This window comes from Bufo gargarizans, chromosome 8 (assembly GCF_014858855.1).
Source record: "Bufo gargarizans isolate SCDJY-AF-19 chromosome 8, ASM1485885v1, whole genome shotgun sequence".
NCBI classification, from domain to species: domain Eukaryota; kingdom Metazoa; phylum Chordata; class Amphibia; order Anura; family Bufonidae; genus Bufo; species Bufo gargarizans.
The window spans coordinates 135,061,653-135,198,761 of NC_058087.1; the positions used below are offsets into that span (position 1 = coordinate 135,061,653).

The 137,109-nt window shown below is 45.7% G+C and overlaps 1 protein-coding gene across 4 annotated transcripts; it reads left to right on the forward strand.

Moving 5' to 3' along the window:
* The first annotated feature begins 5,523 nt into the window (after positions 1-5,523).
* Positions 5,524-59,392, forward strand: LOC122944567 (ubiquitin carboxyl-terminal hydrolase 42-like). Of its 4 annotated transcripts, none has more exons than XM_044302974.1 (16): positions 5,524-5,658; positions 12,864-13,092; positions 25,133-25,342; positions 28,927-29,037; positions 30,127-30,229; positions 32,395-32,462; positions 32,587-32,657; positions 43,004-43,086; positions 44,841-44,952; positions 49,571-49,711; positions 50,231-50,331; positions 50,425-50,557; positions 51,708-52,259; positions 55,719-55,804; positions 55,910-56,740; positions 58,105-59,392. In XM_044302974.1, exons 2-16 carry the CDS (start codon positions 12,873-12,875, stop codon positions 58,118-58,120), a joined length of 2,838 nt encoding a protein of 945 aa, XP_044158909.1. In that variant the 5' UTR covers positions 5,524-5,658; positions 12,864-12,872; the 3' UTR covers positions 58,121-59,392. The 4 variants fall into 4 exon arrangements, with proteins under 4 accessions (XP_044158909.1, XP_044158912.1, XP_044158911.1 ...); XM_044302977.1 differs by lacking the exons at positions 5,524-5,658; positions 12,864-13,092 and adding exons at positions 26,114-26,378; positions 26,761-26,913 and having other exon boundaries at positions 25,205-25,342; XM_044302976.1 differs by lacking the exons at positions 5,524-5,658; positions 12,864-13,092 and adding an exon at positions 26,114-26,378 and having other exon boundaries at positions 25,205-25,342.
* The last annotated feature ends 77,717 nt before the right edge of the window (positions 59,393-137,109 follow it).

The window sequence follows — 137,109 nt, forward strand, 5'->3', positions numbered from 1 at the left end:
CTAACTAGAGAAAGGGGCTCCTGAAGTGAAGGTAAGCACAGCGGGCATGCTCTCCATTCATCGCCATGGGAGGCACCGTGTAAGCACGGCCACCTCTCCATTCCAACTCATAACCAAGCCAGAGCTCTGCTAGTTTCGGAACTCCCATAGCAATGAAGGGAGGCTGGCTTCTCTTCTCACTTTAGGGGTCCTGTTGTGGAGATAGGTGTGGGTCCCACATCAGGGACATCTTCCTATCTGACATTAATGGCCTACCCTAGCGATAAGCCATCAGTGTCCCAGATGTAATGCATTTGGCACATTTTCTCGCTGTCCACCTAAGCTGGAGTAGATTTGGACTACGGTTTACAGCTGTTTTTAGCGCAAAGGGTTTGTCCCACTAATTCAGTACTGCAGGCTGGGGTATAAATGTCTGATCAGCGGGGGTCTGACCACTGGAGCCTCCGCCGATCACGAGAATGGGGGCCCATGCGCCCCATTTGAATAATGCCGCAGACACCATTCCTGAGCAGAGATAAACTAGTACAAGCGCTCCGCTATCTATGGCAGCCCCAGAGAGCAGAATAAAGCGACGGCCGGCATGTATGACTGCCACTCAATTCAAATGGGGGAGACTGGGCCACCGTTCTCGTGATCGGTGGGGGCCCCAGTAATCGGAGCTCTGCTTATTTTTGAAATTGTAGGCAAAAAATTATAACGCAAATACATATGTGCACCATAATTTGCTACATTTTGTGGCTGAAAGAGGACCTTTCATGGGTCCAGACTTTATAAGATAAGTAGCACGTTAGGTAGGGCATAAAGCAGGGATCCTATAGTGCTTACTGGGCGCCGCTCCGTTTGCCCGCTGTGCCCTCCAGTATTTTCCCTACTCAGTATGCTAATTACTAGCATCGGAACAGGGAGGAGGAGACACCAGGGTTTTTTAATGGGCGTCTCCTCGGTCCAATCGCAGCGCAGAGTGTCACAGCCAGGGAGAAAAAACCTCCCTGGCTGTGACGCTCTCCTCTGCGATTTGACAGCGCTACAGCCAGGGAGAGGGAGATGCCCACAGAGAAAGACTCGGTCTCCTCCTCATTGTTCCGATACTCCTCATTATAATACAAGGCGCCAAAATCAACGGCGGGCCACATTGGACAAACTGTTGAAGAAAAAAACAACAACCATGACATCAGTGGGGGCCGCCCTATAAGGTAACACCCTAGTTAGACTTTTGCTAAACTGATGAAAGGTCCTCTTTAAAACCAGTGATAAATCTGCCTCTGTGCGTTTTTGTTTTTTTAAACATATTTTTATATGTAAAACATTTGTTTTTTTAAACTTTGTTTTGTGGCACCAAAAGCCGAGGACAGATATTTGCTGCAAGCCAATAGGGAATTCTGAAGCAATACTGAATATTTGTGTTTTTCCACAGACTTCTCTATGCAGTAAGCTATTGAAGGGGTTGTTCCAGCAAGGGAAATGTATAGCTGGTTGAGTCTGCAGGTGTTTTAGGAGCTAGACTCATGGTGAGGGGGTTGTTGATGCTAAACTGGATTAAGGCTAGGTCTTCACAACGACATTTGTCGCACCAATGTTGCACAACAACTTTTATAATGATAGTCTATGGTGTCGCGCTGTGACGCGACAGTCGCAAAAAAAATCAAATCGAGATAGATTTTTCTGCGACTGTCACGTTGCAGTCGCAGTGCGACACCATAGACTACAGTGCGACAAAATGTTGCAGTGTAGTTGTGCCCTATCTGTTGCGCGATACATGTCGTCGTGTAGACCTAGCCTAAGAGAGAGGGAGGCTCTGCACAGTAGGATACAGTCCTGATCAAAGGTTTAAGACCACTCGAAAAATGGCAAAAAATCATATCTAGCATGGCTGGATCTTAACAAGGTTCCAAGTAGAGCTTCAACATGCAACAAGAAGAAATGGGAGTGAGACCAAACATTTTTTGAGCATTCAATTTAATGAAAACAACGAATAAACTGAAACAGGCTGTTTTTCAGATGATCAAAAGTTTAGGACCACACCTCCAAAAAAAACTAAACCTCCCCCCAAAACAGAAATCCAACTTCCAAACATGAACTCAGTAATGAGTAGCTCCGCCGTTATTGTTTATCACTTCAACAATTTGTTTTGGCATGCTTGATGCAAGCGTTTCCATGAGGTGAGTGGGAACATTTCTCCAAGTGGTGAAGACGGCCGCACGAAGGCCATCTACTGTCTGGAACTGTTGTCCATTTTTGTAAACTTCCCTTGCCATCCATCCCCAAAGGTTCTCAAGTGGATTTAGATCAGGGGAACACGCACGATGGGCCAAAAGAGTGATGTTATTCTCCTGGAAGAAGTCCCTTGTCCTTTGGGCATTGTGTACTGTAGCGTCGTCCTGTTGAAAACCCCAGTCGTTACCACACAGACGAGGGCCCTCAGTCATGAGGAACGCTCTCTGCAACATCTGGACATAGCCAGCGGCCGTTTGACGCCCCTGCACTTCCTGAAGCTCCATTGTTCTACTGAAGGAAAAAGCATCCCAGACCATTATGGCGCCCCCTCCACTGTGGCGCGTAGAAAACATCTCAGGTGGGATCTGCTTGTCATGCCAGTAATGTTGGAAACCATCAAGGTTACATTTTTTCTCATCAGAGAATAAAACCTTCTTCCACCTTTGAATGTCCCATGTTTGGTGCTCTCTTGCAAAGTCCAAACGAGCAGTTCTGTGGCGTTCAAGGAGACGAGGTCTTTGAAGACGTTTTTTGTTTTTGAAGCCCTTCAGTCTCAGATGCCGTCTGATGGTTATGGGGCTGCAGTCAGCACCAGTAAGGGCCTTAATTTGGGTCGAGTATCGTCCAGTATCTTGACGGACAGCCAATTGGATCCTCCGGCTCAGTGCTGATGAAATTTATTTGGGTCTTCCACTTGAAATTTATTTGGGTTCCATAACCCTCAGGATCATTTAAAGGGAACCTGTCACCGGGATTTTGTCTATAGAGCTGAGGACATGGTTTGCTAGATGGCCGCTAGCACATCTGCAATACCCAGTCCCCATAGCTCTGTGTGCTTTTATTGCGTAAAAAAAACAATTTAATACATATGCAAATTAACCTGAGATGAGTCCTGTTCCTGACTCCTCTCACGTACAGGACTCATCTCAGGTTAATTTGCATATGTATCAAATCGGTTTTTTTACACAACAAAAGCACACAGAGCTATGGGGACTGGGTATTGCGGATGTGCTAGCGGCCATCTAGCAGCCCATGTCCTCAGCTCTATACACAAAATCCCGGTGACAGGTTCCCTTTAAGAAATTCCAAATGACTGTCTTACTGCGTCCCACCTCAGCAGCGATGGCGCGCTGTGAGAGACCCTGCTTATGCAGTTCAACAACCCGACCACGTCCAAAAAGGGAGAGTTTTTTTGCCTTTGCCATCACAACGTGTGACTACCTGACAGAAAATGACAATGAATCCACATCTTTGCACAGATTTGGCCTTTTAAAGGCAATGTGGTCCTAAACTTTGGATCAGCTGAAAAACAGCCTTTTTCAGTTTAATCGTTATTTTCAATTAATTGAATGCTCAAAAAATGTTTTGTCTCACTCTTATTTCTTCTTGTTGCATGTTGAAGCTCTACTTGGAACCTTGTTAGGATCCAACAATGTAAAATAAGATTTTTTGCCATTTTTCAAGTGGTCTTAAAGGGACACTGACAGGGCCAATAAGCATATTGAGGTATATATCTGGCAGTACAGGTCTTATAATGGGTATTACAATCATCTAAGTATCCCCCCTGTCCACATTATACATACAGTAAACTTAAGTTTTATAACCTGCTCCAACGGTCTTCAATCTGCCCAAGGGGCGGCGTTTCACCTCTCTTGCGCCCAGCCAGCCTCCCCCAACTGCCGCTTTGAAGCGCCGCCCAGCTCATGAATATTCAGTTTGCTGGGCGGCTTCTGCGGTCCCCGCCCTGAAGCGCTGCGCTTAACAGTGCCCGGCACATGCGCCGGATCTTGTGACGTCCGGTACAGTAAGCGCCGCCCAGCTCATCAATATTCACTTCGCTGGGCGGCGCTTACTGTCCCCGACTTCACAAGATCCGGCGCATGCGCAGGGCAGTGTTCAGCGCAGCGCTTCAGAGCCGGGACCGCAGAAGCCGCCCAGCAAACTGAATATTCATGAGCTGGGCGGCGCTTCAAAGCGGCAGTTGGGGAGGCTGGCTGGGCGCAAGAGAGGTGAAACGCCGCCCCTTATCCAATCAGTGCTGCCAGTGTCAAACTGGGCAGGGACACCACCCCAAACTGGTAACACCCAGCTCGACTGTTAGTAATTAATTCATAATTTCTAGGAGGAATAATAAAGGAATGGCACAACATAGAGTCATAAGAGTAGATGCTCCAGGATTGTTTTTACATGGGAAATGCAAGTAGTTACTAAAACTGACACATCAGGAGAGAAGACGGGTCCGGTTCTCCATCGGGCTGTGAGTTCTCCCGCTGAGGTCTTGACCAGATGTGCTGCTGCTGTTTGATGTACAGGAAGAAACGACAGTACATCGGGTTCACATGAAGACCCCACAGCCAGTTCATGAGACGGCGGATTGGCAGCATGACGGGTTGGTAAGTACTGACCAAGCTCTCTTCTTTCCAGAACATAGAACATTCCCTGTGTAATACCAATTCTGGGGCATCTCTTCTTATGGCTCTATGTTGTGCCAGTCCTTTATTATTCCTGCTAGAGGTTTACTGATGGGTGTTACCAGCTTGGGGGGGGGGGGGGGGGGGTGTCCCGGGGAGGGGGACACCCCCCCCCCCCCAAGCTGGTAACACCCATCAGTAAACCTCTAGCAGGAATAATAAAGGACTGGCACAACATAGAGCCATAAGAAGAGATGCCCCAGAATTGTATAGAAGGATTCTGGGAGTTGTAGTTTCGGAACAGCACTGTAGGTTGCTGATCCCTGGTATACATGATGCGAATTCACTGCAATTTACCCGCAATCAGATAGAGACTGTATTATAAATGACCATGATGGTCAGTCTGGGGTAGGGGAGCCGCAGCGATCACAGTCATCTGTCTGAGCCCTAATATGGTATATTGTAATAATTTGGGGTGTTTATTCTTTTATATGGTCTGTGACTACTGAAAATCTCATAATTTCCAGAAGGGGGCGCTCTCCCTCCCCTCATATATTTGTAGATCTGTATTTATTGACGTGCATAATGGAATGATATCATTTCTGTAATAGTAGAATGCAGCACACGTGACACCAGACTATGTCACACACGGCTGCATTCTCCCGCCTATTCTCACAATGCTAGCCGACGGGAAATCACGTGGTTCGCTGAGGAGAAGAAAAAAAGAGGGAGAGGCCTGGTCACATGACTGTGACGTCACCAATGTTCCCTTCCAGGATAGGCTGTCCGCGCTGCCTTTGTTTTCCCACACAGGCGAATAGGAAGTGAACGGCTGTGATTGGACCTCTGGGCAGACTTTTGACGTTCCGCCTTAGCCCCGCCCTATCGAGCGTTACCCCTCGTTTCCGTGGTTACCCGGATGTAGGCGGTGTGAGAAGTACGTCATTGTTCGAGCACTTCCCCCGGCGGAGAGAGGAGGCCATGGAGGCGGCCGGGGACGTTCGGCGAATTTAATTCCGTTACAGCAACCGAGGTGAGAGGTGGATACAGCGTGAAAAGGGGGCGGAGATGGGCCGGCACCTGGAGAAAAGCGGGGCCGGAGCGCGGCGCTGAGGCGGTCTCCATGGTGAGGCCTGTAGGCCCTCCTCCTGCTGCTCTGCCTATTGTGCCGGCTGTTCGCTGCAGGTCGGCGGAGCTGTCAGCAGCCTCTCGTGTTTGGGACTGGAGGGCCTGTGGAGCGCATGTGCCGATGTGTCCGCTCCACAGTGCTGCTGGCAGCTCCGGCTACTGCATGCTGCGGCTGTCAGTGACTACCAGAGGGAGCGTGCGCCCCCCCCCCCCTTTATTTAATTTAATTATTTTATTATTATGTCTTTCTAAGGCCTAGTTCACACTTCAGGTACTTGATCAGTTATTGTGAGCCAAACCCAAGTGTCTGATGGCTTCACTCCTGGTTCCGGCTGACAATAACTGATGTGTGAACTGGGCCTAACCAGCACATATAGGTGGATATATACTGTATAGGTTATATGACCGCAGTGCCCTGTGATCTGCACAGTGTGTGTTCAGTATATTGTCATGTTCACACCTTGCGGATCTGCAGCGCAGAATTTGCTGTGCAAGTCAGTGGAGTTTCTCTATCACGGTGTGCACCGTGCATGTTGTTCTTTAAATTTTAACGCCAACTCTATTTTGAAATCTACAGTGTGTACAGTACAGACCAAAAGTTTGGACACACCTTCTCATTCAAAGAGTTTTCTTTATTTTTATTTTTTTATTAATTCTTTATTATTTTCCCTCCAACAAGACATACAAAACATTTAGAGTGTACATCTCTGAACACAAAACAGCACTGCAAGTGCAATAGATAATTCAATACATACATAAGGGCATTATGCATTCACTGATAAAGAACAGTCAATATACACAATCAATATATAATGACATATTTAAGCAATCCTCCCATGTAGAACTAAGAAGTACTAGCGGATCTGAGCAACAGACGACCTAGTGTCCCCTTCAATTGGCCCACAAGGTACCATTCCGTAAGTGTGAACGGCCTCAAAATTAGCTGTATTTCTGCGTTCGACATACAATGCTCAATAAACGGTTTCCATTTCTGAAACAACCCTTTAGCCTGTCGTTCCTTCGCCGCAAGAGAGTTTAAGCCTTTCCATATGAAAAACATGGTTTAGTTGTTCTATTATGAACTGTAACCCTGGAGTATCGTCTTGAAGCCATTTTTGCAGAAGACTACGCTTCGCTATCATGCACACAGTATTGAACAAGCGGGGTAACCCACCTTGTCCTACCTCTCCCTCCTCAAATAAGTATAATTTGGCGGACAATCGAAACTCCCTTCCCCAGATCCCCCGGATCAAATTCCCCACTTCCTCCCACAGCCTTTTACTCTTAGGACACGTCCAAATCCCATGGAATAAATCAGAGAAACCCACTCCACACTTTGGGCAACTTGTAATTCTGTCTGGTGTAGCTGGATGAGGGGGATTATTTTCATAGTTTTGATGCCTTCAGTGTGAATCTACAATTTTCATAGTCATGAAAATAAAGAAAACTCTTTGAATGAGAAGGTGTGTCCAAACTTTTGGTCTGTACTGTACGTTAGGGCGTTTTCACACGTGACAGAAAATGCAGCGGAAGAAATCCACAGTAGAGATCCGCCGGATAAGGCCTCCCGCACACGACCGTTTGTATTTTGCGGAACAGAACAGCTGTCCCCTGATAGAACAGTCCTATCCTTATCCGTAATGCGGACAACAATAGGACACGTTGTATTCTTTTGCGGACCCGTTGAAATGATTGGTTCCACATACGGTCTACAAAAAAGGTGTAATGTTTGGTCCGTTTTTGCCCTCGGTGTGTCATCCTTATTCCACGGACGCTGCTAGGCTGGAAATTAATTTCCAAAGCATCTCCTACCAATGGTCCGTGAAACACTGACCGAACACGGATGCCATCAGCGTTGTCTCCGTGTTTTTTCACTGATGCATAAACTATAATGGCCATGTTTGGTCCACATAAGTAGTGTGCGTGCCCCTTTTTTTTTTTTTTTTTTTTTCAAGGAACCACTGACAGTAAAAAAATAAAAATAAATACTAATCCTGTGAGCAGATACATTGAAATCAATGGATACCTGTGCTGTCCGCAGAAAATGCGCATACCGCGTGTCCGAGAAAATTGGAAATGTGAACAAGGCTTAAACTGGCACGCTGCAGATGTCACAGCGGGTCATTTATGCCTCATTTTTTTGGCAGTGTGTGGATGGTGTTTCTTAAATCCTTTTTTCTTGCAGCGTGTCTGTCACATGTGAACATACCCTTATCTTTCAGATTTGCTGCAGGTTTTTTCCATTGGAGTCAATGGAGTTCTGAAATCTGCAAGACAAAAATCATTTACTTGTGGATTTCGTGTTGGATCTGCAGTGAAATCTGCATGAAAATGCCCCTTACCCCCTGTGTTCAGATTTTGAGAGACCAGTCCTCCAGTCACCACAACAGGACCACATTAAAGGTGTTTTTCCAAGACTTTACTACTGGGGGTTATAGTATCTGATTGGTGGGGGTCCGACACTCAGGGCCACCACCGATTAGCTGTTCGAAAAGGCAGCGGCGCTCGCAATGACATCACGCCGCCTAGGCATCTTCGCCCAATTGAAATGAATGGGGCTGAGCTGCAATACCAAGCACAACCACTATACAATGGATGTTGCTGTGCTTGGTGAGCACGGAGAAGGTTGCGGTGCCTTCTCAAACAGCTGATCAGCTAGGGTCCCGGATGTCAGACCCCCACCGATCAGATACTGATGACCTATCCATACAATGGGTCATCAGCGGTAAAGTCTTGGAAAATTATTTTACGGCTAGACACAGACGAGTAAGTTCAGTGCAAGAAACTTGCTGCATGTGTCAGTGTGAGGTCCCGTTCTGAACTCTACGAGACCTGGACACTTTTGAATTACACTGACATAATGCCGTCAGTGTAATACAGTCGATTTCCAGGACACTCAGGGTCATACAGCATTATAAATCTTTTTAAGGGCTCGTTCACACGACTGGAGGTCCGCAATACGGGAACGGGACACCTAATTTGCAGATTTGCAATACACAGGCACCGTTCCGTTGTAATTCCGCATCATTTCAATGGTCCGGAGATACGGAACACTACGGAAGCACTACAGAGTGTTTTCTGGGGTTCCGTACCGTGCCTCCGCACTGCAAAAAGATAGAACATGCTCTATCTTTTTGCGGAACGGAGGGATCGCGGACCCACGGAAGGTGCCCGTGCATTGCGGTCCACAGCATGGGCACGGGACACCAACGGTCATGTGAATGAGCCCTAATGCTGTGCGATCCTGCCAGAGGTTCAGAATGGGATCTCGCCCTGAACTCACTTACTGAAATAGATTTATATTCACAGTCCCCGATCCACTTCCATCCTGACGCAGCTCAGCCACACTATAAATAGCAGGAAAGGTCTGCTCAGCTGCTAAGGCTACTTTCACACTTGCGTTCGGAGCGGATCCGTCTGGTGTCTGCACAGACGGATCCGCTCCTATAATGCAGACGATGGGATCCGTTCAGAACAGATCCGTCTGCATTATAGTTCAGAAAAAAATCTAAGTCTGAAAGTTAGTCAGACGGATCCGTCCAGACTTTACATTGAAAGTCAATGGGGGACGGATCCGTTTGAAATTGAGCCATATTGTGTCAACTTTTAACGGATCTGTCCCCATTGACTTACATTGTAAGTCTGGAAGGATCCGTTTGGCTCCGCACGGCCAGGCGGACACCCGAACGCTGCAAGCATCGTTCGGGTGTCCGCCTGCTGAGCGGAGGCCAAACGCTGCCAGACTGATGCGTTCTGAGCGGATCCGCATCCACTCAGAATGCATTGGGGCCGTACGGATGCGTTCGGGGCCGCTTGTGAGAGCCTTCAAACGGAACTCACAAGCGGAGCCCCGAACGCTAATGTGAAAGTAGCCTAAGGCGTATCACCAGTGATCGGCTGAGCGGGTCTTTCCTTGCATTTTTGTGTGATGACTCTGGACCAGGAAGCGATGAGAAGAGAGGACTGGAGCGCCAGCAGATCTGGAAGATGAATATGGTTTGAATGTTTTTTGGCCCATTTTGTGAAAAAGAAAATGTATACCCCGTCAGTGGGGTCTTCCAGTGCTGGTTGGTACACGCTTGTGATAAACTCAGCTCACACACAATTGTGTGGCCATTGGCTGCCGTGGGTAAGTGTGGCTCGGCCGTATGCAGCTAGCCGTACTGTAGAGTTGTACCCGAACTGTGCAGCAATGTACTGCGTGGACCTGTCCTTTGGCATCTTATGTAGGCCACTATACCACTTTTCTCATGTGTGGCATTTAACATAGCAGACGTCCAGAGATGGCATTCCATATAAAGCATTGGATTGGGATGACTAATATGAATAATTGAGGACACTTTGGCATTCCAGTGTCCTCTTCTGTCCCTGCTGCTCTACAGAACCACATTGCCTCCAGGGTGCATAGCTTCGTACTTGTGGCAGATTATATACAACAGGACAGGTGTGCCACCATACAGCCGTATGTATCATTGTGCGGGAATTGGGCTTTACCTGAAGGGCACTTCCGCTTGTAGCAAGGCTAATGTAATTGTGGCTGCAGTCCGGAGATATGAACTGAGGGTCTGCATGTGATTTACAGCATAAATGTGCAAATTTGTTAATCAGGAGATTATGAAAGATGGATTCTGACCATTGGAACGTTCAGGACCCTGCCATTTTTCACCTTTAAAAAGGACCTTTCATCGGTCCAAACATTGTGAACTAAGTATCATGACGTATACAGCGGCACCCAGGGATCTCACTGCACTTACTATTATCCCTGGGCTCCGCTCCGTTCTCCTGCTATGCCTCCGGTACGTTGGGGGACTTGGTTATAGTAGGCGGAGACTGCCCTTGTTCTCCTGGGCGTCTCCTTCTCCTAGGCTGTGGATCTATAAGTCCCTCCTATAGAGCCCCCCGTAGTAATAACGCCCTATAACCAAGGTAAAAAAACAGCTGTTTTGGCACAGTTTTTATTTTTTGTTATTTAGAATGTTCATCTGACAGGTTAGATCATGTGGTATTTTTATACAGCAGGTTCTTACGGACACGGTGATATCGGATATGTCTACTTTTTTATTTGTTTTACACAATAACAGCATTTTTGAAACAATGCTTTTTGGGAGATTGTCTTAGGGTATCATTTTTTGCTGGATGAGATGTTTTGTTTTTTTGGTATGATTTTGGAGTGCGTATGACTTTTTGATAGCTTGCTATTAGGCCCCTTTCACACGGGCATTGCGGGAAAAGGTGCGAGTGCATTGCGGGAAAAGGTGCGATTTTTCCGCGCGAGTGCAAAACATTGTAATGCGTTTTGCACGCGCATGAGAAAAATCGGCATGTTTGGTACCCAAACCCGAACTTTTTTCACAGAAGTTCGGGCTTGGGATTGGTGTTCTGTAGATTGTATTATTTTCCCTTATAACATGCTTATAAGGGAAAATAATAGCATTCTGAATACAGAATGCATAGTACAATAGGGCTGGAGGGGTTAAAAAAAATAAAAAATAATTTAACTCACCTTAATGCACTTGATCGCGCAGCCCGGCTTCTCTTCTGTCTTCTTTTTTTGCTGTGTGCAGGAAAAGGACCTGTGGTGATGTCACTCCGGTCATCACATGGGCCATCACATGATCTTTTACCATGGTGATGAATCATGTGATGACCGGAGTGACATCACCACAGGTCCTTTTGCTGCACACAGCAAAGACAGAAGAGAAGCCGGGCTGCGCAATCAAGTGGATTAAGGTGAGTTAAATTATTTTTTTAACCCCTCCAGCGCTATTGTACTATGCATTCTGTATTCATGCCTAATATGTCTACTTTTAAATAAATACAAAAAAACACTTAACACAATAAAAGCATTTTTGAAACAAAAAAAAATCATATTTTAGTTTCTCCAAACTTTTAGACCCATAGTTTGAATTTTTTTTGCCCGATTGTTTTATGTAGGGGCTAATTTTTTACGTGATGAGGTGACGGTTTGATTGGTACTATTTTGAGGGGCAAACGCTTTTTTGATCGCTTGGTCTTGCTCTTTTTGTGATGTAAGGTGACAAAAAAATGATTTTAGCACAGTTTTTATTTTACTTTTTTCTATGGCGTTCAGGTGAGGGGGTGGATCATGTGATATTTTTGTAAAGCCAGTCTTTACGGACGCGGCAATACCCAATATGTCTGTTTTTCTTTTTTTATGTTTATATTTTTGGAAATTTTTATATATATATTTTTTCTACTGTTATATTTTTTTTTTTATTATGAAAAACACTTTTTTAGTTTTTACTTTTTATTTTTGTCACTCTGGGACTTCCACTTCTGGGGTCTGATCCCCTCTGCAATGCATTACAATACAACCAGCTTTTATGCTGACAGCCTACCTGTGAGACCCAGCATAAGGGCTGGATCTCACAGGCTTCCACAGAAGGCAAGCTCCGGTGCCTATGGAAGGCATCGGGCTTGCCTTCTCTGCCATCGGGTCCCCGCCACTGCAGCGCAGGGACCCGATGGGGAAGCAAAGGGCACCCTTACCCTCCTCGAACCCTCTGCATGCCGCTGCCGCTGGTGTTTTCACCGATGCCGGCGTATGCAGCAGGGGCCCAGCTGTCAGCGACTGCCGGGTCCGTGCCGCTGATTGGATGGCCGCAGCTCCTGCACCCGCCCGATCAGCCCGCCATACATGTACAGCGCTGGTCCTAAAGTCACGTCCACCAGCGCCGTACATGTACGGCGAGGGTCCTTAAGGGGTTGTCCGCTTTTTAGCATTGTTGAGCTATCCTTGGGATAGCTCATCAATATCAGATCGGCGGGGGTCCAACTCCTGGCACCCTCGCCAATCAGCTGTTTGAAGAGAAGGCAGCGCTCTTATAAGTGCTGCCTTCTCTGCTCTGTGTACCTGCTCAATGCAGCATTTGCAATGGTGAGCAGTGTAATTAGAAGTGAATGGGCCGACATACTTACCACTGCAATTGCTGCAGCAAGCGGGTAACCAGAGCAGAGAAGGTGATTTAGGATGCAGTGAGTTCCTATCTGGCCATGGGTCCATTGTACTGTGCTCACATGATGATGCAGTGTAAATGAAATTTGCCATCATTTGTTTTCTTGCTAATCTCTTCTTTTATTTTTTCCCAGTGTCGAACCATGACCATAATCGATAAAGTGTCTTCAGTGACTGCAGCATGCCGGAACCAGCTTTACAAGCCAATGGCACCGTCAACTGGAGACAAAGACACAGGTTCGCCAATTTGGAGCATGGTATCCTCTCCAGCTAAAACCTCTCTTGGACCAGTACCTGGTGCTGCCGTCTATTCCAGCTCCTATGTTCCTGAAAAGACTGTGGCTTCAGAGCAGAATGATCCACGTAAGACCTGGCTTACGTCCAGATTTCTTTTAATGCGTTTTTCTTCAAACCTTGTAGCCGTGCTGTAAAGCTGCTTAGTACCATATAGATTCCTGCCCACTTCCACATCTAATGTCTATGGTTATAGAAGAAAACTATAATTATGCAATGCTTTATAGCAGAAGTATAGGGAGCTATGCAGGGGTGTTGCTAAGTTAAAACATTCGAGGCCTGGGCCCCTGAGGTATTGTCTCAGGCCCCGAATGTCCTGCCTGCCAGATACAACTGTATTGCTGTCCTCAGGACGGCAATACAATTGAATCTAATGCCCTGCAAGAGGTGAAGGACCTGTGGTGACATCACAGGTCATGTGATCAGTTCTTAATGCAGTAGCTGAAGAGGACCTGGGATGATGTCACCATCATGCGACCAGTGCAGGAGAGGACGGCTCAGCAGTGAAGAGAAATCCTGGGAAGAAGATGTGGTGAGGTCTGTACACGAGGAGAGGTAAGTGAAGGGGTAGATTACTCAGTGTGAGAGGCAGAGCAATGTTGGGAGTTGTAGTTATTTTACTGGGACTGTATGTTAGGGCTGAACGGAGGGAAGTTATTTATGTAGGACAGTGGGTGGAGTGATGTTATTTACATGGGACTGAAAGTTGAGGGGTAATGCTATTTACATGGGACTGCATGTTGGAGGTGGCTGGGGAGGGGGTGATGTTTAATTGGGACTGTATATTGGAGGGAGCAGGAGAGCTGGTGTGATGGTATTTACATAGGACTGTATTTTGGAGGGGGCTGTAGATGGAGAGGGGTGTTATTTACATGGGACTGTATATTGGGGGGCCTGGAGAGATGGTGTGATGTATTTACATGGAACTGTATAGTGGAGGGGCTGAGGAATTATAATTTCTGAGGACAGTAAAGGAGGAATAGACCTGCAGGGGGCATTTATAAATACTGGGGGCACTTCAGGGCGAGCATTATAACAGTAGGAGGACGATATAAATACTGGGGGCACTGTGGGGGCATTATAACAGTAGGGGGCGATATAAATACTCAGGCACTTCAGGGTGAGCATTATAAATACTGGGCACATTAGGCGTTCTTATTACTACTGGGGGCTCTATAGGAGGGACTTATAGATCCACATTATTTCTATTAAGAGCGCTGTGGGGGCCTTATTACTACTGAGGGGTCTGTAGAGATCTTTATTACCAGTGGGGGAACAATAGGGGGCCATATTTCTACTAGGGGCTCTGGGAGGGTATTAATACTGGAGGGCTCTTCTACTAATGGGGGCACTCTTGGGGAGCACTATCACTGTAGGGGGCAGTATTACTAATGAGGGCATTCTAGAAGGGAATTGCAATTGGTGGGACTATGAGAAGCACTATTACTATGGGGGCACTCCTTTTCCTTCAGGATAGTATTTGGGGGGTACAGCGAGCAGCACGATAACACAGTGGGGACTCCAGGTTGGGAGATGATGATAGAAATTTGAAGAAGCTAAGATGTCTGTGTGTCACACTCTGCAGAGACGAGGCGGCTGAGAGAAGTTGTACGGACCGAATGATGATGACAGAGCAGATCTACATCAGAGGAGACGTCACCTGTGAGGCCCTGGATGTGAAAGGTACTGTATGTGCGGCTGTATAGCAAGTCCAGCAAAATGTGTTCAGTGCTAGTGTTTTCCGGGAGAATTGGGCCATATGCATTGGGGCTTGGGCCCCAGATCTTCTGAGACCCTAGCAACGCCCCTGGAGCTATGTAAGCATGAGAGTGGTAACTGATGGCACATTTTGGGTATTACTATTCCTTTACAGGCCAGCAAATGCTAAATAAGGTGTATGCATTTGTATCTGTGAATATGATCCCTTTCTCACTTTAATCCATAACCGAGATCTGTCATCGGACTATGCTGCCCTGTTTGAAAGGATTGTCCAGTACTAGAGAAACATGGCTGATTGAGGGAAAAAGTGCCTCGTCTGTCCCCAGGTTGTGTGGGGTGCTGTAGTTCCATTTACATCAGTGGCGCTGAGCTGCAATACCAGATGCAGCTTATAGACGGTTATGGCGCTGTTTTTGAAATTAAGCAGCCAGGTGTTTCTAATTCTGGACAACCCCTTTAAAGGGTTGTCTCACTTCATCAAATGGCATTTATCATGTAGAGGGTTAATGCAAGGCACTTACTATTGTATTGTGATTGTCCATATTGCCTCCTTTGCTGGCTGGATTCATTTTCCATCACATTATACACTGCTTGTTTCCAGTTGTTAGGACCATTGCTGCAGCGCAGATACGAGGTGGTCAGGACAGGAGCTGCTGCGCATGTGTGTCTATACACACTACCATGGTCATGGCCCCCAGACAGGCCAGCACTTTTTTCTATAGTGTGCAAGATCGACCACCGCTGCTGGATTGCAGGGTGGTCGTAACCCCTGGAAACGAGCAGTGTATAATGTGATGTTGAAATGAATGGATCCAGCAAAGGAATCAATATGGACAATCCACAATACATTAGGAAGTGCCTTGTATTAACTTTCTCTACGTTATAAATGCCATTTGCTGAAGTGAGACAACCCCTTTAAGCTCTGTATAGTATGGTGACAGCTCTATTCTCTAATTAGCCAAAATGGCATAAAGATGAGTTGTGCCTTTTGGTTATTAGGAGCAATCAACAATGCAACGCACTACGTTATGAGCTCACTGCATTTATGAAAGGATTGCGCCCCCAGGGACTGTCAGCAGTGATTGGTGGTCTGTTTGTATGGATGTACATGCAGATGCACAGCATCCATTCAATCATTGCCATATGGACAGGGAGAGGCAGGACGAGCACTCTACTCATGAATGCACTGAAACAAATTAATAATAGTCTGCAGTATTTTTTTGCCCCATCTAACGAAGCGCTCATTCACATGACCATATGATCGCCATGCCAGTGTTACGGACTGCAAACGGTGAACTCTGTGCTGCGGTTCATACCCATTGACTTGAATGGGTCTACGATCCACAAGATACGGCAAAAGATAGGACATGTCCTATCTTTTGCAGTGCGGAGGCACGGACCTGAAAGCCCATGGAAGGGCATCTGAGTGTTTCCGTGGGCTTCCGATCCGTGCCTCCCCACCGCATAATATAGGACATGTCTTATCTTTTGACATATCTTACGGATCGCAGACCCATTCAAGTCAGTGGGTCTGCGATGTGGAGTTCACACGGCCAGTGCCCATGTTTTGCAGACCACGATTTGCGGTCCACAACACGGGCATGACAGCCATATGCGCACAATATATTTGTGCCTATCCCAATAGTATGCTGCCCTTTAAGATGGCTGCATATTCTGATGTATGGTTGTTTCAATACCAAAATTTGGATTCTGTTTCGATACCATAAAAAAGTATTGCGATACTCGATACCATTCGATACCACGCGGGGAAAAAACTTTTGATTATTTAAACGTAAATAATAAGTGACCCCCCCCCCCCCCCCCCCAATCATGGTAGTAGCAAGATTGGGGTTAATGAGTCACATTAACCCCAAATCTTGCTGAATGCCTGATACATGTTTTTTGCCTGCCTTTATTTTGAGGCAGGCTTAGGCTAGAGCCACACTGCGACTTTTTGTAGCGCGACTGATTGATTTTAACTATTGAATGACAGCAGCCATCCAAATGAAAGCGTTCAGTTGATTGCAATCTTATGGACTGCTGCTGTCATTCAATAGTTAAAATGAATCAGTCGCGCTACAAAAAGTCAGTGTGGCCCTAGCCCAATACTCTTGCACTGCTCACATATATACACTATACAGTCATTGCTCACATATACACACTATACACTATGCAGTCACCGCTCACATACACACGCTATACACTATGCAGTCACTGCTCACATACACACGCTATACACTATGCAGTCACCGCTCACATACACACGCTATACACTATGCAGTCACCGCTCACATACACACGCTATACACTATGCAGTCACTGCTCACATACACACGCTATACACTATGCAGTCACCGCTCACATACACACGCTATACACTATGCAGTCACCGCTCACATATACACACGCTATACACTATGCAGTCACCGCTCCCCATCCACACGCTATACACTATGCCAGTGTTGGCGAACCTATGGCACGGGTGCCAGAGGTGGCACTCAGAGCCCTCTCTGTGGGCACCCACACCCTGGAAAAAGTCTATGGTGTACCAATATGCCTTAGACTTTTCCTGCCATCCATCAGTGCAGGGCGCACTATGAACAGCACAGGCAGCGCATTGAATGTAGGCAGGCTATTATAGCTAAATGATAAAGTACATGGAAGATACACTATATTGGACTTTTGTATTCATGGTAAATTGCAGTGTTGGCACTTTACGATAAATAAGTGGGTTTTGGGTTACAGTTTGGGCACTCGGTCTTAAAAAGGTTCACCATCACTGCACTATGCAGTCACCGCTCACATATATACACGCTATACACTATGCAGTCACTGCTCACATATATACACGCTATACACTATGCAGTCACTGCTCACATATATACACGCTATACACTATGCAGTCACTGCTCACATATATACACGCTATACACTATGCAGTCACTGCTCACATATATACACGCTATACACTATGCAGTCACTGCTCACATATATACACGCTATACACTATGCAGTCACTGCTCACATATATACACGCTATACACTATGCAGTCACTGCTCACATATATACACGCTATACACTATGCAGTCACTGCTCACATATATACACGCTATACACTATGCAGTCACTGCTCACATATATACACGCTATACACTATGCAGTCACTGCTCACATATATACACGCTATACACTATGCAGTCACTGCTCACATATATACACGCTATACACTATGCAGTCACTGCTCACATATATACACGCTATACACTATGCAGTCACTGCTCACATATATACACGCTATACACTATGCAGTCACTGCTCACATATATACACGCTATACACTATGCAGTCACTGCTCACATATATACACGCTATACACTATGCAGTCACTGCTCACATATATACACGCTATACACTATGCAGTCACTGCTCACATATATACACGCTATACACTATGCAGTCACTGCTCACATATATACACGCTATACACTATGCAGTCACTGCTCACATATATACACGCTATACACTATGCAGTCACTGCTCACATATATACACGCTATACACTATGCAGTCACTGCTCACATATATACACGCTATACACTATGCAGTCACTGCTCACATATATACACGCTATACACTATGCAGTCACTGCTCACATATATACACGCTATACACTATGCAGTCACTGCTCACATATATACACGCTATACACTATGCAGTCACTGCTCACATATATACACGCTATACACTATGCAGTCACTGCTCACATATATACACGCTATACACTATGCAGTCACTGCTCACATATATACACGCTATACACTATGCAGTCACTGCTCACATATACACGCTATACACTATGCAGTCACTGCTCACATATATACACGCTATACACTATGCAGTCACTGCTCACATATATACACGCTATACACTATGCAGTCACTGCTCACATATATACACGCTATACACTATGCAGTCACTGCTCACATATATACACGCTATACACTATGCAGTCACTGCTCACATATATACACGCTATACACTATGCAGTCACTGCTCACATATATACACGCTATACACTATGCAGTCACTGCTCACATATATACACGCTATACACTATGCAGTCACTGCTCACATATATACACGCTATACACTATGCAGTCACTGCTCACATATATACACGCTATACACTATGCAGTCACTGCTCACATATATACACGCTATACACTATGCAGTCACTGCTCACATATATACACGCTATACACTATGCAGTCACTGCTCACATATATACACGCTATACACTATGCAGTCACTGCTCACATATATACACGCTATACACTATGCAGTCACTGCTCACATATATACACGCTCACATATACACGCTATACACTATGCAGTCACTGCTCACATATATACACGCTATACACTATGCAGTCACTGCTCACATATATACACGCTATACACTATGCAGTCACTGCTCACATATATACACGCTATACACTATGCAGTCACTGCTCACATATATACACGCTATACACTATGCAGTCACTGCTCACATATATACACGCTATACACTATGCAGTCACTGCTCACATATATACACGCTATACACTATGCAGTCACTGCTCACATATATACACGCTATACACTATGCAGTCACTGCTCACATATATACACGCTATACACTATGCAGTCACTGCTCACATATATACACGCTATACACTATGCAGTCACTGCTCACATATATACACGCTATACACTATGCAGTCACTGCTCACATATATACACGCTATACACTATGCAGTCACTGCTCACATATATACACGCTATACACTATGCAGTCACTGCTCACATATATACACGCTATACACTATGCAGTCACTGCTCACATATATACACGCTATACACTATGCAGTCACTGCTCACATATATACACGCTATACACTATGCAGTCACTGCTCACATATATACACGCTATACACTATGCAGTCACTGCTCACATATATACACGCTATACACTATGCAGTCACTGCTCACATATATACACGCTATACACTATGCAGTCACTGCTCACATATATACACGCTATACACTATGCAGTCACTGCTCACATATATACACGCTATACACTATGCAGTCACTGCTCACATATATACACGCTATACACTATGCAGTCACTGCTCACATATATACACGCTATACACTATGCAGTCACTGCTCACATATATACACGCTATACACTATGCAGTCACTGCTCACATATATACACGCTATACACTATGCAGTCACTGCTCACATATATACACGCTATACACTATGCAGTCACTGCTCACATATATACACGCTATACACTATGCAGTCACTGCTCACATATATACACGCTATACACTATGCAGTCACTGCTCACATATATACACGCTATACACTATGCAGTCACTGCTCACATATATACACGCTATACACTATGCAGTCACTGCTCACATATATACACGCTATACACTATGCAGTCACTGCTCACATATATACACGCTATACACTATGCAGTCACTGCTCACATATATACACGCTATACACTATGCAGTCACTGCTCACATATATACACGCTATACACTATGCAGTCACTGCTCACATATATACACGCTATACACTATGCAGTCACTGCTCACATATATACACGCTATACACTATGCAGTCACTGCTCACATATATACACGCTATACACTATGCAGTCACTGCTCACATATATACACGCTATACACTATGCAGTCACTGCTCACATATATACACGCTATACACTATGCAGTCACTGCTCACATATATACACGCTATACACTATGCAGTCACTGCTCACATATATACACGCTATACACTATGCAGTCACTGCTCACATATATACACGCTATACACTATGCAGTCACTGCTCACATATATACACGCTATACACTATGCAGTCACTGCTCACATATATACACGCTATACACTATGCAGTCACTGCTCACATATATACACGCTATACACTATGCAGTCACTGCTCACATATATACACGCTATACACTATGCAGTCACTGCTCACATATATACACGCTATACACTATGCAGTCACTGCTCACATATATACACGCTATACACTATGCAGTCACTGCTCACATGTATACACGCTATACACTATGCAGTCACTGCTCACATGTATACACGCTATACACTATGCAGTCACTGCTCACATGTATACACGCTATACACTATGCAGTCACTGCTCACATGTATACACGCTATACACTATGCAGTCACCGCTCACATGTATACACGCTATACACTATGCAGTCACTGCTCACATGTACACACGCTATACACTATGCAGTCACTGCTCACATATATACACTATGCAGTCACTGCTCACATATATACACGCTATACACTATGCAGTCACTGCTCACATATACACACGCTATACACTATGCAGTCACTGCTCACATATACACACGCTATACACTATGCAGTCACTGCTCACATATACACACGCTATACACTATGCAGTCACTGCTCACATATACACACGCTATACACTATGCAGTCACTGCTCACATATATACACGCTATACACTATGCAGTCACTGCTCACATATACACACGCTATACACTATGCAGTCACTGCTCACATATACACACGCTATACACTATGCAGTCACTGCTCACATATACACACGCTATACACTATGCAGTCACTGCTCACATATACACACGCTATACACTATGCAGTCACTGCTCACATATATACACGCTATACACTATGCAGTCACTGCTCACATATATACACGCTATACACTATGCAGTCACTGCTCACATATATACACGCTATACACTATGCAGTCACTGCTCCCCATCCCCCCCATACACACAATGCACTGTCCCCCCACCTCCCTCTTCCCAGGAAACCTAAGAGCTCAGGCAGAAAGTGTCTTTACTCTCCGGTATAAACTGCAGACAGGGAGGGTCCCTCATCTGATTGGCTGACCTGACTCGCCTTCTCTCTTGTATTGGCTGAGCTGCTCGTCCTTCATTCCTGCTGCCCTGAATCACAGAACTACAGGAGTGGAAGCGCCTGGGTAACCCTTTCCAGATCAGAGCTGTCCCTGTTAACTCTTTCAGTGCAACACAGGAGCTTCTAGTAACCTGTTTTGCACAGTAAAGCTACTAGAACTATCGGCCCTGCAGTGCTGCGCTGTCCTTATCATACACTGTGTATGGTAATGACAGCCCTGCTGTGCTCTGGTTATGATGATGAGAGCGCAGCGGGGTCAGCAGCCTGCGATATGTATTACAGACTGTAGCACACAGTGCAGGTCAGGGCTGTCCTCATCATACACAGTGTATGGTAATGATAGTGCAGCAGGGCCGACAGCCCACTGCATAGTGAAAGCCCACGTCCCTCCTCCTGCATTAATTACCCGCCCATTCATTGGGCTCAGCGGCGGCCACGTCATAGGAGGGAGGGAATTGGGAGGGATTCCCTCCCTTCCTCCTTCTCCACTGTCTGGCCGGAGAGAACATGCACGGCACACGCCATGTTCTCTTATGAGAGGAGATACTAGGCTGCGCAGTCTAGTATCGAAAAAATGAACATCACTGTACTGAATCGATACTGGTGTAAAAGTATTTTCGATACCCAAAACAACCCTATTCTGATGACAAATCTATGTTCAAGAGAATAATGTGAATTCTGAGTGCAAAGTGCTGCTTGTTACATAGGGTTTGGGTATAATGGTTCAGTCAGCCTGCAGACCCAGTGAAGTTTACGGTCTGATTATTGGGGATACCGCACTCATACGGCTCTTGGGCCCTGTTGTATATGGCTCCCCAGATACTTAAGCTGACCCCAAGGATGTCTTTACATTACAGCCATATTATCTCCTCACTACAGTATATTACTACCTGTATAGGAGTTGAGATAAGGAGCACGTGCCTAGTGTACTTACCTAAAAGGGGTGAAGAGTCTACTTGGCAAACCCTAGAGCAGGGGTCAGCAACCTCCGGCACTCCAGCTGTTGTAGTTTTACAACACCCAGCAAGCACATTTGCTCAGCTGTTCTCAGTACTCCCATATAAGTGAATGGAGCATGCTAGGAGTTGTAGTTTCCCAACAGATGGAGTGCCTGAGGTTGCTGAGCCCTGCTCTAGAGTCCTCTACTGCTGTTTTTCATATTTGGTCCTCCCAGTTCCATGCGACTGCAGGGATTTCTGAGAGGGACACCAGTACAGGATTTAAGAGAACACTATGGGGCTTAACACGGCAGATTTTGCTACTGTCAAAATTCCCTGCGTATACCGCAGCAGAAACCACCGCCTACCTGCTCGCCGTCCATTGCTGCACACTATGGCAAGAAGGGTGCGGTCTCTGCTTTAACCACCAGGAACTTTAGTGCTGCCTCTCATTGAAAAAAATGGGAGACAGAAAACACGCAGCCGCCGCCAGAGTTTTGGTGTGATGTCCGCTCCCCAAATTCCAGGGGCAAAATCCACTGTCTGAACAGCCCCTTAACAGAAAGTTTCAAAAAAAATAAAATAATATCCCAGCATTTTTACTTGATTCCCAGTTAAAATTGAGAAATACACAGTTAAGTCACATTATTATGACCACTTCCCGCTTTCGTCATCGGCAGTGTGTAGCTCATGAAGAAAGTCGCGTGTGGTGTCCTGGCTTGGTGGGTATATAAGGTGTGCGATAGGCTGTCTGCACACATAAACCTAGTGGCTATCATGGGTAAAAGAGGCGTTTTATCAGAGATGCAGAAAGGAATGATTATTGGCTTTCAGGCTAAGGGTGGAAGTATTTCTGAAACTGCGGAGTGTGAACTGTTCTCGTGCTGCTGTGGTGAGTTTATTGTGAGTGGACAAATGCACCATTGTGAATAAGCGATGTGGAAGCTGTGGAGCACCACGTGCCATTGATGTGAGAGGTAAATCACAGCGCTCAAGGGCGGAATGACACCAAACGGGAGCAGCTCTCCACCAAAATGAACCAGGAGGCTACCAGACGTATGTATGTCTAATACAACCGTTCAGCGAACCCTACTGTGTGTTGGGCTCCGGAGCAGACGGATGGTCACTGCACCTTTGCTAACAATATTGCATTGACAGAAAAGGTTTCAAAACTGGAAGTATCGGAACTGGGCCTCTGCTGATAGGCAAAGGGCTGTCTTCTCCGATAAATCCTGTTTTCTGCCCAATCAGACAGATGGACGTTGGCGTGTCAGGCGAGAAACATCCGAGAACAAACACCTTGCAACCATTGCTGGAAGAACACAAGCTGGTGGTGAGTGAAGGATGTTCTCGTGGCATTCTCTGGGCCCACTCATCCACGTGGAAGTCACTCGCAACCAATTTGGGTATGAATCCATCCTTACAGATCACGTACACCCATACATGCTGATTGTCTTCCCTGGGGCGTATTGGAACTTCCAACAAGACACTGGCGACAGCCAGAAATGTCCAACATTGGTTGGAAGAGCATGACCAAGACTTCCAAGTACAACCCTGGTCCACTAATTCCCCAGACTTGAACACAAGTGACCATCTCGATCATTGTGTTGACTCCATGGATCGTCCCCAGTTGTGGGATGCCCTGCAGTCAGCATGGCTTCAGATACCTGTGGCAACCTACCAGGACCTTACTGAGTCACTCCCGAGCCATCTAGTTGCTGTCTTTGCTGCCTACTGTCTGCAGTAGGAGGAAAAGATTAAGATGCACCCCCAGTCCCAGACAAAAATGTAAGAGGACCAGCAGGACCTTAACCCCCATGTTCTCTGTTGGATTTCTGAGGGGATGTTCACATGGCAGGTTTTACAGTTAATTTTGGCACAGACTTTGAGGTGTATGGGGGGCAGAAACGTGGATCCACCGCCAGCGGAGTTTCAGGGTGGCCGGCCGTCAAATTAGTATTCTTAAAAATGTGCTTTTTTTAAGATGCCACGTTATCCCAATACTGTTTACATTTTGCTTTTAAGTCTGGAGGCCCATCAGATATGGCTATGAGTGAATTATTTTTTTCAATACTTTTCCATACATGAAGCTTTATAGCGACGTAACAAAAGTCCAAATAATTGAGGACTCTTCAGATGGGACACACAGTAATTGTGAGAACCAGCAGCTCCTGAACTGGTCCTTAAAGAGTGGTCATGGATGCATTGCAGTGAGGAGGTGTTCATTTGTGGACACCCACTTTAAGGTACTAATGTAAAGTGTTGCCCTGCTTTGTATGATGCACTTGCTGTTGTACTTTATCTGTTTGTGTCCCTTTACATAACCTTTTGGACACAGCGGATAGGTAATTTATTTTACATGAGATTTACCTTTGGAACGAGCCTCATGAATATTACAATCTTTGTATTTTTCAGCACTGGCCGTTCCTGGAGATGGCATCAATCCACCACAAAAGATCCTTTTCCCGGCCGAAAAACTGAGACTGAAATGGCAACGTATACAAAAGGTTGGCGCTGGTCTCCAAAACCTTGGCAATACTTGCTTTGTGAACTCTGTTCTGCAGTGTTTAACATACACAGCACCTCTTGCGAACTACATGCTCACTCGCGAGCACTCCAAGACCTGTGAGTACGATTTTTCTTATACTTTTGAGCTTGCTCAGTTGGTTAGTGAGGTCCTTAAAGGGGTATTCCAGTTGTTTGAAGTTCCTGTGGATAGGGTATAACTATTAGATCGGCCCCTGCGATCACAAGGACGGGCGCCCTGTACTCCCCGCAGCCCTTCCCTGAAATGAGCATAGCGGCCTGTCGGGTATGCGTGCAGCCGTTCCATTTACTTCTATGGGAATTCCGGAGATAACCAAGCGCTGTACTCCCAGAACTTCCATAGAAATGAATGAAACGACCACACATGTGCGACCAGCCGCTCTCCATTTCAGACGGGCAGCAGTTGGTATGTAGTGACCGTTCTCGTGATCGGTGGGGGTTCCAGCACTAGTACTCCCACCGATCTAATAGTTATCCCCTGTCCTGTGGATAGGGGATAACTTCAAACAATCAGAATACCCCTTTAAAGGGCAACCTCCCATTCAGCTTTTATTGCTGCAAGACTACTCGTGGCATGTTATTCATAGCACCTTGAGCGATAGCATGCTGGGTGTTGTAGTGCAGTAACACCCAGTGATCAGATGGTTGCACCTGTGTAGGAAATAATAGTATGGGGTATGGCGTCTTACAGGCCCATCTCCTGACAAAACTAGTCCTGTATACATCCAGTCTAAATGTACCCCAGTGGGAAGCGGAAAACCTGCAGCGAGGGAAATTGGAGGAAAGTGGGTTGCTTTTTTTTCCAATTCAATTTCTACTCTGATCTCCCGTTTCCTTTAATGTTTCCAGCTGTAAGTTCTTGATGCTAAGCAGCACTGGCTTCAAGCAAGATTGCAACCTATTGCTAAACTTGTCCACTATAATCCTTGCCAGTGTCCGCAAACTTTGCCCCGCTGTGCTGTGACACTTAAGTCCTTCCTAGAGCAAAGGCTCAGGAGAGCAAATGCTCACGTTATCTTGCTCTTCAACAACTGCAAGCTCTTTTGGAGTTTTTTGGCCCTGGACTCAAGGAGCAGCACCGGGTTTTGGATGATACAGCCACCATTTTGGGCAGGTATATATTTTCTGCACATCAATGTCCAACGACATCCACCTCAATTTGAATCATCTATATAGGTTTGTTTCGATATGGTGGAATAGTTCAAATTAAGTCGAGCCCCCTACCCCCCTCTAATCCTGTATGCCCCGAGTGCCCGCCTATACTCTCTATATATAGGAGAAATGTCCTCCTTCTGTATACTGGGCTTAGTTACTGGAGTCTAGTAAATTGTGCACATGTAATTCCCAATACAGCCCAAATCCTGAGATGAAATACAGGTATGGGATCGATTCTGAATGCTTGTTTTTTTTCTGTACTGTGAGGCACTCTTCTTATGTTTAATACGTTTCCCTGATGGTGCCCTCCTTGCACTTTATATTATTTTTATTTTTTTCAGCCTTTGCTTTTCTGAGCCGTCTGTATAGCTATCCTCGGCTAAGAGACCCCATACCTGTATACTTCCATGAGTTGTTTATAGCCATTGATAACACAGCAGCTCTTCCGGTGAACCCTTTATGCCGTTCAGCGGACCTGATTCTTGCGCTTTAAGGTGCAGTTTATAGATATTACTATAGTTAATTTTAAGCGTGCCCCTCTCTGTGTGTCCTTTTTTTTCATTTTTTTTTGCTGTGACCTATGCAATGGTGATCATTATAGATAAAGCACTTCTTAAAGGGATTTTTCATGATTGCAATATTGATGGCTTAGATGAGTAGTGGTCCAACACTCGCCACTAGTGTTGAGCATACTTCTGATTTGCAAGTTCGGGTTATCTAAGAATCCCGTTATCGATTCCGCTACCACGGACCATAATGGAATTCTAAGGAGAAATCCATGTCACACCAAAAGTTATTTTTCAAATAATGCTTTTAATGCCTAACGTTTTTAGATTTGCATCATTTTGTTCCATCCAGAGAAAGTGCCAATATAACAGGCCATAAAAGAAAGAAACCCCAATGTTTCGGTCGGGTGACTACCTTTATCAAGAGATCTGTGACCTCTACGAGCACCCACCGCTAAGGGCGTGCAGGTCTCCTCCTTCTCCCAGAAAGTATGCATCACGGAAGCCTATGACAGGCATTCCGTCATAATAGAAGTCTATGGCCAGCATGCAGAATGCAATACGGAATGCCTCTTATGAATTCCGTCATAGAATTCTGTTATGGTTTGTGGAAATGGAATCCCTTATTGAATTCTTAGATGAGCGAACTTGCAAGTTCGGCGTTCAGGTTAACACTAGTCGCCACCTCTGCTGATCAGCTTTTTGATGGGCCCGCAGTGCTCAGGCTGGAGGTCCGGCCTTTTCATTCCTTACCCATGCCCATTGACCCCATGCATAGCTGTACTTTTCGTTGCAGTTTTGTCCAATTCACTTGAATTGGACAAAGCTGCAATACTCAGCACTGCGGTGACTAATTGTACGACATGCAGGTGTGTGGAGGCCACAGCTCTCGCCCCCCACAGACCGCAGCTGAATCAAGCAACTAATCAGCTTAGGTGCTGGAGTCGGACCCCCACCAATCTTATATCGATGACCTCTCCTAACGATAGGCCATCAATATCATAATCCTGGAAAAACCCTTTAACCAGTCCAGTATAATATGCAGCCGAGGAAGGGAGAGCAGAGAATTGTTAAAATGCACTAACATGTAGAGTTGAGCTGGTATGGGTGTAGATTACCTGCACAGCACATCTTGCAAAACCAGATTGTATCGCTGCAGGCTTGTAATATCCGAAGGTATTCTCTGCAAAGTGTTCCCGCTTAGAGGAGCTGTCAGCTCTTATGGCATGTCTGTTTTAGTAATAACTGTTGAAATGGAAATGCTGCCTTGTGTAGTTCCTCCTGTAATTCCTCCCGGAATTGTATCAATGAATTGATACACCCTAGAGCTTCAACATTAGATTACTAAAATGGGGATGTCAGCAGAGAGCAGCCGTCCTCTTGAAACAAGACTGGGTCCACCTTTGAATACTGAAAGTAGACGATTCCACGTTTTAAGCATTGTTTGCCACAAAGTATTACCTGGGTGAGAAGGCTTAAAGGGAACCTGTCACCGGGATTTTGTGTATAGAGCTGAGGACATGGGTTGCTAGATGGCCGCTAGCACATCCGCAATACCCAGTCCTCATAGCTCTGTGTGCTTTTATTGTGTAAAAAAAACGATTTGATACATATGCAAATTACCCTGAGATGAGTCCTGTCCCTGACTCATCTCATGTACAGGACTCATCTCAGGTTAATTTGCATATGTATCAAATCGTTTTTTTTACACAATGAAAGCACACAGAGCTATGGGGACTGGGTATTGCGGATGTGCTAGCGGCCATCTAGCAGCCCGTGTCCTCAGCTCTATACACAAAATCCCGGTGACAGGTTCCCTTTAAGGCGTCTTAACTGATGTAAAACTACTAGCCCAAGAAGCCTGGCAGCCTGAATATCTGACTCTGACTTTCCCCAACGTGACTAATAACGTCCACACAGTAAAATACAGAAATGGCTTTATAGTTGGCAATCTTTTCTTTCCGCCTTTTAACGTCTCTTCCTCCATCCATTTACTTTCAGGTCGTGAACAAGACTTCTGTATGATGTGTGTGATGCAAGCTCACGTGACTCAGGCCCTTTGTAACTCCGGAGGAGTCATCAAGCCTACCAGTGTTATCAATGATCTTAGACGTAAGTCTCCATCAAAATCATTACCTATAAAGACTAAACCTTGCTGTCCAGTTAGGCAGCCTGAACAGAACATAAAGCATCATAGGCCTACTGTCTAATATGCACATCCCCTGACAAGCGCTTACCAGGGCAAGCTAGAGAAGAAGAAAATGGAAGGGATATAAAGTGCTCCCGCTGAGGGTATATTTTTCATATGCCTTTTGCTGCTGCACAACTTAAAGGGTTATTCCCATCTCAGACAATGGGGGCATGTCGCTAGGATATGCCCTTATTGTCTGATAGGTGCGGTTCCCACTGCTGGGACCCGCACCTATAATGAGAACGGAGCGGGGAGAGCTGTGGCTGGAGGACCCCAGATTTCCACCAAGCGCTGCTCCCATAGAAGTAAATGGGAGCGTACAGCGCATGCACGGCCCAGGCTGCCATTCATTTCTATGGGCCCGACGGAAATAGCCGAGCCAGTGTTCTGCTATTTTCGGCAGCCCTATAGAAATGATCAGAGGGCGCATGCGCAGTGCGCCCTCCTTCACTTGCGGGGCCCCGTTCTCGATATAGGTGTGGGTCCCAGCGAATCCAGCAATATGCCCCCATTGTGAGATGAGACGAGACAACCCCTATAAAAAATAAATAAAGTACCTGTCAGCAGGATCAATCTGCCTGGTAGGGGATGAAGATGCAGAAAAAATGCAAAAATGATGCATTTCTTGTGAAAATTGGTTGTGGTGTTCCTGAGAAGAAAATATAATTATTTATGCAAATGAAGGCTTCAGTGCACGGAGGTAAGAGGTCGAGCCCCTTGGAGCACCTCAGTTTTTTAGTGGCTTCAATGTCTTTGCAGTGAAGCTTTCAAGAGCAGAAGTCATTTTTTCCATGGGAACGGAGGTTTACGAATACATCTCGGCCATGTCCAGCACTGAAAATCAGTGCTCAAAAACACTTTGTAATAATTAAGAACTGACATGCTTTGCAAAAGGGTTCTGATTTCAATTTTGTATGATATCTCCTCTATTGTATAGCAGTCGAGTGCTTGTTACAATCTTAGCTGCTCAGTAGTCCGTTAATTATCACTTATTTATCCTTCTGTTTTAGGTATTGCAAAGCACTTTCGTTACGGAAGCCAGGAGGATGCTCATGAGTTTCTTAGATATACAGTAGAGGAAATGCAGAAATCCTGTCTTAAAGGTTGCTCTAAGTAAGTGAGATTTACCAGTGCCAATACAGTTCTATGGTCCAGACTGATATATTATTAAACGTTTCATCCTTAGGCTACATGCACACGACCGTATGTGTTTTGAAGTCCGCAAAACAAAAGCGGATGACATCTGTATGCCATCCGTTTTTTTTTGTCTTTTTTTTTTGCTGATCCATTGTAACTTTGCCAAAAAAAGGAAAAGAATAGGACATGTTCTATTTATTTTTTGCAGGGCTACGGAACAGACATACGGATGCGGATAGCGCATGGTGTGCTGTCCGCATTTTTTGCGGACCAATTAAAATGAATGGGTCCGCATCCTATTCGCAAAATAAACGAAACGGACACGGAAACAAAATAAGTTCGTGTGCATGAGGCCTTAGGCTTAGGGTCCACGGCAATTTGTCACTTGTGATATTGTGAGTTTCCATATCACACAACATTGCTGTGTTAAAGCACATGTTTTTAGTGTGTAAAAAAAATAAGTGAGAGGGTAGCTTTCTTTCAGGGGATCATCCTCACAAATACCTTCCTTAAAGGGAATACCTTAAAGGGAACCTGTCACCTGGATTTTGTGTATAGAGCTGAGGACATTAACCTGAGATGAGTCCTGTACGTGACTCATCTCAGGGACAGGACTCATCTCAGGCTAATACATAAAGTCCCTGACTCGCCTATTAGGTACAGTTCACACCCTGTGATCCGATGCGACTTTCCCAGCCAATGTCCCACAGCCTCCTGGCTGTACAGAGCACAGTACACCCACTGTCTCAAGTCCAATGTCTCTTGTGGGGGATTAAGGCTTAGTAGTCCGCCTGACTATGGCCCTGCGACCCTCCCAGGCATCGCTTTGTCCCCCAACTCCAGGCTTTCTCCCAGCCTCGTGGTCTCTCAGCCTCCTGGCTGAAACCACACATCCAGAACCCCTGCCAGACTCTGCTTCCACACTCTCCAGGACCACACTTTCCATGATCCCACTCTCCACCCTCTCTCACTCTGAGCCTGGCAACTTTATTAACCCTATACTTTCAGTGAAATAGCTGCATATTTCCATGCCATTTTTGTTGGGAAAGGCAGTTTCATTCAACAGCACTGCTGCCTGCTTGACTATAAAGGCTCATTCACACGGCCGTATGAATGAGTCCTCCTCCTTTCCGCAGTTTTGTGGAACTGCCAGTTATATGAGAAGCATCATATGATACATGCGCTTACAGTACAGTGAGCTGTAACTTTGCAGTGTACAGTAGTTCAGCTGCAGCGGCCTGCTTCTTTCCCTTCCTGAGCTCCAGCAGCACATTAGCATTTCTCACCTATCCACAGGACAGATAAGTTATGGTTGCTGGGGGTCTAACTGCTGATACCCCAACCAATTACAAGAACGAGAATCCCATGTTCCCCAGTTGCATGAAGCAGTGGTTCTTTGCAGTGCTCAGCTATCTCTGTCAGTCTCAGTCTGAAGTGTGCATGCATCCACCACTCCAGTCAAATAGAGTCTCGGGAGCACTGTGTTTGTCATCGGTAGGGTCCCAGCAGTGCTATATTTTTCATATAACCTGTGGATAATTGTTTTTTTTGGTACACAGAAGAGAAAAGAATACCGAGATAGTAGCCGCACATCTATAAAAATATCAAATTTATTTAAAGCAACAGACACAACAGAGAATGGGTTAAAAACATTGTATACTATCAATCTGGGTCATGTGAACTGAATATAGACACATGTCCCCCTGACTCACCACAAGGGCATGAACATTCCCCCACATGTGCAAATAAGCAGCAGCTAAACATGTAATCCATCAACAATGAAAAAAATGGAACGCTATAATACTTATCATTTAGGATTGCATAGTGGGGGTATGCGTGGTGGTCAGAAAACAAGCCCAACGCTAATAGTTTTTTTTATTTGCTGGCCCTTTAAAGATTGTAGCAATTACTGGAGTATAGGATTTTTCTTTTATAACTTCTTATACTTTACATGCCTGGTATTCCTCCTGAAAATGGAGTACAAGTTATGAGAGGGGAATTCTCAGCACGCAGTTACCAACTGGCTATATTTTACTCGCTGCCTATATGTTAAGATGGGACTGTGTTATTTAGTTTCACTGTACACGTTAATGCAGATTTTATTCTCGGATGCTCAGTCGCTGCATTTCTTTCTCTTTCAGTGTGGACAGGCACACACAAACAACAACTTTTGTACATCAGATATTTGGTGGTTGTCTACGTTCTCGAGGTAAGATGTGGTGTTCAGAACATTTATATGCATGGAGTTCAGAGTCCTTCCTCCTACTTGTATAAAAAGAAAAGTTTACCATAACTTAAATCACATTCTTTATTTTTATATTTGTTTGTTACAGTGAAATGTCTAAATTGTAAATCCGTTTCTGACACCTACGATGAATATCTCGATATCCCTCTGGAGATAAAGGTAAGAAAAAAAAAAAAAAAAAAATATATATATATATATATATATATATATATATATATATATATATATATATATACTACTACTCAGATGGGCGTTTCATACACCAGTCTTAATAAAATTCAGCTGAATTAGTGGCGGAGCTTGGCAGTGTGATAGTATGGCCACTTGACCCGTCAGCTCCGTGTATCAGCGCCGATACAACGGCACAAAATGGAAAAATAAAAAAAACTGATACAGACATAAAACAAGTATTTTATTCTACTTACCGACTCCCGGTCTCCTGCGATGGGGAAGAGGAATGAGCGGGCACTGCGTCATATTACTGAGTTTGTCACAGTGACAAAAGCTCCACAAGATGGCGCCGGTCCCTCACAAAACAGCCTAACAACGGCTGTTATTGCTGAAGAAACCAGCGGGGGCAGCAATAATAGTAAATGCCGATATTAACCCCTAACAAACCGGCTATTAACACTAAAAACTACCCCAAATAACAAACTACCCCACTACCCCAAATCACTTTATTTTTTTTCTCCACAAACTCCCACAAATTCTATTAAACCTGCAAAAAAAATGCAATATTCCTTCTCACAATTCCTCAAAACAATCTACAGACCATAAAATGTCGGCAGAAGAACAGCCTATTACAGAAAATATACTGAAATAAATGCTAACATCACTACAAACCAATAACATTGGTTAAATAATGCAAAATATCCATAAAGACATAGAAAATCTATGTTCACGTACCCCTCATATAGAAAACAAAATGGAGGAAATTATTACAGCACATAACGACCTAACAGACGCATATGAAAATGCTAACTCTGAAATAAAAGGGTTGAAAGAAAAAAATTACGGATCTGGAAGACAGATCGCGCAGAAATAACGTAAAAATAAGAGGAATACCTGAAGAAGTTGAACCCTTCAATTTAGAAAATTACATACAACAACTTATCAAATCAATCCTACCAACACGTGACAATATGCTGCTCCTAATAGAGATGTACTAGCCAGAATATATTTTTACTAGTGATGAGCGAACTTCTGTTTTAAGTTCGGCGTCTAAAGTTCGGCTTCCGGTTAGCGGAGAATCCCGATATGGTTCCCGATATGGATTCCGACTTCCGTTGTGGTCCGTGGTAGCGGAATCAATAATCGGCCATTATTGATTCCGCTACCACGGACCACAACGGAAGTCGGAATCCATATCGGGAACCATATCGGGATTCTCCGCTAACCGGAAGCCGAACTTTAGACGCCGAACTTTAAAACAGAAGTTCGCTCATCACTAATTTTTACCACATAAAAGACCAACTTCTACAAGAAAACAGAAGAAGAAAAACCCTACCTGAGCCCTATCAAAATATCCAAATTTTCCCGTATCTTTCAGCAACGATACTACAGGCAAGAAAAGATCTATCTAACATCACCAGCGCTCTCCGGGAAAATGAAATCAGATACAAATGGGTCTTCCCTACGAAAATGATCATAAAAAAAGAAGATACCACATATATAATACGGAACCAAGAAGAAGGGGGGAAAACTACTACAACAATGGAACCTAATGCAAGCATCCAGACAAACACCAGCCCAAAACATTACTCAGAAAAAAATCATTCAAGAATAGAAGACCGTTGGAAAAAGAGGAAAATCCCTCCTAAAACATCCGAACTAACCAACTAACAACACCACTACATGGTGCTGATCCGCCCAATCTGATTTCTCCACCACACAGATTATATGGCTATTATAGGCAATATAGACTATAACCATTTATATATACATTTATTCTTATGTTATGTAATACTTCTTACTATATTTGTTAGGATAAGAATTTTCTATGGTTAGACATGCCGATACTTAACACCACTCAACTTACTGTCCTGTAAGATGAGTAAATATACACCACTGCACACACTACCTGAACATATATTGAATGAAAAAGTGAAATGTATTTCATTTTTATGTATTTTTTTTTTTTTTTCTCTTCTTTTAACTAATAGAACATGACTATAAAAATTACCTCTATTAACGCTAAAGGACTAAACTGCCCTACTAAACGTTTCTTATTGTGGACTGAGGCAATATCTTTAAAATGTGGTATTCTTTTCTCACAAGAAACACATTTCCATAAAGATAAAACCCCTAAATGCCAACATCCTAATTTCCCACACATATTCCTAGCATCAATAAAAAAAAGTTATGATCGCAATAAAAACCATAAATTTAAAATTATACACCTTAAAAGTGATCAACAAGGAAGATATATAATAATGATATGCGAATTAAACCATATTAAATACACCTTAATAAATATATACTCCCCCAAAACAAAATGAATTTATTGCCAAAATATTCTCAAAAATTTAGAAAATCGCATAATCGATATTATGTTCCCAGACTTAGACTCCACTGCCCCATCTAGACAAAACTCCAATATGCATAACCTCATTGTTAAAGAAGGAAACTTCCGCCCGGCAGTGTGTTTGGCGACATCACCGGCTCTGATGGGCGGGCTTTAGCGCTGCCCATCAGAGCCGGTGACGTCACCGGGCATCCTGGCAGCCCCATGGAGATGCCCGGTACGTTACCGGATCTCCAGAAAAATGCCTTAGCCATGCGTGATTTGACGCAGGGCAAAGGAGAGCCTCGCTCCCCTGCGTCCCGCCAGTAAGAGGGCCACCTACTCTCCATCCCTGATCTGCCCGGACCCCTACTGCCTTGTGCCAGCGGTCGTGGTGGTGGCCCTGCTGGTACAAGATTAAAGGGCGAAGACCACTGATGAAGACGGGTTTCCCTGTCTCCCATCCCTGGCTGTAGGGAGTAGCGATGTATCCCATCCACCTGTGACCCATCTTGGCCTCTCCACATTCGGTACGGTAGGGGTTAATGCCGCCGCCGTCATCTCTTGCTAACAAGCGCACCACCCTCATCACCTCAGGTTCCAGGGGAACCGGCTTATATCACTGCATGCGGCACTCTTTTAGTACTGGCTCATATAGCCTCAGGGCGCTTATAGCAGCAGGCGGCACTCTTTCGGCGGCTACTTCCCACATTCGGCCGCCATAAATTTTACCTACAACCCCGGCTAATGGCGGCTCCATGCGCCGCACAGTGAGAACGCGGGGGCGTGGCTTCCTCTACATCAGCCCACTCTGCCGTCCATCTCAGAGTTGGAGGGGGCGTAGCTTATTCTCCCGCTGCGGCAATGCTTCTTCCTCCTTCCTGTCAGCTGCAGGATGACACAGGACCTGCGACCGCCATTTTCTGGTAGAAGATCGCTACCCTCTCCAGCATAGAGCATCACAATGTCTCATCCGGCCAATACCTCCCCTCAGGCACCCTTCAGGGCCACCTACTATGCCTGCATTTCGTGCACGGTAAAGTTCCCTCGTGGTCATTTTCACTATGCTCTGCATGCCATGCGCCTGCACAGAGCCTTCCCTCCATTCTACAGCAGCCCTTCATCCTGGCTGTGGGGAACCTGACTGGGCAAGGTCCCTGTCCCGGTCAGTGGATGACCTCTCTAAAATTTCCCATTCCACCCTTTCTTTGCTGGTTTGTTTGGTTGAGAAATCGCCACCGGTGCAATCCACACCGTCGGCGTACAATCCAGAAACAGAGTTCCTAGAAAAGCGTCCCAGAGCAGGCCACTGTTCCTCCTCTGACGCCTCAACATCCCCTCCTGTCTCCCGATCACAGGTGTCCTCCCTCTTAGGTGACGCGCTGTCGGAGGGTGAGATTGTTGATTCGGAAATGGCCCCGGAGCACTCTTCTCAGATTGCATCCATGGTGGATAGCCTGATATCTGCTATACGCGACACCTTCCAGGTTCAGGAGGAACTCCCCTCCACCAGCCATCAGGGGGTGTCATGTCTGCGTTCAAGGCAGACCCCTAAGTCTTTCCTATTACACAATGACTTTTCTGTAGTTGTGGCAAAAGCTTTGGACCAGCCAGGTCTACGCTTCATTGTTCCTAAGCGATTGGACCTACTCTATCCTTTTCCAGGCAATTGCGTGGAAAAATTGGCTTCTCCTCCGAGGGTGGACCCACCGGTCACTCGCCTTGCTAAGAACACCGACTATCCCAGGGGCGGATGGCTCCTCTCTCCAGGACCCTGTAGACTGTTGCATAGAGGCGCTCTCCAAGTCCATCTTTGCAGCTAGTGGTTTGGCCTTACGACCAATTTTTGCCTCGGCATGGATAGCCAAGGCGGTCTCAGAGTGGGCCCTCCGTTTGAACAAAGACCTAGCGGCCAATTTTTTTTCCCCTGCTGAGCTCCAGTCCTTAGCACTCCAAATATCTCAGGAAGGGAAATGGCTCTGCTCTGCGAAGCGGCTCTGGACGCTGGGATGATGGTCGCCCGTTCCTTGGCTCTTGCAATATCTATCCGCCGAGAGTTTTGGCTCAAGGTTTGGGCGGCAGATTCATCCTCTAAACGCTCGCTTTTGAGACTTCCCTTTGCCGGCTCTCGACTTATTGGTGCCCGGCTGGACGAGATTATTTCGGAAGCAACAGGTGGGAAAAGCATCCATCTGCCCCAACCCAAAGCGAACCGTTCCTTTCGTCCTAGTTTCCTCCTCCCGTTACCAGTCCTTTCGCCGGTTCTTGGGCACCCGTCTAGCAGCCATATCAATGGCTGCGCTGTCCACTCGGGACCAACGAAAGGGTCCGTCCTTTAAACCCCAGCAGGCATGGCGTCCGTAGGCTCAGCAACCTCGTTCCGCTCCCGGAAAACTGCCTTCAACATGAAGGTGTGTCCCCGCCCTCACGGGTGGGGGTGCGTCTCCTACTTTTTTAGGAGATTTGGCGGACCCATATTTTGGACGCATGGGCACTTGAGGATGTCACCTCGGGTTACAAGATAGAGTTCAAGTCTATCCCGCCCAACCGTTTTTTCCTCTCTCAGCCTCCCAGGGATCCAGTTCGAGCTGCGGCATTCTTTCACGCAGTTAAATCCCTTCTCTCACGGGGGAGGGGTGATAACGCCGGTTTACGGGTTTTTATTCTAACCTGTTCATGGTTCCCAAAGAAGAGGGCGATGTCCACCCAGTACTGGACCTCAAGATAGTGAACCGCTTCCTCCGTATCCAGCGATTCAGGATGGAGTCCCTTCGTTCCATGGTTGCTTCATTGGTACAGGGGGAATTTATGGGTCCATAGACATCCAGGATGCCTACCTAGACGTTCCCATCGCAACCGTTCACCAAAGTTTTCTTCGGTTTGCCATTCATTCGTGCAATTACCAATTTATCGCCCTACTATTCGGCCTGGCGACAGCTCTGCGAGTATTCATAAAGGTACTCGCCCCCCTTATGGGCCTTTTGCGATCCAGGGGCATTACTTTGCTCCCATATTTGGACGGCATCTTGATCAAGGCTCCTACAGCGTCTCAATGCGAGGAAAGTCTTCAGATCACGTTGAGCACACTATCCCGCTTCGGGTGGTTAGTCAATTTGCGGAAGTCCTTCCTGTCTCCGGCCACTCGGGTCAGGTTCCTGGGCATTGTATGCGGATGCTAGGCCTTATTCGAGGCAATCCCTTTCGCCCAATTCCACCCCAGGTACTTTCAGCGGGCCATTTTGTCATCCTGGGACAAATCTCTGGATCTCGGCAAGTGCGCTCGGCACTCAGTTGGTGGATCGTGACTGCGCACCTGTCTTCAGGGAAATCCTTTCTCCCAGTGACATGGACTGTCATTACAACAGACGCCAGCCTCCACGGCTGGGACGGGGTCTTCGCCACCCGGATGGTCCAGGGCGTTTGGTCTCCATCGGAGTCCAAACTGTCCATCAACATCCTGGAACTCCGGGCCATCTACCTCTCCCTTCGCCATTGGACTTCCCTCTTGCAGGGTCGTCCGGTCAGAGTACAGTCGGACAATGCCACGGCGGTGGGCCATATCAACCACCAAGGAGGGACTCGCAGCCGTGCGGAGATGCAGGAGTCTGCGAAGATTCTACAGTGGGCGGAAGTCTATGTTCCTGTGATTTCGGCAGTCTACATTCCGGGAGGTGGACAATTGGATGGCAGACTTTCTCAGCCGGACGACGGTGGACCCAGGGGAGTGGTCTCTCCATCAGGAGGTGTTCGAGACTCTCTGTCTCTGGTGGGGACGTCCGGAAGTGGACTTGATGGCATCCAGGCTCAATCACAAGCTCCCATGCTTCTTGTCTCCTGCAAGAGACCCGGTGGCGTACGACGTGGACGCTCTCGTGGCACCATGGGACAGCTTCTGGTTCATTTACGTGTTCCCACCCTTCCCACTCCTACCTCGGATCCTGCACAGAATCAGGATGGAGGGCATCCAGACAATCCTGATCGCCCCAGACTGGCCTCGACGAGCTTGGTACTCATAGCTCATTCTACTTCTGGGGGATGCACCGTGGCCCCTTCCACTCAGGGCCGACCTGCTCTCCCAGGGCCAAGTCTTCCATCAGAATTTAGATACGCCACGTTTAACGGTGTGGCTGTTTAAACAAAGGGGTTTTTCTGATGCAGTCATTGGGCCTATGATTAGGGCTAGGAAGCCCTCCTCTTCCAAGATTTACTATCGGACTTGGAAGTCCTTCCTGCGCTTCTGTGAGGAACGCTGTCTTCTCTTCCTACGGTGCTGGCGTTTCTTCAGTCCGGATTAGAACTGTGTCTGGCTCTGAGTTCCCTAAAGGGGCAGGTCTCAGCCCTATCCATTTTTTTTTTCCAGCGTACACTGGCCTTCTGAGGTCCGATCAAAACCTTTATGCAAGGGGTGCCTCCCTATCAGCCGCGGTTGCACTCTTGGGACCTGAACCTAGTTCTGGGTTCGCTCCAGGCCGCTCCATTCGAACCTCTGAGAGAGGTCTCCCTTTGTTTTCTTTCCTGGAAAGTGGTGTTTTTGGTTGCTATTACATCTATTCGAAGGGTTTCGGAACTGGCGGCTCTTTTCTGCAGGGAGCACTTCTTGGTGTTCTATCAAGATAAGGTGTTGCTCCGCCCAGTGTCGTCTTTTCTACCAAAGGTTGTATCTGCATTTCACTTTAACGAGGACATTGTTCTGCCCTCGTTTTACCCTAAGCCTTCTCATCCACGGGAGGTTTCTCTCCATCGTCTGGACGGTCTGGTGCAGGCTTTGAAGATATACCTGTCCGTCGTGGCTGCCTTTAGGCGCACGGACACTCTGTTCGTAATCTCGGAAGGTCCTCGTAGAGGTTTGGCGGCTTCCAAGGTAACTATTGCCCGGTGGATTAGGTCGGCCATTGCCGAGGCCTATTGCTCTAGGGACAAGGCACCTCCTCCTGGGATCACGGCTTACTCTACCAGAGTGGTCAGTCCTTTTTGGGTGCACCTCCACCACGCTTCTGCGTCTCAATTGTGTAAGGCGGCGACTTGGTCCTCCTTACACACCTTCAAAAATTTTTATCGAGTGCATTCTTTAGCCTCAGCGGATGCTGCTCTCAGCCGCAGAGTCTTGCAGGCCACAGTGTAGTGACTTCTATGAGGGAGTTAGTTTCTGGGGGTTGTTTTTCCTGCCCCGGGGACTGCTTTAGGACATGCCATAGTCCTGTGTCCCCCAATGATGTGAGCGAGAAAACAAGATTTTTTGTGAATCGCCTGTAAAATCTTTCCCGCTTTATTCATTGGGGGACACAGCACCCACCCAATGTTCTTTCTACGGCAAGTGGGGTCCAGGTTTGTCAGTTGGGGCCTTGTTTTGGTTCGGTCTTATGGCAGTGTGCAGTTCTTGTTGGTTTTTAGTTTAATTCTGCTTATCCTACTGCTGGAGCACAAACTGATAGCTCCTCCCCTGCAGGCTATACCTCCTCCAGCCTGGAGAGAGCATAACAGATTTCAGCTTAGTGTCTCCTCCTAGTGGCAGCAGCAAGCTATACCCACGGTCCTGTGTCCCCCAATTGATAAAGTGAGAGAGATTTTACAGGCAAGTTCACAAAAATCTTGTTTTTGTACTCAAAATCTTATAACGAAAGCCATTTTTAACTTCTATGCTGATATTAACAATAGTGAAGATAAGTTAAAAAATATATATACTACAATGGGAAAGAAACCAAGGAACAACCTATTCTCCCGAAAATTGGAGATCTGCATTCAACTGGACTAATGAAATATCCAAAGGAATGCACCACTGTGAACTCTCTTGAAAAATACTTCTGAGATGGCACCTAACATCGGTAAAAATAAACCATATGGATCCCAACTACTGTGATCTATGCTGAAAAAATTGTGGAGTCCAAGGAACCTATCTACATCTATGGTGGACATGTCCAAAAATGCTAACTTTTTGGAAAATGGTATTTGAAAAACTAAACAAGATGCTCCATATAAATATCCAACCATCTCCAGACTTTGCCGTATGTTTCCTACCAAATCAACCAATTCCACAACATACCAAAACAGTGGGATGCCATATAATACGAGCCGCAGGAAGCCTCATAGCACAAAAATGGAAAAGCCCAGAAATCCCTACCATCACAGAAATTTGGACATCGGTGTCATACGCACACAGTATGGAAATTTAAATATGCATCATATTCACCATCTATCTTTAGGAAAAAAAACTAAAAATTCTGGTCTCTATGGAACCCGAACTACCTAAACGCCATACCAAACTGATTTTCCCTTAACTATAGATGATTTTCTAGACTGACGTTGATATTATTTACCTGTCATATTTATTTTATAAAAATATATAATAACCAATTCATTAATACTTAAGATAAATGCATATATGTGTGTATATATTGTGTATATATGTACACTACTGTCCTTACAAATATATTATGCGTATCATATATGCATAAATATGATGACAAATTGTGTATGTGTAACATGGGTAAATACACATATAGTAGATAGTCCGAGAGAGAGAGAGAGGTGTGTATGTATGTATGTATGTATATATATATATGTATATATATATATATATATATATATATATATATATATATATATATATATATATATTTACCATGCCCCAAAAAAACAATTTCTGCAAAAGCATTTCGGCCATGTGATTTATTTATTTTTTTAAACATGAGATGAGCAGTAGAAAAAAAAAAAAATAGCACAAAACAAGCCGGGCTTAGCTAAAGAGAAGTGGGCCCCCTGTATTTTGACAGAATTTTCACCAGAAAACTGGTTCATAGCTCAGTTTCTGACACAAAGACAGCCCCAAGATGCCCCAAATTTACGAAGAATGGCTACATCACTTTATGAATTTGTCGCATCTTAATCCAGCTGATTTTTCCCCCTCAATAGTTATATAGTTATATAGTTATATATATATATATAGTTATATTTCATATGTTTGTATAACATTTGATAAACAGAACATTTATATCAGTTTCTTCGTATTGTCTTCATTTGTTAAATAGAGCGATTGAATTATACAATGTTAGTGAGTGAAATAAATTGGTTAATCATTGTGACATTTAATAGTTAATACTATAGACTTTAAATATAGATATAAACATCTGCACAGGCATTAAATAATGTAGCTAAATAATAATAAACATTTCGAATATTTGCGTTTGTGTGTAGAAACGTAAGACTACAATTGTACACACAGGCATCCACACATTTTTCATTTATCTAAAATTTTATATATATATATATATATATATATATATATATATAAACCCAACTTGTACACGTTCAATCCCAAAGCCTGCTACAGCGTCCTCCTTCTACCTATACGGCATTTGATTTAGGTTACATTTTATACCTGGCTTTATTGTGGTTTGTTTTCCATTCTTCATGTCGCATTCGCAATACAAACCCTGCTTTTAATGCCGTGTAGGTTCATTCTTTGACTGCTGACTCACCTGTATATCAAGGTTATCATACTGTTCCCTGGTCTTTGGTTGGTCATTGTACCATGTATATTCCATTGATCAATATATACATTTTTTACAATTGACACGTGTGCTATCCCAGGGTGGCGCTCTTTTTCTGCTCCCATTGACTCTTTTAATGGCATATCATTTACCCTTTTCTTTATATATATATATATATATATATATATATATATATATATATATATATATATATATATATATATATATATATATATTATATATCTCTCTTTTAATCATGTTACAATAAAATATATTTTTACTTTTGGTACCATGAGCTCCGTTCTCTTGCCTTTCTTTTCAGCAATCTGATCACCTAGACCCCTCATTCACACTTCTGATGTGTCGCTATGACACGTCATAAATTTGTGACATTGCAGAACATCCTAAGTTTCATTTCTTGATTCGGAGCAGATTTCATATTAAATGTTTAAATTATTTGCATTCATCAATAGGCTTCTGTTTGGTAATGAAAATCCTTAATTTTTTTTTATTAGACTTCCCATAGTGTAACTAAAGCCCTGGAACAGTTTGTGAAAGCAGAACAGCTTGATGGGGATAACGCATATAATTGCAGCAAGTGAGTAAGACTACATAATATTTTTTTTTTGTGTGTGAATTTGATGGCATTCTGCATGTTGGCAACCGTACTTAAATTAGTTTTACTTCCAAACACAACTGGGTGTCAGTATTCTACTTGCCTGCCTGGGACTGTCCACTTTGAGTGCTGTCAATGTATTAATATATTTATAGTCTGAATAATACAGGAAAGATGTAATGCAGAGTTCCAAGAAGTAGTGCTCGAGAATATATATATTTTTTTCCTTCAAGGGGAATATAACTATTAAACAGTAGGTGTGACCACATTTTAAAACGGGAATCCAAAGTCTGCATCAGTACCGAGGTACCAGCTGGTACCAAAGCAGACTTTAGATACCTGTTTTAAAGGGTTTGTCACCTGAAAAATGGATATTAAGCTGGCTGTGAGGCACAGGCGCAGTGAGGAAGCTGGCAGCCGGCGAGTGCCCTTCACTCACTGCACCTGCACCATATACTGAACAGGACGGTGCAGGCGCGAGATTTACACAGCAGACAGGGCCGGAGGTAGGAGACCAATGATGCCTGCTCCTGTCAATCTAGTGTAGCAGGCCGTGGCCAGAGGTGGGAGAACGGAGCCTCTAGGAGCAAGTCCCCCCCCCCCTCACCTAGAGGCTAATTAGCATATTATTAAAAGTTTGTTTTTCTCAATAACGGCGTCAGGCAGTGAGATGGCACTAATATAGTTATGTTCAGCTGACATTAGCACATCACTAATGTCAGCCAGCTTAATATCCATTTTTCAGATGACAGAAACCCTTTTAAAATGTTTTTAAAGACAGCATTAAAATGAAGTTTTGCAACAAATCGACTTGGGTTACTTTCACACTTCCGTTTGGTGCGGATCCGTCATGGATCTTCACAGATGGATCAGTTCAGATAATACAACCGTCTGCATCCGTTCAGAACGGATCCATTTGTATTATCTTTAACATAGCCAAGACTGATCCGTCATGAACACCATTATAAGTCAATGGAGGACAGATCCGTTTTCTATTGTCAGATTGTGTCCTAGAAAACGGATCCGTTCCCATCGGTTTGGCTCAGTTTCGTCAGACAGACACCAAAACGCTGTAAGCGAAATGGAGGCAAACTGATGCATTCTGAGCGGATCCTTTTCCCTTCAGAATGCATTAGGGAAAAATTGATCCGTTTTGGACCGCGTCTGAAAGCCCTGAACGGATCTCACAAATTGAAAGCCAAAACGCCAGTGTGAAAGTAGCCTTAGGATCTTGTATCCGAAGCTTGATTCGCCCAGCCCTAGTGTCACATCAAGGACCTCTGTTCTGGTGATCACTAAGGAAGGTCCCAGTGGTCAGATCCCCACTGATTAGACAGCATCTTGTTACAGGGTTCCTGTAATTTCACAGCTTGTAGTTACACTCTGAACACTTAGTGTTATCCTTTTCTAAGTTCTAGTCTAGGACATAGAGGTCTGTAGTTGAAACGGGCTGAAATCTGCTGTGACTTTCAGGTCTCTAGTTTTAATTTAATCTCCTATTAATATGTCTGTAAAATGGCCCTTTGAATAAGGCCATTTTACACGTGGCAGAATTACTGTGGAATTATGGTGAGGATTTATGTATAAATGAGAGCTGGCTGCCGGCACAATGGGCTGGTGCTGCACAGCAGGGGGTGGCAATGCAGATCATGCGATCATTATAGCCTACAACATTTGGATAAGTAACATAAAGTAACATTAATTTGCCCATATCTCCCTTCTTATGTTTTTTTTAGGTGTAAACAATTGGTTACCGCAACAAAAAGATTCACAGTACATCGAATATCCAATGTGCTGACTTTGTCCTTGAAGAGGTTTGCAAGCTTCAGTGGTGGGAAGCTTTCAAAGGTAAATCTTCTTCTTTATCCCTTTGTCACTTTTCTGTTCTGGCACATATGACGTTGTGACTTGAAATCCATAAATCTCCCTGCATTTAGACTGCTCTTTATTTCACTCATTGCAAAGAGTCCTTACCTTTCCTATTACTGCCGATCATCTTAAAACTGATGGTTTGACGACCAAGTAGGGGTTCTCTGATTGTGGTTTAACCTCCAGGTTTGCTTCAGAGATGCATAGTTTGGCGATTCCTATCTGGTATTTGTGGAGGGAACATTGACCAGCCTTTGCTGTGTCCAGGACATCATGGAACCAGTGCTACTGCTTTTTATTTATTTTTTAAACTTGGTTGAATGTGATGTTCCAGCAAGATAACGCTTGCCCACGCATTGCTTGCTTTACACAAAGTGCTTCTCAGGGTATCCCCTGGCCAGGTCCATCACCAGATCTCTCCTCCATCAAGAAAGTCTGGCCCTGGATAGGGTGACAGAGCTCCCAGCACCCACCTTGGCTGAACTAGAGGTCCAAGTTAAAAGAGCTTGTAATTATGTACCACAGGATAGGGTTGGGCGATATCAAAAATATTCCCACAATATTAAGAAACTGTATGGGGGCCACAAGGAGACATTACACACTGTATGGGGGCCACAAGGAGACATTACACACTGTATGGGGGCCACAAGGAGACATTGCACACTGTATGGGGCCCACAAGGAGACATTGCACACTGTGTGGGGCCCACAAGGAGACATTGCACACTGTGTGGGGCCCACAAGGAGACATTGCACACTGTGTGGGGCCCACAAGGAGACATTGCACACTGTGTGGGGCCCACAAGGAGACATTGCACACTGTGTGGCCCACAAGGAGACATTGCACACTGTGTGGGGCCCACAAGGAGACATTGCACACTGTGTGGGGCCCACAAGGAGACATTGCACACTGTGTGGGGCCCACAAGGAGACATTGCACACTGTGTGGGGCCCACAAGGAGACATTGCACACTGTGTGGGGCCCACAAGGAGACATTGCACACTGTGTGGGGCCCACAAGGAGACATTGCACACTGTGTGGGGCCCACAAGGAGACATTGCACACTGTGTGGGGCCCACAAGGAGACATTGCACACTGTGTGGGGCCCACAAGGAGACATTGCACACTGTGTGGGGCCCACAAGGAGACATTGCACACTGTGTGGGGCCCACAAGGAGACATTGCACACTGTGTGGGGCCCACAAGGAGACATTGCACACTGTGTGGGGCCCACAAGGAGACATTGCACACTGTGTGGGGCCCACAAGGAGACATTGCACACTGTGTGGGGCCCACAAGGAGACATTGCACACTGTGTGGGGCCCACAAGGAGACATTGCACACTGTGTGGGGCCCACAAGGAGACATTGCACACTGTGTGGGGCCCACAAGGAGACATTGCACACTGTGTGGGGCCCACAAGGAGACATTGCACACTGTGTGGGGCCCACAAGGAGACATTGCACACTGTGTGGGGCCCACAAGGAGACATTGCACACTGTGTGGGGCCCACAAGGAGACATTGCACACTGTGTGGGGCCCACAAGGAGACATTGCACACTGTGTGGGGCCCACAAGGAGACATTGCACACTGTGTGGGGCCCACAAGGAGACATTGCACACTGTGTGGGGCCCACAAGGAGACATTGCACACTGTGTGGGGCCCACAAGGAGACATTGCACACTGTGTGGGGCCCACAAGGAGACATTGCACACTGTGTGGGGCCCACAAGGAGACATTGCACACTGTGTGGGGCCCACAAGGAGACATTGCACACTGTGTGGGGCCCACAAGGAGACATTGCACACTGTGTGGGGCCCACAAGGAGACATTGCACACTGTGTGGGGCCCACAAGGAGACATTGCACACTGTGTGGGGCCCACAAGGAGACATTGCACACTGTGTGGGGCCCACAAGGAGACATTGCACACTGTGTGGGGCCCACAAGGAGACATTGCACACTGTGTGGGGCCCACAAGGAGACATTGCACACTGTGTGGGGCCCACAAGGAGACATTGCACACTGTGTGGGGCCCACAAGGAGACATTGCACACTGTGTGGGGCCCACAAGGAGACATTGCACACTGTGTGGGGCCCACAAGGAGACATTGCACACTGTGTGGGGCCCACAAGGAGACATTGCACACTGTGTGGGGCCCACAAGGAGACATTGCACACTGTGTGGGGCCCACAAGGAGACATTGCACACTGTGTGGGGCCCACAAGGAGACATTGCACACTGTGTGGGGCCCACAAGGAGACATTGCACACTGTGTGGGGCCCACAAGGAGACATTGCACACTGTGTGGGGCCCACAAGGAGACATTGCACACTGTGTGGGGCCCACAAGGAGACATTGCACACTGTGTGGGGCCCACAAGGAGACATTGCACACTGTGTGGGGCCCACAAGGAGACATTGCACACTGTGTGGGGCCCACAAGGAGACATTGCACACTGTGTGGGGCCCACAAGGAGACATTGCACACTGTGTGGGGCCCACAAGGAGACATTGCACACTGTGTGGGGCCCACAAGGAGACATTGCACACTGTGTGGGGCCCACAAGGAGACATTGCACACTGTGTGGGGCCCACAAGGAGACATTGCACACTGTGTGGGGCCCACAAGGAGACATTGCACACTGTGTGGGGCCCACAAGGAGACATTGCACACTGTGTGGGGCCCACAAGGAGACATTGCACACTGTGTGGGGCCCACAAGGAGACATTGCACACTGTGTGGGGCCCACAAGGAGACATTGCACACTGTGTGGGGCCACAAGGAGACATTGCACACTGTGTGGGGCCCACAAGGAGACATTGCACACTGTGTGGGGCACACTGTGTGGGGCCCACAAGGAGACCTTGCACACTGTGTGGGGCCCACAAGGAGACCTTGCACACTGTGTGGGGCCCACAAGGAGACCTTGCACACTGTGTGGGGCCCACAAGGAGACCTTGCACACTGTGTGGGGCCCACAAGGAGACCTTGCACACTGTGTGGGGCCCACAAGGAGACCTTGCACACTGTGTGGGGCCCACAAGGAGACCTTGCACACTGTGTGGGGCCCACAAGGAGACCTTGCACACTGTGTGGGGCCCACAAGGAGACCTTGCACACTGTGTGGGGCCCACAAGGAGACCTTGCACACTGTGTGGGGCCCACAAGGAGACCTTGCACACTGTGTGGGGCCCACAAGGAGACCTTGCACACTGTGTGGGGCCCACAAGGAGACCTTGCACACTGTGTGGGGCCCACAAGGAGACCTTGCACACTGTGTGGGGCCCACAAGGAGACCTTGCACACTGTGTGGGGCCCACAAGGAGACCTTGCACACTGTGTGGGGCCCACAAGGAGACCTTGCACACTGTGTGGGGCCCACAAGGAGACCTTGCACACTGTGTGGGGCCCACAAGGAGACCTTGCACACTGTGTGGGGCCCACAAGGAGACCTTGCACACTGTGTGGGGCCCACAAGGAGACCTTGCACACTGTGTGGGGCCCACAAGGAGACCTTGCACACTGTGTGGGGCCCACAAGGAGACCTTGCACACTGTGTGGGGCCCACAAGGAGACCTTGCACACTGTGTGGGGCCCACAAGGAGACCTTGCACACTGTGTGGGGCCCACAAGGAGACCTTGCACACTGTGTGGGGCCCACAAGGAGACCTTGCACACTGTGTGGGGCCCACAAGGAGACCTTGCACACTGTGTGGGGCCCACAAGGAGACCTTGCACACTGTGTGGGGCCCACAAGGAGACCTTGCACACTGTGTGGGGCCCACAAGGAGACCTTGCACACTGTATAGGCTGGCTGGGCAGGTAGTGGGCTACAAGGGCCACTATACTCCATGGGGCGACATTATACTGTATGAGGCTATTATTCCCTAATGCCTGCTATGAGAGATCAAGTGCCATCACCATGTGCAGTGCAGCTCGCAGGCAGGGCCAGGGCCATAGAATACAGACGGTATAACCTTTATTTCTGACACCTGGGCCGTTAGGGTCTCTCACTCCTCTTCCCCCACCTTGGCTTGGACACGGACTGCTGACTGACGTTGCGCGCCTCGCTCCAGTGCTCCGCCAGTGGGTGGAGACTTGAATAAGGAAGCGAGAAAGAGACGGGGCGGCCGCTGCAGGAACTAATATGGTATGTAGGGGCGGGCTGACACAGATTTAGGAGCGGCCAGCGCACATATGATCGCTCCAATGACGTCACCAAATACAGCGGTTATTTGGAAACGGCAATATATCTGTTTCTTAATACCGCAGTATATCTTGACACCGGTTTACAGCTCAACCCTACCACAGGAGGCTATCCTGCATCTGTATGGCCGCTACCATGCCAGAGTGGCAGGCTGTATGACAGCAAGGGGGAGATGCCACCCAGTATTAATGTGACCCTGTCCCAACATATACCCTGCTGCAGAACCCAAAATAAAAAGTTGTATGATCATTGACCAAGCACCACCAGCAGTTTATACTTTGTAAATCTCAGCTCAGTTATGTGAGATCGACAGACAGATGTTCTTATGGGCTCTTTAATCTTATCTTTTCTTTTTTTGTTTCTCATTCCTCCCTTGTTGTATTCAGGAAATAAAGTACCCAGAATACCTTAACATCCGTCAATTCACATCCAACCCCCATGGAGAACCAATCATGTACTCTTTATATGCTGTTCTTGTGCATACAGGCCTAAGTTGTCACACCGGGCACTACTTCTGCTATGTAAAGGTGAGAGAATTCTAGGAAACTTATCATATATTACTACAAAGTCCAGTAAGTAGAATCCTCTGGTTTCTCGTCCTATACAAACAAGGTTGTCTCCAGAGCTACTCAATAATAGTCCTTAACGTTGTTTCCATTAAAAGTTAGGCTACTTTCACACTGGCGTTTTGGCTTTCTATTTGGGAGATCCGTTCTGACACTTAATGTAAATCAATGGGGACGGATCCGTTTTCTATGGCATGATGACTTTCAATGGTGTTCAAGACTGATCAGTCTTTGCTATGTTAAAGATAATACAAACTGATCCGTTCTGAACAGATGCAGACGTTTGTATTATCTAAACGGATCCGTCTGTGCAGATCCATGATGGATCCGCACCAAGCGCGAGTGTGAAAGTAGCCTTATCACGTGTGAGCAGTGATAACCTTTTGGGTGTCAAGTACAGATCATGCCAATAGCATAAGAAGTACAACCAGCAATCAGTACAAATTCAGACCGGTTACTGTAAATTCTGATCTATTTCAGGCCAGTAATGACCAATGGTACTTGATGAACGACTCAATCGTGTCCAGTGCAGATATTCGGACTGTGCTCAACCAGCAGGCATACCTTCTGTTTTATATCCGGTATATATTTCACACTTGGCTTTACTCATCTTAAAACAAAAAAAGCTCTTTTGTATTATTTTCAGAGGTTTAATTTCTCTTTCTTTCCCCAAGATCGCAGAATGTACAGTGCGGAGACTCGCCTTACTCCCATCAGTCTGCCAGCCCCAACTCTCCTCAGCCCAGCAGCAGCCATCAAGTTGGAGGCACAAAGTCCGATTTCATAGGACCCCAGCAGATCATCAAAGTAAGACTGCACTGTGTCCTATATTTGAACAGTATTTTGTTTTCTTGTGTTTACTGAGAGGGTGACTTGTTATTTATGGTCAGATAAATAACATTTAAAGAGGGTATGCACATATACTCTGCTAATCTAACATCAGGTGTGGAGAGACCTAACTACGCGCTAGATGGACTGTTGGTGATGGAACGATCTGATGCCCAGCGAGTATTATGCACAGGTCCCGTTAATTTAAATGGGGCGCATGCATCTTCCCGAACCCAATTTTAGATCATGTGGTAATGTATGCCTGGACAAACCCATTCAAGTCAATGGGCATGTTGAAGGCTTTCTCCAGGATTAGGAAAGTCATGGCTGCTTTCTCCCAAAAACAGCATTACACTCCCATCTCAGTGAGGCTGAACTGCAAAAGTAGACACAACCCATGGACAAGTATGATGCTGTTTTAGGAAGACAGCAGGAATGTTCTTCTAATCCTGGGCAAGTCCTTTAAAGGGGTTGTCATGTTTCTTATATTGATGACCTCTGCACAGGAAAGGTAATCAGTATCAGATCGACGGGTCCAACTGCCGGCGCCCCCGGTCATCAGCTGCTTGAAGAGACCACAAATACAGTTACACTCCGTCTGCTCTTTCCCATTGAAGTGAATGGGACAGAGGAGCTGAAATTACCCCCTGCTCGCCGCTACGATGTCTACAGTGAGTGGGTAAACGTTGAAGAGAATTCAGCACTTGTTCTCTTCGAACAGCTGATCGCCGTGGTGTGTCGGGAGTCAGACCTCTGCCGATCTGATGTAGGTCATCAATATAGGAAATCGGCCAACCCCTTAAAATCAATGGTAAATTGCCCCTCTACTTTTTCCTGTAAATTAAGAAATATTAGCTCAATCTTACTATTAAGCTCATCATACACATAGGAGAAATGTAGGCCAGACGTGCTACTATCTGTTGGATCGGGGACCGGTTCATGTATTTTGGGGCCCGCTGACTGTCACCCCCCCATGGCAGTGGTGTCCTCTAGCTGGCTGGATTTCAACATCCCCAAACCTTTGTTGCCCAGAGAGGCAATTCTCTTCTCCTTATTGAAAGCATAAAATGTGTAGATTATATGAACAGTGTGTCAGTTACAACTACAATATTTTTTTATTTTTTTGTAGAACGCAAAGAACATGAATGGTAATAGATCACCAAAAACATCTCTAAATGGTAACGGAATAAATGGCAACATTCTTAAAAGATGCATCGGCCCTTTGCCCATGAACAGACAAATGACTGTGAACGGCAAAAAACAAAAAATCGTAGTGAACATTAATAAACCCCTTCCTGCCCAAGAAATCTCCTCTGAAGCTAAACAGAACGGCCCATCCCAGTCTACCTCTGCACCCCCATCCACCAGTGATCTCCCAAATAAGTTGAAACGTGGACCTCTGGCCAGTGCCAGTCCTGCAGTATCTTCCACCGTGCTGGTTCCTTATGGGGCAGAATCTGAGGAGGAATCTGAAGAGGAGAGTAAAGGTGTACGGAAAGGAAGATTTAGTGCTGACTTGGTGAACACTTCTGTCATCACTAATGGACATGCTACCATTGACTTGAATGGTAACTCTGTTCTGACAGAAGAAGAGCCGGCGCCTAAATCTAATCAAACTGACCAAGAAGTGCATGAGTCCACCGACGCTGCCAGTCCCGGTAAACACAACGGCTCTGTGGAAGTAAGTTTTGTGTGTTACTCCTCTTTCTATACAGAAGCTTTAGAAAGTGAGAGCTGCAATCTGATGCCATGGGAAACTGTTCCACTTTTCTATTGCTCCAGTTTTCTGAAAGCTGAAAAAGCCTGATATTTTAGCCTTGCCTAACCTACATCTGGTATTTGACGGCCCAACGTTTTTATGGGGGAGAATTCCATGAATAGATGTATGTTGTGTCCCTGGGGTATATTTTCATGTAAACCTTAGTAATAAGTGTGTGTGATGGGGGGGGGGGGTGTGTGTGTGTGTCATCTATCAAACTGGGGTAAAGTAGAACTGGCTTAGTTGCCCATAGCAACTAATCAGATTCCACCTTTCATTTTGGCCAGCTCTTTTGGAAAATGAAAGGTGGAATCTGATTGGTTGCTATGGGCAACTAAGCCAGTTCTACTTTACACCAGTTTGATAGATGACCCCCCTGGATTTTTACCTGCCTTAAAATAGTGCACCTTCACACGAGACCGAATTGCAGTTTATACCTACCTATGTGAGTAATCAGATTCAGGGCTGAATTAGGGTGAAATGTTAAGGGAAAACATCCATTTGAGCAGATTTTCACATATTTTGTAAGGTCTTTCTTTGTCATGTACTGACCATGAAGGGGTATCCCAACTAGGATTTTCTACATCTTTTCTACCGATCTTTTGTTCTCACAGGAGGGGGTCTGGCATCTGTTTATTCCTCATTTCCTATTGAGACATGCATACTCAACCAAACCGCACGTGTATGGGAGGGTCAGGAGGGATAGTTCGGCTAACTGCTATCCAAGGTTGCACTCCTTTTTTGGTTTTTTTTTCTCTCTCCCCCCCTCCCCCCCCCCCCCCCCCCCGTAAAACTAAAAATGCTCTTTGAGCAGTATTTTAAGCCAAGTGTAGTATGAAATAAAATTCTAGACTTTTAATACTTTTCTGACAATATTTCCATTTTCGGTCTTGTTCTTTGTGGGGCATATTGTGTTTTCAGTGACACCATTTTGGGATATGTATACCTTATTAACTTTTATAAACTTTTTTTGGGGTGATAATTGTGGAGGAGAGCAGTTCCACCATTGCTTTTTGCACTTTAAATTTACGGTGCTCACTGTGTGGTATAACTAGCGTGTTACTGTTATTCTATGGGTCAGTACAATTACCATGATACCAAATATGCATCAATTTATGTGTTTTTTTTTTTTTTTTTAACAACTTTTTGGATTCTAACAGTTCATCACGTTACATCCCCGCATTCTGTTGTAGAGGGCTTTTTTTTTTTTTTTGTAGGGCGAGATGTATCTTATAATAAATAATAAAATTTATTTATATAGCGCCACAATATTCCGCAGTAAAAATAACTGGATAATATGCAACTGAAACACTAGGAGTCAGGGCCCTGCTCGCAAGATCTTACAATCTATTAGGAATTGGGGTAGACACATAAGGTAGTTGATTGTTGTATCTTTTATTGGTAGAATTTTTTGGGGGGTACGTGGGACTAAGGGCTTTTTCACACTGAAAGTGAACTGAAAGCATTTGAAGACGGATCCGTCTTCAAAGTGCGTTCAGTGTTACTATGGCAGCCAGGACGCTATTAAAGTCCTGGTTGCCATAGTAGTAGTGGGGAGCAGTATACTTACAGTCCGTGCGGCTCCCGGGGCGCTCCAGAATGACGTCAGAGCGCCCCATGCGCATGGATGACGTGCCATGCAATCACGTCATCCATGCACGTGGGGCGCCCTGACGACACTCTAAAGCGCCCCAGGAGCCACACAGACGGTAAGTATACTGCTCCCCACTACACTTTACCATGGCTGCCGGGACTTTAGCGTCCCGGCAGCCATGGTAACCATTCGGAAAAAGCTAAACGTCGGATCCGGCAATGCGCCGAAACGACATTTAGCTTAAGGCCGGATCCGGATCAATGCCTTTCAATGGGCATTAATTCCGGATCCGGCCTTGCGGCAAGTGTTCAGGATTTTTGGCCGGAGCAAAAGGCGCAGCATGCTGCGGTATTTTCTCCGGCCAAAAAACGTTCCGGTCCTGAACTGAAGACATCCTGATGCATCCTGAACAGATTTCTCTCCATTCAGAATGCATGGGGATAATCCTGATCAGGATTCTTCCGGCATAGAGCCCCGACGACGGAACTCTATGCCGGAAGAAAAGAACGCAAGTGTGAAAGAGCCCTTACTAACATTTATTTTTTGTGGTTTTCAATAGGAAAACACAATTCTGTACTTTTTGCTTTTTTATATTGTTCACTTGGCGGTATAATTAACATGTTTTGATATACACGTTGAGGCAAGCTGGGTGTGATAACATTTTTTAAACAAACTTTATTCTTTATTAACTTTCAATATTTATTAACTTTTTTCTTTTTTTACTCTCACTAGAGCTTTTATAATGTACTGGTATACCTTTTATATAAATACATTATAGCCTATCTCTGTACATAGGCATGCGCAGCCTATTTTAGGGTGTGCACCCTAAAGAACATCGCGCATGCGTTTGTGTGTGTATGTATATATATGTGTGTGTATATATATATATATATATATATATATATGTATGTATGTATAATTAGCGTTTATGCCATTAGTCCCCATTATCAGCCCCCAGCAAACTCATTTTTTATAAAATAAAAAAACACTTACCTCTCTGCTCCTGGATGCCGCCCGCGATCCTCTGCCTCACACTGTGCGCAGCCGAGGACCAGAAAGCGGTAAGTACATAGCGTTCACCGCTTCCTGGTCCTCCGGTACTCATGAGCGCTTCCGTGCGCTCGCCTATGTCTCTGTATCTGTGTCAGGCTGTCAATTAGGCTGTGTCTGTGGCACAGTCTAATAGATGTATACCTGTGTCAGGTCTGGGGGCCTTTGTTAGGCCCCAAGCTACCATGGCACCCCACAATTGTGTTCATAGGAGGCCAATGGCTGCTTTTTCTCAGGGAGTAAAATTGACTGCATGGGCATCTACTTGTACAGGCAGTATTGCCATCACTGCGCTATCTAAGCTGTATGGTCCGCTTTTACACATTACAGCTCTGATGATTTCTTGACTCCTCCAATGTATTATTATATATTTTTTTTAACTGTACAGCACATTTTAAAATTTGCCTTATAAACCATCAAAGTTGGAAATTGACATGTGAACCCGTCCATTCACACACCCCTGGTCCCCACAGTTCCCCCAGCAATCATACATTTATCATCTATTCTGTGTTGTTAGTTGACAGAACCCTTTGAAGGAGCCATGTCATGATATTGAAGACCTGTCCTCATGATGACAATAGCTGATTGGTGGGGGTCTTACTCTTATAACCCCACTGATTAGCTGTTTGAAGGGCACTAATGCTCAGCTGCCTTTTTAGCTGACTTGCTTTATGTGGTATAGCATTTATTTCATATAATAAGGACTTACTGTAGTTTTAATATATTTCTATTTTCAGGTTGACCTCCAGACTGTGACCAAGGAAGAAACAGCAGCAGCCATTTCTCATCATCCGGAGAGTGAAAGAACAGAAGTAGAAGAACTGTAAGTAGATTGCATCAAGAGGAATTGTACTACACGTAAAGCTTTCCCTTTATAAGTAGTATAATTGTCGTTATAATTTTTTCCTTTTTTTTTTCTCTTTGTTAGTTTGCAGAATACAGAAAACCTAAACCAGGCCGTTGATCCAGGAGGTCTTCCAGAACACAACGCAGGTGACTATGAGGAGCATCAGAATGGATCGTCACCATCTTCTGTACCTGTGGAGCACCAAAGGGAAGCTAGCACTACACCTCAAGATGTGAAGAGTGGAAATGATTATACATGCCACAATGGACATAGTGACAGGAAACATGTCCGCAGCGAGAGGTCTCGATCTGTGCACGAGAGAGACTCCCGGAAGAGAGAACTGTATTCGCGGAGCAGAGACAGCTGCAAGTATGATCGCCATAAATACCATCACAGTGATGAAAACAGACACAGGAATAATTTCTCTCGAGGAAGTGAAAGTCACAGGAGCCATGGGAGACATCGGTCAAGGAGCAGAGGGAGAATGGACGATCCATATCGTTATCTGTCCAGACGGGATCGTTCACATAGCCACGAGAGGAACCATTACAGCAGACATCAGCGATGGGATCATTTTCATTCCTCTTATAGAGATGATCGGGACAGAGTCTCATACGAGAACCGAGACTATCACTACAGGGATTCTAAGTACCATAGGAATGACTGGTACCATCACTCTAGAGACAAGCGTGATCATGGCTACAGCAGCAAGCACTCTCACTACTCTTCTTTCTCAAGGCACTCTGACTCTCATCATCACCATGGAAAGTTTAACCACCAACATTATGAAAACAGTAAGAAACGAAAACCAGAGTACAGTAGCAGCACGGGGGAGGATTATTACGAGCCTGACTGCAAGAAAAGAGGGAACTCTATGGAAAAACAAATGTTCCGAATGGAAGAAAAGAAAGTGTAAGTTTCACCCTGTCAGATCTGCTGTCTGAATATTTAATGGTTATGTATCCACCTTTGAATATATATATATTTTTTTTTTCTGTCTCAGTGCCTCTGAAATGAAAAATTCTACAACTTTGCCATTCATTAAAGATTTCGTATCGTTTTGTGTATAAAGCTCCTATGCCAGGGATCAGCAACCCCCAGCACCCCAGCTGTTCTGAAACTACAACTACCAGAGTGCTCCGTTCACTTCTGTGGGAATTAGATGTTTGCATGCTGGGAGTTGTAGTTTCACAGCAGCTGGAGTGCCAAAGGTTGCTGACTGCACAGTCCAGTCCTGTCATCATTGCTGTTTTCTTCTGTGTCCATTCCAAACGTACACTAGCATAAAGTAAAAGCCAAAAGGAAGAGAACGTGACTGCAGGATCAGACTACACAGGATTCGTTTGTTGTCTGTTACCATGGAGACAGGCCTGTATTGGAGTTGTAGGAAAGAACTGTTATGAAGTTTTCAGTGCAAACTATTTCAAAGATCTCTAAATTTGTTCTCACGGTGGTCAATAGCCATAGGTGACAAATTTACGATCACTAGGGGTATGACCACTGGTACCCCCCACCACTCACATGAACCTGTATATCTTGAGTGGTAGCACTCATGCAAGTTCACTAGTGCATTTGGACTGACTGATATAGCTGAGTGCAGTACTTTGCAGTTTCATAGAAGTCTATGGAGGGGTGTTGTGCATGTGCACCACTGCTTTAAACACATAGGGGACTCTAAGACCTCTGTTCTTGTGACTGACGGTCGGACCCCCAGCATTAGTTTTATGGTAGGTAGAGGTTTATCAATTTATGACAACTTGACCTGGATAATGCGAAGAAGTAAAAAAATGATGGTCATACAAATGGAAGGTTTTCCCGCTTAAAAAAAATTATGTATCCTAAGCTGACACTGATGCATGGTGCACACCACATACTGACCCACAGAAGGGTCTCTTTCAAGCGCATAAAAAAATAAAAATAAATGTCCACATCACGCAGAATGGAGATTTCCTAAACCGGCATAAAATAATCCTGGTCCTCCGTTTCTGTACTTGCTGACTAGTCCCTGTTTCTTCTTACACTCTTAATTGCAATTATTTCATTTGTTTGCTAGAGAAGGTCTTAGAAAAGTCCCAGCCTGTTTTACTGTGGGGCATAACTGGTTTCTGTGGTAGTAATACAGCTGCCTAGCTATGCCACATTTTGTTTTTGTTCCTAAACCCCAGGTTCCTCTTTGCCTCACCGATAACTTTGTACACCATGTATATAATGTGAGTGACCGTTATTTTACTTTCTTTGTAACATCATTTTTCCTTTTTTTTTTTTTTCCTCTTTAGAACTGTAAAGACGTAGCATCTCCTGCATGGAATCGACTCCACTGAAACACCTTGAAATGCTGCATTTAAACTACCGCAGACGACATCCTTTTTTTAATTTCACATTTTTGACTACCAGGGTTTTTCTTCGTTTTAGTTTTTATGGAATTTTCTGCAAATTGTTTTGATTTGGACAAGTTCTCCAAATCTTTCACTTCTAATCAGAGTTACATAACCACATCTGGAAGACCATAGTGTGCTTATAGTTATTTTTGGGAGCTGTATAAACAGGTAGCCTCCACTTATACAGCTGCTTATAGGGAGTGTGGGGTCCTTGTTAGACTGCACGCCCGCGCTGTATTCACTTCACACCGCTGAGCAGCCTGACAGCATATCTAATGTACGATTGCTCCTTTACTGTCTACTGTAAGAACTCTGCTCTGCAGTAGGCTGCAATGCGATATGCTGTAGGCTGAGCAGCCTGACAGGAATGGGGGAGAGGAATTCAATCCTGTTCTCCGTTCCTGTTAGGCAGCTCAGCCATGAGAGCAGATGACACACAATCTGTTGTAGAAAATAATTTTTGCTCAACTTTAGATAGTAATAGATCAATTGTACAAGAACATCCTGACAGGATGTATCCCATCTGTATTAGGACATTCTGATGGTATTCATGCTGTGTACAGCTGGTTATGAGCCATGCACATCTTCCTTATTTTAATTTGAATTGCCCTTTTTATTATTGGCATTAGTTTAGATGCAGCATTCGATATTGGAGTCCATGCTTTTTGTCTTCTGTCCATGCGCTACCAGACTCTCCTGGCCGAATCGATAAAGACCAGTTCACTCGCCCGTTCTACCTGTTGTGTAAAAACCGAACAGAGTTGGTGCTGTTTGACAATACTGTACAGAACTTTACCACACAAGTATTTTTCAATGGTTTTTAATTTTTGTTTTGTTTTTTGTTTTTATACACGTTTCATCCTACTGAACTTTTCAACTGCTGATCATTACGCGGCGTCTGATCTCAAGCGGAAACGGGAAATGCCCTGGAACATGTGCTCTCAAATGCTGCTTTTCTTAAAGACTCAGGATTATGTGTGTTTCTCAGCATGTTTATTTCCCACATGTGACACCGAGACCGAAGCTTGAGGAATTGAGGAGTCTTTCATGTAAATATATGATTAAAAGAAAAAGAAAATCTACAGCAAACGACCTTGCATTTTGTCTCACTTGAGATGCTCTTGTATGTATGATAATCACGTACTGTATTTTAGATACTAATTGTATAAATCATCCTCCATGTTTATGTACGTTCTACTATAGAAACTTTTTATTATTTATTCCCATGGACCTGAAGAACTCAGAGCTACAGTGTGTTCATTCACATCAATCTTGGCACGAATTGGAAAGTGGAACCCATAGGAAGGAGAAGGTGACTGCAGAAGACGTGGTCACTTTTTGATCAGTCACCAGTAAATGAATGGCATTCGTTCACTTAGACTATATGGCCATTTACAGATCAGTATACTAGGTATTTATCCTCTTGCCCATACATTATCAGGAGTATCGTTATTTGTATCCTTGCTGTGAAATGCTCAATCTATGATCTATTTAAATACTTTATAATTTGTATACACTTGCATCATTTTCTCACTATAAACAATGTGATGGGACGCTCCAACAATGTGGTTCTACAATGTCTGTTTTGGGCTCTTAACTATTTTTATTTATTTTTTCCTCCCATCTCTGGATCACCCCTTTAATTACCCCTAGCAAGCGTCTCCTGTGCCTCTCGGTCCCATGCTGTCTTCACTGAACTTCCACTCGCCGTCCTTCAAGCTCCTGCACAGATGGGGTCATGTGTGCTACTGCAGCCATCGACTGGCTACAGTGGTGAATGTCTCCAAACACCACATTAATGCTGGGTCATATTTTGCTTGGGGACACATCTGAGACCAGTCATTGGCTGCAGCAGCACATACCGGTCAGGCAGATGCTAGTGGTAGGGGAATCTGCTATTAGGCGGACAGACAGGGTCATCTGTCGCAGAAACTGCAAATGGCAAACAGTTGCCTTCTGGGTGCTCGGGTTATGCATATTGCGGATCGCATAGACAGATTGCTAGGTGCTGCTGGGGAAGACCTGACAGTCATGGTACCCATTGGTACCAAAGACGGGTGGTAATGGAAGGTCCTTAAAAATGATTTAAGGGAACTAGGAGAAGTTCAAGTCCAGGACTTCCAAGGTAGTGTTTTCAGAAATACTAGCAGTGTCACTAGAAAGACAGTGGGAGCTTAGGGAGTTAAAAGGGTTGTCTCACCTCAGACATTGGAGTCATATCGCTAGGATATGCTCCCAATGTCTATTAGGGGCGGGTCCCACCTATCTTTAGAATGGAGCCCGCAAAGTGAAGGGCTGCTCTTTATTCATTTCTATGGGAGCACTGATAATAGCCGAGCCCCATAGAACTGAATGGAGCGGTGGCTTCGCTTGCTCAGTGCGCTTCCTATTCATTTCAATGGGACTACCGAAATAGCTGAAAACACCGGTGCTAGAGCTATGACTCCAATGTCTGAGGTGAGACAACACCTTTAAGCAGCTCAGAAGCTGGTGCAGGGAGGAAGGGTTTGAGATCATGGAGAACTGACTTCTCTGTTGGCTATAGGCTCTACAGCAGGAACGGAGTGAAACTTAATGGGGAGGGTGCAGCTGTATTGGGGGAAAGAATGCCTGGAGGAGCTTTTAAACTAGGATCTGAGGGAGTGTAGTCATACCAATAGGGAGGTAGATATAGGAGAGGACAGTGGGGACTGAGGTTAGTAAGGAAAGTAGGGTGTTGACTAGGAATAACTGTACACCCATGAAAAATAGTTGTTGGTCAAATAAACATGCTACAAACCAACAACATGTTAAACCCACAAAATCTCAAGAATTCACATTTCTGGAACTGAATGTGGAAAATTAAATTAGTAACTTAAAATGTACAGTCAGGTCCATAAATATTGGGACATCAACACAATTCTAACATTTTGGGCTCTATACACCACCACAATGGATATGAAATGAACAAAATGTGCTTTAACTGCAGACTGTCAGCTTTAATTTGAGGCTATTTACATCCAAATCAGGTGAACGGTGTAGGAATTACAACAGTTTGCATATGTGCCTCCCATTTGTTAAGGGACCACAAGTAATGGGACAGAATAAAATTCATAAATCAAACTTTCACTTTTTAATACTTGGTTGCAAATCCTTTGCAGTCAATTACAGCCTGAAGTCTGGAACGCATAGACATCACCAGACGCTGGGTTTCATCCCTGGTGATGCTCTGCCAGGCCTCTACTGCAACTGTCTTCAGTTCCTGCTTGTTCATGGGGCATTTTCCCTTCGGTTTTGTTTTCAGCAAGTGAAATGCATGCTCAATTGGATTCAGGTCAGGTGATTGACTTGGTCATTGCATAACATTCCACTTCTTTCCCTTTTCTTTGGTTGCTTTTGCAGTATGCTTTGGGTCATTGTCCATCTGCACTGTGAAGCGCCGTCCAATGAGGTCTGAAGCATTTGGCTGAATATGAGCAGATAATATTGCCCGAAACACTTCAGAATTCATCCTGCTGCTTTTGTCAGCAGTCACATCATCAATAAATACAAAAGAACCAGTACCATTGGCAGCCATACATGCCCACGCCATGACACTACCACCACCATGCTTCACTGATGAGGTGGTATGCTTAGGATCATGAGCAGTTCTTTTCCTTCTCAATACTCTTCTCTTCCCATCACTCTGGTACTAGTTGATCTTGGTCTCATCTGCCCACAGGATTTTGTTCCAGAACTGTGAAGGCTTTTTTAGATGTCGTTTGGCAAACTCTAATCTGGCCTTCCTGTTTTTGAGGCTCACCAATGGTTTACATCTTGTGGTGAACCCTCTGTTCACTCTGGGGGAGAGTGTTCTTGATCAGGACAACTGTTGTGAAGGGTGTTTTCTTCACCAGGAAAATAATTCTTCGGTCATCCACCACAGTTGTTTTCTGTAGTCTTTTGGTGTTGCTGAGCTCACCGGTGCGTTCCTTTTTAAGAATGTTCCAAACAGTTGTTTTGGCCACACCTGATGTTTTTGCTATCTCTCTGATGTGTTTGTTTTTTCAGCCTAATGATGACTTGCTTCACTGATAGTGACAGCTCTTTGGATCTCATCTTAAAAGTTGACAGCAACAGATTCCAAATGCAAATAGCACACTTGAAATGAACTCTGGACCTTTTATCTGCTCATTGTAATTGGGATAATGATGGAATAAAACACACCTGGCCATGGAACAGCAGAGAAGCCAATTGTCCCATTACTTTTGGTCCCTTACCAAGTGGGAGGCACATATGCAAACTGTTGTAATTCCTACATTATTCACCTGATTTGGATGAAAATACCCTCAAATTAAAGCTGACAGTCTGCAGTTAAAGCATTGTTTCATTTCAAATCCATCATGGTGGTGTATAGAGCCAAAAATGTTAGAATTGTGTCGATGTACCAATATTTATGGTTAGTGTGCCTGAGACATGGCTGGACTCTTCACATGACTGGGCTGTTAATCTTCAGGGTTTTACACTCTTTGGGAAAGACAGGGCCAATAGAAAAGGCAGTAGTGTGTGCCTTTTATGTGAGGAGTGATATGAAGGCGAGTGTGAAAGAGGCAATTGTGGGTGAGAATGTTGAAACCTTATGGGTGGAATTACATAGGGAAATAAACTCTGTAAAAAAAAAATACTTGGTGTAATCTAAAGAGCCCCTAATATCACGGAGGAGATAGAAGACCAGCTGTATAACAAAATAGAGCGCACTTTGCAGGCTGGTACAATGGTCATAATGGGAGATTTTAACTTCCCAGATATTGACTCGGGTCATCATTCTGTCTCAACTGCAAAGGGGAGAAAATTCCTCAACTTTCTGCAGGACCACTTTGTAGAAGATCCCGCTAGGGGGCGACGCTCTGTTGTATCTGGTAATTTTTAATATTGCAGAGATTGGAAATTTTCGTCTGTGAACCACTTGGTAATAGTGACCACAATATAATTATATTCCCTCTGAACTATAAGAAGCAACGTCGGGCTGGGAGAGCAAAAACACTTAGAGGACTTATCCCCTCTCCTTAAATGTCTGTTTTACTAACTAATTGTATCGTCCATGTAATAACAATTCTGCAGCATCTATTCTTATGACTCTATGTTGTGCCATTCCTGTCTTATTCCTGCTAGAAGTTTACAATGAAATCGCCAGCAGTCTGGAGTAAAGGTACTGCTGGGTGTTGCCAGTAGCTGGTGTGTCTGACTGTCCAATCAGTACTGCTCGTGTCAGACTGTACCTTTACTGCAAGCTGCTAGAAATTCATTCATAAACTTCTAGTAGAAATAAGTCATAAGAACAGATTCTCCAGGATTGTTGTTACATGGGGGATGCAAGTAGTTACTAAAATAGAGGAGCTGTCCCCTCTCCAGACATGCCCAAGTTAAAAAAAAAAAAAAAAAAAAAAAAAAGCCAACTTCCCCAAGTTGGTTTTTAGCATTTCAAGGCATAGACTGAGAGCAACTATTGTCCCATAATACAAAGTATAAATGAGAGAGCATTATATCTGTTAATTATAATGCACAATTTTTCATGTAGGGTAACAAGTATGAATGGCTAAAATTAAACCCCCCATGGCATGCCGCTACTGTAAAAGGGCATTTAAAAATACAAAACTGAGGGGTCAGCTGTAGCCTTTGAAATGTACCAAGGGCTTAATAAGATCTGTAAAAAAAAGATGGCCAAAGAGGGGGGGAATCCCAAAAGTCATTAAATATATAAATGCTAAAAAAAAAAAAAAAAAAGGTCTAACTCTGTATATATGAGAGAGGAGCTGATGTCGGTGGTGCCAGGGCTGTTAGTACATACAGTAACATCGTTTGTTACCCCCTTTAGGTAGAAGACATTTTTCCTCATTTTAGGGGGGAAAAAATTCCTTCCCGAATCCAATACATCCAGGTCCCCCATGAATTCCTTTATTGTACTCACCATCACCACCTCCTCAGGCAGAGAGCTCCATAGTCTCACTGCTCTTACCGTAAAGAATCCTCTTCTATGTTTGTGTAAAAACCTTCTTTCCTCCAGACGCAGAGGATGTCCCCTCGTCACAGTCCTGGGAATAAATAGATCTCTGTACTGACCCTTTACATATTTATACATAGTTATTAGATCTCCCCTCAGTTTTTTTTTCTAAAGTGAATAACCCTAATGTTGATGATCTTTCTGGGACCAGTAGTAAACCAATTCCAGTTATTACTTTAGTTGCCCTCCTCTGAACCCTCTCCAGCTCTGCTATGTCTGCCTTGTTCACAGGAGCCCAGGACTGTATACAGTACTCCATGTGTGGTCTGACTAGTGATTTGTAAAGTGGTAGGACTATGTTCTTATCACGGGCATCTGTGCCCCTTTTGATGCAACCCATTATCTTATTGGCCTTGGCAGCAGCTGCCTGACACTAGTTTCTACAGCTTAGTTTGCTGTTCACTAAAATTCCTAAATCCTATTCCATGTCAGTATAAGACTACATCCACACAAACCTATGTGTTTTGCTGTCCCCGTCCCCCCCCCCCCCCAAAAAAAAGATGATATCCGTATGCCAATTTTTTTTTTTTTTGCGGATCCATTGTAACAATGCCTAAAACGGACAAGTATAAAACATGTTCTATTTTTGTTGCGGGGCTACGGAACGGACATACTGATGCGGACAGCGGTGTGCTGTCCGCATTTTTTGCTGACCCGTTGAAATGAATGGGTCCGCATCCTATCTGCAAATAAAACTGAACAGACACGGAAACAAAATCTGTTTGTGTGCATGTAGCCTAACCCAGTGTTTTAGCATTTAGTACCGTATTTTTCGCCCTATAGGACGCACCGGCCCATAAGACGCACCTAGGTTTTTGGGGAGGAAAATAAGAAAAAAATAATTTTTAACCAAAAGGTGTGCTTTTGGTGGGTTTGGAACTAATGGTGGTCTGTGGTTGGCACTATTACTGGGGATCTGTGAAGGACACCGTTATGGGGGGGATCTGTGGATGACAGACACTGTTATGGGGGGGGATCTGGGGATGACGGACACTGTTATGGGGGGATCTGTGGATGACGGACACTGTTATGGGGGGATCTGTGGATGACGGACACTGTTATGGGGGGGATCTGGGGATGACGGACACTGTTATGGGGGGATCTGTGGATGACGGACACTGTTATGGGGGGGATCTGTGGATGACGGACACTGTTATGGGGGGGGATCTGTGGATGACTGACACACTGTTACAGGGGGGGGGGGATTGTGGATGGCACTGTTACAGGGGGGGATCTGTGGATAGCACTGTTACAGGGGGGGATCTGTGGATAGCACTGTTACAGGGGGGATCTGTGGATGGCACTGTTACAGGGGGGATCTGTGGATGGCACTGTTATATATGTGCCATCCACAGACCCCCCCACCCCATAACAGTGCCATCCACAGCCCCCCAGCCCAAAACAGTGGCATCCACAGCCCCCCAGCCCATAACAGTGGCATCCACAGACCCCCCCCCCCCCCTTAACTGTGCCATCCACGGATCAGCTCGCCCACCCGCCTCTGCCGCCCCCCAGTATACTAATATTAAATGTCTTATTCGATTAAAATGTATTAAATATGCCCCCTCACTCCTAAATTGCTAATCGTACCTTACATCCTATTCCTAGCTTCTGTAATGCAGGCCGGGCGGCCGGCGCGTCACTCACTGACGTCACTTGCCTGCGCCGCCTGCTTCATTCATAAAGTAGGCGGCGCAGGCACGTGACATCAAGGAGTTACACTGCCGCCCGCCCGGCCTGCATTACAGCACCTAGGAATAGGATTTAAGGTACGATTAGCAATTTAGGAGTGAGGGGGCATATCTAATACATTTTAATCGAATAAGACATTTAATATTAGTATGGCGGGGCGGGGCAATAGTACATTGATTGCACCGCCCCGCCGCTATTCCCGGCCCCCAGCTCCTCCTCCCAGTTCCGCCCCCGCTCACGCTACATCGCATCCAGCGATGTTAAATTGTCAGCATTCGCCCCATAAGACGCAGGGGCATTTCCCCCCGATTTTTTTGGGGGAAAAAGTGCGTCTTATGGGGCGAAAAATACGGTATGTACTGGTGACTTGCATTATTCCTTCCCATGTGCATAACCTTACAATTTGTCAGTGTTAAACCTCATCTGCTACTTTTCTGCCCAAGCCTCCAATCTATCCAGATCCATCTGTAGCAATATAGTGTCCTCTTCCATGTTAAATACTTTACACAGTTTAGGGTCATCTGCAAAAATGTATGTTACTGTGCAAGCCTTTAACAAGATCTATATTGAACAGAATGTGGCCCAATACTGACCCCTGAGGTACCTCACTAGTGACAGTGACCCAATCTGAGTGTGTACTGACTATTTACTTAAATTATATGGAAATTTACAGATCAGTATACTAGGTATTTATCCACTTGCCCATACATTATCAGGATTATCTTTATTTGTATCCTTGCTGTGAAATGTACCTTTTTTTTTTTTTTGGGACTATAAGATGCAGTTAGAATTTGGAGGAGGTAAATAAGAAAAAAAATTCTATCAGACCTTAGAGCAGAGCCCCATTTTTCATCACACCTCAGATCAGACCCTCAACCTCTATGAGCCTCCGATCAGACCCCCTCCAGCCTCCATTAGGGTCCATTCACACGTCCGTTGTTTCTTTCCTGATCTGTTCCGTTTTTTGCGGAACAGATCTGGACCAGATCTGTACCCATTCATTTTCAATGGGTCCTGAAAAAAATCGGACAGCACAATGTCAGATTTTTTTTCAGGACCCATTGAAAATGAATGGGTACAAAACTGGTCCAGATCTGTTCCGCAAAAAACGAAACAGATCAGGAAAGAAACAACGGACGTGTGAATGGACCCTTAGCCTCAGATTAGGCCCCCCCGTCAGAGCCTATGCATCTTTGGCCACGTCAGATTATATTGGCTGATACGGCTTGCAGCTCTTCAACAGTGATGCTGCAGAAGAAAAAAAGTTCTGCTTTTTACAACAAGATGGGGAAACATTTTTTATCTGATGAAATTTCAAACGAAAGTGTCCACTAACAATCCACCTCTCCCTGGAGGAACTCAAGAAAAAAACATCACAAGCAGTATCAGCCAACATAATCCTTTCTGCCCAAAGAGGTAGATACGTGAATGGGACCACTTAAAAACACAATCAACCTGCTCGTTCATCCTGTCCATACTATCGCTGGAGGCGGGCTACTTTTTCGTAGGCCACCCTGTATTAAGGAGTATGGGCCTGCTAATACATTTGTTGCATCTTTGCCTCTTCATGTGACAGAAAAATAAATTTAAGCCAGATATGAGCTGGTACAGAGTTGCGCTAATTTTTTTTTGCCGGAGTTTGCAGAGCAGCAGTTCCCGCCGTGCTCACCACCAATCAGCTCAACATACAAGGCAGCAGTGCCGGAGCGCGTCACAGTAGGGGAGGGAGGTGTGGTTCGGAGGACAGCACAGCGTCAGTGCTGCTAAGCAACAGCAGACTGAGCGCTCACACGTCCTATTAAACATGCGTGCTGGCGGCATTTAGCTTCAATGACGGCCGCCCGCCCGCCCCACACTTCCTACTACAGGGCGCCGCCTCACATTAATAACACTGGAGGTGCGTCTCTAGATAACAGCCTGCAATGTGACGGCCATTATTCTGGGCACCTTCGCTTTATAAAACGCATTGACTTCTTCCAATTGACTGGGGGGGGGGGGGGGAGCGCATCTTATAAAGCGAAAAATACAGAAAATTATAATAAAAAAGACTTTGAGGAGAAGATGAGACGCAGCTCACAGTAGTGAGCAGGGGCGTAGATAAGGGGGGGATAGGGGGATTCAAACCCCCCCCCCCCCCCCCCAGAGTGTCTGTCCTCCTAACCTGCCAGAGAACGGCCCGGGCGTGCCGCTGCCTGTATTTTTTCTAGTCTCTCACACTCTGGTCTCCTCAACAATAAAGAAATGCAATTTCTTATGGAAATTACAAGAGTAAGCTAGCATGTGATGTGTCATGCGTGCCATAGACTGTCACTCCAGACTGGAGTGGGTAGGTACCAATTACGAATCTTTTTAAAACATGTTTTTTCCATATGGTGTCAAACAACTAAATCGGTATTGCTCAAGGTAAAGGATTGGTTTAGGAATTATATGGCTGGTATATTTTTTTCAAACCCTGGTGTGTCTGCTAGATAAAGTCTTATAATTTGAGAAAGCTGAACCCCCCACCCCAGGAAAAAAAATTATCTACGGCCCTGCGCAGTCGCACACATCAGTTGTGCTGCACTCAGGGCTCGGGCTGTTGTGTGCTCCTCCAGTCCCAGGCTGTAGAGAACAGAGAGCTGCTGATTGGTGGATTAGAATCTGATCAACCAATCAGCACTTCCCCCTCAGAGACATGAATGATAATTGCTGTTACAAACTGCTCTAACTGTCATTCCTGGTTGCCGGCTGCAGGAGGAGGAAGATGTCTCCCAGCTTTGCTGCATCCCCCCCTCTGTCTGCAAGAGAGAAGCAGCCGTGTGTCTGTAGTGACGTCTGCGACCCCTCTTTAGATCCTGGTAAGTTCTCAGTCAGACATTGCAGGAGGGGGATCATTACTGCACCAGGGAACTGTATGGGATGATTTATGTGGATGAAGAGGTTCATCTAAACCCCTGTATAAGACGAGTGGAGCTGTTCATAGCAGCCAATAAGGTTCCAGTGCCTTTGGTTCATCTATTCACTGCCCCCTTCATCGCACTGGTCACTTCCCACCCTAATTTACAGATCACTGCCTTATCCTACAATTCACTTCCATATAAATATAAGGTGTTAAATGGCTGCTGTGCTCCTCTGCTGATTCTTTTCATCGGTTGGTCTCAGCAGAGGAGCACAGTTCACAGTGAGTACACCAAACACCACACTTAGCCCCTAGATCACCCCCCATCACCCCAATTAACCCCTTGATTGCCCCTGTCAATCACCTAGTGAAAGGGAAAAAAGTGATCAGTGTAAACTGTCACTTTTTTTTCCACTGGTATTGACTGTTAGGTTTAGGATAGTTTAGGCCCCTTGGTTAGGTAGTTAGCGATCGTTTAGCGCCCACCGCACCGCAGTCACTGATTCGCTGATTAGCGTATCGCTAATCAGCATTTGTACTTTTATAGTATCTGTAAGTGAACAAAACTGATCACAGTCAGATCTATAATAGTATTAGTGTCACCTTAGCTCGCCCTCCACCCAAAACGCAGTGTTTGCCCGATCAGGCCTGATCGGTCGAACACACGTGCGTTCACCCACGCCCGCCCTGCCGCAGTGACAAAAATGTAATTTTTTTTTTTATCACTGCACAATCACTTTACAAGCGCTGCGGCGATAAAAAAAAAATCAGTTTTGATATTTTTTATTAATCGTAGCGGCCTCCGGTACTTTGCTAGCCTCCCATTTGTAAGACAGGCTTGCTTTTTTTCTTGGGTAGTCTCAGGGAATACCCCCTAAATTTAGTAGTCCAAATGTCAAACAAGGGGTATTCTTCTGAAGAGGCCTACAGGATTCTGACCCAGTCGGATGAGGAATGGGAACCCTCATCTGACGAATCCAGCGTGTCAGAATATGAACCTGTAGAAAGCAGTGGCAGTCTGACCCAAAGTTCGGACAAGGAGGTTGAGGTCCCTGATAGCACCAGGCGTACCCGGCCCCGTGTTGCTAGACCGCAGGTTGCGCAGGATCCGCTTCAAGGGCAGCAGAGTGGGGCTGGCTCTGTCGGATTACGTGGTGAGGCATACACCAGCAGCGCAGCCCACCCTGGACCTAGTACCAGCACTGCCGTTCAACATGGTGAAATGGCGAGCACCAGAAGGGCAGTTGAAGCTGGTACTGTGGCACGTGCATTAGTTACCCCGTCGCAGCCACCACACAGACAGGCCCGTAGACCCCCTAGAGTCCCTGAGGTGCTGGCAAACCCTGATTGGCAGTCCCCAACTTCAGCCGCACCATTAGTTCCCCCTTTGATCGCCCAGTCTGGAGTTCGGGTTGAGACACCTCCGATTGGTTCGGCCCTGGGATTTTTTGAGCTGTTCTTGACTGCGGAGCTCTTGGACATAGTCGTGGCAGAAAGAAATCGGTATGCCACTCAATTTATAGCCGCCAACCCGGGAAACCCGAGAGAGAGAAGAAAGAAAAAGAAGTAGTTTGAGAGAGAGAGAGACAGACAGAGACTCTGGAGCACTAGTGTAAGTAAAAGTAATAGTTAAAAAAGAAAATCAAGAAGATTCAAAGCCCACCCCCACACCAGGCTACAGACAGTGTCAATTCATATATTTAGTCCAGCCCCCAGACTCTTATGAATTGAGGGAACTGGCCACCACCATGCTGGTCCACATCACTTATTGTGCAGGCTGCATGGTTTGATGTATTTTTTCTAGTATCTCACACTCTGGTCTCCTCAACAATAAAGAAATGCAATTTCTTATGGAAATTACAAGAGTAAGCTAGCATGTGATGTGTCATGCGTGCCATAGACTGTCACTCCAGACTGGAGTGGGTAGGTACCAATTCCAAATCTTTTTAAAACATGTTTTTTCCATATGGTGTCAAACAACTAAATCAGTATTGCTCAAGGTAAAGGATTGGTTTAGGGATTATATGGCTGGTATATTTTTTTCAAACCCTGGTGTGTCTGGTAGATAAAGTCTTATAATTTGAGAAAGCTGAACCCCCCACCCCAGGAAAAAAAATAATCTACGGCCCTGCGCAGTCGCACACATCAGTTGTGCTGCGCTCAGGGCTCGGGCTGTTGTGTGCTCCTCCAGTCCCAGGCTGTAGAGAACAGAGAGCTGCTGATTGGTGGATTAGAATCTCATCAACCAATCAGCACTTCCCCTCAGAGACATGAATGATAATTGCTGTTACAAACTGCTCTAACTGTCATTCCTGGTTGCCGGCTGCTGGAGGAGGAAGATGTCTCCCAGCTTTGCTGCATCCCCCCCTCTGTCTGCAAGAGAGAAGCAGCCGTGTGTCTGTAGTGAAGTCTGCGACCCCTCTTTAAATCCTGTAAGTTCTCAGTCAGACATTGCAGTAGGGGGATCATTACTGTACCAGGGAACTGTATGGGATGATTTATGTGTATGAAGTGGTTCATCTAAACCAGGCATCCTCAAACTGCGGCCCTCCAGCTGTTGCAAAACTACAAATCCCAGCATGCCCAAACAACCTACAGGTATCAGCCTACAGTAGGGCATTGTGGGAGTTGTAGTTTTACAACAGCTGGAGGGCCGCAGTTTGAGGATGCCTGATCTAAACCACTGCATAAGACGAGTGGAGCTGTTCATAGCAGGCAATAAGGTTCCAGCGCCTTTGGTTCATCTATTCACTGCCCCCTTCATCGTACTGGTCACTTCCCACCCTAATTTACAGATCACTGCCTTATCTTACAATTCACTACCATATATTACTGGTCACTGTCCTAACTTACTGGTTATTACCCTACCTTACTGGTCTCTATCCACCCTATTTTACTGCTAACTGTCCTATCTTCAATTCACTGAGATTGATGATAAAGAACACCAAAGAAGATATGTTGGGAATTATGGGTTATCTCAATGTCCTGTTTTTGGGTATGATCATGAATCAGTTTTTTGATACTACAATTGGGGTTATGGATGATATTTATTGTGGGTGACTCTCACAACTTACCCATTATTAACCGCCTCCGGACCGCCTAACGCAGGATCGCGGTCTGGAGGCGGCAGTCTCAGGCAGAGTCACGCAGGGATGCGTCATCTCGCGAGACGCGGGCCGGCAAAAGTTCGAGGGGGGTTACATCATCAGCCTGCCAGCCAATAATCATCGCTGGCAGGCTGATGATTTAAAAAAAAACGAATCACAGGCCATTTAACACCTTATATTTATAAATATAAGGTGTTAAATGGCTGCTGTGCTCCTCTGCTGATTCTTTTCGTCGGTTGGTCTCAGCAGAGGAGCACAGTTCACAGTGAGTACACCAAACACCACACTTAGCCCCCAGATCACCCCAATTAACCCCTTGATTGCCCCTGTCAATCACCTAGTGAAAGGGAAAAAAGTGATCAGTGTAAACTGTCACTTTTTTTTCCACTGGTATTGACTGTTAGGTTTTAGGATAGTTTAGGCCCCTTGGTTAGGTAGTTAGCGATCGTTTAGCAACCAGCCCACCGCACCGCAGTCACTGATTCGCTGATTAGCGTATCGCTAATCAGCATTTGTACTTTTATAGTATCTGTAAGTGAACAAAACTGATCACAGTCAGATCTATAATAGTATTAGTGTCACCTTAGCTCGCCCTCCACCCAAAACGCAGTGTTTGCCCGATCAGGCCTGATCGGTCGAACACACGTGCGTTCACCCACGCCCGCCCCGCCGCAGTGACAAAAATGTTAATTTTTTTTTATCACTGCACAATCACTTTACAAGCGCTGCGGCGATAAAAAAAAAATCAGTTTTGATATTTTTTATCAATCGTAGCGGCCTCCTGTACTTCGCTAGCCTCCCATTTGTAAGACAGGCTTGCTTTTTTTCTTGGGTAGTCTCAGGGAATACCCCCTAAATTTAGTAGTCCAAATGTCAAACAAGGGGTATTCTTCTGAAGAGGCCTACAGGATTCTGACCCAGTCAGATGAGGAATGGGAACCCTCATCTGACGAATCCAGCGGGTCAGAATATGAACCTGTAGAAAGCAGTGGCAGTCTGACCCAAAGTTCGGACGAGGAGGTTGAGGTCCCTGATACCACCAGGCGTACCCGGCCCCGTGTTGCTAGACCACAGGTTGCGCAGGATCCGCTTCAAGGGCAGCAGAGTGGGGCTGGCGCTGTCGGATTACGTGGTGAGGCATACACCAGCAGCGCAGCCCACCCTGGACCTAGTACCAGCACTGCCGTACAACATGGTGAAGTGGCGAGCACCAGAAGGGCAGTTGAAGCTGGTACGGTGGCACGTGCAATAGTTACCCCGTCGCAGCCACCGCACAGACAGGCCCGTAGACCCCCTAGAGTCCCTGAGGTGCTGGCAAACCCTGATTGGCAGTCCCCAACTTCAGCCGCACCATTAGTTCCCCCTTTCACCGCCCAGTCTGGAGTTCGGGTTGAGACAGCTCAGATCGGTTCGGCCCTGGGATTTTTTGAGCTGTTCTTGACTGCGGAGCTCTTGGACATAGTCGTGGCAGAAACAAATCGGTATGCCACTCAATTTATAGCCGCCAACCCGGGAAGCTATTATGCCCAGCCTTTCCGGTGGAAACCCGTCCAAGTTTCCGAATTAAAAATTTTCTGGGCCTTCTCCTCAACATGGGTCTAACCAAAAAACATGAATTGCGGTCATATTGGTCCACGAACCCAATTCATCACATGCCCATGTTCTATTTGAGGCCATCCTGCGTTTCCTGCACTTTAGCGATAACACCACCTCCCGTCCCAGAGGCCACCCAGCTTTTGACCGGCTCCACAAAATTCGGCCCCTCATAGACCACTTCAACAACAAATTTGCAGATTTGTATACCCCTGAGCAAAACATCTGTGTAGACGAGTCCCTTATACATTTTACCGGGCGCCTTGGCTTCAAACAATATATCCCAAGCAAGCGCGCCCGGTATGGGGTCAAATTGTATAAAATCTGTGAAAGGGCCACAGGCTATACCCACAAATTTCAGATCTATGAGGGTAAAGATCAGACCCTGGAGCTGGTTGGTTGCCCTGACTACTTGGGGAGCAGTGGGAAGACAGTCTGGGACTTGGTGTCACCCTTATTTGGCAAGGGGTACCATCTTTATGTGGACAATTTCTACACAAGTGTGCCCCTCTTCAGGCATTTTTTCCTAGAACAGATTAACTGCTGTGGCACCGCGCGACCTAGTCGCCGGGGCTTCCCCCAACGGCTCGTTACCACCAATCTTGCAAGGGGGGTAGAGGGCTGCCTTGTGTAATGAAGAACTGCTCGCGGTGAAATGGAGAGACAAGCGTGACGTTTACATGCTCTCCTCTATTCACGCAGACACGACAATACAAATTGAACGAGCAACCAGTGTCATTGAAAAGCCCCTCTGTGTCCACGACTATAATTCGCTCATGGGAGGGGTGGACTTCAATGACCAGATGTTGGCTCCCTATTTAGTTTCCCGACGCACCAGACGCTGGTATAAGAAGGTGTCTGTATATTTAATTCAATTGGCTGTATATAATAGTTTTGTTCTCTACAGTAAGGCTGGGAGAACAGGATCCTTCCTCAAATTTCAGGAAGAGATCATCGAGAACCTCCTGTATCCAGGAGGTTCCGTGGCCCCATCCACCAGTGTAGTGAGCCGTCTACATGAGCGACATTTCCCCAATGTCGTTGCTGGTACCTCAACCCAACCGTCACCCCAAAAAAGATGTGTCTGTAGCAGGAGTGGAATAAGGCGTGACACCCGCTATTTCTGTCCTGACTGCCCTGACCACCCTGCCCTATGCTTAGGGGAGTGTTTCCGGAAGTACCACACACAGTTACACTTAGCATAGGGATTGCATCTCACAGGACAGGCACACAGGGCTATTAGGGTCCTTTCACTCACAGCTGCTGCAAACCTCTCCTTTCACCTGGGACAAAGTGCATAATGTACTTCGCCACATCTTTGGGCAATTTGCACTTTGCACATTGTCCCATGGGGAAGGAAAGGTTTGTCCTATAAAGGTAAAAAAAATAAAAAATCACCAGTAAGCAAAAAAGTTAACGTTGTGTTCAAAAAGTTAAATAAAGTTTATATGTTCCGTTCAAATGTTATTATAAAGTTAATAAATTTATTGCGTTGCGGCCTGGTTTTTTCTTTTTTCTTTTGCTTTTTTTTTACCTTCCAGGTGGACCAACCGATCGACTAGCTGCAGCACTGATGTGCATTCTGACAGAAGCATTGCGCTGCTGTCAGATTACACAAAAGTCGGTGTATGCGGCACTGCAAGACGAGATTTCTCCTCTGCAGTAAAAGATACGTTTGCCGAGGCATATGAGCTGAGGGGGCAGCGGTGTTCATATGCTTTGGCAAACACTTTGTATATAAACAAATAAAAATTTTGGCAATGATTTATTCATCCACATCGATTGATGTGAATGGAGAAATCGGGTTTGCCAGGGCATACGAGCTAAGTGGGTATGGATGTTGGGCGGAGCTCCTATGTCCTGGCAGATGCCTTTCCCCTCTTTTTTTTTTTTGGGCAGAGATTTTTCCATCCACATCAATAGATGGGAATGAAGAAATCTGAGAGGCTGAACGAAAAAAAAAATATCTCATTACCTGTATGCTCAATATAAGGAGAATAGCAGAAACTCCTATTGCTGGCCATACATGTAATGATTGCGGAGACCCTCAAATGCCAGGGCAGTACAAACATCCCACAAATGACCCCATTTTGGAAAGAAGACACCCCAAGGTATTCGCTGAGGGGCATATTGAGTCCATGAATGATTGAAATTTTTGTCCCAAGTTAGCGGAAAGGGAGACTTTGTGAGAAAAAAAGAAAAATTCCCGCTAACTTGTGCCAAAAAAAAAAATTCGATGAACTCGCCATGCCCCTCATTGAATATCTTAGGGTGTCTTCTTTCCAAAATGGGGTCACATGTGGGGTATTTATACTGCCCTGGCATTTTAGGGGCCCTAAAGCGTGAGAAGAAGTCTGGGATCCAAATGTCTAAAAATGCCCTCCTAAAAGGAATTTGGGCCCCTTTGCGCATCTAGGCTGCAAAAAAGTGTCACACATGTGGTATCGCCGTACTCAGGAGAAGTTGGGCAATGTGTTTTGGGGTGTCATTTTACATATAGCCATGCTGGGTGAGATAAATATCTTGGTCAAATGTCAACTTTGTATAAAAAAATGGGAAAAGTTGTCTTTTGCCGAGATATTTCTCTCCCAGCATGGGTATATGTAAAAAGACACCCCAAAACACATTTCCCTACTTCTTCTGAGTACGGCGATACAAGATGTGTGACACTTTTTTGCAGCCTAGGTGGGCAAATCGTCCCACATTCCAAAGAGCACCTTTCGGATTTCACAGGGCATTTTTTACAGATTTTAAATTTCAAACTACTTATCACGCATTGGGGCCCCTAAAATGCCAGGGCAGTATAACTACCCCACAAGTGACCCCATTTTGGAAAGAAGACACCCCAAGGTATTCCGTGAGGGGCATGGCGAGTTCCTAGAATTTTTATTTTTTGGCACAAGTTAGCGGAAAATGATGATTTTTTTTTTTTTTCTTACAAAGTCTCATATTCCACTAATTTGTGACAAAAAATAAAAACTTCCATGAACTCACTATGTCCATCACGAAATACCTTGGGGTATCTTCTTTCCAAAATGGGGTCACTTGTGGGGTAGTTATACTACCCTGGTATTTTAGGGGCCCAAATGCGTGAGAAGTAGTTTAAAATCAAAATCTGTAAAAAATAGCCTGTGAAATCCTAAAGGTGCTCTTTGGAATGTGGGCCCCTTTGCCCACCTAGGCTGCAAAAAAGTGTCACACATGTGGTATCGCCGTACTCAGGAGAAGTTGGGCAATGTGTTTTGGGGTGTCATTTTACATATACCCATGCTGGGTGAGATAAATATCTTGGTCAAATGTCAACTTTGTATAAAAAATTTGAAAAGTTGTCTTTTGCCGAGATATTTCTCTTACCCAGCATGGGTATATGTAAAAAGACACCCCAAAACACATTGCCCTACTTCTTCTGAGTACGGCGATACCAGATGTGTGACACTTTTTTGCAGCCTAGGTGGGCAAAAGGGCCCACATTCCAAAGAGCACCTTTCGGATTTCACAGGGCATTTTTTTTTACAGATTTTGATTTCAAACTACTTATCACGCATTGGGCCCCTAAAATTCCAGGGCAGTATAACTACCCCACAAGTGACCCCATTTTGGAAAGAAGACACCCCAAGGTATTCCGTGAGGGGCATGGCGAGTTCCTAGAATTTTTTATTTTTTGTCACAAGTTAGCGGAAAATTATTATTATTTTTTTTTTCTTACAAAGTCTCATATTCCACTAACTTGTGACAAAAAATAAAAACTTCCATGAACTCACTATGCCCATCACGAAATACCTTAGGGTGTCTTCTTTCCAAAATGGGGTCACTTGTGGGGTAGTTATATTACTCTGGGATTTTAGGGGCCCAAATGCGTGACAAGTAGTTTGAAATCAAAATCTGTAAAAAATGGCCTGTGAAATCCGAAAGGTGCTCTTTGGAATATGGGCCGATTTGCCCACCTTGGCTGCAAAAAAGTGTCACACATCTGGTATTGCCGTACTCAGAAGAAGTAGGGCAATGTGTTTTGGGGTGTCTTTTTACATATACCCATGCTGGGTGAGATAAATATCTCGCCAAAAGACAACTTTTCCCATTTTTTTTTATACAAAGTTGACATTTGACCAAGATATTTATCTCACCCAGCATGGGTATATGTAAAATGACACCCCAAAACTCATTGCCCAACTTCTCCTGAGTACGGCGATACCACATGTGTGACACTTTTTTGCAGCCTAGGTGGGCAAAGGGGCCCACATTCCAAAGAGCATCTTTAGGATTTCACAGGCCATTTTTTGCACATTTTGATTTCAAACTACTTCCTACACATTAGGGCCCCTAAAATGCCAGGGCAGTATAACTACCCCACAAGTGACCCCATTTTGGAAAGAAGACACCCCAAGGTATTTCATGATGGGCATAGTGAGTTCATGGAAGTTTTTATTTTTTGTCACAAGTTTGTGGAATATGAGACTTTGTAAGAAAAAAATAATTTCATCATTTTCCGCTAACTTGTGACAAAAAATAAAAAGTTCTATGAACTCACTATGCCCAACAGGGAATACCTTAGGGTGTCTACTTTCCAAAATGGGGTCATTTGTGGGGTTTTTCTACTGTCTGGGCATTGTAGAACCTCAGGAAACATGACAGGTGGTCAGAAAGTCAGAGCTGCTTTAAAAAGCGGAAATTCACATTTTTGTACCATAGTTTGTAAACGCTATAACTTTTACCCAAACCATTTTTTTTTACCCAAACATTTTTTTTATCAAAGACATGTAGAACAATAAATTTAGTGAGAAAAAAAAAATTTACTACTGAAAAAAATTTACTACTGAAAGTTAAAAATGACATTTTTTTGCAAAAAGTTCGTTAAATTGTGATTAATAACAAAAAATGTCAGCAGCAATGAAATACCACCAAATGAAAGCTCTATTAGTGAGAAGAAAACAAGGTAAAATTCATTTGGGTGGTAAGTTGCATGACCGAGCAATAAACGGTGAAAGTAGTGTAGTGCAGAATTGTAAAAAGTGGTCTGATCATTAAAGGGGTTGTCCAGGTTCAGAGCTGAACCCGGACATACCCTTATTTTCACCCCGGCAGCCCTCCTGAGCCTGGCATCGGAGCATCTCATGCTCCGATGCGCTCCCGTGCCCTGCGCTAGATCGCGCAGGGCACAGGCTCTTGTGTTTACAATAACACACTGCCGGGCGGTAACTTCCGCCCAGCAGTGTGTTCGGTGACGTCACCGGCTCTGAGGGGCGGGCTTTAGCTCTGCCCTAGCCGTTTTACTGGCTAGGGCAGAGCCAAATCCCGCCCATCAGTGCCGGTGACGTCACCGGGGTTCCTGTCAGCCCCATAGAGAGCCCCGGTACGTCACCGGAACTCATAAAAATGCCTTTGCCCTGCGCGATTTAGCGCAGGGCAAAGGAGAGCATCGGAGCATGAACTGCTCCGATGCTCATGTCAGGGGGGCTGCCGGGGTGAAAATGGAGGGATGTCCAGGTTCAGCTCTGAACCTGGACAACCCCTTTAAGGGTGATTAAGCTAGGGGAGCTGAGGTGGTTAATTACTGTATCGCCCATTATCGTATATATCAGTGGTCTTAATAGTCTGACATTTCCACTGTTCTGTCTTACTGGTCATTACCCTATCATACTGGTTATTATTCATCCTATCTTACTGGTCTCTGTCCTATCTTACTGCTTACTATCTCCCCTCTCTTCCTGGATGCTGCTCTATCTTACTGGTCAATATTCCCCCTATTTCACTGGTCACTGTCACTGGTCACACAAACAACAGCAACCATGATAACACCAAGGTAAGGAGAGGCGATGATTAAGGCTACTTTCAAACTGACGTTTTGGCTTTACGTTTGTGAGATCCGTTCATGGCTCTCACAAGCGGTCCAAAACTGATCAGTTTTGCCGTAATGCATTCTGAATGGAAAAGGATCTTATCAGAATGCATCAGTATGGCTCAGTTTGCCTTCGTTCCGGCTCCATTCCGCTTTGGTGTCCGTCTGACGAAACTGAGCCACAATGTAAGTCAATAGGGACGGATCCGTTTTCTATGACACAATCTGGCACAATAGAAAACGGATCCGTCCTCCATTGACTTTCAATGGTGTTCAAGACGGATTCGTCTTGCCTATGTTAAAGATACGGATGCAGATGGTTGTATTATCTGAACGGATCCATTGTGCAGATCCATGACGGATCCGCACCAAACGTGAGTGTGAAAGTAGCCTAATTATTAAGTCCACTGCTTTTGGTAGTCCACAGCACACGGAGAGATTTATCATTCTTGTACACCAGAAAACTGATAAACAAAAGTTGCAAATTCTGTTTAAAATGTTTGTAAATGGCGGTTTATTGCCAGCCTCTCCATTTTTTGAAAGGGGTGGGCTTGGACATCAGCCCCTGAAGATTTACTTAATGTATGCCAGTTTTCTGTTGTAAATGATGACCGAAATCTATGGCAGCTGTGAGCTGGCCAAGAATTAATTCAGGGCGCATAGACTGTCAGAGGATGCACTTCATTTTTAACCAGGCATGAACTTCATGATAAATTAAATGCATCCCCCCTGCTCTTGATAAATTTCCCCTGAGATATTTGGTGAGTGGAAAACAACTCCAAACATGTTCTGACAGTTGCTGGCTATTATGGGATGATGGAAGTTGTATTTCTACAGCAGCACTTGCTGAGCCAGAGGTTGGAGACCATTGTTCTAGAAGTTGAAATAATTTCTTGCATCAATCGTTATCAGGGTTTTGGTTTATTTCTAGTTTACATCAAACTTTATATTTCTCCTCTATTGCCTCCACAATTGCCTGAAAATGATTTATATGTTGTATTCTTCCTTGCAGGTGTGCACATGTCCATTTTGAAGGAAGGATGACATCACAGCTACAGAGTTGACCGTCTGATAGCCTAGCTCGACTGCCCACCTCTCCTGAAGACCCTTCAGTCAAGTGGAGGACATCATCTCTGAAAGAGGGTCCCACAGATGCATCCTAGCAGTTTGAGCACCAATCCTACAAGAGTCCATGCCCTGAGTGATTTCACTGGGGAATTACTCCAGGGTGGTACTTGTGTTGGGATGCACCTCTGGCTGACTATAATCATTCTATAAGATAATGATGTAGGTGTGTTCTGTCAATAACCCCATACAGATTTGTGAATGTTTAGATAAAATGGCTACTATCAGATAACCAGGAATGGATGTCTAACATCCCATGATCTATGCAGCTTATCTGGATACTTCATGCAGTACGGGAAGTCTAGGTGGCCATTTATGGACAGGTAGGAAAGATAGTTAGCTAACAAATGAGAAATGCATATATGAGTGATAATGTAATGATCAAAAGAGGAGAAAATGTGAAAGGAAAGAAGTAACTCTGATTTCTTGTATCAATCATTATCAGAGTTTTGGTTCATGTCTGGTTTCTTTCCACTTTCCTGCTTCTCCTCTATTGATATAACATTAAATTATTGCCTGGAAATGATTAATATGTTATATTCCTAGTTGAGGGCGTGGATATGTCCATTTTGTAGGAAGGATGACATCACAGCTACAGAGTTGACCGTCTGATAGCCCAGCTCGACTGCCCACCTCTCCTGAAGACCCCTCAGCTTTTTGAGAGTTGGGTGGAGGACATCATCTCTGAAAGAGGGTCCCACAGATGCACCCTAGCAGTTTGAGCACCACTCTTACAAGAAGAGTCAATGCCCTAAAAGCGTGATTTCACCGGGGATTACTCCAGGGTGGTCCTTGTGTTGGGATGCACCTCTGGCTGGCTGTCGTCATCCTTTTAGGTAGATAATGAAGTGAGCGCTGTCAATAACCCCATAAAGAAGCGGAATGTTCAGATGAAATGGCTTCTATGAGGTGGTCAGGAAGGGATATCTAACATCTCATGATATATACAGCTTACCTAAATACTTCATGCAGTACATGCAGTTTAAGGGGCCTTTTTTAGACAGCTAGGACAGATAGTTAGCTAACAAATCAATGAGAAATGCATATATGAGTGATAATGTAATGATCAAAAGAGGAGAAAATGTGAAAGGAAAGAAGTAACTCTGATTTCTTGTATCAATCATTATCAGAGTTTTGGTTCATGTCTGGTTTCTTTCCACTTTCCTGCTTCTCTATTGATATAACATTAAATTATTGCCTGGAAATGATTAATATGTTATATTCCTAGTTGAGGGTGTGGATATGTCCATTTTGTAGGAAGGATGACATCACAGCTACAGAGTTGACCGTCTGATAGCCCAGCTCGACTGCCCACCTCTCCTGAAGACCCCTCAGCTTTTTGAGAGTTGGGTGGAGGACATCATCTCTGAAAGAGGGTCCCACAGATGCACCCTAGCAGTTTGAGCACCACTCTTACAAGAAGAGTCAATGCCCTAAAAGCGTGATTTCACCGGGGATTACTCCAGGGTGGTCCTTGTGTTGGGATGCACCTCTGGCTGGCTGTCGTCATCCTTTTAGGTAGATAATGAAGTTAGTGCTGTCAATAACCCCATAAAGAAGCGGAATGTTCAGATGAAATGGTTTATATGAGGTGGTCAGGAAGGGATATCTAACATCCCATGATGTATACAGCTTACCTAAATACTTCATGCAGTACATGCAGTTTAAGGGGCCATTTTTAGACAGCTAGGACAGATAGTTAGCTAACAAATCAATGAGAAATGCATATATGAGTGATAATGCAATGATCAAAAGAGGAGAAAATGTGAAAGGAAAGAAGTAACTCTGATTTCTTGTATCAATCATTATCAGAGTTTTGCTTCATGTCTGGTTTCTTTCCACTTTCCTGCTTCTCCTCTATTGATATAACATTAAATTATTGCCTGGAAATGATTAATATGTTATATTCCTAGTTGAGGGTGTGGATATGTCCATTTTGTAGGAAGGATGACATCACAGCTACAGAGTTGACCGTCTGATAGCCCAGCTCGACTGCCCACCTCTCCTGAAGACCCCTCAGCTTTTTGAGAGTTGGGTGGAGGACATCATCTCTGAAAGAGGGTCCCACAGATGCACCCTAGCAGTTTGAGCACCACTCTTACAAGAAGAGTCAATGCCCTAAAAGCGTGATTTCACCGGGGATTACTCCAGGGTGGTCCTTGTGTTGGGATGCACCTCTGGCTGGCTGTCGTCATCCTTTTAGGTAGATAATGAAGTTAGTGCTGTCAATAACCCCATAAAGAAGCGGAATGTTCAGATGAAATGGTTTATATGAGGTGGTCAGGAAGGGATATATAACATCCCATGATGTATACAGCTTACCTAAATACTTCATGCAGTACATGCAGTTTAAGGGGCCATTTTTAGACAGCTAGGACAGATAGTTAGCTAACAAATCAATGAGAAATGCATATATGAGTGATAATGTAATGATCAAAAGAGGAGAAAATGTGAAAGGAAAGAAATAACTCTGATTTCTTGTATCAATCATTATCAGGGTTTTGGCTCATGTCTGGTTTCTTTCCACTTTCCTGCTTCTCCTCTATTGATATAACATTCAATAATTACCTGGAAATGATTAATATGTTATATTCCCAGTTAAGGGCATGGACATGTCCATTTTGTAGGAAGGATGACATCACAGCTACAGAGTTGACCGTCTGATAGCCCAGCTCGACTGCCCACCTCTCCTGAAGACCCCTCAGCTTTTTGAGAGTTGGGTGGAGGACATCATCTCTGAAAGAGGGTCCCACAGATGCACCCTAGCAGTTTGAGCACCACTCCTACAAGAAGAGTCAATGCCCTAAAAGCGTGATTTCACCGGGGATTACTCCGGGGTGGTCCTTGTGTTGGGATGCACCTCTGGCTGGCTGTCGTCATCTTTTTAGTTAGATAATTATATGTGTGTGTGTGGTCAACAACTCCATAAAGATGTGTGAATGTTCAGATGAAATGGCTACTATGAGGCGGCCAGGAATGGATGTCTAACATCCCATGATCTATGCAGCTTATCTGTATACTTCATGCAGTACAGGCAGTCTAAGGGGCCTTTTCTAGACAGGTAGGATAGATATTTAGCTAATAAATCAATGAGAAATACATATGTGTGATAATGTAATGATCAAAATGGTGAAAAACGTTAAAGAAATAAATTATTTCTGATACCCTGCCTGCCTGTAATCTAATTTCATTCATATTAATAATATATTCTGTTGTGCTTGAGAAAATTATACTTATATACGCATAAAAACTTTTTTAACAAGAAGATCTCATATCTTGAGGACCCGTCGAGCCTACCATCAACACCCCCACATTCCAAAAAGACAGACGACAAGGACACATATCTCTGGAATATGACTGCTCGCATTCTAATTAGTTGTTTACCATGTTCAATACTACATGCTCTTTGCATGCTGTATGTGACTATATTGTCATATTACAATATATTGTCATATTACTTTATTGTAATCCCCTGCGGGGACCCTTAAAATGAGTGGAGAGGCAATTCTTCTTGAACTAGATGATTGCGTTAATTGTCTTAATTAAAGTGGGCAACGTTAACCAGTTGTTGACTGCCCATTTATATACATCTGGGGGGGGGTTGCATTTAACTCCACAAGGACACTTCTGAGTGTCCTTGCAAAGTTAGGATACTTTCACATCTGCGCTTTCACTTTCAGCTATTGAGATCTGTGATAGGATCTCAAAAGTGGGAAAAAAAGCTGAAGGGAGCAAAGCGCACCAAAATGTATCTCGTTCCATTTCATTGTGTTCCAATGACGCACCCAAAAACACTGAGGTCAGAGCTTTTGAGTGCTTTCTGGGATGCAGAGCAAGACGAATGGAAAATAAATGGTGGCATGCACTCGGCTGGCATCCGGCTTTTGCGGCTCCACCATTTACAGACAATAAAACACTTACGAATGTGTACATGAGCCCTAATATGTATATTTACTCATATTCCTATGTAGTCCTACAGCCTGTCAACCTCATGGTGTGAGTAGAGATTTTATCTTTAGACCTCCATACATTTCCATGGGATTGAGTGATTTGCTTGTGTGAAGATTGGTGCTTATCTTATTAAACAATACCATAAGGGCCCAGTTGACCCAACATCTGGTATAAGCAAAATTGAATTGGATGAAACAATAGTTGTTCCTACCACCACACAGCCTCCCAGATTCAGCGGAGTTGAAAGTCATCCTTTATCAAATACAGAAGGATCAGAACAATATGAGTTCCAAACTAAGGGTCCATTCACACGTCCGTTGTTTCTTTCCTGATCTGTTCCGTTTTTTGCTGAACAGATCTGGACCAGATCTGGACCCATTCATTTTCAATGGGTCCTGAAAAAAAATCTGACATTGTGCTGTCCGTTTTTTTCAGGACCCATTGAAAATGAATGGGTCCAGATCTGGTCCAGATCTGTTCAGCAAAAAACGGAACAGATCAGGAAAGAAAAAACGGACGTGTGAATTATCCCTAAGGTTTTACCAATGCCTGTATCTTGGCTACTAGAGTTCGCGAAAGGAAAAAGCAGGAGGTAGACTGCCGATCCATCCAGCAGGGGCCATACATCCTGGGCCAGAGGTTTAAAACAAAATTTGTGATCCAGAAGAAGACAAAAACCTAGACACATTTGGCAAGTTTGTGTCACAGGGAAAAAAAATCCTTCTTGACTGAGAAAAGGCCATCGGTCGGAAGACCCTGGATCAGAGCCATTGATAATTCCACCTGGTTGGGGTCTACTTACCTGTATATCTCACTTACCTATTGTGAAGGATGGAAATATATTGAAATGTGCCCATCTGTCCTCCATGTTGGATGTGCACACGGAGACGAAGACTGTTGTGATCTCTGTTGACTCTTGGTTTCTCCATCTGGGACGCTGGTCTGGGGCTTGTACCCTGAAAGCCTCTTGCCTTAACTATCAGCCTGGCGTCCACCGGCATGCCACACAGATAGGAAGACTGTTCTAACCATCTCAGTGTTGTTGGTGATTGAACCTGCTTGGTCGCTGCATCATAAATTTTGGTGATGCTATGACTGCTGTGTGTTTAATCCATAAAGTCGAGTTCCTATAGAAGCACAGAAAAGCATAGTAAATATGTGGTTGGAAACCAACTGTTTCAGATTGATAGAAAAAGCCTGCCCTGCGGGGTAAAATATCTGCCCATTAACGGCATATCCATATATAATGTCACATCCGAAAAGAGCGGAGCACGCCTACTTGGCTATTTTCTTAAGCCCCACTAAAGTGAAAGGAGAGAGCAGCACAACGTCGGCCACTTTCCCCTTTCCTGGCCATGTGTGACAGGGTCCCGTTCTTGAGACAGCAGCAGGTGTCAGTGGTAGGAACCTAGACACTGTAACCTGGGAATGTGCCATAAATTTCCAGATAGCACAAGCCCTTTAATAACAGAGGACACAGCACCCTCTAAGAAGATCCTGGAATGTCACCTTCATTATGTTGTAGGGCTGGTAGGACATACGCACGTACACTACCAGTTCTGGCTGCTATGGCATGGCCACATGGGGAAGATTGCCCAACATGGAAATTTTACTGCAGATTTTGCTGACATTCCACAGTGGATTTCGGTGCGGATTTACCAAAGATCTACGCATTGCAAATGGTGAAATATACAGTGGAAATCTATAGCATAAATTAAGCCAATCAGATTCCATCTTTTATTTTGGACAGCTCCTTTGGAAAATGAAATGAGGAATCTGGTTGGTTGCTATGGGCAACTAAGCCAGTTCTACTTTACACCTGTTTTGATAAATGAGCCTCTTAATTCTTCTCTGTACTAATCATGATGCATATTCGTTTTAAATGTGTACTCTTTGTGTAAGCTTCCATGCAGATCTTTTTTTAGATGAGTTATTGGTCATTTCAAAGACAATGTATAAGAAACTGGTTATACTAAAATCTTGATAATGTGATAGTTTGGTAGATCGCTACTTATTGGCACCAAAAGAAAAGTCCACTGGAATCTGTGCAAATTCAGATGTAGCAAATGGACTTAAAGAGGACCTTTCACTACTCTACAAACGAAAAACTAACTATACCTGTGGGCAGAGCGGCGCCCAGGGGTCCCCCTGCACTTACTAGTAAGTCTGGGCGCCGCTCTGTTCGCCCGGTATAGGCTCCGGTGTCTGCGCTTCTCTGACTGTTTTCTTGTAGGAGGCGTGTCCCTTGCTGCACTGCTGGCCAATCACAGCGCACAGCTCATAGCCTGGCTATGAGCTGTGCGCTGCGATTGGCCAGCAGTGCAGCAAGGGACACGCCTCCTACAAGAAAACAGTCAGAGGGAGCGCAGGCACCGGAGCCTATACCGGGCGAACGGAGCGGCGCCCAGACTTACTAGTAAGTGCAGGGGGACCCCTGGGCGCCGCTCTGCCCACAGGTATAGTTAGTTTTTCGTTTGTAGAGTAGTGAAAGGTCCTCTTTAAGGGCATGGATGTGCATATTACACCTCAAATCTGTCATTACACTCCCTAACTTACTATTGTTAGGGCAGCTTTTAAATGCCATAGTGATTAGGGGCCTTTCTAGTGACAAGTACATTGTAGAGTCTCCAGTCAGTCAAGAAAGGGTTAATACTTGGGACCACTGTGGCTGACTTCATAGTTAAAGTGTTTTAGGTAGGTATCAATAATAAGCCCCTGTAGTAACTATGGCAATTGTGCTGCTGATGTCATAGATGCATAGTCTATGACATAAAGTACCCACAGATGAAGGTTCCATAACAGAAGGACAAACAGCCATTTGCAGAGCCATGCTTGATGTGTCTGGAGACCTGGAGCTTCACCATCTGTAGAGGGAGGAAGGGGACGCCCGCCTAGCCAGCCAGATCAGCCCCATCGCCTAGCTAGCCAGATCAGCCCAATCCACCTAGCCAGTCAGATCAGCCCTATCCGCCTAGCCAGCCAGATCATGCAAATTAGCCCTAGCCATCAATGGGTCGACAGATGCTGCAGCCAGATCCCCCTCACATCCAGCGCCAGCTGCTGAAAATTTACGTGTAAGGCCAGGAGTGGTCGAATTTGGCTATCTCCGTAAGAGGCTGGCACAGAGTGTTTAATATTGTGTAACTGCTTACTAATCTGTTTCTTTAACTCTTTAACATGTATGACTATTTGATGTCCTTTCTGTCATATCTTTAATGAATTTCTATCTTGTCTCATTGAAAATGTGCACCTTCTGATAAAATATCTTGTTTTGGCATTAACCTTCTAAGCCCAAGGGAAGGGCAACCCTCCAGCCATGGTTCCCTAGAGGTTTCCCCCACAGGGGGTTTTCCTCTCCTGAGTGCAGGGGGGTGACTCTTCGTGAGTCGGGGGTGTGCCATGTTCAGTGCCCTATTCATAGCGATTGGCCTGAGAATAAATTTGAGGCACTGAATAAAAATAGTCATTTGATGTTAAATAAATTCTCTATATTTTACACCCAAATTAAGTGTTTTTTTTCACTTCTTTCATAATCTTTGGTTTGGGTGGTATTGCTTCGGAGTGAGTGTTCATTAAATACTGCATAGCGACAAAGCCAGATATCCAGTGGTGCGTTTTTAAATCTGTGCAGCAAGAGGATGGAGCAGAGATGACAAGGTTTTCAGAAATGACAAATTTATCAAAAAGGAACTCGTGCCATGATAAAGTTGATGTTCAGCGCCCTGGCTCATAGAAAAGACACTAGGTGAGGAGAGGGAAGGAGCGGTGACTGAGGCAGTGAGGGTGGCTGTGGTCCTCAAGCTGCCTGACACTGTGAGCTTGTGGCTTAATTTTCTAGCTAAGTGCATAATCTTCAACACTGGTAGTTAAACGGACATGGCTGCTCATTGTGTCCTGACCACAGTTCCATGGCCCCGGGTACTGACCTCCCATTCTCTTGTTGTGTGGACCTCAGGTACTGGGGGTTCGAAAGGATGCTAGCTCAAACTCAATAGAGGTCAGTCATGCCGAGAGGACTGCTTCATCTTCCTCCCTGGGGCTTAAAGGGTTTGTGTAGGTGCTATACATTGAGCTATTCACAGAATAGGTCTTCAATATCTGAGCGGTGGGGGTCCAACACCAGGCACCCCTACCGATCAGCTGTTTGAAGAGGAGACAGTGCTCCACTGCCCGTGGTCTCGGAAGTGAAGTGTAATCACAAGTACTCGCTCTATTCACTTGAATGCCACCACTGCAAAGGAGTCGCCGCTGAGTGTAATGAAGAGGAAGCAGCTCTCGCATGGAGCGTCACCTCTTTAAACCGCTGATCAGCTGGGTTGTCAGACCCCCGCCCATCAGATATTGATGACCTGTCCTGAGGATAGGTCATTAATATATTTCTTCTGCACAAACCCTGTAATCTTCTCCTGGAAATGTAATCGGACCCTAGCAGTCGCTGAGCCCACACCAGAGTTCCTTGTCTCCGGGAACCAGTGGTGTTTTTCCCCCCAGTGACCCTGAACGGTTGGGTATTGGACAATGGAGGGGGACGGTGCTTGGGAACCGTCTCCTCATAGCATGGCACATGTTGATTTTTAAAGCAAGCTCAAAGAGGTAAGGTTCTAATTTGCCGTTGGAGGAGGAAATCTGAAATTGCACCCTTATGGAGCATCAGCAGAAGCTGTGTCTAGGGCAGAGTTTTGCAGCCTCAGGTTCCAAACTGAGGTTTTGCCAATGCCTGGATCTTGGCTCCTAGAGTTTGCGGAAAGAAAAAGCAGGCGGTAGACTGCCGATCCATCCCAGCAGGGGCCATACATCCTGGGCCAGAGGTTTAAAACTGTGTTTAAATGGGTCTTGCAAACAATTAATAAGCTTATCATGTCAATTAATTTGAAGACCATTGGCCGAGATACCCAACTTTCTGCCTGGCCCTCTGGTGGTGGGCTTAGTTACCCTACAGCGATGTGCCTCTACATGTGACAAATTTACCATTAGTACACATTTCAGCCATATCTGTAAGGATATTGTGGCAATCATCTGCAAATCCATACTTGTCCTGTGTAAGGATGCTGACCTACGTTTCATTTTACAAAAGAAAGTTACGTTTATATAAAAAAGAGCTGTTACAGAGGGAAACATTTTTTTCCCCCCACAGCATTTAAAGGGGTTGTCTCACAGAAAATATTCTACAGTTTTCAAACCAGCACCTGGGTCTGAATACTTTTGTATTTATATGTAATTAAAAATGTTGCATAGCCACAGAGTTATTCAATAAAATGTATCTGTGTAGCGCCACCTGCAGTTTTTTTCTTTTCTTATTCTTTGACCTGCTCACTGAGATGGCCACACATGCTCAGTTTCATCCTTCAACTGGCTACTGAGCTGTGATAGGGAAAGCATAGACACGCCCCCTTAGCTGCAGCAGAAAGGACACTCCCCTTGAGCAGTCAGCTTGATATAAATCTAGCAGAGCATTGAATGGGGAGATTTCTGGATCCATGTGAGGTACAGGGCTGGTTCTAGCTTTGTTAGAAAGATGTTGTCATGTGCTATATGATGTGTGATTTAGATTTTTTACATTAGTCATGGGATAACCCCTTTAAGCATAAAACAGGGTCAGTGTCTACCTGCTTCCACCTCAGAGGATCACACAAATGTGTTTACAGTCACTCTAATAACTGTAGAATGGTAGAACATGTCTTATTCTTGTGTGTTTTGTGGACAAGGATTGGACATTTCTACAGAAGATAAAAAAATAAATGGCACCATTTACAGACAATAAAACACTTACGACCGTGTACATGAGACCTACCTACAGCCTGTCCACCTCATGCTGTGAGTAGAGACTTTATCTCTAGACCTCCATACATTTCCTTGGGATTGACGGATTTGCTTGTGTGAAGATTGGGGTTTATCTTATTAAACAATACCACAAGAACCCAGTTGACCCAACACTTGGTATTAGCATAATTGAATTGGATGAAACAATAGATGTTCCTATCACCACACAGCCTCCCGGATTCAGCGGAGCCGAAAGTCATCCTTTATCAAATACAGAAGGATCAGAACAATATGGGATACAACTGTGAGCCAGCTCTACATATAATGGAATACAGCACCACATACCTCTTACTTCCAGTGACATCTCTTGTCATGTAGATCTTCTCTTTCCTCTTCTCCTCCATTTGCCCCAGAACGCCATGACTAATTCTTTCAGCCGCATCTCGTCTCTACAGAGTTTGTTACACAGACACGTTAGAGTTCTCATAATTGTGGTCATTTATCAAACTGATGTAAAGCACAACTGGCTTAGTTGCCCATAGCAACTACTCAGATTCCACCTTTCATTTTCAAAAGGAGCTGTCTAAAATGAATAGTGGAATCTGGTTGCTATGGGCAACTAAGCCAGTTCTACATTACACCAGTTTGATAAATGACCCCTAAATATCCCTATAGTGTCTACAGCAATTATATTGCCCCCTAGAGTTCCCCCAGTAATAATAACACCCTATATTGTGCTCCAGGTAATAATGCCTAAATAATGTCCCCTAATATGTCCCTGTAATATAAATGCCCCTATAGTTCCTACCCAATAGCAACATCCCTCACACTACCCCCATATAGTAGTTTGCCCCCACAGTATTAATTTTTCCACATCTCCCCCACAGTAATAATTCCCCCCACGGTAGTAATTTTCCCCCACACTTCCCCCACAGTATTAATTTCCCCCACACTAGTAATTTGTCTCCACGTAGTAGTTTGCTCCACATGTAGTAGTTTGCCCCCCCCCCCCCCACTGTCCCTTCAGTAATATTCTCCTGTGACCCCCAGTAATGTCCCCCAAAATTAATAAAAGCTAATACTTACCTGTGTCCCAGTCACCGCTCACTCGTAGATGGTAGGCAGGTGCGCTGCGCACACACGTAAGTGTGCTGCATCCGGGCACAGGCGCGCGATGACGTCATCACCCCCGCCTGCCCCGGGATTTTACTACCGCATAGGCTTCAGGCCTGCTAGGCCTGAAGCCTATAGTGGTGATCGGGGGGCAGGGAACTATGCGCTCCTGTGCCATGCCGTAGTTTGGGTCGGCATTGGGCCCCCCAGCGCTGCCGGGCCCGGGGCTACAGACCCAAACGCCCCAATTGTAATCCGCCACTGCCCAGAAGACACTGTTAAGGTTTCTTTTCTCTAACTACAACTGTAGATTTCTTGCATAGTTATCATGCCTAAGCCTAGTCACCTTCTCAGGCTCCAATGGGTCCTGTTAGACCACTGGTTTTTGTGCCTCCTGCCCTGGCCCTGGACAGGATCTCCTTCCTGCCCAACCCAGCTCCTAAGGCAAGCTGGTAGCTCAGTGATAAGGCTGTTGCCCCAGTCCAGACTTTCTGAGTTCAAACCACTTTAAGCCTTTTTTTATAAAAAATAAAAAAAAAGGGGGAAAAAATTTTATTTCTGTCCCGGCGGTACACGCTTGGGCATCTGCCAGGTCCTGCGCGGCCGCTGATTTGTCCTGAGTCGCCAAGGCAGCCATGTCCTTTTTGGACCGTATGGCAGTTGCCAATCCAGTGGCCCCTACCACTCCGTCTCCCCGCAGTGGTTCCCGCTGAGGTCGCCTGACTAATAAGAGGCAGCGTGAGCGGTAGCATCCATCCCTGGATGACTCAGTTTTCCCCCCTCTTCTAGAGATGTGTTCAGACGACTCTCCCCCCCTAAGGAGCGCAGGTCTGAAGGGGGATTGTCCGGCTCGGACGAGGTCATGGAGCGGGTCCCTCCGCCTAAGCTCTCCACGTTTGGCGGACACCTGTAATCTCCAAGGGGATTCTCCTCTACGCGGGAGTTCCCCCCTTTTTTGTTTTCCGTCCAAGAAGCCATAGGTTGCCGCGTTTTTTCCTATCCATGAGGGATTTCCGCGGTCATACCCAGAACCTGGGACAGGATCATCCTGTGGACAGGATCATTACGACTGAGCAGTGGGGAGGGCTGGTCTTCTGCCCTAGGGTGGATCCCCCAGTGTCCAGGATCACTGCCTTCCCTGTGCTTACCGGATCCTTTCTGCAGGACGTTCTGGACAGGCGCCTAGATTCTCTCTCAAGAGCCATTTATCTCTGGCGGGCACGATAGGCCAGTGTTCTCCCCAGGTGTGGTTGCAGCGCCACCACCTGAACCTGGCGGAACATGATGCGTATACTGACACACCAGATTTGGTTCTCCAGGTGTCTCAGTCTTCCAAATTCCTTTGCGAGGCTTCCATGGACATTGATTCCCTCGTTACCCGCATTGTAGCCCTCTCGTCATTCTGCACAGAGAGGTCGGGTTGATAGTGTGGGACGCTGACGCCTCTCAAAGTGTCCCCTTACTAGCCTCCCCTTTGAGGGTTCCAGGTTTTTTAGGGCTCAGCTGGACGAGTTTTTCTCTACCGCTATCTGGGGGCAAGAACTCTAACATTCCACACCTACGTCCTAACGTCCCTTTCGAACCGGGTCCTCCGGTTCCAGTACCAGTCCTTTCGCTGCCCCGTCGCTGGGGGGGCTACAGGACTCCTGCAGGAACCCCCCCTCCCTTCAAGCCCCAGCCGTTATGGTGTCCAAGGGCGCAGTCGGCCTCCCTGCTACTTCCACAGATTTGGAGGGCTCATGTTCAGGACGCCTGGGCTCTAAGAATTGTAACGTCGGGTTACAAGGTAAAGTTTACATCCAGCGTTCCGGGGGATCCGTTCCGTGCCTCGGATCTCTGGATGGCAGTTTCTTCCCTTCTGGACCAGGGGGGTTATTACCCCGGTTTCTCCAGAGGAACAGGGCACAGGTTTCTTTTCAGACCTGTTAATCATTCCAAGGAAGGAGGAGTCAGTGCGTCCGACCCTGGATTCGGAGCTGCTCAAAATTTTTTCCTCCGGATAAGGAGGTTTAGATTGGCATCCCTCCGCTCCGTTATTGTTTCTCTTCTCCAGGGTAATTCCTCGCGTCCGTAGACTTCCGGGACACCTGTCCGCATGGCCCGATCGCAGAATCTCACAACGATTCCTGCGCTTGCTATGGGTGGCCGACTGTGACGAAACCAACCTCGCCACGGTGTTTTGGAGGGGGCTGGTTGCTAGCCTCTTGCCTCAGGATTATGGCCCATACTAACTTTAAAGAAAACAGGCCGGCCGCACATCTTAAATCTGTCTTTGGAATTGTGTTTTATGTTATTATGCGTTCAGTTAAATTGTATGTTATGTGAGGGCACCCAGATAGCTAATATTATTGTATTCGTGTATTCTGAGTGCCATTCACCTAATGATATGCACTCAGACTTGAGCTATCTGGGGATATGTTAAATGTCTGTGTTTGCTGTGGGGGTGTGCCATTGTGTATTTGGGTGGTGATTCCTGTCCTGTTGTTCCCACATGTGTATTGGTGTTTTCCCTTTGTCCTGAGACATAATTGGATTGCTCCTCGGGTGTCGCCAGGCAGAGAGGAGGAAACCATGATGCATCGTGGGGATGTGTTGTGTCTGTGTATCCTGAATTTCTGCATATCTGTACTGTGTCGCAGTCTCCATTCTGGTCCCCTAAGGGCGTGGCCACCAGATGGGGACCTGCATAAATACGGGCGGGTAGCCCTCAATAAAGTGTTCCTGTTTTATCCTTCATCATGCTGAGACTGGTGTTTGGATAACTGATCAAACTGGGGGATTGCTATACGCTGAAGGCTTGCTATACTCCCCTGGCATAACTACTAGCTCTTGTAAGAGCTGTTCCTGCTCTCTGGCTGGAGGAGAGGTTCACCCACTGGAGCCTGGAGCCTTGTCGTAGGTCCAGCGTGGGTGGAGGACGGTGAGACCGTCCACAAGCTGCGGCGGTTCGTGGGGTCTGTAGGGCGTACGGTGTCAAGTGGAGTGCTTGGAGTCCTCGGAAAGCACTAGGAGCATCTATCGACGGAGGTACCCGGTCGGGGTGCTAGGAGATCCGTTACATTGGTGGCAAGCAGTGGGATGGCGTCCTAGTGTGAGGAGAAGCAGCTCGGAGACACCGTTCGTGGAGTATATTGAGGGCAACGCTAGTATCCGTACAGCGCCCCTGGCTACAGCAGGATGGAATCGGCTAGTCTTCGAACAGCGTTCCACTACGAGGAGGATGATGACCCGGACTGGAGGGATGCAGTCCGGAAAGGCGTCTGGCACAAGGCCCTGGAAGATGTACAGCGTCGGTGGGGCGAGTGTCTCCCCAGTGAGGAGCAGCAGTTGCAGATGCGAGTGGCCCTGCGAATGCCCCTTCTGGGAGAGGAGCCCCTGAATGAGTGGGTGACAGAACTGGAGAGCCTGGTATGGAAGGAGCTTTGGCTAGATGACGCCTACCAGGCACTCTGGTGGTATGTGATTCGGCACTCTCCCTGGATGGCTGAGCACGACAGACCCGAGGGTGAGGATTATGATGGCCCTGGCCTGTTGTTTGAGGCCTTCGCAGAACCGGAGTTCAGAGATGCTGGAGGGTCCCGGTTCTGAGATATCTATGACTACAGAGAGGCTATGCATGATTGGGCTACAGCGAGAGAGGTGAGACAAGACCTGGCATCTCTAGTCACAAAGGAGTGGGAGCTGGAGCAGGACTACCAATACTTCTTCAGCTCAATTCGGTCCCAATATACACTGCCAGAGAGCTGGGTGGCAGTCCCAGACCTACAACCCTACAGCTGGGAAGACCCGACTGAAGTATCCCCTGCTTCAGTACCAGCTACAGAGGTAGGGGTCCTCATAGACTGGTCCTGTGAGGAACCACAACAGGCAGGTGGAGAAGGGACCGAGGGCTCTCCACCGGGATGCTGGGATGCTGGCCCAGACCCTCAGCGGCAGCCGGAGTTGCCAGGTGTGGACGCAGGTGATCCTGACTCGCAAATGTTGAGGGACCTCACAGACTGGTCCTGGGAGGACCCACAGATGGCAGGTGGAGATGGGACCGAGGTCTCTCTACTGGCCCTACAGGGATGCTGGGCCGCCCGCCCAGATCTCCAGCGGCAGTACATATCACAGGGAGAGGAGACAACCGGTCTCTCTCCCCAGCGGCAACCTGAGTTCCAGGGGGAGGAGATGCGGGGTCCCTCTGCCTTACAGCAACCAGAGTCCTGGGGAGGAGAGGCAACCGGCCTCACCTTCCACCAGCAGCCGGAGATACCGGGAAAAGGGGAACACAAGCCCCTCTGCATGGGCGCAGATGAGACCGCGGGCTCGGTGCCAGTCCTACAGGGATGCTGGACAGTCGGTCCAGATCCCCATCCATCTCCGCAGGGATACCAGGAGGAGGAGGTAAGCGAGCCCTCCCCTTCCCAGCTACTTCCCAACAGAGTTCTGGGGGCAGGGGATGAGCCTGTGCTACCCACTGATTTCTTCCCAGCGGAAGAGCTGGCATCAGGGCAGAGCGCCGTCGGCCTCTGCCCTCCTCTATCCTCTACTCCAGAGCCGGACTTCCCACAGGCTACCCCAGCGGAAGAGCTGGCCTCTGGGCAGAGCGCAGTCGGCCTCTGCCCTCCCCTATCCTCTTCTTCAGAGCCGGACTCCCCACAAGCGACCCCAGCGGAAGAGCTGGCATCTGGGCATAGCGCAGTCGGCCTCTGCCCACCAAGTACCTCCAAGCTGGAGAACCACAAGGCAGCAAGGAGTCGCAGATGCCCGCTCAACAGCTGGGGACATACGGAACAGAGTCAGGCCCCAAAATTCAACAGGTCCAGTATGGGGTTGTGGTTGGACTGCCAGACTAACTCAGGTACTGACCGTGAGGTCAGGTATCTGGTTAGTCTTCCCTGGAAGGGGGAGATGTGTGACGAAACCAACCTCGCCACGGTCAGTGGCGTACATATAGGGGTCGCACGGGTCGCAGTTGCGACCGGGCCCGGCACCCCAGGGGGCCCGGCCGCCTGCAGACCCCTGGGGCCCCTGCTGCAGCTGCGTCTCAGTCTGGCGTCCATGGTCCATCTGTCACATAAGTTGCCCCCCGGGCCCGCCCTCGCTCCTCCTCCTTCCTTTCTTCCTCCCTCCTCCTTCCTCCCTCCTCCTTCCTGCGGTCACTCACGTCAGCGCCGGCGCCGGGCCCGTGAACTCCCGCGAGACCTGTGCGAACTCCTGTGCAGGTCTCGCGGGAACACGCGCCTGATCTCGCCGACCGGAAGAACAGAAGAAGAGCTGAAGTTCCTCTGCCCTGCCAGCCGGTAACGCGACAGTCGGTAAGTAAAAGCCAGGGGGGGAGGTTGGACCGGACCTGACCAGACCCTGGGGGGGGGGGGATGGTTGCAGCGGCAGCAGCAGGGCACACTAGGCCCCCAGCCCCCCCCCTGGGCCCTGGCAGATGACCGGGGGGGGGGGGGCAGCAGCAGGAGGGCACACTACAGCCCCCCTGGCAGATGACTGGGGGGGGTAGCAGCAGCAGGACACACTAGGCCCCCAGCCCCCCCAGGCACCCCCCCCTCCTTGGGCCCTGGCAGATGACCGGGCCCATGGATCAGTTTTGCACAGGGGCCCCATGGATTGTGTGTACGCCACTGGCCACGGTGTTTTGGAGGGGGCTGGTTGCTAGCCTCTTGCCTCAGGATTATGGCCCATACTAACTTTAAAGAAAACAGGCCGGCCGCACAGCTTAAATCTGTCTTTGGAATTGTGTTTTATGTTATTATGCGTTCAGTTAAATTGTATGTTATGTGAGGGCACCCAGATAGCTAATATTATTGTATTCGTGCATTCTGAGTGCCATTCACCTAATGATATGCACTCAGACTTGAGCTATCTGGGGATATGTTAAATGTCTGTGTTTGCTGTGGGGGTGTGCCATTGTGTATTTGGGTGGTGATTCCTGTCCTGTTGTTCCCACATGTGTATTGGTGTTTTCCCTTTGTCCTGAGACATAATTGGATTGCTCCTCGGGTGTCTCCAGGCAGAGAGGAGGAAACCATGATGCATTGTGGGGATGTGTTGTGTCTGTGTATCCTGAATTTCTGCATATCTGTACTGTGTCGCAGTCTCCATTCTGGTCCCCTAAGGGCGTGGCCACCAGATGGGGACCTGCATAAATACGGGCGGGTAGCCCTCAATAAAGTGTTCCTGTTTTATCCTTCATCATGCTGAGACTGGTGTTTGGATAACTGATCAAACTGGGGGATTTCTATACGCTGAAGGTTTGCTATACTCCCCTGGCATAACTACTAGCTCTTGTAAGAGCTGTTCCTGCTCTCTGGCTGGAGGAGAGGTTCACCCACTGGAGCCTGGAGCCTTGTCGTAGGTCCAGCGTGGGTGGAGGACGGTGAGACCCCAACCAAGCTGCGGCGGTTCGTGGGGTCTGTAGGGCGTACGGTGTCAAGTGGAGTGCTTGGAGTCCACGGAAAGCACTAGGAGCATCTATCGACGGAGGTACCCGGTCGGGGTGCTAGGAGATCCGTTACACCGACTCTATGTGTTTTTGTCGCCCCCCCCCTTTCCGGTTAGCGTCTGCCCCTAGGGTCTTTACCATGATCCTAGCGCCTTTTATGGCTCTTCTTCGCACCAAGGACATTTCTTGGCGGCCTTACCTGGAACAGCATCCGGATCACTGTTCAAATGTAACAGCTCGGATGGTTGATCGACTTCCACGATCCTTCTCCTCCCGTCCCTGAAGCTCTCCTTCTGGAGATATTTTTGGATGCCTTGACCGAGAGATTTTTTTCTTTCAGACTACTAGGTCTTCTGGATCCAAATTGCGGTGTCGCACCTTCTGCGCTCCCCGTGTCTCTCCTTTCAGGAGTACCTGCGGGTCCTGGGTTTTGTGGTGGCCTCTTCCGAGGCCGTACCATATGCCCAGTTTTTTTCTCACACTCTGTCGCTGCGACAAGAGATCTTTCCCTCTGGGATGAGACCTCTCGTGGTCTGTACGCTTACATCTGCAGGTGCCGCGTTCTGTTTTATATTTTCTACAGGTTCAGGAAGCTTTTTTTTGTGGTGTGGGCTCCCTATGAACCTGAAGGCGGGAAGATCGTTACTCCCGTTCTTGTCCTGGAACACTGATGCCTGCCTCTGGCTGGGGCGGCGTTCTCCGGTCCCACTCGATCCTGGGGGTTTGGTCGACAACGGAATCGTTTCCCTATCAACATCCTTGAGCTGAGAGTGACTTACTTCAGCCATCAAGGTGGGACCGCAGCCGGACAGTGATGCGGGAGGTTAAAAAAAAAAAAAAATTATTATTATTATTTTTTTTTTGATATATATATATATATAATAATTATTCTGCTGTGGGCGGAGTCACACGTTCCGGTGTGGTCAGCGGTATTCCTTCCGGGAATAGGCATCTGGGCTGCGGACTTTCTAAGTCGAAACAATGTGGATCTGATTTCGTCATAGGTTCAACAACAAGCTCCCAGGTCTCCGGCTCGCGCCCGAGGTCCGAAGGCATATGGGGTGGACGCGCTGGTGTCTCCATGGCTTCTTCCCGACAGGGAGGTTCTACTGTCTCAGGGTCCTCTCTTCCTCCGGAATCTACGGTCTCTTCGTTTAACGGCGTGGCTGTTGAAACCGTCATCCTGAAGATGAGGGGATTCTCGGATTCGGTGGTTAGAATCATGATCAGGGGAAGCCGGCTTCCTCACAGATTACTATCGTACCTAGTAGGCCTTCATGACTTTTTGTGAGAACTCGGGGTTCCCTCCCCTTCACTTTTCCATCCCGATGGTGCTGTCTTTTCTTCAGTCTGGACTTGAGATGGGACTGTCGCTGAGTTCCCTGAATGGTCAGGTTTCGGCGCTGCCTTCCTTTTTCAAGGGACTTGCTCTTATGGGTCCTGTGAAGGTTTTTCTTCAGAGGGTGGCACATTTGGTTCCCGTATGTTCCCCTTTTGTCTCCTTGAGATCTCTACTTGGTCCTGCCTGCTCTGCAGACGGCCCCCTTCGAACCTCTGGGAGAGGTCTCCCTGACCTTTCTCACCTGGAGAGTGGTTTTCCTTGGCCACATCTCCCATTAGATGGGTGTTGGAGCTTGCCGCTCTTTCCCGCCAGGAGCCCCTTTCTGGTTTTTCTCCAGGATATGGTTGTGTTCCGTCCGGTTCCCTCCTTTTTGCCAAAGGTGGTCTATTCTTCCACCTTTAGCAAGGATCTTGTCCTGCCCTCCTTTTACCCTTCTCTGGTAAACTCAAAGGAACACGCTCTACACTCCCTGGCTGACGTCCGGGCCTTGGAAGTGTATCTAACGGCTACCGCTTACGTTCGCAGTTCTGATTCCTCCTTGTGGTTCCCGAGGGACCTCGTATGGGTCTGGCGGCCTCCAAGGTCACTGTGGCACGATGGATCCGCTCGGCTGTTATCGCGCTCGTGGTAGGGTCCCCGGCTCGAATTGCCGCTCACGCCACTAGGGTGGTGGAGGCTTCCTGGGCAAGGCGCAATCGTGCCTCTGCGAGTCAGCTGTGTAAGGCGGCCACCTGGTCGTCCTTACGGTCCTTTACGAAGTTTTATCAGCTGCATCCCTGGCTTCGGCTGATGCTGTCTTTTGCCGCAGGGTTTTACAGGCTGTGGTTCCTGTTTGACCGTTGGACATTCCTCCTGGCAGTGCTGATGTTTTTCCCACCCCATGGACTGCTTTAGGACGTCCCATGGTCTGTGTCCCCCAATGGAAAAAAGTACGAGAAAAGGAGATTTTTGTGAAACTCACCTGTAAAATCTTTTTCTCGACTTTTCCATTGGGGGACACAGCTCCCTCCCATTCTGCCTGTTGCAGGAGGGGTTTTTCAGTTTATTTGTGGTTGGGCCTTTTAGGCTTGATCCGATGGCTTCCGTTATTTTTTTCTTGTCTCCTTCTCCTACTGCTTTGCAACGCCTGAGCTTCTCCTGGTGGAGTCAGGGGGTATAGCCCGAGGAGGAGGAGCTCTTTTGTATTTGCATAGTGTCCCTCCTACTAATACCTCTAAGCTATACCCATGGTCTGTGTCCCCCAATGGAAAAGTCGAGAAAAAGATTTTACAGGTGAGTTTCACAAAAATCTCCTCTTTTTGATCAGTGCACAATCACTTTACAAGCGCTGCGGCGATAAAAAAAATCAGCGGCCCATTTGTAAGACAGGCTTGCTTTTTTTCTTGGGTAGTCTCAGGGAATACCCCTAAATTTAGTAGCCCAAATGTCAAATGGGGTATTCTTCTGAAGAGGCCTACAGGCTTCTGACCCAGTCGGATGAGGAATGGGAACCCTCATCTGATGAATCTAGCGGGTCAGAATATGAACCTGTAGAAAGCAGTGGCAGTCTGACACAAACTTCGGACGAGGAGGTTGAGGTCCCTGAAACCACCAGGCGTACCCGGCCCTGTGTCGCTAGACCACAGGTTGCGCAGGATCCGCTTCAAGGGCAGCAGAGTGGGGCTGGCGCTGTCGGATTACGTGGTGAGGCATACACCAGCAGCGCAGCCCTCCCTGGACCTAGTACCAGCACTGCCGTACAACATGGTGAAGTGGCGAGCACCAGAAGGGCAGTTGAAGCTGGTACGGTGGCACGTGCAGTAGTTACCCCGTCGCACCCACGCACAGACAGGCCCGTGGACCCCCTAGAATCCCTGAGGTGCTAGCAAATCCTGATTGGCAGTCCCCAACTTCAGCCGCACCATTAGTTCCCCCTTTTACCGCCCAGTCTGGAGTTCGGGTTGAGACAGCTCAGATCGGATCGGCACTGTTTTTTTTTTTAACTGTTCTTGACTGCGGAGCTCTTGGACATAGTCGTGGCAGAAACAAACCGGTATGCCACACAATTTATATCTGCCAACCCGGGAAGCTATTATGCCCAGCCTTTCCGGTAGAAACCAGTCCAAGTTTCCGAATTAAACATTTTTCTGGGCCTTCTCCTCAACATGGGTCTAACCAAAAAGCATGAATTGCGGTCATATTGGTCCATGAACCCAATTCACCACATGCCCATGTTCTCTGCTGCCATGTCCAGGGCACGATTTGAGACCATCCTGCGTTTCCTGCACTTTAGCGACAACACCACCTCCCGTCCCAGAGGCCACCCAGCTTTTGACCGGCTCCACAAAATTCGGCCCCTCATAGACCACTTCAACCAGAAATTTGCAGATTTGTATACCCCTGAGCAAAATATCTGCGTAGACGAGTCCCTTATACATTTTACCGGGCGCCTTGGCTTCAAACAATACATCCCAAGCAAGCGCGCCCGGTATGGGGTCAAATTGTATAAGCTCTGTGAAAGGGCCACAGGCTATACCCACAAATTTCGGATCTATGAGGGTAAAGATCAGACCCTGGAGCCGGTCGGTTGCCCTGACTACCTGGGGAGCAGTGGGAAGACAGTCTGGGACTTGGTGTCACCCTTATTCGGCAAGGGGTACCATATTTATGTGGACAATTTCTACACAAGTGTGGCTCTCTTCAGGCATTTGTTCCTAGAACAGATTGGCTGCTGTGGCACCGCGCAAACTAGTCGCGCGGGCTTCCCCCAACGGCTCGTTACCACCCATCTTGCAAGGGGGGAGAGGGCTGCCTTGTGTAATGAAGAACTGCTCGCGGTGAAATGGAGAGACAAGCGTGACGTTTACATGCTCTCCTCCATTCACGCAGACACGACAATCCAAATTGAGCGAGCAACCAGTGTCATTGAAAAGCCCCTCTCAGTCCACGACTATAATTTGCTCATGGGAGGGGTGGACTTCAATGACCAGAGGTTGGCTCCCTATTTAGTTTCCCGACGCACCAGACGCTGGTATAAGAAGGTGTCTGTATATTTAATTCAATTGGCTGTATATACCGTATTTATCGGCGTATAACACGCACTTTTTCCCCCTGAAAATAGGGGGCAAATGATGTATGCGTGTTATACGCCGATATAATGTTAAGAAGCCATGTTTTTACATACCGGAGGTATAACATTAAGACGGCGCAGCGTCTGCCGCAGCTCCCTCTGTCATGCGGCGCCTGCCCCAGCTCACTCTGTCATGCGCCGCCTGCCTGTTCATTCATAAAGTGAGATAAGCAGGCAGGCGGCGCATGAGGAGGGAGCTGGGGCAGGCGGCGCATCAGGAGGGAGCTGAGACAGGCGGCGCATGACCGAGGGAGATGCCGGTCTGCGACGTCTTAATGGTATACCTCCGGTACTACAGTAAGTATCGTACAGTGCGTCTACAATTAGATATAGAGATCAGATTGAATGTTTAACAGTTGCGGGGCCCGGTGTATTAGAGTAGAGTCACTGCACCGGGCCCCGCCATGAGTGTCCCCGCCTCCTCTCTCCACACTGATCCATCTGATGGGGGATCTGTAGATGACACTTATGGGGATCTGTGGATGACATAAGTGTCATCCACAGAGCCCCATAAGTGTCATCCTTTTACATTATTTACCTTATAAGTGGTAATAATATTAATAAAAAAAAGTTCTGAGCTACCTATATTTTGCTTCAAAGTTCTTTATTTGAAATTTACATTTTTTTCCTGAAATTTCCCTCTTAAAATGAAGGTGCGTGTTATACGCCTGTGCGTGTTATACGCCGATAAATGCTGTAATAGTTTTGTTCTCTACAGTAAGGCTGGGAGAACAGGATCCTTCCTCAAATTTCAGGAAGAGATCATCGAGAACCTCCTGTATCCAGGAGGTTCCGTGGCCCCATCCACCAGTGTCGTTGCCGGTACCTAAACCCAACCGTCACCCCGAAAAAGATGTGTCTGTAGCAGGAGTGGAATAAGGCATGCCACCCGCTATTTCTGCCCTGACCACCCTGCCCTATGCTTTGGAGAGTGTTTCCGGAAGTACCACACACAGGTACACTTAGCATAGGGATCACATCTCACAGGACAGGCACACAGGGCTATTAGGGCCCATTCACTCACAGCTGCTGCAAACCTCTCCATTCACCTGGGACAAAGTGCATAATGTACTTCGCCACATCTTTGGGCGATTTGCGCTTTGCACATTGTCCCATGGGGAAGGAGAGGTTTGTCCTATAAAGGTAAAAAAATCAATAAAAAAAATCACCAGTAAGCAAAAAAGTTAACGTTCAGTTCAAAAAGTTAAAGTTTATATGTTCTGTTCAAAAGTTATTATAAAGTTAATAAAATTATTGCGTTGCGGCCTGTTTTTTTCTTTTTTTTTTACCTTCTAGGTGGACCAACCGATCGACTAGCTGCAGCACTGATGTGCATTCTGACAGAAGCATTGCGCTGCTGTCAGATTACACAAAAGTCGGTGTATTGCGGCGCTGCAAGACGAGATTTCTCCTCTGCAGTAAAAGATACATTTGCCGAGGCATATGAGCTGAGGAGGCGGCGGTGTTCATATGCTTTGGCAAACACTTTGTATATAAACAAATAAAAAAATCCCGGCAATGATTTATTCATCCACATCGATTGATGTGAATGGAGAAATCTGGTTTGCCAGGGCATACGAGCTAAGTGGGTATGGATGTTGGGCGGAGCTCCTATGTCCTGGCAGACTCCTTTCCCCTCCTTTTTTTTTTTTTGGCAGAGATTTTTTCATCCACATTGATCAATGTGAATGAAAAAATCTGTGCCGTAAATTTTTTCTTTCAGCCCAGAGGCTGAACGGAAAAAAAAAATCTCATTACATGTATGCTCAATTACGGAGACCCTCAAATGCCAGGGCAGTACAAACACCCCTCATGTGACCCCATTTCGGAAAGAAGACACCCCAAGGTATTCGCTGAGGGCCATATTGAGTCCATGAAAGATTTAAATTTTTGTCCCAAGTTAGCGGAAAGGGAGACTTTGTGAGAAAAAATTGTGCCCCCAAATCTTTTTTTCTTTGAACTCGCCAGGCCCCTCATTGAATACCTTGGGGTGTCTTCTTTCCAAAATGGGGTCACATGTGAGGTATTTATACTGCCCTGGCTTTTTAGGGGCCCTAAAGCGTGAGAAGAAGTCTGGGATCCAAATGTCTAAAAATGCCCTCCTAAAAGGAATTTGGGCACCCTTGCGCATCTAGGCTGCAAAAAAGTGTCACACATGTGGTATCGCCGTACTCAGGAGAAGTTGGGGAATGTGTTTTGGGGTGTCATTTTACATATACCCATGCTGGGTGAGATAAATAACTTGGTCAAATGTCAACTTTGTATAAAAAAATGGGAAAAGTTGTCTTTTGCCGAGATATTTCTCTCACCCAGCATGTGTGTTAATACTTACTGTCATGTATTTGACCCTGTTCATACATTCACCTGTTTATTCAGTCTTAGTGCATTTAGTGGTGTGCTGCTACTTTATTTGTTTGCTGTATTATTGCCGGGTAGCTTGCACCTGCTATTTGTCTCAGGAGGTGCTGTTCCGTTTTTCGCTTTTATATATATATATGTATATATATATATATATATATATATATATATATATACAGTGGATATGAAAAGGTCAGGTTTCTGTGATGTAAAAAAATGAGACAAAGATAAATAATTTCAGAACTTTTTCCACCTTTAATGTGACCTATAAACTGTACAACTCAATTGAAAAACAAACCGAAATCTTTTAGGTAGAGGGAAGAAAAATATAAAAATAAAATAATGTGGTTGCATAAGTGTGCACACCCTTAAACTACGGTAATACTTTGTTGAAGCACCTTTTGTTTTTATTACAGCACTCAGTCTTTTTGGGTATGAGTCTATCAGCATGGCACATTTTGACTTGGCAAGATTTGCCCACTCTTCTTTGCAAAAACACTCCAAATCTGTCAGATTGCGAGGGCATCTCCTGGGCACAGCCCTCTTCAGATCACCCCACAGATTTTCAATCGGATTCAGGTCTGGGCTCTGGCTGGGCCATTCCAAAACGTTATCCTTTTTCTGGTGAAGCCATTCCTTTGTTGATTTGGATGTGCAATAGAGCAGGATATAGGTATACGCTGATGCCAAATTATGCAATGACTGGGTTAGGTGTAGATGATAGTCTATGTTTTGCTTGTGACGCCAATTGCAGCGTGCGCAGGGTACTATCACAGGGCCCTTCCAAGGTGTTATAACTCACGCCCCAGGTTAGGAATGCCAGAGTGGTGTAAATGCCTATAATGTCTCTGTATGGTAGTGGAGTCTTTTACCTTGGTACGGCTGGACTCCTGGCTCACTTGTAATAAATTTGAGTATAGTGATAGTAGGAGTAATAGAGGAATTTTGCAGCAGAAATGATGTCCAGACCTTTAGGTGAAGTTCAAACTTTTCTTTACTGAAGATAACTGGTATCCAAGCAAAATACAGCTGTGGTCTTTGGTCCCAGCAGGTTTTGGCAATGGTTGGCAGGAATAAATCTTCTGCACTATAAATCTGGAGCTTGCAGGATAAGACGTCTGCTTAGTAGCTCTGTAACTGTGGCAGGAATTTATCTTCTGCACTTCTCTTTACTTCTCTGCCTTGTGGGGACCTCACAGATAGGCTCTCAGGGAATGCGTTCGCCAAACGCTTTTTGCGCCAAACATATCTTTAGGAAATATGGCCAAAAATGTCAACCTTGGTTTCATCAGACCATAACACCTTTTCCCACGTGCTTTTGGGAGACTTCAGATGTTTTTTTGCAAAATGTAGCCTGGCTTGGATCTTTTTCTTCATAAGAAAAGGCTTTCGTCTTGCCACTCTACCCCATAGCCCAGACATATGAAGAATACCGGAGATTGTTGTCATATGTACCACACAACCAGTACTTGCCAGATATTCCTGCAGCTCCTTTAATGTTCCTGTAGGCCTCTTGGCAGCCTCCTAGACCAGTTTTCTTCTCGTCTTTTGATCAATTTTGGAGGGACGTCCAGTTCTTGGTTAGCTAGGTTGCAAATAACTGCTTCTTCGCTTTAGGATTAGCTAGCCGGGGTCTCTTCGCCCCGATTCAATACGAAGAGTGGTGGCAGCAAATTAATTTGATTTCCAGCGCGAAATCAATCATTTTATTTTACCGATTGTACATACAATTGCGATTGTATCACGTATGGGCACACCAACCAATCTTAAACGTCTACTGTGCTCACAGTGGATTCGCCTCCAGAAGTCTCTAGTGGACGAGACCTGTTTGGCAACTGTGGCATAGAACGACGGGATTGGCGGGTTGTTGTCACACAGGCCTCAATCAATATTTGGTAGAAACAGGTATATTGAACCCCTGAATCAGTATTTTGTGGAAGCAGTTATATCGCAGCACTTAATCACTGTTTTGAGGAAGCAGGTATATCAAACCCCTTAATCAGTATTTTGTGGAGGCAGGTATATCACACCCCTCAATTGTTATTTTTTGCCACAACAGTTATATCACACCACCTTGTTTATTTGGGGCAACAGGTATATCGCAGCCCTCAATCAGTATTTTGTGGAAGAAAGTTTATCACACCCCTCAATCATTTTTTTTTTGCAATTAGTTCCAATAGCGCTTGTCCCTCTATATAGCTGCGGTATCGCAGCAGAACCGCACACACCTGCTGCACAATACAAATCCACTATAATATACTTTCTATGTTAGAAAGTATATTATAAGTATATCACACCCCTCAGTATATCACACCTACCGATAGAACACCTATACCAGTCCTTAAAAGGACTTTAATGGCCCTATTAGCTAGCGTCTGATTTCCCTAACAGTCTGTCCCTGCTCCACAAAGCAACCTCTCCCTACACTGGCAAAACACAGAATGTAAAATGGCTGCCAGATCGGGTTCTTTTATAGGGTGGGGGTTTGTCCATGTGCTGAAACATCTCAATTGGCTGTCCTGTCTCACCTGATGGATGTGTCATGGGTCAAAGTTCGGCGTAATGCAAAAGAATATGGCGCTGCCGGACATCGACATATGTTCGGCGAATCGCGAACGAGCAAAGTTCGCCGTGAAACGACCACCGGGCGAACTGCAAGGCCATCTATACTTGTAAGAGCAACAGAGTTCCTGGGCTCCTGATCATGTGTGAAGGGGCTTATTTTAAGCTTTTCGGATTTGACCCAGACTGTTTACTAATACTTTTTATCATGATGCATAGACTCTGTCATCCCTGACCTTTGCTATGTACGCCCACACTTGAATACCACCTGCGAACCATCAGCATTTACTATTAGAGACCACTTGGAAGATGTCATCTGTGCAGACTACACCCAGCTAAGGGTACTTTCGCACTATCGTTTTTGTTTTCCGGTATTAAGTTCCGTCACAGGAGCTCAATACCGGGGAAAAACCTGGTCAGTTTTATCTTAATGCATTCTGAATGGAGAGCAATCCGTTCAGGATGCATCAGGATACATCAGTTCAGTCCCTAATACGTTTTTTTGGACAGAGAAAATATCGCAGCATGCTGCAGTTTTCTCTCTGGCCAAAAATACTGATCACTTGCCAGAATTATGAATTCGGCATTAATTTACATTGAAGTGTATTAGTGCCGGATCCGGAATTAAGTGTTCCGGCAAAACGGATCCGGATTTCCGATCTGCGCATGCAATGCAAAAAGAATAAATACCGGATCCGTTTTTCCGGATGACTGGAGAGACAGATCCGGTGTTGCAATACATTTGTCAGACGGATCCGCATCCGGATCCGTCTGACAAATGCCATCAGTTTGCGAGCCGGATTGCCACATCCTGCAGGCAGTTCCGGCGACGGAACTGCCTGCCGGAATCCTCTGCTGCAAGTGTTAAAGTACCTTAAGTCCTAAACCCAACTATCTACACAAAGAGGAAGGTAGCAGTAAAAAGAGGAGCTAGAGGTGAAAGGTCTCAGTGCAGAGATTTGTCACATTGTCATTCCTGCAAAAAATATTTTAAAAAATCCTCTATTCACATGCTGCAAAATCAAACAACAAAAATAAAATCTGATTTTTTAAATAGTTTTATTTAAGGGAATGAAGAAAATTATTTAATGGTGAAATAAAAAAAAGAATTAAAGGAAGCCAAATTCTGGATGGTGCCGAAAATGGGAAATTAGAATTTTTCATGTTGGATGTACTCCTGTTCCATCCTCCTCTTCGTCCTCTTCTCCTTCCTCCATTCTTCTCCATATCAGTATTGTTTGAATGTCACTTGGCTTGTCAATGAGAACTTCTTTCAGTTCATCATCTTCCTCTTTGTATCTTTCCTTTTTCATTCTAAAATAAGAAAATAATAAGACATCAGTAATAATCCAATATAGAAGACAATGAGGCCATGTGGTGGAGGGGAGACAGTGGAGAGCTCTCATATAGACCCTCAGATACTTCTACCCTCATGGACAAGGTAGACAACCTGGTGTCTTCTAAGGGAACACAATTCCATCTTCTACCTATGATGGTGAGAGACAGAGAAGCGATTTCTAGTACAATATTGTCTCCTGTGTGGAGGACATCATTCACTTACCTCAGAAAGAAACAGATGGCACCAAGTAAGACGCAAAGGAAAACACTGACTAAGACAGTGAGCACCACAGTAAGCATCAAATCTACAAAAGAAGACATTGGGGTCATTTACTAAACAGAAATACAAAAAATTAGGCGTATTTCAGGCGCAGATTGCGACACAAAAGTCATTTGTGCTGCAATCTGCAACTTCTCCCCACTCATGCCAGGTCTAAAATAATGGGTGTGGCGTGGGAAGGGAATGGGTCGGCAGCCCCGTCTCATTCATCATTTTCTATGCCCGGTTTAAGTGTAGAAAATGGTCTGATTGTAAGACAGCTGGGTAGTGGGGAAATTCCGGTCTTAATAAATGTGTCCCATAATCTGTATAAATGTGAACTATTCCATGTATAACTATATTATACAACAAAGGCATGACCCTTATTCATCTTAAGGTAAGTTATAGATCTCTACATAGGTCGGGAGACATTGGTTGGCAACATCGAGACCTGACCTCCTTCCAGGAGGGGATAGATTTATGGGAAATGATGCATCATGAGAACTAACTTTAAAGAATCACAAATCTTTTCATTCTGTTATTTTATGGCCAGAAATGAGACTGTCCTGGTATGACACTTTCTTCTAGATATGGAACCATCAATTACATGTATGATGCACCGAAGAAGGAAGGACAAATCCATGGTGTGGACTAATGAGAAGAAGACTCCGCAACCTACAATCTCAGAAGAACAGACGTGGAGAGATAAAGCTATGAATTTCAGGACTTACCAGTATCCATGTCGCCTCTTCTCCTTTACTCTCTATCAAAGAATCTATTGACCGATCATCCAGTATACAGCCGGCAGGGCATTGTGACATCATCACTCCTGATAATAGTGCCCCTTCTAGAACGACTGCAGAATTTTGACATAATCATTAACCCTTGAGTAATCATATCCATAATGTGATACACTGGGGAGGAATACTAAGTGTAATGTACCAAAACAATAGAGTACAGGACATGCGCCAAATGTATTATGTGTATTACATAATTTCCCAAAAAAAGGCCAGAATAGTAGGAATTGTAAAATGTATCATATCTGTAACAGATATGAGCCATTATGGCATACAATATTAATATATATATATACAGTAGATATAAAAGTTCTACACACCCCTGTTAAAATGTCAGGTTTCTGTGATGTAAAAAAATGAAACAAAGATAAATATTTTCAGAACTTTTTCCACCTTTAATGTGACCTATAAACTGTACAACTCAATTGAAAAACAGACTGAAATCTTTTAGGTAGAGGGAAGAAAAAATATAAAAGTAAAATAATATGGTTGCATAAGTGTGCACACCCTTAAACTAATACTTTGTTGAAGCACCTTTTGATTTTATTACAGCACTACAGTCTTTTTGGGTATGAGTCTATCAGCATGGCACATTTTGCCCTCTCTTTTTTGCAAAAACACTCCAAATCTGTCAGATTGCGAGGGCATCTCCTGGGCACAGCCCTCTTCAGATCACCCCACAGATTTTCAATCGGATTCAGCTCTGGGCTCTGGCTGGGCCATTCCAAAACTTTATCCTTTTACTGGTGCAGCCATTCCTTTGTTGATTTGGATGTGCAATAGAGCAGGATATGGGTATACACTGATGCCAAATTATGCAATGACTGGGTCAGGTGTAGATTATAGTCTATGTTTTGTTCGTGATGCTAATTGCAGCATGCGCAGGGTACTATCACAGGGCCCTTCCAAGATGTTATAACTCACTCCCCAGGTTAGGAATGCAAGAGTGGTGGAACTGCCTATAATGTCTTTGTGTGGTAGTGGTGTCAACTGTGTCTTTTACCTGGGTACGGCTGGACTCCTGGCTACTGGCTCACTTTACTGAAGATAAATGGTATCCAAGCAAAATACAGCTTTGGTCTTTGGTCCCAGCAGGGGATGGGCTGCACTGAATCTAACTTCCTTCTCCACCCAAGTTGCATGATGTGGGAACAGTCCACACCTCCACAGAGGTGAAGCTATGGTGGAATTAACCAATCCAGCCTAGATACACTAAACTGTAACTAGTTCCTTACCAACGTGTTGCTGCCACCTGCTGGTTAACCTGGAAAATATAATACTGTGTTTATATGCACAGTTGTGAAGACATGAGAAAAATCAGATCAGATGACAATGTAAAGGCTCTTAACAGATAGTAGCAGGGTAGAGGAGTGTAGTAACACAACCCTGGGGTGTTACATTCCCCCTTACTTTGAGTTAAGCCGCCCTCGGCTTATGCTCAGAATTAGAGGAAACAGCTCAGAGGTACCCAAATAAGTACAAAGTGCTGCATGAAGTACACATAAGACATACAAAGACAAACATGAAATGGCTACCCTGAGGTTCCTGCCCGCATGAGTAGGGTGTCCTAAGTAACAGTTTCCCTCTCGGTATAACCAGTGAACCAAAGGTCTGCACTAAGCAATCACTACTGACTAACTTTGAAGTGTTCTGAGCTCTGTGAACACCAAAGAAAGTATTGGGGTGTGTTTACTCTGTAGTCTCACCATTATGTAATGAAATGCCCGCAAATGGAAGAGTGGCTTTATCCTGTATTCCCTTCCCTGCACCAAAGTCAAAATATAAAGCTTATAGCATATCACTATGGTGACTATGGGTAGCTAAATGGCTCTACGGTTGAGGCCTATACCTTAGACAAAGGTGCAGAAGGGGAGGTATCAGCTTCTCCATGCACTTCTCGCAGTCACAGGAGGAGGGTTTAATAATCCCATGAAACTCCTGGAAGAAACCTCAGGATGGGAGCAATACTGAGGTTTACCACTTGGCCCTACCCTGGGTACCTATGGGCATATAACACTAGGCGTAGGCCATTAGTATTAAGCGTCCAGATAGGCAGTCCGTTTAAAGGTGGGGAGAGAACAAGAGCTGTAAAGCAAGGTGCACAACCCACAAGTAAGGTGCTACATATCTGGCTAAGTGCAAAGGTAAGTGCAATATCACAATAAGTGCATAAAGGTCACATTGCGGCACCTAGAAAAGAATACACACAAAGGGCATATCATACTTGAACGTTGCTTAACCTGTAAACTTGAGTGCAAAAACATAGTGCAAAGATGTAATGCATTTACTAGTGCAATCAATAATACGCTCAAATATGGCTTGAGTCCTTTTTCTTTAAGTGACTGATGTAGAATCCTCTGAAAACAGATAAAAGTCAATTGTAATCCACAGGATGATATAAAATGTCATATAAAAGACTTAAATAAAGAACTTATGGGAGCCACAGTGTGGACTGGTCCTGAAATCCGAGGGGAATGTTGGCCAGTTTGTTGTTCCCGTTGCCGCTAGTTACAGCCTCAACTGGATGGCCACTCTTGTAAGGACTACCCCTAACTTCAATAACTTTTTATGCTCCAGTTTATACATTGTTTTACCCCCCTTTCTCAGGTTACTTGAGAGCCTCATGGGACTATGGTTCTCATCCTGCTGCTAATTCATATGAGTGAGAAGGGGCATTTAGAGAAGAACTTCCAGGTCCTCCTCACTGCTGGAGCTACTAAATCTCATCAGGGGGCGCTCCTGCCTTTGGTAGATCATCTTAGCCTCTGTAGTGGTGCGCCACTTCCCTCTAGTGGTGTCCGTGGGATTTGCTGAGCAGTCAGCCTGGAGAATGCAGCTGCAACATGCTGTAAACTGGGATCCCTTGCCGTTGCAGAGGTGGGCAAAACCTCAGACTGAAGGGGTTCTGGCAGGCAAACTGCGGGTGCCTGTGGTAGCTTCCAGGGCAAAATGTGGGGTTGCACCCTGAGATTAAAGGTTCGAACGGAGTTGTTTATTTGGCCCACCCGTAGTGTCTGGCGGCCAGGTCACGGATGAGGGGCTCTGGTTCTGGCTGGGCCCGTTCCCTGAATCGCATCCTGCCGTCTGGGGTCACCTGCAAACAATGGACCCTCCCTGCAGAGCCTGGGAGGGTCTCTGGGGTAAGTGCAGGGGATAATGGCTTGGCCAGTAAAGTCACTCCTGTAGCAAAGGGGCCTTGAAGGGACCGCATCGGGGTGTACTCCACTTTATCGCCCACATACAGGCTGTGGCGGGCCTACGGCAAGTAGGGGTGCTTGACAGAGCGGCGGCCCACAAATATTTCAGCTCCAGAATAATTGTCTTGGAGGAAGCCCACTCCTCGTTCCATAGAAAACCAGAGGACTGTCCCTGTGCGTCTAGTGAGCTTAGGGTCACCGGGTCAGGGGTCATCTAGGACCTGCTTGACCCACTCCTCTACTGCGGTCTTATATTCCCATGGGGTCTGGGCGTGACCGGTGATCTCAATCGGGACCTCTGGGTTAAGGTGGCCTGGCCTGGGGCTGTCTCTTCTGGGCGACGAAGTGGAAGCTCTGGTCGCCTTCGCCGCACCAGCAGGTGTGCGGAGCGAGGCCTGTTCGGGGCCTAGTGGCAGTGTCGGGACCCACCGGGCGTGGTGCAGGGGCTGCTACGGGCTGGACTGGGGCCTCAGGGAGCGGGGCTGCTACTACCTGTTGTTGCTGCCAGGCGGCTGTTTCGGGGGGCCTCCTGCTGGTTATCTTCGGCGGTCACGGCAGTCTGCGGAATGGCGGTCAATTCTTACGAGAGCGCAGCTGGTTCCTGGGCTGGGACGTCTGTCGTTGATGACAAAGCACTTGGCGGTGCAGACACTTCCAGTATCTGGACGGCTTGGCAGGTAAGGTCTTCCGCGGGAGTGGGCTTGGGTGCGACGGCTATCTTGGTCGCTGGTTCGGCAGCTGTGGAGGTATCCACTGCCTCTGGGGTCACGGCAAAGAGGGAGGGGCCACTTTTCTTCACCAGCTGGGAGACTTTAATCTCTGGCAGGTGGTCTTCATACACTGTCTCGCCTCCGATGACCATCTGGTCCCATCTTGGCTTCGGGGGCTGCGCCATCTTCTCTGCTTCCTCTGCCACGATCAGTGCAGGAAATGAGGGTGGAGCCCAGCGGGAGGAGTCTTCACTCCCTTGGCTCACATTGCAGAGTTTTTGGTGGGCAGTCTTTAGTTTTCCCGCTTCTAGGGGGGCGTAGTTATCATTTTCGTGCTCCTGAGAGGGCGTTCTTGAGTTTTCCTGCTTCCAAAGGGCATAAAGAAGCAGCACCATTACACGAATATGGCGAATTAACCCCTGCAGTGCCGGTGCGCACCGTGTAGCGCTTTCTGGCACCGCAATAAAGGCAATAAAAGTCAATTTCCGGGGTATTCACACAGTCTGTAGGTCTTGTAGCAGGGATAGGCACACAATCCGATCCTGTTAGGCATACAAGTCGATCCTGTTTTAGTGACGCCAAAAGTGCAATAGAGCACGGTACGGGTATACGCTGACACCAAATTATGCAATGACTGGGTCAGGTGTAAATAATAGTATATGTTTTGTTCGTGATGCCAATTGCAGCGTGCGCAGGGTACTATCACAGGGCCCTTCCAAGGTGTTATTATTCAAGCCCCAGGTTAATGCCAGAGTGGTGTAATTGCCTATGATGTCTCTGTATGGTAGTGGTAGTGGTGTCAACAGTGTCTCCTACCTGGGTACGGCTGGACACTTGGCTCCTGGCTCACTTGCAATAAATTTGAGTGTAGTAATAGTAGGAGTAATAGAGGAATTTTGCAGCAGAAATTATATCCAGACCTTTAGGTGAAGTTCAAACTTTTCTTTACTGAAGATAACTGGTATCCAAGCAGAATACAGCTTTGGTCTTTGGTCCCAGCAGGTTTTGGCAATGGTTGGCAGGAATAAATCTTCTGCACTATAAATCTGGAGCTTGCAGGATAAGACGTCTGCTTAGTAGCTCTCTAACTGTGGCAGGAATTTATCTTCTGCACTTCTCTTTACTTCTCTGCCTTGTGGGGACTGACTAACTGAAGAGGGATATGGCTTCTCCTAGGTCTCTGGACTTTACCCACAGATAGGCTCTCAGGGAATGCTTTTGTCCTGGAACTCTGGAGGTTATCTGCTTTCTTTTCATCCAGCTGAGGCTGCAATTTCTCAGGCTGGGGATTTAATCAATGTCTCCGCCGAGACAAGATCCTGGCTTTCTTCCCTATGCAGGGGATCTCCTACACACACACCCTACCCCTAGCAGGGGGTTGGCTACACTGAATCTAACTTCCTTCTCCACCTAAGGTGCAGGATGTGGGAACAGTCCACACCTCCACAGAGGGGGAGCTAAGCTGGAATGAACCATTCCAGCCTAGATACACTAAACTGTAACTAGTTCCTTACCAACGTGTTGCTGCCACCTGCTGGTCAACCTGGAAAATTACAACAATAATTGTATTTAATGCAGTGTTTAGATGCACAGTTGTAAATACATGAGCAAAATCATATCAGATGACAATGTATAGGCCCTTAACAGATAGTAGCAGGGTAGAGGAGTGTAGTAACACAACTCTGGGGTGTTACAGATGTATGCCTTGGGTCGTTGTCATGCTGAAAGATGAAATTCCTCATCATGTTCAGCTTTCTAGCAGAAGCCTGAAGGTTTTGTGCCAATATTGACTGGTATTTGGAACTGTTCATAATTCACTCTAGCTTAACTAAGGCCCCAGTTCCAGCTGAAGAAAAACAGCCCCTTGGCATGATGCTGCCACCACCATGCTTCACTGTGGGTATGGTGTTCTTTTGGTGATGTGCAGTGTCGTTTTTGCGCCAAACATATCTTTCGGAATTATGGCCAAAAATGTTTACCTTGGTTTCATCAGACCATAAGACCTTTTCCCACATGCTTTTGGGAGACTTCAGATGTGTTTTTGCAAAATGTAGCCTGGCTTGGATGTTTTTCTTCGTAAGAAAAGGCTTTCGTCTTGCCACTCTACCCCATAGCTCAGACATATGAAGAATACGGGAGATTGTTGTCACATGTACCACACAGCCAGTACTTGCCAGATATTCCGGCAGCTCCTTTAATGTTGCTGTAGGCCTCCTGGCAGCCTCCTAGACCAGTTTTCTTCTAATTTTTTCATTAATTTTGGAGGGACGTCCAGTTCTTGGTTAGCTAGGTAGCAAATAACCGTTTCTTCCTTTTATGATTAGCTAGCAGGGGTCTCTTCGTCCCGATTCAATACGTCTAGTGGACGAGACCTGTATGGCAACTGTGGCATAGTACGACGGGATTGGCGGGTTGTTGTCACACAGGCCTCAATCAATATTTGGTAGAAACAAGTATATCGAACCCCTTAATCAGTATTTTGTGGAAGCAGGTATGTTGCAGCCCTAAATCCCTTTTTTGTGCAAGCAGTTATATCGCACCCCTCAATCAATATTTGGTGGAAGCAGATATATCGAACCCCTTAATCAGTGTTTTGTGGAAGCAGGTATATCACACCCTCAATTATTATTTTTTGCCACAACAGTTATATCACACCACCCTGTTTATTTGGGGCAACAGGTATATCGCAGCCCTCAATCAGTATTTTGTAGAAGCAGGTATATCACACCCCTCAATCATTTTTTTTTTTTAATTAGTTGTTCCAATAGCGCTTGTCCCTCTATATAGCTGCGGTATCGCAGCAGAACTGCACACAACTGTTGCACAATACAAATCCACTATAATATACTATCTATGTTAGAAAGTATATTATAAGTATATCACACCCCTCAGTATATCACACCTATCGACAGCACACCTATACCAGTCCTTAAAAGGACTTTTGTGGCCCTATTAGCTAGCGTTTGATGTCTGTCTCTGCTCCACACAGCAACCTCTCCATACAATGGCAAAACACAGAATGTAAAATGGCTGCCAGATGGGGTTCTTTTATAGGGTCCATGTGCTGAAACATCTCAATTGGCTGTCCTGTCTCACCTGATGGATGTGTCATGGGTAAAAGTTCGGCGTAATGCAAAAGAATATGCCGCCGCCGGACATCGCCATATGTTCGCATGTTCAGCGACTCGTGAACGAGCAAAGTTTGCAGAGAAACGACCCCCGGGCGAACTGCAAGGCCATCTATAGAAGGTTCCTGGGTTCCTGATCATGTGTGAAGGGGCTTATTTAAAGCTTTTCGGATTTGACCCAGACTGTTTACTGATCCTGCTTTTTATCATGATGCATAGACTCTGTCATCCCTGACCTTTGCTATGTACGCCCACACTTGAATACCACCTGCGAACCATCAGCATTTACTATTAGAGACCACTTGGAAGATGTCATCTGTGCAGACTACACCCAGCTAAGGGTACTTTCACACTATCGTTTTTTGTTTTCCGGTATTGAGTTCCGTCACAGGAGCTCAATACCGGAAAAAACTGGTCAGTTTTATCTTAATGCATTGTGAATGGAGAGCATTCCGTTCAGGATGCATCAGGATACATCAGTTCAGTCCCTATTACGTTTTCTGGACAGAGAAAATATCGCAGCATGCTGCAGTTTTCTCTCCGGTCAAAAATACTGATCACTTGCCAGAATGCCGGCATTCATTTACATTGAAGTGTATTAGTGCAGGATCTTGCATTAAGTGTTTCGGCAAAACAGATCCGGATTTCCGGTCTGCGCATGCAATGCAAAAAAAAATATACCGACTCCGTTTTTCCGGATGACTCTGGAGAGACTCATCCGGTATTGCAATGCATTTGTCAGATGGATCCGCATCCAGATCCGTCTAACAAATGCCATCAGTTTGCGTCCGGATTGCCGCTTCCGGCAGGCAGTTCCGGCGACGGAACTGCCTGCCGGAATCCTCTGCTGCAAGTGTTATAGTACCCTAAGTCCTAAACCCAACTATCTACACAAAGAGGAAGGTAGCAGTAAAAAGAGGAGCTAGAGGTGAAAGGTCACAGTGCAGAGATTTGTCACATTGTCATTCCCGCAAAAAATATTTAAAAAAAATCCTCTATTCACATGCTGCAAAAATCAAACAACAAAAATAAAATCAGATTTTTTTAATAGTTTTATTTAAGGGAATAAAGAAAATTATTTAATGGTGAAGAAAATAAATAAATGAATTAAAGGAAGCCAAATTCTGGGTGGTGGGGAAAATGGGAAATTTGATTTTCATGTTGGATGTACTCCTCTTCCAGCCTCCTCTTCGTCCTCTTCTCCTTCCTCCATTCTTCTCCATATGAGTATTGTTTGAATGTCACTTGGCTTGTCAATGAGAACTTCTTTCAGTTCATCATTTTCCTCTTCGCATCTTTCCTTTTTCATTCTAAAATAATAAAATAATAAGACATCAGTAATAATCCAATATAGAAGACAATGAGGCCATGTGGGGGAGGTGAGACAGTGGAGAGCTCTCATATAGACCCTCAGATACTTCTACCCTCATGGACAAGGTAGACAACCTGGTGTTTTCTAATGGAACACAATTCCGAACACAATTCCATCTTCTACCTATGATGGTGAGAGAGACAGAGAAGCGATTTCTAGTACAATATTGTCTCCTGTGTGGAGGACATCATTCACTTACCTCAGAAAGAAACAGATGGCCCCAAGTAAGACGCAAAGGAAAACACTGACCAAGACAGTGAGCATCACAGTAAGCATCAGATCTACAAAAGAAGACATTGGGGTCATTTACAAAACAGAAATACGAAAAATTTGGTGTTTTTCAGGCGCAGATTGCGCTGCAATCTGCAACTTCTCCCCACTCATGCCAGGTCTAAAATAATGGGTGTGGCGTGGGAAGGGAAGGGGACGGGAATGGGCCGGGAGGCCCGTCTCATTCATCATTTTCTACGCCTGGTTTAAGCGTAGAGAATGGTCTGATTGTAAGACAGCTGGGTAATGGGGAAATTCCAGTCTTAATAAATGTGTCCCATAATCTGTATAAATGTGAAGTATTCCATGTATAACTATATTATACAACAAAGGACTCACCCTTAATCATCTTAAGGTAAGTTATAGATCTCTACATAGGTCGGGAGACATTGGTTGGCACCATCGAGACAGCTGACCTCCTCCCAGGAAGGGATAGATTTATGGGAAATGATGCATCATGAGAACTAGCTTTAAAGAATCAAAAATCTTTTCATTCTGTCATTTTATCGCCAGAAATGAGGCTGTCCTGGTATGACATTTCTTCTAGATATGGAACCATCAATTACATGTATGATGCACCGAAGAAGGAAGGACAAATCCATGGTGTGGACTAATCAGAAGAACAGACGTGGAGAGATAAAGCTATGAATTCCAGGACTTACCAGCATCCATGTCGCCTCTTCTCCTTTACTCTCTATCAAAGAATCTATTGACCGATCATCCAGTATACAGCCGGCAGGGCATTGTGACATCATCACTCCTGATAATAGTGCCCCTCCTAGAACGACTGCAGAATTGTGACATCATCCCTTGAGTAGTCATTAACCCTTGAGTAATCATGTCCATAATGTGATACACTGAAGAGGAATACTAAGTGTAATGCGCCAAAACAATAGCATACAGGACATGCGCCAAATTTATTATGTGTATTAGACAATTTCCCCAAAAGAGGCCAGAATAGGAGGAATTGTAAAATGTTTTATATCTGTTACAGATATCAGCCATTATGGCATACAATATTAATATATACAGTACAGACCAAAAGTTTGGACACACCTTCTCATTCAGAGAGTTTTCTTTATTTTCATGACTATGGAAATTGTAGATTCACACTGAAGGCATCAAAACTATGAATTAACACACGTGGAATTATATACATAACAAAAAAGTGTGAAACAACTGAAAATATGTAATATTCTAGGTTCTTCAAAGTAGCCACCTTTTGCTTTGATTACTGCTTTGCAGACTCTTGGCATTCTCTTGATGAGCTTCAAGAGGTAGTCATCTGAAATGGTTTTTCAACAGTCTTGAAGGAGTTCCCAGAGATGCTTAGCACTTGTTGGCCCTTTTGCCTTCACTCTGCGGTCCAGCTCACCCTAAACCATCTCGATTGGGTTCAGGTCCGGTGACTGTGGAGGCCAGGTCACCTGGCGCAGCACCCCATCACTCTCCTTCATGGTCAAATAGTCCTTACACAGCCTGGAGGTGTGTTTGGGGTCATTGTCCTGTTGAAAAATAAATGATGGTCCAACTAAACGCAAACCGGATGGAATAGCATGCCGCTGCAAGATGCTGTGGTAGCCATGCTGGTTCAGAATGCCTTCAATTTTGAATAAATCCCAAACAGTGTCACCAGCAAAGCACCCCCACACCATCACACCTCCTCCTCCATGCTTCATGGTGGGAACCAGGCATGTAGAGTTTATCCGTTTACCTTTTCTGCGTCGCACAAAGACACAGTGGTTGGAACTAGAGTTGAGCGAACACCTGGATGTTCGGGTTCGAGAAGTTCGGCCGAACATCCCGGAAATGTTCGGGTTCGGGATCCGAACCCGATCCGAACTTCGTCCCGAACCCGAACCCCATTGAAGTCAATGGGGACCCGAACTTTTCGGCACTAAAAAGGCTGTAAAACAGCCCAGGAAAGAGCTAGAGGGCTGCAAAAGGCAGCAACATGTAGGTAAATCCCCTGCAAACAAATGTGGATAGGGAAATGAATTAAAATAAAAATTAAATAAATAAAAATTAACCAAAATCAATTGGAGAGAGGTTCCATAGCAGAGAATCTGGCTTCCCGTCACCCACCACTGGAACAGTCCATTCTCAGATATTTAGGCCCCGGCACCCAGGCAGAGGAGAGAGGTCCCGTAACAGAGAATCTGTCTTCATGTCAGCAGAGAATTAGTCTGCATGTCATAGCAGAGAATGAGGCTTCACGTCAGCCACCACTGCAACAGTCCATTGGCATATATTTAGGCCCAGCACCCAGGCAGAGGAGGGAGGTCCCGTAACAGAGAATCTGTCTTCATGTCAGCAGAGAATTAGTCTGCATGTCATAGCAGAGAATGAGGCTTCATGTCAGCCACCACTGCAACAGTCCATTGGCATATATTTAGGCCTAGCACACAGGCAGAGGAGAGGTTCATTCAACTTTGGGTAGCATCGCAATATAATGGTAAAATGAAAATAAAAATAGGATTGAATGAGGAAGTGCCCTGGAGTCCAATAATATATGGTTATGGGGAGGTAGTTAATGTCTAATCTGGACAAGGGACGGACAGGTCCTGTGGGATCCATGCCTGGTTCATTTTTATGAACGTCAGCTTGTCCACATTGGCTGTAGACAGGCGGCTGCGTTTGTCTGTAATGACGCCCCCTGCCGTGCTGAATACACGTTCAGACAAAACGCTGGCTGCCGGGCAGGCCAGCACCTCCAAGGCATAAAAGGCTAGCTCTGGCCACGTGGACAATTTAGAGACCCAGAAGTTGAATGGGGCCGAACCATCAGTCAGTACGTGGAGGGGTGTGCACACGTACTGTTCCACCATGTTAGTGAAATGTTGCCTCCTGCTAACACGTTGCGTATCAGGTGGTGGTGCAGTTAGCTGTGGCGTGTTGACAAAAGTTTTCCACATCTCTGCCATGCTAACCCTGCCCTCAGAGGAGCTGGCCGTGACACAGCTGCCTTGGCGACCTCTTGCTCCTCCTCTGCCTTGGCCTTGGGCTTCCACTTGTTCCCCTGTGACATTTGGGAATGCTCTCAGTAGCGCGTCTACCAACGTGCGCTTGTACTCGCGCATCTTCCTATCACGCTCCAGTGCAGGAAGTAAGGTGGGCACATTGTCTTTGTAGCGTGGATCCAGCAGGGTGGCAACCCAGTAGTCCGCACAGGTTAAAATGTGGGCAACTCTGCTGTCGTTGCGCAGGCACTGCAGCATGTAGTCGCTCATGTGTGCCAGGCTGCCCAGGGGTAAGGACAAGCTGTCCTCTGTGGGAGGCGTATCGTCATCGTCCTGCCTTTCCCCCCAGCCACGCACCAGTGATGGACCCGAGCTGCGTTGGGTGCCACCCCGCTGTGACCATGCTTCATCCTCATCCTCCTCCACCTCCTCCTCATCCTCGTCCTCCTCGTCCTCCAGTAGTGGGCCCTGGCTGGCCACATTTGTACCTGGCCTCTGCTGTTGCAAAAAACCTCCCTCTGAGTCACTTCGAAGAGACTGGCCTGAAAGTGCTAAAAATGACCCCTCTTCCTCATCCTCCTCCTCCTCCTCCTGGGCCACCTCCTGTTCCATCATCGCCCTAAGTGTTTTCTCAAGGAGACATAGAAGTGGTATTGTAACGCTGATAACGGTGTCATCGCCACTGGCCATGTTGGTGGAGTACTCGAAACAGCGCAACAGGGCACACAGGTCTCGCATGGAGGCCCAGTCATTGGTGGTGAAGTGGTGCTGTTCTGTAGTGCGACTGACCCGTGCGTGCTGCAGCTGAAACTCCACTATGGCCTGCTGCTGCTCGCACAGTCTGTCCAGCATGTGCAAGGTGGAGTTCCACCTGGTGGGCACGTCGCATATGAGGCGGTGAGCGGGAAGGCCGAAGTTACGCTGTAGCGCAGACAGGCGAGCAGCGGCAGGATGTGAACGCCGGAAGCGCGAACAGACGGCCCGCACTTTATGCAGCAGCTCTGACATGTCGGGGTAGTTGTGAATGAACTTCTGCACCACCAAATTCAGCACATGCGCCAAGCAAGGGATGTGCGTCAAATTGGCTAGTCCCAGAGCTGCAACGAGATTTCGCCCATTATCACACACCACCAGGCCGGGCTTGAGGCTCACCGGCAGCAACCACTCGTCGGTCTGTTGTTCAATACCCCGCCACAACTCCTGTGCGGTGTGGGGCCTGTCCCCCAAACATATGAGTTTCAGAATGGCCTGCTGACGTTTACCCCGGGCTGTGCTGAAGTTGGTGGTGAAGGTGTGTGGCTGACTGGATGAGCAGGTGGAAGAAGAGGAGGAGGAAGCCGAGAAGGAGGAGGTGGCAACAGGAGGCAAAGAATGTTGCCCTGCGATCCTTGGCGGCGGAAGGACGTGCGCCAAACAGCTCTCCGCCTGGGGCCCAGCTGCCACTACATTTACCCAGTGTGCAGTTAGGGAGATATAGCGTCCCTGGCCGTGCTTACTGGTCCACGTATCTGTGGTTAGGTGGACCTTGCTACAGATGGCGTTGCGCAGTGCACACTTGATTTTATCGGATACTTGGTTGTGCAGGGAAGGCACGGCTCTCTTGGAGAAGTAGTGCCGGCTGGGAACAACATACTGTGGGACAGCAAGCGACATGAGCTGTTTGAAGCTGTCTGTGTCCACCAGCCTAAATGACAGCATTTCATAGGCCAGTAGTTTAGAAATGCTGGCATTCAGGGCCAGGGATCGAGGGTGGCTAGGTGGGAATTTACGCTTTCTATCAAATGTTTGTGAGATGGAGAGCTGAACGCTGGCGTGTGACATGGTTGAGACGCTTGGTGACGGAGGTGGTGGTGGTGGTGTTGGTGGTACATCCCCTGTTTGCTGGGCGGCAGGTGCCAACGTTCCTCCAGAGGCGGAGGAAGAGGCCGAGGCGGCAGCAGCAGAATAGGCCGAGGCGGCAGCAGCAGAAGAGGTAGCAGGGGGAGCCTGAGTGACTTCCTTGGTTTTAAGGTGTTTACTCCACTGCAGTTCATGCTTTGCATGCAGGTGCCTGGTCATGCAGGTTGTGCTCAGGTTCAGAACGTTAATGCCTCGCTTCAGGCTCTGATGGCACAGCGTGCAAACCACTCGGGTCTTGTCGTCAGCACATTGTTTGAAGAAGTGCCATGCCAGGGAACTCCTTGAAGCTGCCTTTGGGGTGCTCGGTCCCAGATGGCGGCGGTCAGTAGCAGGCGGAGTCTCTTGGCGGCGGGTGTTCTGCTTTTGCCCACTGCTCCCTCTTTTGCTACGCTGTTGGCTCGGTCTCACCACTGCCTCTTCCTCCGAACTGTGAAAGTCAGTGGCACGACCTTCATTCCATGTGGGGTCTAGGACCTCATCGTCCCCTGCATCGTCTTCCACCCAGTCTTGATCCCTGACCTCCTGTTCAGTCTGCACACTGCAGAAAGACGCAGCAGTTGGCACCTGTGTTTCGTCATCATCAGAGACATACTGAGGTGGTATTCCCATGTCCTCATCATCAGGAAACATAAGTGGTTGTGCGTCAGTGCATTCTATGTCTTTCACCGCTGGGGAAGGGCTAGGTGGATGCCCTTGGGAAACCCTGCCAGCGGAGTCTTCAAACAGCATAAGAGACTGCTGCATAACTTGAGGCTGAGACAGTTTCCCTGGTATGCATGGGGGTGATGTGACAGACTGATGGGGTTGGTTTTCAGGCGCCATCTGTGCGCTTTCTGCAGAAGACTGGGTGGGAGATAATGTGAACGTGCTGGATCCACTGTCGGCCACCCAATTGACTAATGCCTGTACCTGCTCAGGCCTTACCATCCTTAGAACGGCATTGGGCCCCACCATATATCGCTGTAAATTCTGGCGGCTACTGGGACCTGAGGTAGTTGGTACACTAGGACGTGTGGATGTGGCAGAACGGCCACGTCCTCTCCCAGCACCAGAGGGTCCACTAACACCACCACGACCATGTCCACGTCCGCGTCCCTTACTAGATGTTTTTCTCATTGTTATGGTTCACCACAACAACAAATATATTATTTGGCCCAATGTATTGTATTCAAATTCAGCGGGATATAAATTTGAGGCCTAGTATTTAGGCGCTGGGTGACCGGTATGGATTTAGTGACAGAATTAGACTTGGAAATGCACAGAAGCGTGTGTGTGAAGTTATTCTGAATGACCCAATGTGCACCTTGAATATTATATACCCTTTTTGGGATAGATTTCAAATAGCTCTGATATAGCAGGAACCACTAAATTATGAAATTGCTAAATTGGGAATTGTACTTCAACCCAGAACAAAAAATGTGCTTTGACGGGCACTAAATAACTTTCCCAGCTACAACAGGACAGCGGTAACGAGAGATTTAGAGGGATTTAAATTTGAGGCCTAGTATTTAGGCGCTGGGTGACAGGTATGGGTTTAGTGACAGAATTAGACTTGGAAATACACAGTAGCGGGTGTGTGTGAAGTTATTCTGAATGACCCAATGTGCACCTTCAATATTATATACCCTTTTTGGGATAGATTTCAAATAGCTCTGATATAGCAGGAACCACTAAATTATGAAATTGCTAAATTGGGAATTGTACTTCAACCCAGAACAAAAAATGTGCTTTGACGGACACTAAATATCTTGCCCAGCAACAACAGTACAGCGGTGGGTAACGAGAGATTTAGAGGGATTTAAATTTGAGGCCTAGTATTTAGGCGCTGGGTCACCGGTATGGATTTAGTGACAGAATTAGACTTGGAAATGCACAGAAGCGTGTGTGTGAAGTTATTCTGAATGACCCTATGTGCACCTTCAATATTATATACCCTTTTAGGGATAGATTTCAAATAGCTCTGATATAGCAGAAACCACTAAATTATGAAATTGCTAAATTGGGAATTGTACTTCAACCCAGAACAAAAAATGTGCTTTGACGGACACTAAATATCTTGCCCAGCAACAACAGTACAGCGGTGGGTAACGAGAGATTTAGAGGGATTTAAATTTGAGGCCTAGTATTTAGGCGCTGGGTCACCGGTATGGATTTAGTGACAGAATTAGACTTGGAAATGCACAGAAGCGTGTGTGTGAAGTTATTCTGAATGACCCTATGTGCACCTTCAATATTATATACCCTTTTAGGGATAGATTTCAAATAGCTCTGATATAGCAGAAACCACTAAATTATGAAATTGCTAAATTGGGAATTGTACTTCAACCCAGAACAAAAAATGTGCTTTGACGGACACTAAATATCTTGCCCAGCAACAACAGTACAGCGGTGGGTAACGAGAGATTTAGAGGGATTTAAATTTGAGGCCTAGTATTTAGGCGCTGGGTCACCGGTATGGATTTAGTGACAGAATTAGACTTGGAAATGCACAGAAGCGTGTGTGTGAAGTTATTCTGAATGACCCTATGTGCACCTTCAATATTATATACCCTTTTAGGGATAGATTTCAAATAGCTCTGATATAGCAGAAACCACTAAATTATGAAATTGCTAAATTGGGAATTGTACTTCAACCCAGAACAAAAAATGTGCTTTGACGGACACTAAATATCTTGCCCAGCAACAACAGTACAGCGGTGGGTAACGAGAGATTTAGAGGGATTTAAATTTGAGGCCTAGTATTTAGGCGCTGGGTCACCGGTATGGATTTAGTGACAGAATTAGACTTGGAAATGCACAGAAGCGTGTGTGTGAAGTTATTCTGAATGACCCTATGTGCACCTTCAATATTATATACCCTTTTAGGGATAGATTTCAAATAGCTCTGATATAGCAGAAACCACTAAATTATGAAATTGCTAAATTGGGAATTGTACTTCAACCCAGAACAAAAAATGTGCTTTGACGGACACTAAATATCTTGCCCAGCAACAACAGTACAGCGGTGGGTAACGAGAGATTTAGAGGGATTTAAATTTGAGGCCTAGTATTTAGGCGCTGGGTCACCGGTATGGATTTAGTGACAGAATTAGACTTGGAAATGCACAGAAGCGTGTGTGTGAAGTTATTCTGAATGACCCTATGTGCACCTTCAATATTATATACCCTTTTAGGGATAGATTTCAAATAGCTCTGATATAGCAGAAACCACTAAATTATGAAATTGCTAAATTGGGAATTGTACTTCAACCCAGAACAAAAAATGTGCTTTGACGGACACTAAATATCTTGCCCAGCAACAACAGTACAGCGGTGGGTAACGAGAGATTTAGAGGGATTTAAATTTGAGGCCTAGTATTTAGGCGCTGGGTCACCGGTATGGATTTAGTGACAGAATTAGACTTGGAAATGCACAGAAGCGTGTGTGTGAAGTTATTCTGAATGACCCAATGTGCACCTTCAATATTATATACCCTTTTAGGGATAGATTTCAAATAGCTCTGATATAGCAGAAACCACTAAATTATGAAATTGCTAAATTGGGAATTGTACTTCAACCCAGAACAAAAAATGTGCTTTGACGGACACTAAATATCTTGCCCAGCAACAACAGTACAGCGGTAACGAGAGATTTAGAGGGATTTAAATTTGAGGCCTAGTATTTAGGCGCTGGGTGACAGGTATGGGTTTAGTGACAGAATTAGACTTGGAAATACACAGTAGCGGGTGTGTGTGAAGTTATTCTGAATGACCCTATGTGCACCTTCAATATTATATACCCTTTTAGGGATAGATTTCAAATAGCTCTGATATAGCAGAAACCACTAAATTATGAAATTGCTAAATTGGGAATTGTACTTCAACCCAGAACAAAAAATGTGCTTTGACGGACACTAAATATCTTGCCCAGCAACAACAGTACAGCGGTGGGTAACGAGAGATTTAGAGGGATTTAAATTTGAGGCCTAGTATTTAGGCGCTGGGTCACCGGTATGGATTTAGTGACAGAATTAGACTTGGAAATGCACAGAAGCGTGTGTGTGAAGTTATTCTGAATGACCCAATGTGCACCTTCAATATTATATACCCTTTTAGGGATAGATTTCAAATAGCTCTGATATAGCAGAAACCACTAAATTATGAAATTGCTAAATTGGGAATTGTACTTCAACCCAGAACAAAAAATGTGCTTTGACGGACACTAAATATCTTGCCCAGCAACAACAGTACAGCGGTGGGTAACGAGAGATTTAGAGGGATTTAAATTTGAGGCCTAGTATTTAGGCGCTGGGTCACCGGTATGGATTTAGTGACAGAATTAGACTTGGAAATGCACAGAAGCGTGTGTGTGAAGTTATTCTGAATGACCCAATGTGCACCTTCAATATTATATACCCTTTTAGGGATAGATTTCAAATAGCTCTGATATAGCAGAAACCACTAAATTATGAAATTGCTAAATTGGGAATTGTACTTCAACCCAGAACAAAAAATGTGCTTTGACGGACACTAAATATCTTGCCCAGCAACAACAGTACAGCGGTAACGAGAGATTTAGAGGGATTTAAATTTGAGGCCTAGTATTTAGGCGCTGGGTGACAGGTATGGGTTTAGTGACAGAATTAGACTTGGAAATACACAGTAGCGGGTGTGTGTGAAGTTATTCTGAATGACCCAATGTGCACCTTCAATATTATATACCCTTTTTGGGATAGATTTCAAATAGCTCTGATATAGCAGGAACCACTAAATTATGAAATTGCTAAATTGGGAATTGTATTTCAACCCAGAACAAGAAATGTGCTTGAACGGACACTAAATAACTCGCCCAGCTACAGCACTAGGGACAGATTTAGCTGGATATAAATTTGAGGCCTAGTATTTAGGCGCTGGGTGACCGGTATGGATTTAGTGACAGAATTAGACTGGGATATGGCCAAAAAATAAACAGACTATTGCTGGTTAAATGCACTTGGTGTGACAGCTTCACCCTGATGTAGGCTTTAGCCAAAAAACAACCACACCATTGAGGGTTAAATGCACTTGGTGACAGGCGCAGCTTGCCCCTGATTTTGTATATGGCCAAAAAATGAACAGACTATTGCTGGTTAAATGCACTTGGTGTGACAGCTTCACCCTGATGTAGGCTTTAGCCAAAAAACAACCACACCATTGAGGGTTAAATGCACTTGGTGACAGGCGCAGCTTGCCCCTGATTTTGTATATGGCCAAAAAATGAACAGACTATTGCTGGTTAAATGCACTTGGTGTCACAGCTTCACCCTGATGTAGGCTTTAGCCAAAAAACAACCACACCATTGAGGGTTAAATGCACTTGGTGACAGGCGCAGCTTGCCCCTGATTTTGTATATGGCCAAAAAATGAACAGACTATTGCTGGTTAAATGCACTTGGTGTGACAGCTTCACCCTGATGTAGGCTTTAGCCAAAAAACAACCACACCATTGAGGGTTAAATGCACTTGGTCGCAGCTTGTGCTGGCGCACCACAAGACACAAAATGGCCGCCGATCACCCCAGAAAAATGAGACTGACAAACGGTCTGTGCAGCCTAAAAACAGTGAGCAATTGAGGATCAGCAGCTCAATGATCCACAGCTGCAGATCGATCAGTTAATCAAGTCCTTTGGAGGAGTTAATCTGCCTAATCTCGCCCTACTGTCGCAGCCGCAACCTCTCCCTACGCTAATCAGAGCAGAGTGACGGGCGGCGCTATGTGACTCCAGCTTAAATAGAGGCTGGGTCACATGGTGCTCTGGCCAATCACAGCCATGCCAATAGTAGGCATGGCTGTGATGGCCTCTTGGGGCAAGTAGTATGACGCTTGTTGATTGGCTGCTTTGCAGCCTTTCAAAAAGCGCCAAGAAAGCGTCACAAAAGCGCCAAGAAAGCGACGAACACCGAACCCGAACCCGGACTTTTACGAAAATGTCCGGGTTCGGGTCCGTGTCACGGACACCCCAAAATTCGGTACGAACCCGAACTATACAGTTCGAGTTCGCTCATCCCTAGTTGGAACCAAAGATCTCAAATTTGGACTCATCAGACCAAAGCACAGATTTCCACTGGTCTAATGTCCATTCCTTGTGTTCTTTAGCCCAAACAAGTCTCTTCTGCTTGTTGCCTGTCCTTAGCAGTGGTTTCCTAGCAGATATTCTACCATGGAAGCCTGATTCACACAGTCTCCTCTTAACAGTTGTTCTAGAGATGTGTCTGCTGCTAGAACTCTGTGTGGCATTGACCTGGTCTCTAATCTGAGCTGCTGTTAACCTGATATTTCTGAGGCTGGGCATCAGATGAACTTATCCTCCGCAGCAGAGTTGACTCTTGGTCTTCCTTTCCTGGGGCGGTCCACATGTGAGCCAGTTTCTTTGTAGCGCTTGATGGTTTTTGTGACTGCACCGGGACACTTGCAAAGTTTTCCCAATTTTTCGGACTGACTGACTTTCGTTTCTTAAAGTAATGATGGCCACTCGTTTTTCTTTACTTAGAATTTGTATTATGGCAAGAAAAAAAGCAGCTAACAGTCTATTCAGTAGGACTATCAGCTGTGTATCCACCTGACTTCTCCACAACGCAACTGATGGTCCCAACCCCATTTTTTAAGGCAAGAAATCCCACTTATTAAACCTGACAGGGCACACCTGTGACGTGAAAACCATTTCAGGTGACTACCTCTTGAAGCTCATTAAGAGAATGCCAAGAGTGTGCAAAGCAGTAATCAAAGCAAAAGGTGGCTACTTTGAAGAACCTAGAATATTACATATTTTCAGTTGTTTCACACTTTTTTGTTATGTATATAATTCCACATGTGTTAATTCATAGTTTTGATGCCTTCAGTGTGAATCTACAATTTTCATAGTCATGAAAATAAAGAAAACTCTGAATGAGAAGGTGTGTCCAAACTTTTGGTCTGTACTGTAAATATATATATATATATATATATATATATATATATATACACACACACACATACAGTAAGGCAAAAGTCTGGACACACTGGGATAATTTGTAGGAAATTAATTTCCAATGTGTGAAAGTATTAGGAGGGACAGTGCATTATTATTTGGAGGAAACATTTTTAGCCGCCATTTTGAAATCCACCATATTGGAACCTGCTGAGGTTTTCCAGTGGGTAGGGTGTCATGTATTATATATATCTTGGCTAGAATTTACTCAGAAACACACTGGAAATTTACTTGACGTGTTCTGCTGGATTCACATGGTTAAACTTGAATCCGGTATTCATGAAGAACCACAGGTGATACTTCTTCACAGCACTACAAATCACCATTTCAAGTGAGCCCTACTGCCATATTGGTATTTGGTGGACTCGTATGATAGGGCCTCTTTTTATTGATAGATCACTTAATGGAAGTGATGAAATGGAATGTAGTTCCCCCATAGGTTACAGGATGCCATATTCTCATCTGTGATCAATGAGAACAGCACGTTCCCACGTTATTTTCCATAGGACGGTGCACCTCTGCTCTTTGCTGTGGCTGTACACAGATGGCTGGGTGTGCAATTCCCTGGGCACTAGATTGGGCATTAGGGGCCGATAGAATGGGTCCCAAGGTCACCGGACTTAGAAGGAACCTTTCACTATGAAAATGCAGTCCAATCTGCACACAGTGTGTTAAAGAATAGGAGGGGGTAAGCATGTCGATATAGTGTGGTGATGTGTACAGTATAAGTGCTGGGAGGCGTGTATATCCCACCCAGTTACCTCAGCTGGGTGAGATAATTGAAATACAAAAAGATGCAGTGGTTTCAGCAAAGTGTAGTTTGCTGAGACAGTTTTGACTAGATGTTGTTCTGGGCTGGATTTCATGTGGACTGGGGGATAGGTTTGGTAGTGGGATCTGCCAGTCCACACCTTTCGACTTCATGTATTGTCTTTTGCCGGAGGTGATCTCAGGTGAGGCCTACTGCTGTAATCAAGGAGGGATTTAAAAAAAACTCTGTGTATGACTTTGAGGGAGAAAGGCTGAGGAATCCTGATAGGCTCTGTGTGGTCTCAGCCACGAGGCTTTGTAAAGCCTGAAATTTGGGGGGCCAGTTACGCCTATGGAAAGAGGGTCACACAGTCAGAGTCGGGAGGACTTCTGGACCATATCCCCCTAAGGGTACTGGTGTGGTCACAGCCTGGAGGCTGCTGGACCATATATGACTGAGGAAGCCGGATCTAATCCTGTGTGTGACCGATGCGCTATAGGTCAGGTAGAGACAACACGTGTATTAGGTAGAGCCCAGACGGGCAGGTGTTTTATTTTCAATGTTTATGTGCTGAAGTGCCAAAATAAAGCACCTTTTGGACTTGAACCCCGTTGTCAGAGAAGTCTGTGATTGTGACCCCTTGAAAGAGAGCGATCCCTTACAATAGATTTATGGGAAAAGATTTAGTAAAACTTGTAATTACTCACCTATACCTCTGTTCTTTCTGTCCTTAGGAGTTATATGGGAGGTCTGATCAGTGACTGAGCATACAGGAAGATTGTCAATAGAGATGAGCTAAGCGAACTTCGGATGTTATATCCAAAGTCGCTTCGTTCAAAACTTTTGATTAATATTGTACGGAGATCTGTCTCCATACAGTATTAAAATGTATAAGCTCCGATGAGCCGAAGTTAGCTATTTGCGAAGTCGCACGTGACTTCTGTAATTGATTTTTAAAGTAGAAAACTATTCTTAAACTTGAAACCAAACTCCCATCCATCTACCTGGTGTCTTATGGCTGGATCTTACTTTGCCTTGAATCTTGTAGGCGGAAAGCCCAGGAGAGGCATTTGTTAGAGAAGGTCCCATCTGTGAGAAGCCACCTTGTCGCTGGTAGATGGGCCCGACATATTCTTCATCAAAAATATGCACAGAGAGCCTCTACTTTTCATATAGTAAGTATAACAGTAATGCAGTTTACAACGGTGCACCGTTCACCCATGTCTTTGTGCTTTAAACAGAGTGCTGCTACTTGTAGTTCTACGCATTGTGTTGCAGCCAAGGTAGAGTGCACCCCTGCCCCACTTTTTTCAAATATATTTTGGAGGTTCTAGTTTGATTTTCTTTAGTGTTATATCTATCTACCTATCTATCTATATATATATATATATATTTTTTTTTTTATTCTACTATTTCTCTTGAATGTTTTTGGGCACATCCACAACAGCAGGCACGCCAATCTAACATTGCTTCCTTTACTGCTCTATTTTCTTCATATACTCACTCACAAAAAGTTTGGGATATTTGGCTTTCGGGTGAAATTTATGGAAAACGTAAAAAGTTCCTGCTACAGTGATATTATATCATGAAAGTAGGGCATTTAAGTAGAAGTAGCAATGAGGATTTCCTCATCTCAAACAATATATTGAAACAAAAGCCAACCCCAGTGGTGGGTATACCCCACATAAAATGTCAGTGTCTCAATAACTTATACTGTGACCTTGAGCATCAATTACAGCGTGACAACGACGTCTCATGCTCTTCACAAGTCAACTTATTGTCTGCTGAGGCATGGCATCCCACTCTTCTTGAAGAGTGGAGCTCAGGTCATTGAGGTTCGGAGGTACAGAGTTATGAGACTCTACACGGTGACTCAGCTGATCCCATAGGTTTTCAATGGGATTCAGGTCTGGAGAAAGTGCAGGCCATTCCATTTGAGTTCCCCTAGTCTCCAGCAGCATTCCCTAATGATGTGACCTTAATAAGTTGGCGCATTGTTGTCCATGAAGATAAAAGTAGGCCTGTGTTGTGCAACGGGCGCCTCCCACCAGGGCCCTTCCTATCGCGTCCCAGGTGTAGGAAATGCAGAGTGATGTGGTGCACCCTAAATATATCTTTATGTGTCATGGTGCTCCTACCTGGATACCGCTTGACCCCAGGCTTTGGCTCCGAAGCAATAAATAGGGGAAATAATTGAGGGATTTGAAGAAATAACTTGAGTCCAGACCTTGAGGTGAAGTTCAATGGCAGCTTTACTTGAATAAACGTTTCTCCAAACAGTTTTCAGGCTTTGTCTTGGTTCCAGCAGGCTTTAGCATGAAACTGGCAGGCAAACTTAACTCTGCTATATCTTTCTCTCACTCTGCTGTACAGACAGGCTGGCTGTATAACTCAACTTCTCGTGTATGCTGCACTTCTTCTCTGTAGTCTGACTCTAGGTTATGCCAGGGAATTTCCTCCTAGCTCCTGAGGATTAAAACCTTAGCCTCCATGGCCAGCAGAGCTTAGGGTGCAGAGACGAACCCCTGCACACCCTTCTCCTGTCTAGGGAAAACCTAAACTGGAATGGGGGGGGGGGTTTACAATAGAATGGAAAGTTCCATTTTATCTAAAATAGCGCTGCCAGAAATGCTGCTACCTGCTGGTGAACCAGGTACATTACATGAACAGTTAAATAACAACATTATTAGGAATGCACAGTGTATAGGACCTGGACAACAATACATAAGATGATGTTTTGTTCTTTTGTTAGCCAAAATAAAGACAGTGGCAGGGTGCAGGGGTGGTAACACCACTCTGAGGTGTTACAGTTGTTCATCTAGAGGCACAATGAGTGGGTCCAACAACTGTGAATTTTGCAATTACTGTAAGCTCCTTGTTAGAGACAGCAAGTTGTGAAAAAAGTACTGAAACAATGAAGCGTTGGACATGTGCATTCAAAAGTTTAGAGAAGGTCACATTAAGTTCACCTGTAAAGGTTAGAGGGTATTTTAGGTTCATCCTGAAATTTCACACACAAGCCAAATATCCCTAACTTTCGAGAGTAGTGTATATATATATATATATATATTGTGAGGGATAGCTTTCTTTCAGGGGATCATCCTCACAGATATGGGTTCAGGACACCAGGGTTAATGGGAACCTGTAACCGGGATTTCGTGTATAGAGCTGAGGACATGGGTTGCTAGATGGCCTCTAGCACAGCCGCATAGCTCTGTGTGCTTTTATTGTGTAACAAAACAGATTTGATACATGTGCAAATTAACCTGAGATGAGTCCTGTACATGAGATCAGTCAGGGACAGGACTCATCTCAGGTTAATTTGCATATGTATCAAATCGTTTTTTTTACACAATAAAAGCACACAGAGCTATGGGGACTGGATATTGCGGATGTGCTAGCGGCCATCTAGCAACCCATGTCTTCAGCTCTATACACAAAATCCAGGTGACAGGTTCCCTTTAAGGTCCAAACAGTGCATTTATTGTGCAAAAGCAAAACAATAAACACTCACCCGTCCAGGCTCTAACTAAACACAGTATTCCTGACTCACCTAAGTCACCGTTCACACCTTGTGATCATATGCGGCCTTCTCAGCCAGTAGTCCCGCTCACTTCCAGGCTGTAACAAAGACAGTCCAGGCTATCTCCCAGCCTCGTGGGCCCTCAGCCTTGTCCGTCTGAGACCACACTTACAGAGCCTCACCAGGCCTCTGTTCACAGGTAACACACTCCCCCCTTACTGACACCCTGGGAGGTGCTTTATGCCAGCCTGAGTACCTCCAGCTGGTCTCACCTGTGGTGGAATAGGGGTGTGGACCGCACTATCCACCCCTTCCTTGCCTCTAACCTGTGTGAGATCTGTTACTGTCTCACAATATTTATAGAGTAGTATCTTTTCTGCTGCCAAAGGCAAAAATTGAAACCGCCTCCCCAACCCGTGCCATATTCTCAACCTAACCCCTGGGATTCAGGTCGTTTAACCCCTCAGATGCCGCGTTCAATAGCATCTGTGGCATCTGAGAGGCTAGAGGGAGAAGGCTTCCTCTTATCTCCGATCAGATCTCCTGCGGTATAATCAAGGGGTTACAATAAGGGCAAAACTGGAACATGATTTATATCTAGTGCAGAACTTGAGGGTGCGAAGCATGATACATTGGTACAAACAGCACTAGAGAGTCCCTATGTCATACACCACTCCCTTGTGGTGTTACTTTAAAGGGAACATGTCATATTGCACATGGTGTTTGATCTGCAGGCAGCATGTTACAGAGCAGGAAGAACTGAGCAGATTGATATATAGTTTTGATTCTGTATAAATTGCATTTCATTCATTTAAATTCCTGCTCATTCTGGGCTTTGAAGTTAAGTCCTTCCTATCAGTGACTGACAGCCTTCCCTCTATGAGGAGGCGGTCTCATCAGTGACTGACAGCCTTCCCTCTATGAGGAGGCGGTCTCATCAGTGACTGACAGCCTTCCCTCTATGAGAAGGCGGTCCTATCAGTGACTGACAGCCTTCCCTCTATGAGGAGGTGGCCCTATTAGTGACTGACAGCCTTCCCTCTATGAGGAGGCGGTCCTATCAGTGACTGACAGCCTTCCCTCTATGAGGAGGCGGTCTCATCAGTGACTGACAGCCTTTCCTCTATGAGGAGGCGGTCTCATCAGTGACTGACAGCCTTCCCTCTATGAGGAGGCGGTCTCATCAGTGACTGACAGCCTTCCCTCTATGAGAAGGCGGTCCTATCAGTGACTGACAGCCTTCCCTCTATGAGGAGGTGGCCCTATCAGTGACTGACAGCCTTCCCTCTATGAGGAGGCGGTCTCATCAGTGACTGACAGCCTTCCCTCTATGAGGAGGCGGTCTCTTCAGTGACTGACAGCCTTCTCTCTATGAGGAGGAGGTCCTATCAGTGACTGACAGTCTTCTCTCTATGAGGAGGCAGTCCTATCAGTGACTGACAGCCTTCTCTCTATGAGGAGGCGGTCCTATCAGTGACTGACAGCCTTCTCTCTATGAGGAGGCGGTCTCTTCAGTGACTGACAGCCTACCCTCTATGAGGAGGCGGCCTTATCAGTGACTGACAGCCTTCTCTCTATGAGGAGGCGGTCTCTTCAGTGACTGACAGCCTACCCTCTATGAGGAGGCGGTCTCTTCAGTGACTGACAGCCTTCCCTCTATCATCATAAAAAGAATCATATTTGTAATGACATGTATTCTTAAATTTTTCATTAAGTAATTCATGTATAATGACTTTGTTTCATGTATTCAGATGGTGTGTCTTCATCATTATTTGGTAGCTTGAAGGTGGTCTCCAAAATTGGGCCCGAAACGTTGCAATAAATATCGGGAATGTACCACCGGTGTTGAAATTTGAATGAATAAAAAAACGGAACTTTTGAACATCATCTATTTGGTGTGCTGTCTCTAAACTTAATAGGAACAACACTTCATCAGGGCCACTACCACTCCCATCCTCTGCATTTGCTCTACAGAGGCTCGCTGCACATGCAATTCCGCAGAAGACCTAGCGCTGAATACTGATTAGCTCTCAGTCAGTCGAAAGACGGAAGTGACTGTTATGAAGATTCTGTACATAGTATGGATCGTTGAATAACGCTGAAGAGATCATATTTGGATCTGGCGCTCTTCCCCATTCATGGATTCTTACCCTTCTTGGGCTGCTATGCACACAGCAGGGGAAGTATCTGCGAACACAGCGAAGTACTCCCTATATGTAATGTATTTCATAATCCGGCACCTGGCTGGTCCCATTGCTTCTGAATAGAAGATCTGGACTGTATGAAATGATGAGGATTATTATAGCATGGATCCAGTGTCTTTCCAACGGAAACCTTATTAGAAATATCAGCCAAAGACTGGTGGTCTTAGGTGGTAAAGGGGCCAATTATACTTTTACTGGTGGTCTAGGGCAGGGAGGTGTAACATGGTGTGGAAACAAACTGTAGTTTGCTAGACCTTCACCAGCTAAGTGACGGGCCAGTCCAAGACTGTTCTGTATTCTGGGTTTATAAATATTTTTAATGGTTGTGTATCCTTTAGAGGGGCTGTGGCATAAAATACATTCTACTTTTTTTTTAAACCAGCACTTGGATTGGATTACTTTTCTAATTACATGTATTTAAAAATGTTGTATAGCCATGGAGTCATTCAATAAAATGCATCTTTATGGCACCACCTGCTGTTTGTTCTTTTTCCTTATTTCTTGTCCTCCTCACTGACGTGGTCGCACATGCTCGATTTCAATTTTCAACAGCTACCAGCCATATCTACTTTTAGAAGCTGTGACAGTTGCAGGGAGAAAGCTGCAGCAGAAAGGGAACACCCCCTGA

Coding starts and splice junctions, on each gene's coding strand:
- LOC122944567 (XM_044302974.1), top strand. CDS start 12,873: ATGACCATAATCGATAAAGTGTCTTCAGTGACTGCAGCATGCCGGAAC. Junction 30,230..32,394: donor TGTCTTAAAGGTTGCTCTAA/GTAAGTGAGATT, acceptor TTTCTCTTTCAG/TGTGGACAGGCACACACAAA. Junction 32,463..32,586: donor TGGTTGTCTACGTTCTCGAG/GTAAGATGTGGT, acceptor TGTTTGTTACAG/TGAAATGTCTAAATTGTAAA.